At 50.1% G+C, this 144179-nt stretch overlaps 1 protein-coding gene across 30 annotated transcripts; it reads right to left on the reverse strand.

Moving 5' to 3' along the window:
- Window positions 1-6835: 6835 nt before the first annotated feature.
- MBNL1 (muscleblind like splicing regulator 1) lies at window positions 6836-113688 on the reverse strand. Of its 30 annotated transcripts, none has more exons than XM_075761732.1 (11): window positions 113225-113360; window positions 85161-86140; window positions 35946-36116; window positions 29913-30113; window positions 22964-23221; window positions 21884-21937; window positions 20857-21010; window positions 15379-15414; window positions 14589-14683; window positions 11238-11312; window positions 7211-9675 (listed from the first exon to the last, which is right to left on the reverse strand). In XM_075761732.1, the coding sequence occupies exons 2-10, from the start codon at window positions 85332-85334 to the stop codon at window positions 11256-11258; spliced, it is 1200 nt and encodes a 399-aa protein (XP_075617847.1). In that variant the 5' UTR covers window positions 85335-86140; window positions 113225-113360; the 3' UTR covers window positions 7211-9675; window positions 11238-11255. The 30 variants fall into 30 exon arrangements, with proteins under 30 accessions (XP_075617851.1, XP_075617874.1, XP_075617847.1 ...); XM_075761730.1 differs by lacking the exon at window positions 113225-113360 and adding an exon at window positions 105097-105235; XM_075761731.1 differs by lacking the exon at window positions 113225-113360 and adding an exon at window positions 86229-86434.
- Window positions 113689-144179: the final 30491 nt, after the last annotated feature.

The following is a 144179-nucleotide window of genomic DNA, read 5'->3' on the forward strand; positions in this document are numbered from 1 at the left end:
GCTCCTTTTCACTCTGTATCCGTGTGTCTATTTTAGGATGAAATTTTCAATTCAGCACAGATGTTCAGAGCTGGGTTTCATGCAGTAACAATCTTTTCACATCATTTTCCTTTTTGCACTGGAAGTTACGAACAGAGGAAGGAGCTGGAGCCAGCAGCAGCTGGCAGAGGCTGGGTGAAGTGACACACTCGATATATTTTCCCCCTTTGCTTACGGCTGCCGATGCCGCGGGCCCCGTGACCACAGTCACAGACCCCTTCACCATCGGGTGCCGGTGTCTCCTGCACCCCTCCCAGCCCAAACCCCGTGTTCTGGTAACGCATGGCGAGGTGGGCTGCGATCGCTGGCACTGCGAGGAACGCACCGGATGCTGCACGGCTATCGTTCTCCGGCTGCTCCTCCAGCCCAGCCCAGCAGCAGCCCATCTTCCAGCCCCTTCCCCGGCGGCGTTCCCAGCCTTCGCCCCAGGCACCAGAGGGATTAATCCATTTAGCACGTGCGTATGTGCTAAGTACCAAGATGGCATTTTAAATATAGGTGTTATTTCACCACCAGGACGCGTGGTACGGTCGTGACAGCCCGGTGTGAAGCGGCGACCGGCCCCGCACGCTGCAGCAGAAGCGCGAGGCCAGCGGTGCCGAGCACGCAAGGCACGGGTAGGCAGCTGCCCGACACCTCCTGCCCCCGCTCACAGCCCGGCCAGAGCTCAGGCGGATTTCCACCCCAGCTGCCGCCTGCGTGGGGCTCACAGGACCACGTCACCCCCGGCTGGGCCCCCCCCCGCCCAGGTGCCCCGGAGCATCGCGGGAATCATCCGGAGCCGGCACACAGCCCCAGCTCCTGCCCAGCACGGGCGAAGGTGCTGCATGGGGGCACAGCGGGGGCTGCTGCGCCGCCGGCGGCTCGGTGTGACCTGGGGTGCCGGAGAAAACACAAACCCGCAGCCCCGGGCTGGGCGCGCACCCTGCGCGGGCTGTTGTCGCACTTTCTGAGTGGAGGCAGAAATACCCCGCGAAAGGAGACCAGCGCATCCCACAGCCCAGCAGCACCGTGGCTCTCCGTGCCCAACGCCGTTTTTATCCAACGCTGGCTGAGGGAGCTCGGTGCGGAGCCAGGCTCCTCTGCACGCTTCTCGGTCAGGATTTCAGCACCTCATGCTTCCACCGCAGCGGGTCCCGTACACGTGTGAACCGGGAGCACCCGGAGCCAGCGGCACCCCGGGATGTGGCACTGCCGCCACCACTCAGCACCGAGCCCCTGAACTCACCCAGCGTTAAACTCGGCCCTGCCAAAACAGCCGGGGAGCGCCGGAGCAGCTCTGCTGCGGGGAGCGAGGGCGGGCATCGCTGCTCCCGGCTGCTCGGCAAGAGGAGGGGAGGGACGGGCAAAGCCCTTCCAAAGCCGTCCGGGCTCTGTGCCCCGCATGAGGCTCAAACCAGGGGACAGCTCCACCCGGATTAGCTGAACCCACACACGAACCTGCGACAGCCTCCCTGTTCAAACGAGCACCGGGACAAACTTTCTTCTTTGTGCCGCTGCAAGACGCGGTGCCCGGCCAGCGGTGTGCGTGCTATCGGCAGGACGCAGCAGTCTACTTTTAGCCTTACTGAGACAAGCAGCTCGGCTGAGACTTGCCCGCTCAGCGGAGGTCAGCTTGTCGCCGCAGGAGTTTCCCCCGTGACTCTGCACCCTGCTGACGCTAACAATAAGCTACACCGCTCATTTTGTACAAAGTGTGGTTTAGGGCTCTTAAAAACCCGCCGTACTTGAGAGGAAGGTAGAAAGCAGCAACTTCCACTACTGCCCTTTTCCTTGGCCGGAGGTATGCCTTCAGAAGTGAAAAACAAGCCGGAGGTGGAAACGACAATTAGCAACGCTGCTTTACAGAAGGGTTTGCTTTGTTTTCCTCACGCGGCGTTTTGCAACGCCCTGCAGAGTGCCATGGCCAGGGGCAGCTCCGGGGCTGTGTGCCTGGCGCCGTGCAGCACCTGCGCACCCTGCAGCGAGCGCAGCCCCGAATACCGTGTGCTCCGTACACGGCGGGGCTGGCTAACCAGCACATCCAGGCAAGGACGGCTTGGGATTAGTAACAACACCAAAGGAAGAGCAGAGAAAAAACCCATTTCCCTTCTAACTGGATGCTTTCTCCAGTGCAGATGCCGCTCTCCAGCACGAGCACCCCACCCCCTTCCTGGCCAAGCCTGCCTGGGCATCTCGGCAGCATCCCGCGGCTCAGGCGCCCGAGCTCAGCCCTGCGGCTTCATTCCCATTCCCCCAGCCCCGGGGATGGGGGGGGTCACTCTCCCAAGCACTCAGGTACGTCCCATCCTCAGGAATTGCCACAATTCCCACCGCTGCAGTAACTGGTAGCTGAGGGCACATGAAAACAGCCAAAAGCTGTTTTGCTCTGTCCACCCCCGAAGCCAAGGGTCTGCACCACACCTGGTGCACCCTCCGTGCACTTCTAGGGGGCTTGGGAGTAACGGCACTTTTATTTCCGGTGCATTCCTGAAATATCATTGTGATTCATTTCCTCCTGTGGCTTATTAGCACAGGGATAACGCACCTTGTAGCATCTTCACCAACTCCATGAAAACCAGCACGCCGACTTCTTACCTGCTTCCAGTTCGCTCCTTGAGCCTGTATAAACAAGGGAGACTTTTCTACACAACCCCCCCGGCCCTGGGGGCTGGAGGCAACGGGCACCCGGCACAGGGCGCCCGGCTGCAAACGCCGCAGCGCTCGGGTCCCCTCCGGCACATGGCACAGCTCTGCCGCCAGACGGAGCTTCTGCAGGAGCAGCACAAGGCCCCAGCGGGTACCGCTGCTCTCACCAGCCATCCCACCCCTGGGCTTCCCCGCACCACCAGTCAGCGACACACAATGAGAAAAACCAGTTCAAGCAGCTGCACGTGAGCTGCTCCGGGGCCCTTCAGCCTTTCCGACACCCGACAGCTCTGCACGGCGATGGGCTGGAAAGGATTTTGAGAGGGGTGCACCCACAGCAGGGGCAGGGCACCTGCAGGAGGTCCACCCCCCCTCAAAAGCAGCATCAAGGGCCCATTACTTCCTGGACTGTAATCACTCTCAGAGCCACAACAGAGGCATAAACCAAAGGGGAATCCCACAGCACCACATCCACAGCTCTGCTCCGCACCGTTAGCCGGAAACCAGGTGAGCTGGGCTGGACCTGGCGAGGAGACCTCAGCCAGGGTCCAAAAGCCGCCCCAGTGCTGGTGCCCTTCCAAGGCTGCAGATGAACCATCTCCTGGAGGATCTCCCCGAGGGACCCCAAACCACCCCTGCCCAGCAGCAACCAGCTCCTACCTGCACACCCCGAGACCCACAGCTCCCTCCTGCAGCCGCAGCCCCAGCTCCCTCCAGCCCTTTACACCCCCCCCCACCCCCGGGGCCACTCAGCACCACCGCAGGCACCTGTGCAATTCCCCAAACCTGCTTTCCCGGCTGCTCAGGGGCTGCAGGAGCTGATGCTGCCGCGGGTTGCCGCGGGCCCATGGCACAGCGCGGCGGCACAGCACGGCGGGGTGGGGGCTGGCCGTGCCGCTCTGCCCAGCCCCGGCCCTGCTGCGTGCCTGTGGGTGCTGCGGAGGGCTGAGCCGTGCCCGACCCGCGCCTCTCCCCAGCGCCACGGCTGCGCCAGCAGCCGGCACGAGGCACCGAGGCATCGCGTGACGCCACTGCCGGGACCACAGAAAGTGGTGTGATTGGCTCTGTTTGGGCAGGAAATAGGCTTTTTTTTATTATACCTAAAATATGTATGCAAGAAGGCCCTCGGAATTATTCTGTTTCCTTCTTCCTGATGCCATTCCCTGTTCTCATCACAAATCGCACAAAGGCAATTAATTAAAACTCCATTTCAGGTTTCTGCTCCCCCTTCCCCACAGGCTGAGAATCCTTCCCACGTTTCAGAAAGCATCTCAGCTGCAGACACGTGTGGACCCCTTTGACCAAAATTCTTTTATTTTGCTTTTAACAACTGCTACAGTTGTTGCTGTTGCTCCGGCAGCCGTTACCATCCCAGCCCCGGCCGGCGAGGTGCCGCGGCCGCCGATGCCGCTTTGGCAGGAGCTCCTTCTCGTGGCTCTCCTCAGCATCTGAGCAGTTTTATTTTCTCTCGGCTCCCTGGCAGAGCCCCGCTGCGGGCAGCACGGCTGCTTGGTACCCGCTTACCGGCAGCTGTGGCCCGATCCCCCCGGCACCGCCCGGTGCGACAGACAGACCCGACCCGGCTGCGGCAGAGGGTCCCGCGTGGCACCGACCTCCCGCCGGGCTGGTGGCCAGAGGCCGAGTCGCCGAGCGCATCCTGCCCGGCTTCGGTCGCAGGAGCAGTGACCCAGAGCAGCGGCCGGAGCCGATTAACCACGGGAACCTCCGCGGCCTTCTTCATAGGTTCGAGAGGAAAATGAAATCATGTTATTTTTGGTAGTTTAGAACATTTGTGCTGCTTGACACATTATTTTTTTTTTCACTTAGCAGCTAAATGCAGTGATAGATTCAAACGCTGGTGTCATCGCAAGTATCGGTGCAGATGAGCCGGGCGTTGAGCCGATGGGAGTGAGGCGCCCAGATGTGCTGAGCTGAGAAATGAAGTAAATAAAAGCGGCCTGAGAAACGGGAGCTCTTCGGTGAGGCCTCGGGCTGTGCCACCACCACAGCAGACACCTGAAATCCTTGTGGGAAACAAGCGTGCCGATGTGTTTCCTTTTCCCCATTAAGCCTGTGACTTTTTGGCCGATGCTTTTGATAATCGGAGTGCTTTGTGCGAGACTCCTCAGGGAGCAGCGGCGCGTGGAAACGGGGCTCCCTCTAACGTCAGCCACCACCTCGCCGCTGCCCGTCTGCCTGCTCTGGGCACCGGCACGGGGCAGGAGGACGCTCGGGGTCCCCTGCTGTCACCTGCACCTTGGGGGTACTGCCCCAGGAGGGAGTGACAGAATCACAGAACCCCAGACTGGTCGGGATTGGAAGGGACCTCTGGAGATCATCTCGTCCAACCCCCCGCTAAAGCAGGATCACCCAGAGCAGGTTGCACAGGATCGTGTCCAGGCAAGTTTTCAATCTCTCCGGAGAAGGAGACTCCACAACCTCTCTGGGCAGCCTGTCCCAGGGCTCGCTCACCCTCAGAGGGAAGAAGTTTTTCCTCATGTTCAGGTGGAACTTCCCGTGTTCCAGTTTGTGCCTGTTGCCCCTTGTCCTGTCACTGGGCACCACTGAAAAGAGTCTGGCCCCTTCCTCTTGACACCCACCCTTTAGATATTGATAAGCATTGATCAGATCCCCTCTCAGCCTTCTCTTCTCCAGGCTAACCAGCCCCAGCTCTCTCAGCCTTTCCTCACACCAGAGATGCCCCAGGCCCCTCATCATCCTCACAGCCCTCCGCTGGACTCTCCCCAGTAGTTCCCTGTCTGTCTGGAACTGGGGAGCCCAGACCTGGACACAATATTCCAGATGTGACCTCAGCAGGGCAGAGCAGAGGGGGAGGAGAACCTCCCTCGACCTGCTGGCCACGCTCTTCTCCGTGCACCCCAGGCACCACTGACCTTCTTGGCCACGAGGGCACGCTGCTGGTCATGGAGAGCTTGTGTCCACCAGGACTGCCAGGTCCTTCTCTGCAGCGCTGCTTCCCAGCAGGTCACCCCCACCCTGTCCTGGTGCTGGGGTTATTCCTCCCTGGGTGCAGGACCCTACACTTGCCCTTGTTGAATTTCATTGGGTTCCTCTCCACCCAGCTCTCCAGCCTGTCCAGGTCTCGCTGAACGGCAGCGCAGCCTCCTGCTGTGTCAGCCACTGCTCCCAGTTCTGTGTCGTCAGCAAACGTGCTGAGGGTGCACTCTGTCCCCTGTCCAGGTCAGTGATGAATGTGTTGAACAGGATTGGACCTGGCACTGACCCGTGGGGCACACCACTCGCTACAGGCCTCCAACGAGACTCTGCGCCGCTGATCACAACCCTCCGGGCTCTGCCGTTCAGCCAGTTCTCGACCCACCTCGCCGCCCACTCACCTGCAACTGTGGTGTCCTGGTGCTTTGTATCCACCCTCGGGGTTTAACAATAATATCACGTACACTTAGCACTCTCAATATATATCCTGTATATTTAACATTCTATGCACTGTTGAAGGAAAAAACCCCAATACCAGCATATAGGGGTTTTCCCCCAAATAAATTATATCCCTTCAGTCTAACAAATGTGCAGATAAAATGAAAAATGTATAGAAAAGAAAGCGGTGCGATTTTCAACCTGATATAGAAAAACATAATTAAGAAAAGAGAATTTTTATTAGGGCAATTTCACTTTATTTTTTCCATACAGCAAGGTCAACTATAGCAGTAATAATAAAATAAGCATAAAAACAAATTGCAGCCCAGGACAGAGTACATAATTTGGAGCAACTACAAGCAAAAGTAAGTCTGTGATTACATAATAGTAAAACCAAGCACATCTGTCCTTTCAGCAGATGAAAGTTGCGGGGTTGCAGTGTAAGTGCAACTTCATTAATTATTCAGTGTGAGTACTGGAGAGATCAGATAAAGTAACGGCCCGATCGCTGCTTCGTCCAGCTTTGGCATATACGATAATGACAAGGTTTCTGGAACGCGTTCCATTAGAACGGTAACATTTCCCAGGGTCTGGGGTTTTTTTCACCTGCTAAAAGAACAGGACCACTACAGCAATAAAAAATAATCACATAACAACTACAGCTACGGTGTGCTGTTTGGTTTGCCTGTTCATGATTTAACTCTTTTGTGAAAGTCAGTATTTGTTTTGAAGAATCTTTTTTTGTGAACAATAAACCACTGAAATTGTCAGAAACTGGTTTGAATAGCATATATCTTTAATATATTTTTTGATACTTTAAACATGCAGTAGTTTTTGAATAATGTACGGAATATTTGATCCATGATTTCACCTTGATGGTCTGAAGTACCTGCTTTTTTTGCCTTTTTTTTTCTTTTTTTTTTTTTTTTTTCTTAATGATTTTCAGGCAGATTTGAACCAGTGGAGCTTTTGTCAGTCATGAGATCTCGGAAGGATGGCATATCTTTCCAGCTGAAAAAATCCTGGCAAACTACAAGCTGTCCACATAAAGCAAAGCAACTTTTTTGAAGGGGTATGGAGTGCTAACTCTGTGCCACTTTTGCAAGCAATTTTGTTCAGCCTGTCATTTTATTAGCCTTAACAAAACTCCTTGTAATTATAGACATTTTTATTCAAAATAAGATCTTACTATTATACAGGTTTCTCTCTTTTTTGACTATATACAGAAGTGCAAAAAGTCAACCTTCTCTCTATACGTTCCCACATGCTAAACTGCAGCATAATCAACCCTCAAGAGTTTGCACACACACACTATAATTCTTGTTACGTAAACTTTGAGTATTTGGATTATCAACAAAGTCCCTTGATCTATTGATTATGCAGCTTATTTATAACAAGGCCTGATATTCAGGGATTTCAAAAAATATTTAAACAATATTTTAACATTTGAAATGGATACAGTAGAAAATAAATTTTATTCTAATATCTAGGAACTAGATTTTCTCATAATAACTAATTACAAACAAAATAAATCATCAAAATATTACTCAATTGTCTGCCAGGATTGTTGCGATAGCAACAACTTAACTTCTTACTTAGCAATGATTATATAATTATAAGATATCCATATAAAAGATCTTTGTTCTTTTAATGAAAACTAGACAAGAACTAACAATGACTGACATTCTTACATTGTAATATTAAATCAGTAAAATATAAATCATTTAGTTAACAATAATACGAATACTCATATGACACTACATGTAAATTCAAAACTGAGTATGTTATGAAGAAAACTACTTTTTTTTGTATTTTGAAAAAGTCATCAGTAAACTCTAATAAAACAAAGTTCTATAAACTGAAATGGTATTCAACTGGTAATAGAAAATGAAAACAAGCTAATAAATGTAAGAAATAAAAACTACACTTTTAACAAGAAAAAAATAAGTAATATTCTATAATGTTAAGTAACTACAATAACATGTGAAGTCACCTATACTTTCTTAACACGATTGAAATTACATTGGTATGGGTTTTAACCCGTAATGTAATAATCTAAGGCTTTAATAGATGTACAGTACAATCAGTAAAATCAACACATCATTCTTATACTATAAAGCATCTCTCTCAAGCATAAAAACTCGCAGTAAACTTGGAAGTATGGAGAGTTCTAGAACCGAACTCGCGCTTCTTCCACTCCACGCTACGCTACCAGTGACCTGGCCCCCACTTCAGCACTTTGCTGAACAGAGCAAAAATATCCTTTACTAGCTGCAACATCCAAACCACAAAAAGGAATTCCTTTGGATGAATCCATTCTTAAAACTTGAATGCACATCTATTGTTTTGTTTTTATTTTGTAAAGGCTTTCTAAGGCTATAAGCAGTTAATCTGAACAAAAAAAGTCACATATAAAACTCACCCAAGTATTTAACCCACCCAATTTCTAGGCTAATTAACATCTCCATGTTTTCATGTTTTGGTTTGTCATGCATCTGATGTCAGTGCTTCTTTCGTCTTTGTTTAGAGTCACCGTGTAAAGCGTGACTTTGATGAAGTAAAAGTGAAACCCATCTCTGCAAAACATTTATAGTCCTTTCGACTTTCGACAGAGGCTATAAATAGAAGCAAAAGAAGTTCCTCAAACATTTGTTACTGTGTCTCAGAAATGGCTTGTCCCTTTCGTATATCATGTTATACAGTAAAATATGCATAAATATTACACTACAATGCCTTAAAATACTTTATATATATGTCCAGTATGGGTTAATTTGTACGGCTAGAGTATCTCTCTTGTGCTGTCTACTGTTACGGTAAGGAATAGTTGGCCATTTCTGAGACAGCTTTGGTTTGAAACAGAATGGTGCCCTTTGACTGATTAGTACTAGTAAAGTAAGTGAACACGTGATTCTGAAAATAACACTGCAGAAGTAATACTCTGATCGGATGTACAGTCTATGGCACTTCATGAGAATCCTTAACAACATGGTATTTAAAGCCATTGATGTGCTTTAAAAGATACACAGTTGTGGTTTTGCTTGGCACATTCATCTCTGTCAGATACCTCTCTTACCACTTCTTACAATCTATTACATTAAAAATATTACTCTTAAACAAAAATTACTGTGCATGCACGCTCTCATCTATAATGGCAATTTTAAATACAAGGTGCACCTTTGTTATTTGTAAACCTTGAAAGAAATAAACTTACTTTAAAAAATTATATCTTGGTCTACAGACGTACCAATACATAATAGATTTATGGTTACATCATCGTCTGTCTTTTCAAGGTGACATACATGATTATGTAGGAAACACACCACATATGCATATTCAAATCCATATGCATACTTCTGTGCTAGAAAAGATAGACAATGTTGTAGGTTTTAGACAATAAGATCACCTCAGCACAAATATCAATTAAATGTACAAAGTATATAGGCAACAGTGTGCAGTGGATTTCCAAGTTCTTGTTTCATCTTGTTAACATGCAATGTGTGGATGTCTTACTGCTGAGGGAGTTCCCGAGTGTTGCTTGACGGTATATACATTATGGCTAATGAGCTTGTCCTCTTCTCAACCCAAACACACTGTCCTTTGCTCTTTAGTTATGATCTAGAAAGGAAAAGAGATAAAGCATTTGCAACACAGTCATAACTTCTTGGCAGCACCACATCAGCCCAAACTTTGCACTTGCAACCGGGAAATCCGCCCCCGAGTGCCGGGGAAGCTTGCACCCAAACCCCTGCGGGATTTCCCTTCAGCAACGTCCTCGCAGCAGAGTTCACCGTGCACCCGAATTCTGCGGCGATGAAACGCACCAAACACGGGCCTCCCGCTCCTCCCGAGCCCCCAGTCGTGGGATCAGAGCCTGGGGACGTGCCCAGCGCCGAGGAGGCAGCTCCCACACGGTGCTGGTGAGCGGTGCCAGCACCCCGGGCTCCTCCCTGCTCCCAGGCTCTGCCGCCGCTGCCCTGTAAAACCCAGGAGCCCAACCAACATCTGAGAGGCACCGAAACATCCTCAGAAATCTGAGCCCTGCCTTCCCAAGGTGATTCTTCTGACTTAACTGCATGCCTAGGGTAGCTATTTCTGTGGTCTCCGTTGCCTGCCACCCCAGAGACTCCTCTGGAGAGCAAGCCCTCCTCCTCCTCGGGATGGTCTCAGCCCCAGCTGACTGCGCAGGGAAGCCCGGTAGCAAGTCTGGGCTGCAGATAAGCGGCATCCCACCCAAGTCACTCAAGCAGTTTAAAAACATTTAAGCTCAGCGGAAAGGAATAACTATTATTATAAACCCACTGTGGCAGATCAGTTAATCCTCACCCTAAGCAATAATTCCATTGTGGCCGAGCCGTTCAATACAAAACACAGCAGAAATGGAGCGCGAGGGAGAGAAAGGTAAGACAAATGACAAGCTGTCCGAGGGGAGGTGATGTGCTGCGGGCGGTCTTAACGACAGCAGGCAATTCAGTGACAGCCTGGAAACTACCGTGTGCTCACGGGAAGATACAGGAAAACAAACCTCTCGAGCCTGGGCACACAAACCTCGAGTTCAAACTACGCAGGATGAAAGGTCACAGTATAAAAAGCTGACACGCGCTATCTGCGGTCGCCGTTCACACCGACACACTGCAGGCGTGAAGTGCGCCTGCGCCGCGGGGCCTCTCCTTGCCCACGCCAGGAAAACACTGCACGTAACGCACCGTGGTCTGACAACCTGTGTTCTCAAGGAATCAGGCTGCAGCGAGGCAGATGACTAAACTTGTATTTTCAGAGATGCTGGCTTTCCAAATTTGGAGACGTTAAGATTAGTTCTTGCTCAAGACAGCTTAATGTAAGTAACCACCTCCCCTAGACCTGGCCTCGGCTCCCATCAGTGCTGGAGCCATCGTATTTATAGACAAAACCTAAAGCTCTATCTGCAGGCTCCGGTTCTGCTCTATGGGTATGGACACACTAATGCTGATGTCTGGCCCAACGCACTAGCCAGCGGGTCACTGCTAACACCGGGATCTCCACTCGGGGAAGAACGGCACGGCACTGCAGTTCAGCGCCTCTTCCCCCGTATCTTACTAATTGTCTTAGAAAGAAAATAAAAACATCCTGTCCCTGAAAAAGACAAATTATGCACATATAAACACACAAAAACTGCAAGCAACAACACATTGGGAACTTACTGTTTGATGACAAAATGTCTACATCTGTGTAACATACTTGTGGCTAGTCAGATGTTCGGCAGATATTATGGGTATCTATAGGTAAAAAATTTCAACAATGAGTAACACGTGCAATGAGCCGACCCAGAGACACAGCACTTTGCTACAGAACATAAGTTTGGAAAAGTGAGGATCAGCTGTGAGTTGGTGGATTTTATATTGTAACTATAAGTTAAAGTCAACTGAAGTGCTACAATAGCAACTTAAAACTGGAAAACATTGTGTTAAGTACTACTTGACAAATATAAATAAGTATTATTGGCCGTTTAGGAAATAAGAGAAGTTAAAATCTACAAAAGTCATGCAGTGCAGTAATGGAAAATAGCCCTTTTTGTTGGCCTACACAAAATTCTGTGCTTTCAGTGTATCATTTAAAAAGCTAAATTCTACAGCGGCCTCGTTTCAGTCTGATTTTGTGAAGTGCTCACTGCTTTCGCTGTCTTGGTTTTTGAATGCCAAACCTAAGATGCCCTGAGCTTGAATTTCACGGCTGGTGGAAATCCACTGCCAAGAAGAGCTGCCCGCTCTTCCCACGGCCGCTGTGGGCAGCACGGTGGATCAGCTGAAAAGCTAACACTCCCCAAAGCAGTGAAACAATTCCCAAAATGTTCGTCCACGTAACCAGAACTCAGCACGTGGCTCTCGAAGTGCCCCATCAACTCAGTTTCCCATTACAGAAATCAGGGCAGACTCCCCGCAGCGCAGACACCCCGCCCCGGGGGCCAGCCCTGCAGCCCCGGGGGCGGCGCACAGGCTGAGGTCCCGGGGGTCCTGAGCGGCACCGGGGCACCGGCGTGCCGGAGGAACCCTGCGTTAGGCAGGACCACAAATCTGGCCGGAGGGAGCAAACCGATGTGCCCACGTAGAGGGAAACACGCTGGGGCACACCACACAAAACTGATGTGTACCGTCACCAACGGCGGCAGCACCCGAAAGGACCGTTTCCTGGCGGATGCGAAGGCTGACCTGTTAATCCACACAAGGAAGGGAATGGGGTGGTTTCAGCTTAACTAAATCGCTTCTAGGTCTCGCTCTTGGTTTTTCCACCCCTTGCGCCCTCTCCTCCCCTAGCAACTTCACACAACTCTACAACATTGCCAACTTGTACAGAAACGTGCTTCAAGCATAATGAAGCTTCTCATACCATTTTTTTCTACTGCTGCAGGACAGGCTGTTGCACCCAACTGTGTAGAAGCATCAGGGACAGTGCTGTCGGAACATACCAAGGACCTTCAACACCAGTCAATGAAGATGAAGGGCCAGATCTTAAGACTTTTCGGCATGCATGCACATTGCACCGTGTGGCATTAAATAATTTCAGCATTGCTCACATAGTATATACATATATTCGTTATATATGTATATATTGAGGTTTGGCTGCAGTACTTTACTAAATGTGTTATGAGGCTCCAGGGAGGGTATGCATGAAATGGTCAGATTCTACAACAGAAAGTTTCCCTGTAATCTGTTTGGGAAAGTGCATGGTTATTTGGACAGAGATTTTTATTTTTTTTTTTTTTTTTTTTAAAAAGGATGTTTTTCTGTGGCTTGGCTTGTCCTCACCAGTCTCTGGACTTATGGAGACACTTAAATTAACTGAATAGTGCAGTAAATTACAATATTAAGATACTTTGGGCATACAGGTGGTTGCTTGTTTAGGTGACATGTATGCAGAGGTAGTCCTGCCTATAAACTAGCTTTCCAAAATACAAAGTCATTCTCACGCTAGTTTAAATCCATGACTGACATGGTCATTCAGCAAGAATTTCTCAAGAGCAGGAAGTGCTACTTGCTAAGTAGACTGAGTATTTTTTGGAATTGTAAAATATCCGGGTCCCTTTTGAGACTCGGGCTGTGCTCCCTATATATTGCTGCAATAGTGTAATTTTTGGAATAGTATTTTTGAGAGACCAGTAAGCAGACAGGTTAACAAAGAACGTGCAGCTGGGCGTAATACAAACTGGTCGTGCTCAACAGGTGAAGGTAGAAGGGCTCGAAGCCAACAACCCTGGACTCGATCCTGCGAGAGCCCCTGCGGCGAGGCCGGGGGCTCCTGGCTCTGCAGGAGCCGGCGCCGTCCCCCCGAGCACAGAGGGGCGTGCACAGCAGGGCACGGCACCGGCACTGCCGCTTACCGTCCAGCTGCAAACCTGGACACTTTATGACGGGATGTGGAACTTGTTTAAGGAGCTAGCTCTAACGACTTAGGGAGCTCAGCATGTCAGGTGAGCCTGCCTCAAAACCTGCCATTCATCTCCGGAATGAATTACACATACAGAACCACAGCTGCTACATGCAGAAGAGAACGTTTAGCGCCCTTCTAGAAAAGGCACATGTGTGATTCCCACTGAGCCGAGAGTAATACCTGCATCTGAGACCAGAGCTGATGGTTTCAGGATGTAGGCGATTCTAACTTCCTAGCAAATCTCAAAAAATAGGTTGGGTTTTTAGAGTCTTTTAAAAATTTTTATTGCTGCACCTTCAGCCAGATGTACTGCAGAAATCTGCATGTTTGACAACCCAGCTAGGTAAAACCACAAGCCACGATCTGTCCTCAGGTGCAGCTCCAGCTGGTGTATGTGGGGACTGCAGCTCCTCCGGCCCCCGCTGCTTATCTTTAGAGCATCGTTTCTGGAGGGGACTTTTAATCACTTATTTAGTAAAGCATTATTCTTTTATTCCTGAATTACATGCAAAGATGGCAACAACGGGGTAGCTATTTAGAAGTAAAACCAGACTCTAATGGACATTTTCCTAACTGAAGTCTGTCAACTGCAACAAGTGATCGGCCCTTTCCCAGCAGAATCACAAGCTGAAACAAAGGCTTAAAAGAAGTTTCTCTGTGGCCCATGCTCAACAAACATTTTTGTTTTGCTCTTGGAAGAGGAGAGTCAGGACATGTTCAGACTGCTCAATTCAGACTGTTAGAATTCTGATCCTGCAGCCCCTCTGCACAAAGGTTTTACTGGCTTTCACTGGAGTTCTGCACTAAAAGGAACTGTTGGCTTCACAGAAATAGAAATAAATAATGGGTTCCGTGTATTATCCCTTTCTCTTTACATCTCTGAGAGTAGAAATAAGCAGCATGGCCCGTAAATGTTAAGACTGAGTCAGAAACTCTATTGTCAATTATTTTTAGCATCAGAAATGGAACCGCAGCACCTTTTGAGCATGGACAAAGGCTTATTAAGCTGTGCTGCAGGTCTTAGAGAGAATGTGTAGGCCAACAAGAGGTAAAATCAAAACCCCCATGCTCATTACAAGCACCAATTTCAAGTTGTCTGTAAGGAACAAAGCTGTAAATTAGCAAACCTGGTTGGCTGTGGCTGTTGCAGCGAAGGGAACACTTGTGGCAGATGTTGTTGCTGCAGACACAGTGGCTGGCGTAGCACCGTGCACCATGGGAACTTTCGGAAGGAAAATCATATAAGCAAACATACAGAAGAGTGTAGCAGTATGGGAACCAGAGCGACACGTGGTAGGATAATTGAGCATGGTATTTATCACAGCAAAAAGCCCGAGACGTCATTGCCAGCGCGTGACATGCAATCACAGTGCAAAGCAGGACAACATTCCAGGGAGAAAGAGGAGAGGGAAATGAAAGAGAAAAAAAGGGGAAAACGCTTGTTACCATCAAATCAAGAAAATCGACACAAACAAGCTTAACCATTTCAATACAAAAATCAACAGAGTAATTTTTAAATGCCCTTATATTTACAAATTTTTGTCTTTTAAAAATTCAACCCAAATATTTACTGCAAACAAAAGTTAATCTTGTTGAAGGACAGTATACGTCTACGTGGCTATAGTAAGATACAGTCTTTATTTAACACAAGATAGTTTCTAAACACTGGAACTCATAGTCCAATCAAAATCCACCAAGGAACAATGTGCAATTCAAACTGCTATAGAAAATTAATGACGTCTATCTGTCCATGTCAATTAAATAAAACAATTGCATTTAATTGACAGGTGTTAGTGCAGGAGGCTAAGGGAGATGGATTGGCACAAGAGCTATACGTTAAAATCTAGCAGTGGATTTTGAGGGTCCGTGAGCTGCACCACAGGTTTAAGATAATCAAGAAACAAAGCTGGCACCTACCAACACTTGTAGCGGGTGTCATGCACAATATTGAGCCTGCCCATCATGCATTGCAACAGGAAGGTGGATTTGGAAAGGGAAAAGAATTAAAACAACCCATCACACGTGTAATTAGAAATTTCATTTGAACAAAGAAGAAAAATTGTTATTATGGGAACAGTGGCATGTAACTGTCAGCACAATCAAACCATACAATAGCACAGTGACCCATTAGAACTAGTCTTCAGTGAAGGGAAAAGAGCTGATCGAACTGTGTGCCGGTATATCGTGTTTGCCTTTGCAGCACCGTGGAATATTAGCGTGGCTAGGAAAAGCTTCTTTAGCTTTATTTTAAAGCTCTCTTAGTCTTAACTCTTTTTGCCTTTTGACATAAAGACGATGAATGGATGGCGAGAAGAGGCTCCTCTCTCCTCTCCTCTCCTCTCCTCTCCTCTCCTCTCCTCTCCTCTCCTCTCCTCTCCTCTCCTCTCCTCTCCTCTCCTCTCCTCTCCTCTCCTCTCCTCTCCTCTCCTCTCCTCTCCTCTCCTCTCCTCTCCTCTCCTCTCCTCTCCTCTCCTCTCCTCTCCTCTCCTCTCCTCTCCTCCTTTCCAGCTGGGGCCCTTCTCGGATGGGCTGGAGTGACGATCCCTCACAGAGCAATGACTTGATCTATACTGTTTCATTAGCCACAGCCCGACTGCTCCAATATTTAGGTAACGTACAGGGAAAACCCAGCTGAATTTGGCACGCAGTGCTTTTGTCATATCTGTGTGACCCCGGTGAGCTGGCGGAGAAGTGGAAGCGATCCTGACTGTCCTCTGCTGCTTGCTTAACACCAGGTCAGAGGGGTGGCTGCACAGCCCAAGCCTCCCATGCAGCTCATGGCAGCACCTAAGAATACTTGTTCAGCATTTTTTTCTACATTATGCGATGTATTTTAAGCTGCTGGTGTCTGGGCTCACAACCTGCAACTGTCGTTAGGCTCCACAAAAATAACTGAAGCGACAGCGCCTGGTGAATTCTGCCCTGCAACAGCAGGAGCCAACAGCAGTATGGTGTTTTGGGGAACATTATGGTGTCATTTTTTAAATATCACTAAGCTGGTAATTCTGTTTACTTTGCACAGCAAAATACCTTCCACCAGTCATTCTATGGAATGGAAACATTCTAGAAGACTGCTGGTGGGAGCCACGGCAATGGCAATGCTGCTTCCTCGCCACTACGTGACCGCCAAGGGGACAGGAAATTGTTTTAGCCGGTGCCAAGCATTGCAGTGGCTTGCACGATCTCCAGAGCATTTAACTGAGCAGGGAACAAGTCAGTCGGTGCAATTAGTGCTGGGGACAAGGTTATTCTCTGTCATCGCTGTATCGGTAAGGCTACAAAGAAAAGGGCATAATCATGTTTCCTAATTACTCTTCTATTTCTGTGCCATGGAAGAGACTGAAAATATTCACAAAGAAAGGTCAAAAGAAGGGTAGCTCTTCTGACTTCCACACGCACAAATCATGGCTCAAGTCAATGGGGCCACTTGCAAGATTAAAAAATGGAGCAAAATTTGGCTATAAAGTACAAGCAGTAAGTAAAACTGCTTTCTCAGTCCCTCTTACGACACCTCTGTGGTGTTAATGAGGTTACAGAGAAGAACCTTTGAGTTCTGTCTCTGTGCAGAAGTGCCCTATTTATAAGGTTGTACCTACTTCATTAGATCTGGAATATTACGTCATTCCACGCATAATTAGGTCTACATGCTAAAGACAAGTTAGATTTTCATAATGACTCCAAAATATCACCGTAAAGCTTTTCAGCTCAAAATTTTAGTCTGAGTTATCATCATTAACATTATAACCAGTGCACACAGTTTTGAAAGGGAATTGAAGCAAATGAACATAAGGCAGAAATGAAAATACTAGCTAGGGTGCAATAATTTGCAAGTATGAAGACATAATGCTGTATGACCCTCTTACCAGTAATAAAAATAATTTTTGCTATGACCTTAATATTCATCTTGACTTCAGGAGCTTTGACTGACTAATGAGAATGCATGAATAATAAATGTGCAGTTTCAAATGTTCCCTAGCTTTTCAGCACAAGGCAGAATTTTAATTCAAGAATGTGCTCAGTTAACTGATCATAACTTCACAACCAGATTATTTCTGCAGTGGAATAAAGCTACTTTTACAAATATTCTAGGTTTCCTGGTGTTTGAAGCATTTTTTTTCTCTTCTCTCCCTCGTATTATTCCCCTCAGTCTATTGATTCTCTTCAATCTACTAAATCCTAATTAAAAATATCACCAAGACAGCATAAGGAGTCCTGTGGAGGTGAACAGTTGTGCCTGATCTTTCCCTCCCTGACATGCGGAGCAGAGCAGTGTTTTTACGCAGCCCCAGAAGCCGATGGAGGGAGGTGCTTACACAGACGCCGCTCTGGGAAAGCATCTGTGCACCGAGTGAGTCCCAGTGATGAGCAAGTTCGCTCTCTGGTGATGAAGCTGCAGTAACTAAATAAACATGCAATGCGTTAACCTCATGGCAGAGGCGGCCAAAGCCTTGCCGTGGCTTGGCTTCGTGGCTCAGCTGCCCTGCTGCCATTCTTGCAGGTGCATCAGGACAGCAGCTCCTGGGAGCATCCTGTAAACCTGAGCCCTGGCTTCTGGAGGATTACGCTTCTCAAAGACCGTCTGGTCACCCGGTTTACAGGCAGGAACAGCCGTATCAGCACAACTGAGGAGACAGCGAGCTGAGGCACAGGATGGTAACAAGCACCAGGGCATGAACGTCATCTAGTTGCACATAGGAGCTCTCTATCTGCACGTACAGACATACCCCCGGCCAGCTCGCAGGTACTGCGGGACAAAGAGCATGTGCGGAAGTAGTGAACGCCAAGTAACCGGTGCTCTGCAAGTTCACAGCCCCACAGCAAAACGTTCGCCTGCGTGTCTGCCAAGGTGTCGAGTCGGCAGCCAGGACCAAAGTACCGAAACAAGCTGTGAACATCTATTAAGTTGTGCAGAGCCTCCTCATTCGGCAGACTAACTCCACTTAACTCGCCAACACCACAAGTGTTCCCAGTTCTTTCCTGCAACGCCTTTTAGACTCCTCTCTCAGTCTGGGGACAGCTTCCAGCAGCCAAGGTTTCTGGGAGACATCAAGAGGGGAGCCGTGCAAAGAGGGAGTTTTGTTTGAGAGCGGGGAGATGAGTATCTAAGGGCGTTTAATCATTTAAAGACTTCTGGGTGGAGTGCCAGTGTCCATCCCCTGGCACGGACGATCCCTTTGTTTGCATTCACATGCCCTTGCATACAGGCAGCCAGAATTAGGCCTTACAATTTAGAAGAGGTATCTGGGTTTGTCTGGAACATGAGTGGAAAACTCTCAAGGGTGAAACATCGAGAGGGAAGTGCCCTGCAGGGAGGAGGGTCCTGCCAAGATCCTCCGCAGGGGTACAGACCTGCACCGTGTAGGTTCTGCCAGTGTCCTGTCCTCCAGACCTGCTGCATTCTCACTCACTGCAGCTGAAGCAACTAAGAACACATACGAGTAATTACACTTTGGGTGCCTGAACCTGAAAAATGCCACTTTAATTCAGAGCCCACTGAATTAACCTGCTTCTGCTGCCTGGCAGCGCAGAGGCCACCCATGCTCTGTGCTCTCCCGTCCGTTCTTAGGGACGGACGGTGAAACTCTGTTTCCAGATGACTATGCACAAACAGGACTGATGCTAGTTAATTTTAAGTGGAGAAGACTAAGAATGGCAAGGTGGCAAATAAAATTTTCAAACTTTTGGGAAAGTACTGGATTGCTGGAAAGCTCAAACTGCTGCTACCTGAAAAATATAAAAAGAGAATTTATAGTAGCTCATGCTAAGAAATCCTTTACTCTTCTTGTTTAACTTATGCTAAACTTCAGTGGTCAAATGAAGCATCACTGCGCAAACCCCTGCAGGTTTCAGTAATTTGCTAGAGGAAGAGCTGAGGTAGGATGTGTGCAAGTGCTGACGTGAAAGGTCCCCGTCACTGACGTAGTGCAAATGAGATCTGACGCACAGGAACCACAGCCCCAGCTTCTAAGTTCAAAGGGCGCAATTCAAAGCAGCTCGAGTACTTCCAGAAATCATCCAGCCCCTCACCAATCTAATGGAAGCTGGAGAATTGCGTTTACGGACTACACCAGTTATGCTTTGCCAAAACAAATCTGTGAAATTGTTTAATATCTACAGGAAGGACTGGGATTGCACAAGCATTTTTGTAAGAATTTTAGTATGTGGGCTACAAACCTGATCTAAAGCTAACTCCATCAGAGTCTTCCTATGGACTCCAACAAGCTTTTACTAATATATTTTAGTGGTTGCAATGTATTTTTGGAACCTAAATAAGTTATTACAATGTACTACATCAAGCAACTGATTTTTGTGCCATTTAAATTATACATATTGGTTGTACGCCAGATGAAGAAAGAACAGTAAAAGGCATTATGCCGAATTCCTGGGAACGTGCTTGCCAAAAATGTTAAGAATAAAATCCTTAAATTTTTTTGGTAAAGATTGAATAGCTGTATTTTCCTTTCTCCACTCCCCTCAGCTAGTCTGCATTACGAAGGGCTGTCCTCACTGACTCCTTCCAATTTGTTGAGCACAGACCTACCAGACGTCCTCTGCATACCTCCTAGAATGACAGCGCTGATTTACTGTGGGTTCATATGTGAAAAACTAACTCAGCTGTGTCATACTAGATAATGGATTTTTTTCATGAAGTGCTGTTTGGAGAACCAAAATATATATATTCCAACTTTAAGTCCCATCACTTGTCCTCTGAAGGGATTTCTGCTTATGTAAATAGTACAGGCACCAATTCTTCAGCAGTTACACTAGGACAAGTGCAGATTTGATCACTCCTGAATAAGAACAAGTGCACCTCAGTTCTGCTTAGTCCAAAATCAACCCTGAGGCTTCAGCGTAGAGGCCTGAACCTTGGTTTCCTGTGCTGGTTCATGATGAGCCTATCTGCGAGACTGCCTGCCAGTGTCTTTTATGATCACTGCACCATGACTAAAATCAAAACCTTCAAGTGTGTGACTCAGAACAACTGTTGCTAAGCACACGAAGGCAAAGGGGTCTTACAGCAAAGAGAAACAAATACAACAGCTTAAGAGATGCATAACGAAGAGAGAAGTTAATCGAGGGGAAGAGGAACGAGAGGAAGCATGGTACTGATTTTTGTATTAGACTGGAGAACACCCACCCAGCTTCCGAGCGAAGCAGAGAGAAGCCAGCCTGCCTGCAGCCAGCACCTCCTCTGCCCGCGGCTCACCAGGCACCGCAGCGTCTCAGCCCGGAGAGAGGCTGCCTGCACCCGACTGCAGCCGCCGCGGCACCAGCGCCGCTGCGCAAACACCTCTGCGCCTTTGCCATCAGGAACAAGCGGTTGTCTCCTAGCGTGTTTTTTTCCTGAATTCCCCCTTCTCCCTCCCCGGAAAAAGGCAAAGGAGAAGCACTTACCTGGTGGGAGAAAGGCTGTATGCTGCTGTAACTGCATGTTGGCAAGAGCTTGCTGGTATTGGAAAATACCAGTGTTAAAGACTGCGGTGGCACCATTGGTTTTTTCAAGCGCAGGCCTCTTTGGTAATGGGGGAAGTACAGCTTGAGGAATTCCCTGAATGGTGGATGGGTATAAAAATAAAGTCCAGTAAAAAAAAGAAAAAAAAAAGGGGGGGGAGGGGGGTGTGGGGTGTGGAGGAGGAAGGGAGGGAGGGAGAAGAAAAGGAAAGAGAGAAAGGAAAAAAGAAAAATCAGTAGAAGGCAAAAAAACCAGGCAGCACCATGTTTATCCATGAGCAAGCAAGCAGCATAGCAGACTTAACTACCAAATAAAAGGCGAGGTAAAAGCTTTACAAGGGAGCACTACTTTAGCCTACCATTACAGCGGCACAGGTAATGTGTTGGAGCCGTACGTTATAGGAACCGCCGTTAAGTATTATGCTACGGTAAAGCTTCAGGGCTTCGATCAGGAGCGAGGGTACTGGGGTGGGGGGAAGCAGCACTGCTAGCTCCATGAGGATCAACACGTAGAAGCGATGTTAATAGTCACCGTCCGGAGCGGATGGCAGGGCCGCTGGCGCCAACCCACTCCCCGGGCCCCAGCGCCTGCCCGGGCATGCAGAGCGCGCGTCGCATGCCGGCACCCCCAGGCCGCCTCCGCGCCACAGCGCCGCGAAGCCATGCCAACGCACCCTGCGCCCACGGTCGGCCCTGCGCCACGGCCGCCCGCGTGGCACCCTCGGGGACGGGATGGGACGGGACGGGGGGGGGGGGACGGGAGGGGAGGGAAGGGGACGGGACGGGGCCGGCGGGGTGTGGGGGCGGCGGGGTCCCAGCTCTGTGCCCAGCCTGGCCCGGCCGCCCCCGCCCCCCTCACCGGGGACCAGGGAGGGAGGGGAACCGGGATATTCCATTTCTACACATTAAACCCAAACTCGACTCTACGATACAGCTACATGCCAAGCTAAAAGGTGAAAGGTCATAGTACCAGGTCAAAGGTTGCCTCGAGGGGTCGCTTCAGTGATTTGACAGCCGACTGAGTCTTAATTAGCAGGCAGCGAGCACATGATGGCAATGGCCAGTGGGGTCAAGCGCATTAACATAAACAGCAAGCAGAGGTGCATCATGGGGGCAGCAGTGCATTTGGGTAGGTGAGAAAAAACAAATAAAAACAAATCACCGGATGCCGTGTACAACGGTAACAAGACTAGGCATGCACGGGGGGCCGGCGGGCGGCCCCCGCGCGGGCAGGGCAGGCAGGGCGGGCAGGACGGGCAGGGCGGGCAGGACGGCGGCCCCCTCCCGCGGGCAGGCCGGGGGGAGACGCGGGGCCTCACGGCGATGCAGGAGCGGAAACGGGGCTTCCCGCACGCGGCCGCCGGCTCCCCGCCCGCCCCGCCAGGCCTCTGGCAGCCTGTGGTTACCTGCCCGCTCCTCCCGGCCACCGCGCCCGCTCTGCTCCTCTGCCCACACCCCACGGGGCTCCGCGCAGCCAGGGCGACGTGCCACCGCAGCCCTCCGCGGGATGACGGCCTCTCCGCCCTGGGAAACCATCCCGGAGCAGCTCCGGGCCTGACCCATACAAGTAGGAGCTTTGCTCCAGAGAGCTGCCGCCAGCCTCGGTGGGGGACAGGGCAGGTGGGCTACGGGCAGCACTAACACAGGGGCATCGACTTCCAACTAACTCGCTACAAACACGGACTTACAGTAACTGAAATATGGGTTTATCTATCTGTGCAACTAGATAGATATGCATCTACCCACGCACAAACATACAATAAACTATATATACATATATGCACACACACGTACAGACACACGCACACGTATGCACACATATATGTACATATAGATACTCTGTACATCAGCAGGCAAAATTAGTGAAACACCTTAACGGTCTGAAACTACTTAAGAGCAGACCTGGCACCACATGCTGAGAAAGCTCATTGCACCGTGTAGTGACCGGGACCCCCGAGCACACACGCCCCCCTCCAGCAAGAACAGCTAACACATCAGTTATTTTCTCTCGTCAACGGACTTCTACTCCAGAGGTGTTTTCCAAACTCACCATGGCAGCTGCAGTCGCTGCTGCCTGGGCAGCTGCAGCTTGGTTAACCTGGTACTGGGCAGCCTTGATCTTGGCTTGCAGGTGTGCAGGAGGGTGAAAATATTTGCACTTTTCCCGTGAGCATCTCCCTTTGATGTAATCCATGCAGACAGTGACCGTGTTGTCATTGGTGTCGATCATCGCGCTGTCGGCGGGGTGAGCGAACCGGCAGTCGTTCTCTCCCCTGTTGCAGTTGCCACGCTGGTACTCTCGACATACCTGCGACACCGGGAAAAGAAAGTCGCTTAATTTGGTTGACGGGTGTCACAGGCACGGCTCGGAGCAGAGTCGGGATTTCTGGAAGTCTGCAAGAGTGCCATGAGGACGGGCGCCCGGCCCCAGGAGGAGCACAGCAGTGCGGGACGGTGGGCTTGGCTCCCGAGCAGCAGGGACCTGGCTTCTCTAGAGCCACCTCTGATGTCAAAGAGCACCAAAACCCAGCAGGACCGAGCGCCAAGCACACAGCAGGTTTGATTTTGGCTCCCGCTTAGCCACCCACAGGGCTCCTTCTGTTTTCTGAAGAAACGCGCTGTGGCTAGCTCTGGGAGATCACCCCAAGCACCACAGTGCTCGGACGTGGTTGTGCTCCTGGGTGATCTGGCTGTGCCCGAGTTAGCACTGCCCGGTGCGTTACGGTGACTGGCCAGGGGTCCCGGGAGGGTCACCGCGTGGCAGACCCTGGGCAGCCCCACCGGATGGGTGCTTCGTGCCCGTGCCAGGGAGCAAGCTGCACCCATTGGGTTGTGTGGCACGACACCAGCCTCCATGATCCAGCGTCTGCCACGAGAGGGCAATCCAAACCCCGCAGTGGCACGGCTGCCTCTCCCGGGCTGCCGGGATCGCCTGTGCATCGGCAGAAGGTGGCCGCGTTGGGAGAGCAGAGGCTGCAGCTAGAGCGGTCACCGGTCCCGCTGTCATGCTACTGCCGTGCGACAGCAGCCAAACGGAGCTGAAGGAATCAGCACAGGAAGAAACCTGCAGGGCTGGAGGGCATTCCCCTGCAGCGTCCCACGGCGGGTACATGGGCTCCAGCCCAGCCCCGAGCCAGCACAGCCCCTCCCGGACCTCCAGCCACCGCCGGCGGTGCTGACACTACTTCACCACCACTGCGACACGCGTCGGCTGCCTCTTCACACACCTTGCAAACCCTACATTTAAAAAAATGACGCACATTCTTTTCATGGTCTGGTCTTCACAAACCGCAAACAAAAATGCGTTTGTCATTTTAGTTTTCCAAAGGCTATAGGAAACAGAAAGGGACAAAAGCAACCAAGTTTGTATAAAAATAAAACCACTTTAGTAGATGGAATTTCCTTTTAAAGGTGGGTGCCCATGAGCTTGGATCATCAGTATTTCCTCAAGGACCTTGGCTCTGATCCCTGCAACAAACCAAATTTGGTTATTATTTGGTTTCCATCCATGCTGCTCTGGCTGCTTTTTAACCCCTGTGCTGCTGCTCCAAGGACCAGCTGCTCATCCTCTGAGACCTATGAATTGACATCCCCAAAGGACAAGAGCAATGTCATTTGTGAACCCGCTCACAGGAAACACCCGTTTGCCCAGGGTCATTCCAGCATGACCCTATTTATAGCTTTTTCCACGTGGTGACAAAGACTCTGGCTGTACACTCGCAGCAGAGCCAAATGAGACGGTTCGGGAACCTCCACGGCTCTCCTTCATCCCCATGGCCGTATGGCTGGTGGTTGGGTGCCGGCAGAACTCTTTCTGCAGCACACATGAAATGGACTGGGCAGGTTCCTCAGCTGGAAAATAACCACTTCCTTCCAGGTGACTCTTCAGCTGGATCCCTTCCCCAGCCTAGTCCCCATGCAGTGACACAAACCACTGCAGCCAGCACAACACAGGGAGTGACAGGGGAAGGACATGGCGCCTGCTGAAGCCCTCAAAAGATACAAGTCTGCTCCTGGTAGCTGTGCGTGCTAGCACCATCCCCGCCGACACGAGAGCCCTGGGGTCTGTCTGCCCCCGAGCACCCACCACAGGGACCTGACCTCGCTGCTCCCCGAGCGCTGCGCTGGTCTGCCCCACTGCCTGCAGCACCTCTCGCTCCTTCATCCTCTAGGAATGCTTCCTGGGCATGAACCAGTGTCCTCTACTTAAACACAGGCCTCCCAAATAGACAAAAATGCGTCATTTCCTTCGATTATTTGTCTACAGTCTAGAAGTAAACTGAAGTCTTTTCCTCTAAAGATAAAGACAAGGATGGGACTAATGTCAGTGGCTGTCTTTGCTCTTTGTCTTGTATTGGTGGATCAGCAAAACCAAGGTCTCAAAACCACTCCACACGGAAGCAAGAACTACTCCATTAGTAACACAAAGATTATATATATATGGATTCATATATAAGTGTGTATATATATAAAAGCATCTATATACAGAGAGAGAGAGCAAGAAAAAGCATGCACAGATAAGCTAATTTTCTCACAGTTAAAAACCAAAGAATAACCAGACAACTGAAAGAGCTAGGCAGATAGAGATCACCTTTGGTGTGTCCAGAGCAGCTTTTCGCTGAGCTGTCCTGCAGTAGCTAAGGCCATGAACGACTCGCTCAGTGCTCCTGAACAGATGGATCTCTGACCGATGCTTCGCAGCAGTCAGGCACACGCTAGTCCTTTGAATCAGCGTGACCAGTAATGGCTCTTCAACCACAGTGATGGTAGCCAAGAATATTTCCAATTCTTGTTTATTTAAAAGCAAGCATTGAAAATGGTGGTATTTTTTTGCCACAGGCATGCAGTAATATATCGTTCATCTGCATGACTAGAGACACAGAAGCATGATATCAGTCTTTTGAATCTGGAGAGCTTCTATGTAGTTATTTATTAATAGCCCTGTAATTAGCATCACAATTTTCAGCCCAGTATGTTAAGAAACAAACCCAAAAGAGGCACCTGTACATCTCTAGCACGTGTGCAAAAATGCTGAGTTAGTGCTGCAACATTACTGATCCATCGTCATTCACTTAACTCGTTCTAACTTTGGGCTGAGTTTATTTTGATCGCCCCGCCGGGATTCAAGCTGCCCACCCTGGTGTAGAGACAACCTCTGCGTCACCTCAGCTCTGGCCGAGGTCCCACGCTGCTCCCCAAAGGTGGGCAGAGCTTTGGCTGGAGGGACTGGCCAGCAGACCGAGATCCCTGCAAGTCACACCTCCTGCCTCTCCTCTGCTTGGAAGAGAATTTACTGAAATGGGGATATTGTTACCCGGCATATTTTGAACGTTTAAACAAATGGCACTGCTAGGTCAGATTTCCTGATTATCCCAGATCTGACAATCTCCAACAACTTCTAAGCTGCTTCTTTCTGGCAAAAAATGGTATATATGAAAGGAGCAGGAAACTGCAGCTTGGTTGTGGTCATTCTTGATTCTTGAATACTTTTAATAGAAAATGATGGCATTCAAACGGAAACACATGCGTTTTAAATAAAACGGTTAGGCAATTCCTTTCTCTCTCACTTCCCTGTCCTTCTCGCTTCTCTTCTAGCTCACTTGAAGAGCCACACTTTTGTGCAAGATATTTCTGGCAGGAGAGGAGCGTGAGGAAAGCTGTAGGACAAGCCTCAACCCATGAAATTTCCACCCTGAGATCCAGATTCCTTACGGGAGTGGCTGAAGGCACTGGACACCCGAACATCTGCATGCTATCTGTATGCATGGTCCAAATACGTATGAAATCAACCCTACTGCTAGTAACGGTCACCGACCTTATCTTACGAATATTCGTATTAATTTAGGAGACTAGGCACACTGCCTGACAGATCTGTGTTGTCTGCCTGCTTTCCTTAAAATCCCCGGTATATGTATTGAGAGCTTTTAGTTGTGGTACAGTCTGATTCAGTATCCCAGAACACGTGTGCTAACTTAATTAATGCCAGAGTACATCATTCTTGAAAATAAGTACTTAAAATTCTAAGCAGAACAAATCATATTCCAAGATTAGATGCTAACATCATAGCTGTTATTTTTCTCAAGGACAGTTCATTCCAAGGGAGAGCCTACTAAAGCCTTATAAGCTCGCTTAAAGAGCAGGTAGACACACACTGGCTTCTCTGAGAGAACAACCAGAGCATGCAAAATCTTTCAAACCAGTTCTGCATTTCTGTAAAGTACATTAAAATGTTTTGTGGTTCACAAAAATGATGTGCTTGTTTGGCATTTGTATACTAAATTTGGATACTCCAGATAAAATGACCAATACACTAGAAAGCACTGGCGAATTATCTTCTCAACTACATATTTCACTATTTAAACTGCATTTGCTGAAGGGAAAAAAGGAGGAGGAGAAGACACCCTCTCCCCCCAACAGATACTACTGTTGCAAGGCAGCAGCGCAGTCTGGGTCAACCTGCACGTGCTCTTGATCCCAGTCAAATTAAAAAGCAAAACTTAAACAGCTTAAAGGGTAGAAGGAGCTGGATTTCTTTGCAATGATCTGCATGGTGCAATGGCTAAACCAGAGCCAAGGGAAGGCCCTGTAGGAAGGCAGGGCTGGGACAGCCCTCCCCCAAGGACAAGGGCATCTCCCAGGAGCGGAGCCCGCTCAGGTAAGGGCAATTACAACAGAGAAGGCTGCTGGGTGCTGACTGAGCTGGGACGTCAGTCAGCTGGAGAATGTGGCTGAGAAGCGGGTGTCCTGCTCGACTGTGCTCTGGCTGCAAGCTGAGCCCGCGGGAGGGCTGGTGCTGGCTCCCCGGCGCTGCCGAGGGCTCTCCCCGGCACGGGGTGCTGCCCCGCGGAAGCTCTGCCGATGCGCAGGGACCCGGCACGCTCCTGCACCGCCAGTATTTCCTGCGGTGAACAAAGTCTGCTCCCAGAGGAATCCCGGCACAGCGCCATTTCACCAGGAAAGGTGACAAGAGAGGCACTCTAAGTCTCAGCACTTATTTTCAGGGGTTTCCAACTTGGCCATCATGTTCCTTTCATTCAAGTTCAAAGCAAAACCACTTGGCCTTTTTAAAATATTTTACTGATTTCAGATGCTTTTGCTGGCTTTTCCCTGTTGATAAAAGTGTTTTTTACTGCAGACTGTGCCCCTGGGTGTTTTGTGAGAGTAACACTCTCACAACTCCCTCTCGTGCAGAGGAGTTTGGCTCAGCAGCGTATCACTTCTCTAAATAGCTATATAAAGAGAATGCAGGACCAAATCCTGCACGTTGAAGTCCCAAATTTCATTTGCTCCCCGTGCACTTTGGTCCCAGGCTGCTGGCCAGCGCAAGCTCTGCCCCACAGGCTCCACATGAAGAGGTGCCCCTGCACAGCCTCTCTTGGGTTCCCGCTGACGTACATGCTTCCCTGGCCTCGGGCAGAGCTGGGGCTCAGGGACCTCGAGTACGTCCTGCTCCTGCTTATGAACAGAAAGCTTTTGAGCCCACATGTCCCCAACGCCACTGACCAGCGCTGTGGCCGTGGAAGCACAGTCAGACACAGCAGCCAACCTCGGCTCTGCAACCCAAAGGGCTCCCTGCCATCGGCATCCTCCTCTCGATACTGATTTCCGAACCTAGCATGATTTATTTATGAATTTATCTAATTGCAATTTGGTTTTAATCCACCTCTGGCAGGTATCCACCGCAAAATAAAGTCCTCAAAGGAAAAACATCCCTTGGTGATTCCAAACAGCCACCCGTGCGCCAGCTCTCAGCTGGTGTGGCTGCCTCTCCTGTAACCTGAGCACGCTTTGGGGAACGCTTTCCTTGGAGAAAACATCTCTAAAAAGGGAAATGATGCGATCCTGCAGAAGGGGAACCTGCGGTGACGTGAGCTCTGAGAATAGTGACAGCGGCAGCAGGAACGCTCACCGCCAGATGACCCTCCTCCCAGCTCACAGCCTTCTGAGCAGCAGCTTGTTGGTCAGAGAGGCAACTAAGAAAAAGGAATTAATTTTCCTTGTAAGGAGAATTAAACCCTGTTAATGCAAATGCATGGGCAGAAAGAAAAGCGTTAGAATTACATCTGGCTGCATTTTAAAAGAGAGATCCTTCTCGTTCCTCCCATCGTGCTCCCTGAGTTCAGGGAGCAAAGCTGCCGCTGGCTGCTGCATGGTGCTGGAGAAGGTGAGCACCGGCGTGCTGCAGGGAGAGCCGACCTCTCGCAGGCGGTGCGTGCCCTAACACACTGCCGTATCCAACAGACCACGGCGTGACAGCGGATCGCCCCGTCTGCTCAGCGTCTCCCATTGCCGCCTCCTAACCACCGGGCCGGACCGGCGCTGCCGAGCACGCAGGCTGCGCTCGCTGGCTGTGCTGGCGGGCTGTGCTCGCTGGCACACCCCAAGCACGCAGCAGCCGGTGGCAGGTCGCTGGCTCACCGCCCATGCTGCCGCAGCACCGATAAGGTGCCGAAAACACTGTCAGGCCTTTCAGATAAGAAAGATTCAGGGCAAGGGAGAGTACCAGCTAGAGAGCACTAACACTTGTCAGGGTTGTAGCAAGGATGATAAGCCAGGCGCGGGAGGCCGGTGAGGGAGTGCCGGCACTGTCCGTCCACAGCGAAAGTAAGAGAGAGGCTGAAAGTCATCCTCTGCCCAGGTAGCTGAAGCTCTGCCCTGACACCCGCCCCGGTGTTTGGTACCCATGCCCCTGCACCCCCACGTTAACACCTCCTGGGCACACACTAATGCGGTTTCGAGGCGCTCTTGCTGCTGCCACAGTCATGCCTAAATGGACTCAATATTTCCATTTCTTTCTGCAATGGAGGGTCAGAAAAAGAACCACAAGCATTATCTTACTGTATGATCACTCAGTCACTCCCCGTCCTTACCTGTCACCAAGACACTATCAGCTGAAGTGAAACCTGCATTATTTTCCTTCACAAGAAAAATATTTTATACCTAGCAGACATAATAAATGATACAACTTGTGGGAGTAAGTTACACGTGTCAGCCCCTACCTCCAGCCTGTCTGTCCTCATCAGCTTTTGGGCAGCGGCGGCGGCAGCGGCAGGAACTGGGACACCGGGGTTCCCTGTCACCAGCATCGGGGCGGTGGGCAGGATCTCTGCTGGGACCAGGCCTGGGGAGACGGGCCCCAGGTAGGGGTTGAAGGCGGCCGATGCGTTGGTGGCTAAGCTTGGTGCAACGGAAAACATCGGCTGCAATCAGAGAAAAGAAGAAGACAGACACTTTAAATATTTATACTTGCCATGCTGTCAGCATAATAACTTTTTGGCTATCATCTTGAGTGCAGTGGCGGTGAGATTCTGTTACCGATGGGAAGGAAGCATTTGTCGTGTTCGTGGGACACGAAGAACACTCGTGCAAATGTTGCACACAAGCGAGCCCATGAGGACAGGCACCCCCGGCCAGCCTCTGCTGGTTCTCCTGCTCAAGCTGCTTCTCCTGCACGGGGCAGCTCTGGAGCAGACTCTTGTTCGACCCACACTTGAGCAACGCCATCACAACCCAGCACTCCTCATGGCCACGGGAGGAAGCCTGGGGGTCTCGAAGGGATGTGTCCAGAATGGGTACAAACATCTGCTCTTGGGGAAACAGGCGTCTGGGCCAGAGCCCCGACACACCATCAACCCACACGCAGCTCCAGACCCAGATAAATACATTTCTGACCCTGATGACAGCCAGTACTGGTTCAGAAATTACAGAGGTTTAATACAGGAACAAGACCAGATGACCATAATCATTCATTTTTACGCAATTAAACAGGCTGTCCACGCAGATATTCAGAAAGAAATACACTGCAACAGGGATATGCTTTATTTAGACTAAAACATTAAGCCAGAGAGAGAGAGAGAGAGAGAAAGAAAGTGTACAAATACTGGGAGTTTTGTTTGTTTGTTTGCTTTAAAAAAAGAAACAGTCAGATGCCCTTGTAGGCTATCACATGTTGTGAAGATAATTGGATGTAGAAGACCAAATAATGCTGTAAGACCAAATGCAGAGCTGCTACGCTGCGGTAAAGATTAAATAACTCTTCTGCCCCACCGAATGCAAAGACACTGTGCTACCAGTGTAATTGCCAAATAAAATTTAGTCTGGAGTGTTTATCTTTAGTATCTAAATAAAGTAGTTACTCAAGACATTTATATTTTTCTTCCAAACTAATTCTTAGAGGGAAAAACAACTACAGAGCTAACACAACTCGTTTTCTCTGTTTCCTATCTATTAAAGCCAGACAGCATCTAACACCACTTGTTTTTGTATTCCTGAGGAAATGACTGAACTGTTTGGAAGCAAGGAACAAGTCCATTTGAAACACTGGACAAAAACACATGCAGAGATTACTGAAGAAAAAAGAAGTGTAAATGGGAATAATTTCTTTAGCGTCTCTGGCTCTTCATCCATGTGAATGAAAAACAAACAGGCAAATTTTACAGGAACTAAAATATTACGCTTAAATACACTATTAATTAACTGCACTCTTCATTACTGTGTTATCAGCTATGTAATAATGAACATTAAAAATAAAATCATGAACCAGTCTGGTAGTGTGTAGCTTAAGAGATATCAATGTTTGATTTCAGCCCAATATACTTACTGTACAGTAAATAAATTTATTTTATATTTTACATTTTTATTTTACATTTTACATTTATTTTCTACTGAGGTAATTTTATACTAATAAAAATAACCTGTGGCCTTTACGCCACTGCAAAATAATAGCATATTTTATCAGACCGCTTCCTGTCATTCTGAACCTGGCAGGTGTTTTGCAATGTGCTGTACCCATGTAAATTAGGAGATAACCACCCATCCTGCAGTCGTATCAGCCCAGACTCGGAGCCAGGCTGCTGGCAGGAGCACCCCACGAAGGGGTGAAACCCGGGCAGCACAGGAGCACTGCTGGGCAGCAGAGGAGTCTGCCAGGGCACGAAGCTGCCCCAACACTCCTGCACCCAGGAGAAATTTCTGGCGGTACGGTGGCCCCGGAGAACACGCGGCGCAGGCTGGATCTCCCCAGGGACCGTCCCCAGGCTTGGGTGGCCGTGGGACGGGAAGGAGCGGGTCGCCCCACGCAGAGCCCGGCCAGCTGTGAGCATCAGCCGAGGGTCAGCCTGGGCTCCCCATCCTGTAACTGCAAACTGGTCAGAACTGGGACCTCGGTGCCACGTGGGAGAGGAGAGACATGGGGGAGCTCCAGGTCAGTCCGAGCCGCTGGGCTCATCTCTGCTGAATGCTGCTCACTTGTTTTCCAGCGAGCTTTCACCTCCCCTTCTCTAGAAGCAGAGGTAATATTTCTCTATCACCACGACCAAACCATACAACTGCTTACTGGCCTTGCAGTTACGGCCCTACTATGCTGTCCATCGTGCAAAACAGCTAAAAAAGGAAAAAAGCTCCTGTAGATCAGCAGAGAACAGAGGTGAAGGAGGACACAGCCTTGGATGCAGCTCTGTGCTGCCAGATGCCCCATAATCCACATCATCTCCTCTACTGAATAATTCTGCTCTAAAAACGCCTGTGCACAACGAACGTGAACCTCACCAGCAGGTCTGACCTCCCTGGCTCTGCCTTTCAAAGGCACTGCTCGCTAACAGGCTCTATCGATTGGGCAGGAGACATGGGGGCACCTTTGGAATCGGCCTCTGCAGCGCAGCGGAGCCACAGACAGACAGACGGGTTTTCTGCCAGCCCCCAGCTCGCCGGCCCCGAAGGACCAGCTGCCCGCAGGGAAGGAGCTGGACTCGTTTAATGCATCTTTAACAGTCATCTACCAAGCACCCGCCACGCCAAGGAAAGCACAAGAGCATCCCATGTACACAGAAACGCTGACAACCTACAGCTCCTTCCTAATTGCAAACACACCCGCAGGAAGGTCTGGGACCTCGCTCTGCTCCAGGCTCACACCTGCAGCGTGCAGATCGCCCGGCGCTCTGCAGAAAGGCATGCCTGGCTGACAGCAGAGCGAGCAGCCCCGGGGCTCCCCGTGCCCCCCGTGTCCCCAGAGGTGAGGGACGGCCCCGGAGCCTCCAGCCACCTTCACAGCCCATCGCCACTCTTCTGGTCTCACGTCTGCATCTTCCTGCTTCTATTTAACATTTTTCCCACCAAACACACTCTTCCACACTGGCAAAGGCCAATCCAGGGTCTGACATTGCCGCTGCAAAGCAGCACAGTATCCCCTCCGACGCACTCGTACCAAAGCCATAGTCCAGCTGAGCCCAGCTCCCCCTAAACCAGTTCACAAGCGAGGAGGGCAGGACCGATCCGGGCAGGCAGAGCTCTTCTCGGGATCCCGGTGCTTGCAGTCAGCAGGACACGCGATCCCCCCTCACCCTCTGAAATCCCTTCCCTCAACTGCCAGACAAAGGCAGATACGAGAGTGAACTAAGAAAGAAAGATGAGGAAAATCCACAGACATTACTTGCAACTAAGATAATTAAAACATTGATCAAACAGAAATATGAGTGAAGGGATCCTATGCTTTGCTTACCAAATTAGAGTCTCTCATTAAGTTAGTTCACTTTTATTAAAGCATATGGTATTGATTTTTGTAAAACAAAACAAACTGACTGAAGCATCGTTAGACAGGATGACATAAATCACCTCCTATGACACCCCGAAATAACATGTTTCAACTGTACTAAAAAATAAAGTAATTTTAAGGCCAAATTAGTAGGATGACATCCATGTCGAAACACTGTTGCTGGGATGGGCAATGGGCCTTGCCGTGAATCCTCGTATGGAATGAGACTAAATTCTGAAAATACGGAGTCTGTAATGTCTGAGCTCAAGTGATGTACACAGAAATTACACAGGCACGGGTGGAAGGTTTCTTCAAAATACACTGACTCAAATTTTGCTTGTTAGGACAGCGTGAGTGTAGTATAAAGGAGAATTTAAATACGATTTAAATGTTATCCTTGCACTAGCCTCTCTTTATATTAAAAAGGAGCGCTAATCCAAAGAACTGCATTCAGGTTTTTTTCATGTTTATCCAACTGCTGGTGTGCGCCTACACACTGCTTTGTACAAACCCTTGGTTACAATTCATCAAACAAACAGGTTAATAGAGAAGAACGTTGTAAGCAATGGTTCTTACTGTTGGCTGCATTTTGACTGAAGCTTTCTCACCGTCCCAAATATGAATTTGCTGGCACTAAGGCTGTATCTCTGTACTCAGATCAGGAAACAAAAATGAAATTGTGGCACGTGCATACGTCTGTTTTGAGCTGTTCAAACTGAGAAATCATTCTGAGGGTGCTCTGGAGTTACAGCACATCAAGTACAGCCTGAGCTCTCTAGCTGCACGGACACTTAATTTTGGTTCCAGAAGCCACCAGCAGTGGGGTCCAGCCCCACCTCTGCTGCACGGTGCAGTGCCATGGCATCCCCTGAAGCGCTGCGGTGCCACCGCACTCGGTGTCTGCGCTGACGCTGCCTCACCTCATCCCCTTGCCTAGGTGATACAGACAGTTTTATTTAAAGGAAAGCCAATCACAAGAGAGAAAATAAAATGTCCTATCTTCTCATGCTGTGCTAACGGGTACTAAAGTCAATTTACTGTGACAATCCTACCACAACATTTTCCGCTTTTCTCCCCCACATACACTTTTTCTTGCAGCAGCTGAGGCATAAAGCTCTGTGGGAGAATAACAGTTATATTAACTGAATCAAATACACCACACAATATTCACTGATGTTCTGCAGACCCAGAAAACGTGGGGCCAAATAAGCATTCGGCACAAGTCTGAGAGTCCTTTCTGCTGAGATGGTTTTTCCTAAGGATTTAGCTACATTTTGAGGAGTATTTATTGTCACTATGTTTTTTGAAATAAAAGAATTGAAGAATTCATCTAACAGAGTGTATATAGGTTTCCTGATGAAAGCTATCTAGAGGTAAATTCAACTCCCTAAATTCTACCTTTGCCAGCAAGAAAGGAAGAAAAGAATTGTCAGAGAAGCGCTAATGTAGATATATTTATTTTATATATATTTTTCAACTGATTTTTTCCTTTACTGCCATTTTACCCTTTGAAAGAGAGACCTTCAGCCAGGGGAGCATTGTTTGCTTTTTATGTAGAGTATACCAGCTGTGCTCATACATTAATCAGCACCAGTCTCGCTCATACATTAATCAGTACCCTCTAACGTCTGAGCTAGAAATTTGTATTAAAAAGGTTCTGGGCCAAATTTAGCGGTAGGTCAGCTCAGATGACCTCTCCGGATTGCACTGGAGAGCACGGGGTGTTCAGCTCCCAAACGCGGAGGCACACGCGGGCTGATGCCAATCATCCCCACATTTGCTGAAATGAGGGATTACTGCAGAGCAAGAAACCGAGCCGCGGCATTCGACCGTGTGGAACGCTGCGCTGCGCTTACGTACTGAGGTATACGAGAAACAGGTCTGATGTCACGTACGATCACATTTTACTGTGACCAGATGAGAGATTTCTGACAGATTCTCCTTCCCCACCCCTTGGCTTTTTGCAGGAAGTATGATTATCTGTACTTCTCCTTCTTCCTGCTGAGCCGGAGCTGTGGGTCGTGCAGGTCAGGCTGACATGCACCATACATCGCTCAGGGCAAGCTTTCTGCTCTGCCTGACAGCGTGCTGTAAAGCCAAAGTCCAGTTCCAGCTAGTAATTCCCTGAGAAGGTTTCCCCGAGCGAATGGAAAGCATCCAGTGAGAATCTTCTCAAACCTGGGAATTTCCTAGAGCATAAGAAATTGTAAAGGAAATGCCCATTTATGAAAAACCCACGCAGATCACTCACTCTCTTAATTGTAAGAAATCAGTTGCAAAAAACGATTAACAAAAGATTAAGAAAATTAATTAAATTAACAATATTAATTCAGGCAAGGGAGAATTAAACAGCACAAAGACATACAGACTAGCATTTCGCTGTATTTGATTTCTCCACCAGCTACCGATGTCTGTGGGATTTTACAGGATGTAAGCCCACCTGCTGACTTACTTCAGCTACAGCTCATTGCACCCACTGATGGAAGCCAAAAAGCACACATACCACAGGCTGCAACGGGGCACCAGGCATCATGGCGTTGGCAAGCTGCATCTGCTGGGCCAGCATGGCCATGTTCTTCTGCTGAATCAGGTTATTGCGTCCATTTATCTCCAGCTGCGTTTTTAAGTGTGGTGGTGGGTGAAGATATTTGCAGTTTTCCCTTGAACATCGACCCTGAAGAAGAGAATCAACACAATTGGCTTAGAAGCTATAGGCGTATCTTTGTTCCTCATGTCATCGGCTAAAACAAACACCACAGACCTAGGAGGAAAGTCCCCGGCTGCTTCCCTAGGTTATCACATCCTGACCAGAGCAACTTGACAATTCTACTATCAGCTGTTTGCTTTGCCTTTCTGAACTATGTATTTCTACAGTACAACTCTAAAAAATACCGTTTCTTTTAAAAGTTGCTGAAGGGGAGCGAATACCAGTTGTTTTGAGAGCACAGCGCACCCATGCCCTCTGGGCACGCGTGTTTCCTCAGGGAAAGCTATCCCGGGGGCCCGGCACGGCTCCCCCTGCCCACAGAGCTGCCTGCAGCAGCTGGAACCCCAACAGAAGCAACGCGGTCCGGCTGCAGCCATGAACCCACAAAAGCTCACTGCTGCCCTCAAAATGTTCAAGGCTCACTTCTCTTTCTGCTGTGCAGGGGCACAAACAGAACAAGCGCACAGCAAGACGTGTGGTCAAAGGAGCAATCATCCCCAGGAGAACAGCACTTTGGCTCGACCTGGAATACAGCATCTTTGAAGAAAACCTCTTACATACAATGCATTTTTGTTGTAATTGTGTAAATCAGAATTGACTTGTTTCTAAACTTTTCATTAAATTCAGATGTGGTAAATCACAAATTTCATGCACTAATTTTAACTGGATGAAAGGACATTCATCAATTTGACAACCAGTCACATCAAGAAATAATAAAAAATACTTCTATGTACAACGTCTATCCAAACCTGCGGGCTCCTGGCTGCGGCACGACGAGCTGGGCACGAGGGTGGCCTCAGAAAACCAGCCCCCAGCCCCCCGCTGTGGCTCCACCGTAAAAACCAGAGGGAAGGGCACTGCCGGCTCCGCCGCTCGGAGAAACCCCCTCCCGGGGCAGGGAACCCCCTCTTCTCAGGGCGTGTGAGCTGCCAGCTCAGAAACGCAAATTCATTGAGATGGAAGCTTTACACACTAATTGTGCTTTAAAATTGTAACACGAGCCCATACTTTCACTAAAGGGATGGTAACAATAAAAACACCACACAACTAAAAAGGAGAATTGAATCCTTTTCTGGAAAAAACCCACATTCCTTAAATTACATTGGTTTTCCTTTACTCATTCATCTTTGAAATAAATCCAAACAGGAACAATGACAAGGCAAAAGACAGGCTTAATTTAAGTAAGAAACCGTTTTTATCAGGAAACAAATTAATTCAATATAGTTTGACCTTATACTGCAATTTCGCTCAGAAAGTTAAAATGTATTCTTGTTACAAGATCTACCAGAAATCTTGTTTGTTCGATGATTTTTGTCTCCCCTTAAGGCTGGGACAAACGGTTTGCTGCTGCCCCCTCCCAATCCGTCTTCCTGCTGGCGGTCCAAAGTTCTTAAAACTCATTTTCATAGTTAGACAACTGACACCTGAGTGACCCTTGCCTAGGACATACACCTGAGAGACAGAAAAATACGTCAAGTTTTGTGGATACCAAGGTTTCGGAAAGCCCTACGTGTATGAAGACCACTGCTGTAACGACCGGCAAAGGAAGTTCATCTTCCCGAGCACCTGTTCCCAACCTTCGAGCACGTTTCCTCGAACGAAACGCATTTGCCATTACACGATCCCGTCTACCTCCGGAGACAACAAACAGCGGGGCTGCCGATGCCAGTCTTCTCGTTTGTGGCACAAGTCGGGGGGGGCTCCCCCGAGCCCTGTGCGTGGGGCTTTGCCCCCCCGACACAGCCCTGCGACGGGGCGCGGTGCTGCGGGCTGTCCGCGGCAGAGCTGACGCACGGAAGGGACCACTGACGGCACTCGCAGGGAAATCTCCCTAATGACACAGCTCCAAACGCTGGGAAGCGACCAAGGCAGGGGCCAGGCACTGCACACGAGCTAAAAGCACGACATCTATGCTACAGATAAGACGGGGGAAAAAACATGTGCGGCCTGGGAAAATATTTTTACAGGGGCATGGAGTTTCCTTCTGCAAATAAGGACTAGGATACTTCAGTAACAAACATTAACGATTTCTAAGCAGAAAAGACAAACTGATGGTGGCGAAAGGAATCGGTGTTTATGGAGCATGGATGTTAGTTGCTGTGCTATTAATTGAAACAGTGTATTTATAAGTGTGTGTATATACACATACACACGTCTCCGTATGCGCGTCTGCTGGTGGCTGTTCCACCCGTGGGTGCTCCCCGGGACACCTCCAGCCCCGCACGGCTGGCCGTGTCCACGGGACCATGCCAGCACCCGGCAGCCACGACACGCGGGACTTCTCCCACATCCGCACAGCACGCCTTCGCTCGGGGGCAGCCCGCCTTCAGCCTGGGGATGCTTTTGGACCAAACGACCCTCAGTTCTCTCCTTTACTACCCTACTGACACCACAGTTCAGCATTTAAGCCGTTCTGCACAAATAAACCAACCTCATTTCAGCACCTTGCCCCCAAAGCATTTCACAATTACGTGAAATGGCAGGTAAAAGGCAGGCCCTCTGCAACAGCTTTGTTTACGCCAATTTTTCTCCTGATACTAAACCCCGTGTTAATGTTTGCTACCACTCAGTAACACAGGGCAAAATTACACATTTAATAGCTGACTGGAAGATGGTATCTTACATTAGCGCAGTGTAAAAACCTGACTTAATTACTGCTAAATGAGTAACATGAAACTACAACATGTGCTGCTGGAATCAGAGAGGAGCGATTAACAAACCGGACTCCGAAATGCAGACTAGCTCCATGCCCTCATCTCAGTGGTGGGGTTTAGGCTGCTCCACACCCTCCAGGCTGGATCCAAAGTCTGGCACTGTATGTTGTACGTCATGACGGCTTAGTGTTCTTCATAGACACAAATGCTTTAATGCCAGAAGAAACCACTCCAGTGACCTAACGCAACGTCCTCGGGCTCCTGGGAAACAAGGAGCCCCGTCCCTCGTTTCCCCATCAAGGTCATCATTTCTATTCGCTTGGCAGCTGATCTTTAAGGAAGACAATTTACTCTGAGTGACTACAAGAACATACCACATCCCCAGGTAAACTGTCCTTATGCTTAGTTATCATTATCTACTACCAAAAAGTTCACACCTTTCTTGTCTCGTGTTGGAGTCTAGTGCAGCATTTAACTCTCAACCTTTTTGCATTTTCAGATCCTAGCAAATTTTCCAAAAGAAATGCAGACTTCTCTGTTTGCGAAATGGCTTTCTTGTCTTCCTTACATTCCACAGACCTTCAGAAATGGTCCACAGAGTGCCCCTGTGTTGGAAACCGCAGGCTGAAAACCACTGTCAAAATCTCGATCAAGAACATGGACTGCATTCATCTCCTTTATACTGCAAGCAAATAGCTGCTCAGCTACCTCTTCACTACGTTCTGGTACCTTCAGTCAACAGAACCCTTTCTGAACTCTCTGCTGTCTTCTCAACGATAAAAAATGAACACCATAAGCAAGTGAAGTTGCGCACACTGGCAGTGTCCCGAGACGCTGCCCCAGCACCCGGGTAGGGCCCTACCAGAACCCGGCTGGACTGAGAGCTGTTACTAAAAACGCTCCCGAGGTGCTTGGGCACGCTGTTCAGCAGAGGCCGCCCGCAGATCTCTGCTCCCTCGAGACAAGGGGGATGGATGGGCCCCCTGCCAGCAGAGCCAGCAGGGAAACTTGGGGTGTGCAGCGTGACACCAAGGAGGAAACGTCCATGGGGGGGCTGTGATATTTGGGCAAAAATCCCGTGTTTACTTCTGCGCCCAGGACTCCCGCAGGAAGAAACCCGGCTCTCGCTCACAGTGCAGCCGACAGCCGGCACGGCCAGGCTCTGGCGGTGCTGCTGGAGCCGGGCACGTACACAGACCCACTGCGGGGCCCAGGGCGCACCAGCCCGAGTGAGCTGCGCATCATGGCCACGCTGTGGCTCCCGCAGGCCAGTCCCGGGTGCGTGGCCTGTGCGGCCTGCCAGCCATGCCCTCCCCACACATGTCCCCGTGAGCAATCCCGCTGTCGCTAACCAGCACCCAGCAGGTACCATGCGAGACCGCGGGCCCCTCGCTGTGCCGAGCCTTCGTCCGCACCCTGCTCACAAATAGGCCCCGAGAGCGAGGAAGAAGAGAGCAAGCTCGGCCCGTCAGCCCGGCGGCTTGGCGTCCTCCCAGCAGGAATGCCGGAGCGGGAGGACACGCGGGCCGCTCTCACATGATGTTTTTCTCCAGCTATCATATCAACAACGTTCAGGCAGAGCGCCCAGGCTGAACTGAACAGCCAGCCTGACTGTCATTAAATTAGGGCAGCATGATGTCTGCAGTATTTTAAGCTGCCCAGCCCTGGCAAAAGCAGGAGATGGGGACAGGGACAGGGGAGAAGCGGGTGGCACACCCACCAGGGACCTGCGCCCAGGGGGTGCCCCCCCAGCCCCCACGGTGCTAGGCGTGGGCCCGGCATTAGCCACCCCGGCAGGGCTGGGGGGCGAGGCCGTCGTTCTCTGCTGGTAACGCCTCCGGCCTCGCTTGCAGCACTTCTGCGCCCCCAATAAATATTCACAGGTCACTGACCCGAGCTCATGGCGAGCACACGCTGAGCTGCGGGGGAGCCGAGGGGGGGCCTGGCTGCCTCCTCAGCACCCTCTGGGGAGGCAGAGGGGATGGGGCTGGGGGGCCATGGGGGGCTCCGTCTGCCCCCACTGCCTGCTGGATCAGGCCCACCTCTGAATACCTGCTGAATCTAAACGCCATGCAAACACCATGAAATGGCTAGGGCAGTGCCAAGAAAAGCCATTTGTTTGCAAGCTCATCTGCCCGTGTGTTACCTTCTGCACCATCCCTCCTCCTAGCAGCATCTCCCGGGGCCCTTCTCACGCCTGTGAGTGGTGCTGAGCGGTGCAGCTCCTGTGCCCCGGTGCAGGCAGCTGGCCTCGGCTGCGGGGCATGCCACACCTCCACCCAAAAATGCCCGGAGGTCCTCGTCCGCCACTCGCAGCCAGGTCCCACGCTCAGAGGACGTTGGCAGACTTGCCACTGGCTTCTCAAGCGCTCAGCACACACCGCTGGCTGTGCCAGCGCTGCCAGACGGCATCAGCACCCGGCGCTGCTCCGGGGAAGCTGGGTTTGCATCCCGCAGCAGCCGGGTAAGTGAAAAAAGCCAAAGCGGGAGCAGCTGCAAAGATGGCAACCGCAGCAGAGCGGGAGCTGCCATGCTGCACGAGGAGCCAGCGCAGGGGTGAGCCACCCCGAACGGCCGGGGACGCCGGCATGCTACACAGAAGCCATCAAACACGGCTTTTTCACCCTTGCACAGCTTCCTGAGAAATAAAAAACAGACCCTGAAACATACCTTAAAAAATTGGTTATTGCTAATCTCAATTTTTTGTTATGACCTACACACCAAACCCTGTAATCTATATATTTTCCTGAAGACTACAGAGTTTTTGTAAAAACTGCTGGTCAGATTATGGTGCTGAGGAGATTTTAGTTGGAAATAGGTATTAAAAAAATGTATCCATAGGGAAATATTTACTCTGTTTATTCATTTGTTGACAGAAAATGCCTGTTTTCTTTGAGCTTTCTATTTGTTTCCCTAGCCAGGTGGAAATGAGCAGCGTGCTCTCAGCACACACCTTGCCTTCGCTGCTGCCAGACAGCAGCACTTGCCTTTGTATTTGGGAAACCACTGCGACACGGAAGGGACGGAGTGAAGCGGGAGAACCTTTCTGTGTTATGTTACTACTTCCCAACCACAGGGAAATTTGCGGTTCTTATTTTTTTTTTCAAATTATCCTACAACAAAATCATTACTTATTGGGGCAGACACATTTTAGAGGTGCAGATTCCTGTTTAAATGATTGGTAAATACCAGGAAGAAGGATCATCTTTTTAGCTGACAGCAGCTACTATACAAAGACCCTTAAGTCTTGAAACATGGGGGCAAGTGCACATTTGCTCCTGCTCTTGTTACAGAAGTAAATCTTCTAAAGCTGGCTCCTCACTTTTGTCTTAGTTTTTAATACACAAATTTATTTCCTATTCTCTACGTTTCACTTTCATTGCTCAAAAACGCTGTCAAGAAGAGTCCACTCCGGTCATGGGATCAGGACGCCCCAGCCGCAGCCTGGGCGCGTGTGCCTGACCCCAGCGGCGTTCGGTCCCCTGTAATGCCTCGTCGAGGTGCAGCTCGGGGTTAAGCAAGGTCTGGTGATCGGGAGTTTGTCTTCCCATTGCCTTCAGGGGAGCAGGGACGTGGTCCCTGTCCCCAGGCACCTTCCCACAGACCGCCAGAAGCACCTCCCAGCTATGCAATTTGGGTTTATTGCCCACAAAGCGGGAGGCATTTCATGTGGATATTTGCAGAATTGTGGAAGAGAAAACATGCAAAACTCACAGAAGAAAGAAACCATAGTCAATCCTGTCTTGGAAAAATCACCCCAAAAGTTCTGCATTCTGAAAATACAGCGTAAGTATTTCTACAAGACATGGATCATTTGACAGATGTGTTGGATTTTGATGTTACACCCAGGTATTTAAGGCTTTCACACAGAAGAGCAAGAAATTAGTCCATTTCTGTGAGGTCACTACCATATTTCTCTCTACAACACCATTTTTCTGCGAAGTACAGCACCTCCTGTTTTTCAGATCCCACGCTAAATGTTAGAAATACAACAGCAATTTTTCCTTCTGGAAAATACCCTGATTGCATGCCTAATAATGAAAAAAGTATTCCTGGGACTCAATTCTGAGATTGCAAGCTCCTTCATCCGCTGCGGTTACAGCTTAGGTAATACGGGTACTAACCATTTTTACTTTTTCCTTGAGGGAATATTTAATGGAAATATCTGCAGAAGTCAATAACTAATTAACAAGAGGACAATTTGAGCTCAGTGTGCTGCAGAGCCCTCTGTGCGAGCGCGCTGCCGCCCAGCAGAGCAGCGTGACCCACCGGCAGCCCCGAGGCAGGGACGCTCACCCACGGCTGTGGCACAGCCTACAGCCTGGGCAAAATCCTCTGAGCCCCGAAAATGCTCTTTCCAAGGGAAGAGGCAAGTGGGTCGCCCCCCACCCACCAGAGCAGTGGAGGTCACAGCAGCAACCTCACTGCTGACACCGGGTGGGTTTACAAATTAATGGCACCCAAGTTGTTCCTGTCCAACCTCGCAATCTGCAGAGAAGATCCCAGGGTGGCATCGGGTCCAGCTCCTGCACCCGTGGCCCTGGCGTCTCTGACACGCTGCTGCTGGTTTCTGCCTCCGCTCCGGTAAGGTGCGTGTGAACCCCCAATCTCATGCACACTCAGGCCAAAGCTGCACACTTTGTGCAAGTATCTGCACCGAGGTCTGAAAAGCAGGTCCCAGAGTAGTTTGAGTTTGAGCAGCTGCTGTTAGGCCTTCAAAGCTGTTTTAAGAACTTGCAAACATTTACGGCTTCAGCACCTGCTTAAACCAATTCAAATTCAAAACAATTACTTTCCAATACCTCTCCTTAGACACCTCTAATCTGTCCTGCAAAGGAAGAACAGCAAACTCATCACCCTGGTGGACTTAGCTCCAGTCTAAAACTTTCTTGGAAAGCACAGCCTGGTGATGCAACAGATAAGGTCTAATTAGCAAACTGCTCTCGCAAGGTCATTATTCCTCAGGGCACAACCCGCCAGGACCCCGCGTGCCTGCGCAGGGGACCTGCAGGGTGCCAGAGCAGCCCCCGCGCAGGGCCACTGCCAAAGCCCAGAGCCCTGTCCTCGGAAACTGTTCCCACACCAAACCCTCGCGGGGTGCAGGAAGGCAGGGAGGACCCAGACCACCCCGCTGTGGCCTGGCACCCGCAGTGCCGTTGCCCAATGCGACACCCCACGTGAACCCTCCCCTCCCAGAAGGAGCCCTGGGAGCCCACCACATCCGCCGCCTCCAGTACCCCCGAATTTGAGGCTGAGGTTCCTCAAAGCAGGGCTTACCCTGCGTTTGGTTATCTCCACAGGAATGGTATTTGCAGTAACATCACGTATAACTGTTGTCAGTGTTCCCTCCAGCGTCCGGATGGGTTCTGGACTGTGACGGGTGCACGCAGTCATGGGGGAACACCGCTCGGCACGGGCGGCTGCAGCCAAACCCATGTAACAGGGGAGAGCGGCAGAGAGGCGACACTGCGTTTGCGTTTGTATTTGCAATGTTACCAGCAATTGGACAGACGGATGGTGCTGGGATGCCTGCAGTTTTGGAGAGGGGCATCCTCTGCAGAAGAGGCTGAAGGTTTTGGGAGGATCAGCAAACATCGGACTGGGCACAGCCGAAGTCGAAATACAAAAGAATTTTGACACAGACTGATTAAAGATCACAGTTACTGCTGTCATTTGATAAACACCAGAGAGTGCACATGGAGCACAGCAATCCTGCCATCCTTGTTTAAGTTATTCCTCTGCAACAGGATAAAAGCAGAAAACCAAACAGGCCGGCCAGGGGGTGTGTGCCAGCACCGCTGCACGCCCCCAGCGCGGCACGGACCCCTTCCTTCAGCCAGGGCAAGCTGCCTGACCACACGGAGCTTTCCTCCGTTCTGCTGGAGTTTGGTAACATTGAGCACCCTCCGCCAATCTGAAGTAAATACATCTGTATGAACAAGTTTCATAAATGCAGTTGGTCTGGGAAAGTCTTAAAACTAAGCTGCGCCAGCCTGCTGGGTCTGTTTATTTATGCTATTTTTATACCACTGCGGTAGCACAACCCGAGTTACCGAGCACTTGCTACACCACTCTGCGCGTGTTTATACAAGAACTACTGCTCACAAAAGCAAACGGGAAAGCTTCTTGGTTTTTATCAAGCCTGATTGCGGGCCGGCTGCTTGCTTCAGAGCCGAGACACTCACCTGCATCCCTGCAGCGCTGCCCCGCTGGGACTGCAGCCACCTCCCACCGCCCGCCTAGCAAACAGAATGTTTAAAAAAGGGGCTTTTATACCCACTAACAGCATATGGACAAGACTGATGGAACAACTTACATGTGATTTCAGTTGAAATTTTAACATGTGTCGCTGCTCAGGCATGGCCTGGAGCCAAATTAATTCTCCAATTAAAAATTGTTGCTTAGCAACAAGGCTTGCACTGCAGGAGAGAAAAGTGGGGTGCCCGTGACGGCTGGCCGTGGGTGGGCAGGATGGGCGCGGGGAGCCGCCTCTGCCCAGGGTGCACAGCCCGCAGCCGGTGCCGGACCCCCAGTGCCAGACCCCCGCCTCAACAGAGGTGGCCGTGGGGCACCTCGTGTGCAACAGGTAAAAACAACCCTCCAGAGCCACGTGGAGACACAAACTACGGCCCAAACTCTGCTCTTTGCTTATTGCAAAACACAGCAGAAGTCTAAGAAATACCAGCCCGGTGGAGATGCTCCGGGTTTTGAGCAAACGCTTTTTCCTCAGGTGGTTTTGTGAAATCATGGTTAAAATGTGGCCCTGCATGCAGCACTGCTGTCACTGGTGCTACCATTAAATCAACGAGGCAACCTCCAGGCCACAGGATGCAAAGAACTTTTAAACGTAAAAGCATCTACCAGAAGCAGGTTGTAATCTCTGCTGAGGGTCTTCGGCAGCTACCACGGTTTTTAGTTACCTGCAGCCTTACGATGGACTCACCAAGCATTTCTGGCCATCAGAGTTACCAAGTCCCGCTTTTCAAAATCAGATGGATAACCCTCTAATATTTAACAGGCTACATCCTAAAAACAAAAGAAAAAGCTGCTGGTGGGCAGCAGACACTCCTGTGAGTGCTGCACATCCCAACTGCACTGCATGAACATTTACTGCCCTGCCACTCTTTAACAATTATTAGTGACTGACATAATTAAACCAATCACTTGTGGGTATTCAGAACGTGCCACGATACTGAATGGCAACAGCCGCTGCTGAGGATGCTCCGCTGACGTCTCCTCTGGGCCGGGGGGCTCTGCCTGCCGCTGGTGCCTCCACACGGTGCTGCCGGTGCCCCCATGCTGCGGGTACCCGGCTTGCTTGCCTCCGCGTGAGCCAGAGCCAGCAAACCAGCAGCCATGCCGAACAGTGCAGCTGTAACAGATTAAATATTTTTTATCCAAAACAAACATGCAAAACATCTCCCTCTTTCAGGCAGTATAAAATCCTTCTGACAGCAGAGAGCCCGGCGCGTTAAAACCCAAGCAGGAAGATGGCTGTTACGTAAAATCTGAATATTGCCTCTAAATGGTAAAACTATTTATACGGATGCTCATGTGTTTTACAGGGAAGCATTTAACTACACGTAAGCTATGGTTTGCTTTTTAAAAATAAAACTGTGTGCACTCGCTTTGTTATAGTAGCTGGCCTGCCAAGCATACATTCAGAGAATTTTTTTCGTATTGAGCAGAAAGAAATACTGGACTTATTTTACTGACTTGAAGCATACAAACTGGAGTCCCGGTGAGCCAACGGCTACACTTAGGACTCCAGAGCCAGGCAGCGATCCAGAGGCAGGACCACGATCGCTGAGGCACTACACAACCTAGATGGGATAATCAATGCCTTGTGCCCGAGTAACAACGATGAAAAACATCTGTGTATTTCTGTTTTTGTATGCGGTTTCCATGTATAAAATGAAAATACCCCACAGCACGGCAAAACCCAGAAGGCTCTCGTTTCTACGTATGATAACCACATTCCTGGCACCATCGTGGTCGGGCTACCCCAGGACAAGTGTGCCGGTGCAGCTGCCTACGACAAACACACAGAGAATCCCCCCTGAAATACACGTTTCCCCTCGAGCACAGGGAGCAGCCTGGCGATGCGCAGCGTCAGAGGCACGGAGGCCGGCAGCCATGGATGCGGCAGTTTAGGTCGTTCAAGCTGCCCTTCAGACCTCATCCGCTTCCCCAATTATCACCGCCACGCTTTGATCCACCCAAGCACGTTTCTCTGCTCTAGAAAATCATCCCTAAAGGTCCCGCTGAGAGCCAGCCCAATTCCGCCTCCCCGCCAGTCCCACCTCCTGCTTCCGGTGGCCACGGACGTGAGCAGGATGCCACTGGCCCCAGCTTTGTAACACTAGCCTCAAATAATTAGAGAATCTTATAAGTAAGGCAAAATCCAACCTACAAACCAAGCACAGAGCTGCAGGGGTGAAGGCAAACCCCTCCCGCAGCCGTGGGGTGTGAGTGCTTTGGTCCACGGCAGCCCAGGGACGGCACGGTGCCGAGCCAGCATGGCCACGCAGAGACCGGCAGCCAGGACACCCACGGCACAGTCCCCAGAAAATGTGATAAGGGGTTGATTAAATAGCAGAGGATGAGAATAAACATTGACAACAACTGCTGAATTTCTGTTAAACAAAGGATTTCACATAAACACGCACAGCCAGTCACAGCTGAGTATCTCCTTTATAAATACACACCGAAGCTGGGGAGCACAGCACCGAGCACTCACCATACGGCCACGGCACCAGGTGACACCAGGAGAGAGGCCATGTCCTTGCCACATGTGCGCCGAGACAAGCTTGCGGTGCGCAGCCAGCCAGCATCGCTGGGCACCAGCATCCCCGGGCACCAGCAGCCCTGGGCACTGGGCACTGCGGCTGCCAGCTGGGGGGCAGACCATGTCCGACTGCCCACCTCATCCCAGCAACTCACCAGCCAAAACAACTGACATTAGTAAATGATTAATTTTATATTGCTTAAGTTAATCACAAGCGGAAAAAAGAAACAACTACAGGGAGCCACTGGAAGGTGCCACTCGCATGCCCATTCCTCCTCCTATTTAACTGCAGCATTTTTGCTTCATTAATATTCCTACAAACTTCAAATTGTTTTTACACCTGCACTATGTATCCAGTTAGATAACATTTCACCAATTAATAATAATGATCTTAATAAACAACAGGATAATGACTGCCTTAGCATTTACATAAATCAACCCCTTCAAAATACCGATGCGTTACAGGCCACGCGTTTCGCTCTCACGTCGCTGCTCCATACGAGCACTCCAGGAGGTGTCAGGGCACTGCGGGAGCTGGGATGGCGTCACTGCTGGGATCCAGGCGGCAGGAACAGGAAAATAAGCAATAAAAACTCTGTACCTCATCTCTCCCTCGCCATTTCGCAACACTTACAAACCTGTTCCTGACCCGCTGCCTGTGGATTTTTGGGAAGAGCCCCAGACCCAGCTGCCATCAGCCCCACGGGACTGCGGGGGGGTCTGCGCACAGACACATCTTGCAGCGTGGAAGATGAACTAAATCGCAAGCAGCCCCCCAGCAGCGACAGCCCCGTGCTGCCAAGCACAGATTTCTGTCAGCACTGACATTAATGAAGTTCTCACGGAGCACACGTTTTTAGTGAATAGCAACAATAAAATAAAAGGATAAAAATGATGGGGATACCTCTCCAGAGCCTTCAGTTCAGTTTGACTAAGTCTCCCCTTAAGGCTTGCTGCTGGACTGCAACAGCTGCCAAGTGTTAGCAAAGAAAAGCGGAAAGTATTTTTAGCAACAACAAAAAAATGCCCTGGGTTTTATCAGGTAGCTGAAACATGCATTTATTCAGCGCTTAAATACGAGCCTCCGGGAGCAGATTTGTAGTGGGGAGCATGACATCACGAGAGCAGAGGGACCTCGCAGCCGATGGTGACACCAGCGCAGTGACAGCATGTACACTGTGCCATCGGCACCAGCATTCTTCCCTGCTTGTGTTTTGACCAATCTGCTCTGCAAAGCCCCAAACCAGCCAATTCAACATGTTGAGTCAACAAGATTCAACATAATTCTGCTTTTACCGATCTCCACCTTCCTCCATTTAAGAGCAGGCTTTGGCGTTGAAGTCCCCGCAGAGCAGGAGTTTCCCTGGCAGCCCCGGTGACCACCCCAGGGACCACCCCAGGTACATCCCCATCCCCGTCCCCATCTCCACCTGGCTCTGGACAGTGCCTCAGCAAACCTGGTGCAAGTAAACGCAGCTATTTAATTTCCGATTACAAACTTACTTATGAAACTTATTAAAGGTCCTGTAGTAGAAAGCAAGCGAATAATTTCTGCTTTTAAAGCACTGTAAACATTTAGCAGACACATTGAGTACCTTTGGTTAAGTCCTGTTTCCAGCAATACCAATCAAAGCTCAGCCACTCTCTGGAAAAGAGTTTAACTTTGGTTCAGAGCTGTTTCAAGCTCGGTTCAAGCCCATCAGTTCATCAGGACCGCTGGTCCAGGGGATGACTTTACTCCATCCCTGGTAAGCCCAACAGTGATGTGTATGCTGTGCTCCAGCTACTGCAATGCATTATTTTGATTTATTCAGCTAAATCAAGTAGCTGAGCAGAATTATTTCCAAATACACTTCACTGATTTATTTCTTTATCATATATTTCTTTCTACAGTTTTATGGCTATTATTGCAGAAAGGAGGAAAAAATAATAATAAAAGAGGCCTTTTTCAGTTATTGCTGGTCACTTTGGGAGTTCTTTGCCAAAATCCACACTACAGAATAAGTGTTTCCCAACTCAACCCTGCAGACAGACAGGACCTAACAGGAGCCGCAGCCACTGCTGCAGCAGTGCCCGTGCTGCCGTGGGGCCGGGGACGTGCCCGGGTGCCCCAACAGCAGCCGCCCCACACCCCTGCGCCCCGACGGCACCAGGAATCCCTGCCTCCTGCAGGCACCTACTCTGCCTTTACAAAAGGAATTTGCTAAGACGCTCACTGTTTGGCATGATGTGATCTTGGTTATAATAATTAAATTGATTCGGCTACAAGTTTTATACTTTTTAATTATCTTTGTGCATATTTTCATATCCAGCATAGCCATAAAACACACTGAAGTGACCACTTAATGACGTCTTTGTGTGTCTACCTTGTAGATAAAAGTCTCAAACCCTCCGATTTATCACTTTGGCTTATACTGCTAATGGCACTTGTACGGGAAGAATAGCAGAGGGGCCGTCTTATTGCCATGAAATTCAACAGGCTTAAAAAACAGAAAGAAAAAAAAAAAAAAAGAGAAAGCAGACTCCCAGCATGAACCCAGAAGGAAAGAAAACAGCACAGCAGCGAAACCCACCCCGCTGTTTCTAAGTCTGCCGGGAGCTGCCCCGGGCTTTGCTGGGAGGGCTGAGCACTCCGGCCAGCCCCCGCACGGGGACCGAGGCAGGGGACGTGCTCCGGGACTCGCCGGGGCCTCTCCCCCAGCCAAGGCACCTTCTGCTCCGGCCCGACCCTGTCGTCACCGGCACACCAAAGTGCACAACCCCGCAGGAGCAGACAGGGAGAAATAAGGGGAAGCACAGAATGATCCCCAGCTCCAGGAACAGCGGGATGGGGATGGGCACAGGGCCGTGGATGGGGACGTTCACGCCTGCACCACCTTGCTTTGCACCCTCCTCCCCCTGCGCAGCACCCACCACGGCATCACCGAGGCGTCTGTCCAGCTCGAGTCAGCTGTAACCCGGGGTAAAGTGGCCGCTGGGGACTCTACCAAGCCACCCCAAATCTTTGTTTCCTAATAGCCATTGGTAAGTATAGCCTATGGACATATAAACCTGTTTCTAATCCTTTAATACAACTTGGGATTGATATTCATATTATTACAAATATTTGTATATCCACGTGTGTCTGAGTATACACGTGATAGATATCAATTTGTATTTACACCACCGCCACTCCCAAGTCACACAAACTCTGTAGACTGAGACAGAGGAACAGTGGATGCCTTCCCAAGGAACCCCCCTGCCCTCCAACCAGTGCTGGACGAGAGGGAACTGCATTTTTCCAGGCCTATCCGGGAAAACCAACTGCCCCCCCTCCCAGAGTCGGTTTTCTCCCGGGGGTTGCACGTGGATAACAACAGCATTAGAAACCACAAAACCTTCCTAGCAGGGACTTCAGAAACTGCTCTAAACTCCTAAAGCCACAAAATCCTGTTAGAGCAATCTCCAGTAATCCGTATGATCCTTACTCAAGCATATAATAACTAACATTTTAAGAGTAAAATGAATGACTTTATGTCAAGATCAAGTGAAACACGTGCAAGATTTAATCTATTTATCGTTACAGCTTCACGCAGTGCCAACCAGCAAGCGGTGGTGAAGGAAGAGGCGGTGAAGGAAGCAGCGCTGTACAAAGCCTTGCAGGTACCGGGGATTATTTTTATCAGCGTTTCTGTTCACAATGTAGAATCTCCCTGTAAATGACTCGGTCTGAAAACAGTCCCTTTGCCATGCAGCCTCTGCTCCTAGGATCTCAGTAGTTCCCAGTAAATGACTAAAATAAGCAGTAAGGTGAAGATCTGTCAGGTTCCACTGCCACTTTTTAATGGATGTACTGCAGCATAATTAATATTTAATGGTATTTTCAGGCTTCTGATTTGTTTTGGTGTGGTATGATGGAAAACAGGCAAGTTGTCAAACGCTGCATCCAAAGTGAGGGACCAAACAAAAAGGACATGGCCTTTGTTCAGCAGAGCTACCAAAACAGGTCAATGCAATTTACAGCAAAGTTAGAAAGGGAATACCATGAGAGGGATGACACCATGTACATTATCATATACTTTTTACATAGTTGGCATATTTTCAGATTGTGTAGAAACCTGCCCGCGCTGCCTGCAGGGGTGTTCCCACCGTCCCAGCTCCCCGGCTGCCCTGCGCTGCCTCCAGCTCCTGCCTGCACTGTCTTTGTGGTTCTGTTGACTCAAGCAAAGTTTTCTTGTTAGATATCAAACATAACTTTTAAGGCACATATATGCATATGTAAAATACAAAAAAAAACCCCCAGATGTAACTATTCTCACTTGTTTCTGAAGCGTGCTGGCATTTTAAGTCTCTTCTACCTGGTGAAAAGGAGAGGTGGTTGGCATGGTGATCTAAATTGGATAATTGGTGTCCTCACCCAAGTGTAAATACGCAGCAGAATTCTCCATTATAGGTGCTATATTTAAAACTGAATTGCTATAGTTTAAAAATAAAATCTTGCTTTTGTGATTTCAAGAGAGAGACATTGCCATCACCTGTTGCTTACATCTGCAAGCGGAGAGTAAGGGGAGGCCAAACACAGCAAGCTCGCTGGCCGTGCCGCCGCGGCAGGAGCGACGCCAGTCTGATGCTCGATTTAACAAAGCTCTTCCCTGAATTGCACAGGCATGACACAAAGCACTAGTACAGCATCTTCAAATAAATCTAACCTGGAACGTACAGAACAAGCAAAGCAAACAAGTGGCACGAGAGGGAGCAAGGCACCGTCGCTGTGTCGGTCCTTCTGCACAGAGCCCGGCGGGGGGCACCCGCTGCAGGAGGGACCCCCAGCCCCGGAACCCTGAAGGCTGCCTTTAGCTCCCACTGATACCTGCAGCGTGTCCCCAGCCCGGCATCCCCCGCGTGGCATCCCCCAGCCCGGCATCCCCGATGATGGGACCAGCATCCCCCTGGCCTGCAGCTGGATGTGGGCAGAGAGCAAAGGGCCCCTCTCAAGATGTGCACAGGGTGCTTGGGGAAAGCTCCAGAACAAGGCCCAGGAGGGGAAAGGGGGACAGTCTCCCCTCTTCATACTAAACCACTTGCTTCAGAAAGGGGAAGCGCATTTTTCCCTCCTTTAAGCTCTGATGAGACTTTATGGCAATGACACACCATTGCACTGCAATTACGGTGTCTGAGATGTGAGCGACGTTAACAGATTACAGCTGCAAACTGCCATGCTTCTTTCTAAACAGGAGTGGTTTGATAACCAATTCACAATATATCCATTGCAAAAGCAAAAATATCCTTTAAAAAAAAAATCAAATATTTTCAGAAAATTTCACTTTAATTATACATGCAATAGATTTCCCTCTTTAAGCTCTGCATCTCATTTTCAGCACACTGCTCCAACAGCTTTCCACAGCGCTGTAGCCGCTCTCACAGCTGTGCCTGCCTGCACTTCCACCGCTTCTGCAAAGTGCCGGGGTTTTTTAGTGACAGTAATTCGAAAGCAGTCCTTTACATACTGGGGGAAGGAGCAGAAGCTGGTGAATCCTCAGCAATACAGCGGGATCGGAGCTGCCCACGTTACACCTCACCACCACTGCTGAAATGTATCCCTGTTTTTCAAGGCACAGAAACGGCAGAGCACTGTAGAGCTGTGGGAGTAATTTAAAAACAAAGATAAAACCAAGAGCTGATAACAGGCTGCTACAACACCCAAAGGAGACGCAGTGTGGAGATGCACTTGGAAAAGGAAAGCCTGAGTGCAGGAGTTCAGGTACAGCCATGAAGACACTGCAAAGAGCAGCCAGACTGAGACAGTCACAAAACGAAGGACGTTCCCCAGCCTCACTCTCCTGCATTTATCTCACCCGTTCTGTTTGCATGTCCGAAATCCCCATGGGTATAAACCTCTCCTGTAACATCCTACCACCATCAGACTCTGAAGGCTCAATCTGTATTTACTCCATCAGGAGAAGCGATCCCTGCAGACTTCCATGCCGTACTACCCGCTGCAATGCACGTTACTTCTGCTAGTAATTTTTGCAGCGGTGGTGGTTAATCTCCCCTGCAACCTCCTCGTGCTGGGTCCCTTTAAGGTTAGGTTTTAAGGAAATGGGCATATTGCATTAGGCGGGTAGTGCAACGTGGGAGGTCTCTCCTCCGCCTTCATCCTAATCGCTAACTTGGCTGCTGAGGGCCGAAGCCCCAGGTGAACCGAGGACACAGACTGCAATGCTCCGCCGTGCCGGGCGAGACGTCAGTGGCCGCGCAGCCTGCCAGCGCCGCGCAGCCTCCTCTCGCATTTATAGTTAAGGTCATTGCTGAATAACAGAAAAATTAACGTCATATCAATAAATTGTTCTCCACTTTCCAACAGTACACCAACAGCACTCCTTTAGCAATCTGAAGGTCAATTGCTGTCATTATTTTTTGTCTGGATTTTACTGAAGAGAGGATGATTTAAAAGCATTGGTGAAAACTGCAGCCCCACGCCACCGACACTGGAAATCACTGCTGGAATCCTAACCTGAAAATGCCGACACATTGACATGTTTGGGGGGTTTACTGACATGGTTTACATAGCAATTAAACATTTCTCTATTTTCTTGCTATCCCTTTTGCAGTATTTTGCCTTTTTTTAAGGAAACACAGCATGTTGATACATTACTTTGAATACAATTAGAATAAATTTGTCAGGCAAATATTTTATTGATTGAAAAATAATGGATATGGATTCACTGAAACTAATCCTAAATCTGACTAAAAACTACCTAACAACATTAGTGGGGAAAGTAATTGTTAAAATACTGTTTTATTCAAGTGAAGTTAAATGACAAGTTCTGATTAAAATATGGAAAATTATTAAACTTAATTTCAAAATAGCATTTGACTGTGCAAGCTTTCCCGGTCTGTATTCTGGATGGGCAGAACAGAGAGCCCCGATATTTGCTTTCTGATGACGAGACCTCCCCAGCAGCGTTTCCAGCGCCCCGTGGTTTCCAGCTCTCCCACCCCACCGCACGGGCCCCGCACAGTTGCTCCGCCGTGAGTCCCGGCACTGGGCACCTCGGCACACCGGCGGTCGCCATCAACCACGCTGCACGTACCCTGCCCCGTCCGGGTGTCCCTGCCGTACCGCCCTCGTGTGCTTTTGAGTTCTTCTCCTGGCAAAGTCTCTCTCAACCAGATTCTTTCCCCAAGTAAATCCAAACCCAAGACGTGCCTGTCCAGGTCCACTGCTGCAGCAGCCCAGGCTGCCTCGCCGCTGCGTACCCTCTGCTTCAAGCTGCAGAGTCAGAGGTGAATGGATCTGCCAAGGCCATGAGAGGCTGGAAGTACCAGAACTGTGTTTCCTACCCCAAAAGAGCCAGCTCGCCGAGGACCTGCTCTAGCACCACCTTCATGACAGGAGAGGTCCGCTGACCTGCAATTAATCAAAGGAGCCCTGGGCAAGGTCATCTCCCCTCTGGGGATGCTACCAGCCCCAAATAACTTGAATTACTGGAAGCCAAAGGTTTTCAGTGCCCTGCAGGAGATACTCAAATTTGGCAAGACTTCTCTGCATCACTCCTGCTGGTCTCCCTCCTTTGGAAGGGACTACACTGGGTCCAGGCTAATTTCAGCTGATTTTGGAACCTCAAAGCGGTGCTGAAAAATTATCTTACCAGTCAAATACTGAAAACTTGTCCTCCGAATTTTAAACATCTAAATGGTCATTTCCCCCACTGAGAGGCAGCTGAGGTCTGTGCCGGGAGGACCAGCCGCTCTCCTGTGAGCAGGCAGACCCGTGCAGAGAACGAAGGAGATGCCTGAGCACGCACCCGCACCGAAGAGCTAAACAATGCCTCCTCCCTGCTGACACCATCGGTTCAGGGCGAGAGGATCGGTTTGTGGGGAAGGAGAAAGACAGAGTGTGAAGTTTGTCAGGTCTTGAGGTACACCTTACAAATATGAAAATTATTTTCAGATAAATAAAACATCCCTGAAACCAAGGTCAACCTCTCAAATAGGAACTGCTCTGTGAATCAATACCAAGCCCGGGGAAATGATTTCAAACGCATCCACTGAGCTCTGCTCCGAGGTGCCGCTTCCGTTTGCATGTGAAAAGCAGACAGTGCCTCTTCACCAGGCGAACGCTGAGCACAGGGCTCGAACCAATCTTTACACAAGGAACAAAGAGCGCGGTAGTGGCACTATGGGAACCAACTGCTACTTTACCTGGCAAAGGGAACAGCTACTTTCTCAGTGCTAGAAACTTTTTTCCAGAAGTTTGCAAAGGATAACAATTTTGAATTACCAGCGTGAGAAATGACCTTGAATCTCTTTCAGTACTGCCACGCTGAAATATCCGCTGGGCAACGCGGTCTGCTTCTCTGTGCAGTTCTGTAAGAGCTGGCTGGTGTTTTTAGTCAAACCAGACAAACTAAGCCCAGCGCATTTCGCTTGCTAGGAAAACCCACTAACTGCAGAGCACGCCCGTCCATGGAAAGTCGCTGAAAGGAGGCACGGAGAAGTGACCTGATTTTCAGGAATGCAAACAGCTCTCCAGTCCCTAACTCGCACATGCCTGAGACATTTTACAATACAGTAAACTTTCTTAGATGGAAACATACTGCTTCAATAACACCCAAACCTTTCTACTTAATTACTGCACATACCCAGTATTGCCAAAATAAACCGAGAGCAGCAGCTATGGAGGGGAAGAGGGACAGATGTCAGGGGACTGGGACAGACTCTCTTGCACATTTCAGCAAATAGCAGCATTTTCACGCCTGCAGGGACACGTGTGTGGGTGCCGCTCGCACAGAGGTGTGTGACAGCAGGGGACAGCTGACACTGTGTTCTGCCTCTGGCCACCAAAAACTTAACACTTCTGGCCCTTTTTGTATGGTTTGCTTATACGGTGATCAAATTCAGGCCATTCAGTCTACTCAGTAGTAAAAAAAAAAGGAGACTGAAATAACACACACAGCCGCACAAGAAAGGCCTGTGCAGGAGGCATGGTTCACATTCACCCCTAACTGCACTGGATTTTAAAACCGGTTTAGGCTAATGTCACTACAGCACAAAACATTAAGCCTGGAGATGTAATTTCCACAGGGGCTTCCGCTCTGAGGTACACGAGGATGCCGGGGCTGACGGACAACTAACGTCCACCACAGCAGGCAAAACCTGGACACTGCAACCCTTAGGGTAACAGCGTGAGGTCCCAGTGCAAACCCGAGCTGACCCGCTGCACCAGAGAGGGGTGACACACGTTTACCAGTGAAGGTTTGCTTCTGGTTCACTGCTGCCCACCACCACGGTATCACTGATGGGAGGCACAGGGAGAACAGACCGAGCGCCGGCCAGCCTTGCAAACCCCAGCGGTGCCAGCCCGGCTCGCTGCTCCCGGGGCCGGGCGATGCTGGGGCACTGCTGTGCCACACCGCTTGGGCACTGCCAGTGGCCACGGCTCAGGGCATCCTCCGCCCAGGAGGAAGGACGCACCTTTCGTCTGTGCCCGGCTGCCAAAGGTCCAGCTAATCCCAGCATGAGAGAGAGTCCAGCAAGTCAGCACAGGACGATGAAATAGCACAACAGAGACTTAACTTATGGGGTTGTTTAAAAAGAGACACAAAAGAGAAAAGAAAAACTTCACAAGGAAAAATGCTTAGAGCTTCCAGTAATGAGAAACATCAGGCCAGCGGACATCCCTCTTCCAGCCAGCATCACTGCTGCGACCAAAAGGATGAAATCACAAATCTTCTTGAGTAAGGCAGAAAATACTTTTCCTGTCCAACAAGAACTTTATAAAATAAAAAAGCTGAAGAATTTATGTTCTGAAAAAAAAATTAGATAATCACGGTATCTTTAACAATTTTTAAGAAAAAATTCCACCTGTTTTCCACAACAGGGAACTTGGTGAAGCCAACGGCTTCAGCTTCTGACAAGACAGTGACTTCCAACAAAACACATCTTTAAAAACCAACCACCAGCCCGTCTGTAGTCCACTCGGTCCTCCCAAGACCAACGGCAGAAACGAGCGCCGTGAGCAGCGGCACAGCCAGGCTGACGCACACACGTCAGCCAAGCCCTGGGACAGGCACGGGCTCCTGCACCGCAACAGCCCCCGTGGCACGCGGTCTCCGAAGGACAGCGGGCATCGCCACCAGTACCATGCGATCCCCCGACTCGTGTGCCCCCGGTTCTGGCACCCCGTGTGCCCCACAGCCTGGCGGGCACAGACTGCCAGAGCCCTCAGAAACGTGCCTGAGGTGGCAGGTCCACGTATCGTGACAAACCAGGTACTTATTTAACTGTATCCCTGGGACAGGCACAAGAAGAATCCAGAGCGAACAGTTGGTCTGCGTACCCAACGAAGCCAAGAAGTGTCAGCATCTGATTATTATTTATTGCACTGATGGAGCCGGAGCTGTCAGAAGCTGCTGTAAGCAGTACGCTAAACAAAGCAGTAATTAATTAGCAATCATGCACCAGCGCAGTGCAAGGCCAGCTGCCCAAGGGTCAGTGTGAAATACAGCTCCTCACATCTCACCATGCCGCCTGTGCTGCAATTAGACAGCTACAAAGTTTCCCGTAGCTTGACATTACCACGCTTAACAAGTTATCGATGGCAATGAAATTTTGCAAGACTTCATCAGTAGTTCAACAGGAATCTCTGAACCCAGCAGCACGCATCTTTGCACGAGGACAATGCACACACCTCAAGCCTAAAAGCATCCATGGGTCAGCACCCCCCGAAAGCTGGTGTGCCGCTGCCGCCCACCCGCAGGGCACTGCCACGTCCCCACACCTTTCCTCTGTTTCTGTCGGCCTGCCTCTGTGAAATTTTTCTTGCAAAGCTTAATTCTGTCTTTTCGGTGAAAACCAGGGAACAATCATTAAAAGATAAAGATTAGGCTGACAGAAAATTAGATTTGCATTTTTCCTTAAATGCACAAGGCAGAAAAACGCTGCTCTTTTCCTCTCTGCTGCGTCATAATTACAACATCAAAAAATCATCAGCTTTGGCCCTTGCTGAACTTTATATTCCACCAAATAGTGAAATCTTTCTCCTAGAGTTAGACTGATTACTAGAAATATTTATGTTTTATGTCAAGGAATAGTAAACACACTTCAAAAGGAAAGAGGGGAAGGGCTGGCTACATGGCACGCAACTCGCATGGAAACTTCTCTGATTAAGAAAAGTAATTACCCGTCTGCCACAGGGTAAGGCAGGGGATACTTTCCGTTGATGTTCACAACTCCTTCTCACTCTCCTTGCTGTCTATGGGGTGTGGAAGGAAGGAGGTGTTTGAAGAGCGGAGGATTTGGTGGAAAAGAGAGATCACATGTGAAATTTGTCAGACAGCAGGTACTGAAACACAGGGGAGATGCAGCAAGTCGAGTTTTTAAGAGACCTGGAGGCCAGCTCTACAAAATGTGCCAGGAATTGCTGGTGACAGAAAGAGATGTCCTCAGGACAGGTCAGCAAAGCTCTGGAGAACCATCAAAATCAGTGCCATCACAAAAAAAGGGACAGGGAATAAAAGAGGAAATAAAAACTGGTATCGATAGGTAAGGCGAACAGCATGAGGAAAAAGCACTGGAGAGAGCACACCACGAGGCAAGTGAGTGGAAAGGAGAGGAGCGGGGTGGAGGAGGAGGACTGAAGAGGAGGAGAACAAAAGGCTTTGCAAGACAAAGACGAGGATGGGAAAGCCCAGAGGCTTGGGCTCTGCCCACAGCATGGCTGTGGTGGGAAGGTCACATCTGCCGTCCCGAGGCACCAAACGTGGCTGCAGGCAGAGCGCGGGCAGAAGTCTTGGTAACAGCTCACTGCGTACGCGGTACCACGCGTCCCCACTGCGGCTGCAGCCATACCCAGCCGAATTCTCCATGCTGCCCCATCTTCCTTCAGACCTTCCTCAGGCCAGCGATCGTTAAATCCTCTCTGCTCGTTAATATCCACTCGTTACCCCAACCCTTACCTTCAACGGAGAGCAGGCGGCTTCCTCTCACTCTGGAAGATCCGGAAGACGCCCATAATTCACGTCCCGGTGCCTGCAGTACTCGGCGCCATGGGGAGCAGCCGCGGGGGCTGAGCCAGGGCGGGTGCTTCAGAGGCAGCCCCTGCCAAACGCCACCGAAGCATCTCGCCACCAGGTACACAGCAGCTATTTATATGGTTGCAAACGAACAACAAAGACCAGCACAGATACCTTTTTAGTCAAAAAGAGGTGTTTCCTTCCACACGCATCTGAGGGCTGCTTCGGCCAAACCAGCCGGGGCGGCCGCCTGCACCTGCCCGTGCCGCAGACAGCTTGGCAACCGGCACGGCACCCCACGGTGCTCCTCCCCGCCACGGAGAGAGCATGGCCTGTGCAAATGAGACATCTGTGTGACTAAAATAGGGACAACGTTGCATCTAAAATACGGGCTCTACCTGCTCTCATGGAAGTAAACCTCTAGAAGCGGATAGGGAGCAAGCCTACAGAAATGAAGAGTGCTTTGTTACAACCTCATTGCTCATCACCATAAAACCCGTGGAGCCTAACTGGAATGGGTACTGTTCCACAGAATCTAGTAACTGACAGAATTCAGCACATGCAAATTAAAACAATTAAAATTAATACCTTTTCCAGTGGTACAGTGCTGTCAAAACAAACAAGCAAACAAAAAAAAAAGCAGGAGATGCTCTCCCCGCACAGCCAGGCCTGCTGTACTCTGCAGGTGACAAGTGTTTTAATTCTACATAAGATAACCTATTTTCCATTCTGTGTTATTTTTCATGCCCGATTGCTGCTGGGCACTATTCATTTTCTACCAGCTTTATCCCTACTAACTTTTAGAAAATGTTTCTCTGAAGGAAAACAAAATCTTAAACTTGTCGGAAGAGAGTGTGTGGCCGCAGCGTCCCGCAGCGCAGCCGGAGGAGCGGGGAGGGATGCCACAGTCAGCTGCGCCAACTTTGCAAAACGGGCTCTTTTCCTTCCATTCAGCTGCACCAGCAGCATTTCAAATATTAGTAGTTAAAGAATTTAGGTACAAATTTCAGATTTTTTTTATAAACTGGCTGATTTTCAGAAAGGCTGAGTGCTTTGTACCCCTTGTAGTTTGTTGAAACGCTGGTGTAATTAATGGTACCCCGGGCACAAACACCACCAGCACTGGCAGCGGCTCTGTCTTGCTGCAGGACCTCCGGACCTGGCACCCCGAGACACAGCAGCATTGCCAGGCAGCCAGCGGCTCCTCTTGGGGTACTGACATCCCCCACGCTCTACTGGCCCCCATCCTGCCTTCCAAAAAACAGGGGAAATGCCTCAAGTTGTTTCTAAATGCTCGAGATGTCTGAGTAAGCCCTTGTGGCAGAGCAAGGCGAGGCCCTGAGTCAGTTATGCATGGCCACCCCTAATACACAAAAATAACTTGTTTATTCCTCCCGATGTGTTATTTTTACATGGGCAGCTCTGGGCAGCCGTGGCAGTTTGCTGCCGCTGGTCCCAGCAAAGGCAGGCGGCAGGGGCCGGGCACACGAACCCGCAGGGCACCATATCGGGGACATCCCAAGCCGACCCAGCCGTCTTGCCTCGGGGCAGAGGGCTGCCCGGCAGGGCTGGGAGAGCTCCTCGTACCCGGGGGGACTGTGGGAAACACCTTCAGCTACCGCCCACCCGGGCACTGGGGAGAGCTGCCCTCCTCCTCCACCTCGGCGCTGCCCTCGGAGCTGCAGAAGGAAAGCCTTTGCCTGAGCTGCCGCCGGAGGAGAAACGTTTGATTTCCAATTGTCTGGGGGAAAGCCCTTCTAAATCAAAATGTGCCCAGGGTTTCTGGTGAGGCAGACACAAGTCCTTCACACACGGGAGCAGCATTTGTCAGATGCCCACTCTGGCTGCACCTATACTTAAAGGAAGAACCAAAGCACAACATTCCCTTCCACAGGCTGAACGTTGGTTCACAGTGCATTCCTGGAGTAACTAGTTAAAGCTCTGCTGGGGGTGACTTCTCTTTACAAATACTGGGTTTGGTGGACAGAAGTCCAACTGAGCGAACACAACCACGCGTAAGGGCTGCTAATAACAAAGCGTGGCTGTGAAAGGTACGTGGGAACACAACGGAGCTGGAGCGGGACAGCAGCAGAGGAAGCTGCTAGCAAGTAAATATTGCTCAACACGACACCAGTATTGGGGAAAAACTGACAGAGTGGAATAACAGGAAGCTTAGTCACTTCTGGACAAAAAAAGCAAAGCATAAGAGAGGGGTGGGAGGGGAGCTGCGTGGCAGGCCGGGGCGGCAGGGCTGGGAGGGCCCGGGGCGGGCACGGAGCAGGGCAGAGCAGAGCTGGGCTCGCAGGGCGGGCAGGGGACTGGCCAGAGGAGGAGGGCAGTCCTGCCTGGGTGCCCCCGCGGGGTGCCAGACCGGGCTGACAGGCAGCCCCGCTACAGCAACCCCTTTGGGAGTGCAGCAGGGTCTGCGGCACGGGGTCTTCGTCCCCGGGCGACTCCAGCTAACGGCTTGCACTAAGGAATGAAGTTAAACCGTGACCTAGTTAGACCACATCCCCAGCTTCTCCTCTGCCTTCCTAAGCGTGGAGAGCACCACAACTGCTCAGCCTGGGGAGGCCAAGGAGGGTGACATACAGCAGTTAGAATTTAAGGATATGTTTAATTTTGATTACAGTTATCATTCAAACCACAGAACAGCTTCAGAAGGTGAGCCAAGGACCGACGCAGCACAGGACACTCGCCACCTTCCAGACAGCGATCGCCCACTCCCATCCGGGACCACCACAGGAACGGTGCTGACCATGGCCAGCGGCTGCAGGGGCTGTGAACCACAAGGCCCAGGCGGGCACACCACGGGCCGTCACACCGAGGGTTAACCCTCAGGCTCCATGCAACCTGGAGAACATTTCGCTTGCGTACAGAATCAGCACATTTCTGGCGGCTCTCAAGCAATACGGTATTCAGACCATAAGGGTACTTTGCAGAAGCTTCAGAAGTGGGGAAAAAAGTTGGAAAGAGCAGATAACCCTGATGGCGATCTTCCACACTGAAAAGTACTCATTACACTTAAAATATGGTCTGCGCTGCTCACTGCTGAAGGGATAATGGCACTGGATGTTAGTAAAGGGACTATATTAGAACAACACAAATCTAAAATTTTACTACATCATCTTGAGGGGCATGCATAGCAGCGAGAAAGATAAATGTAAAATAATTAGAGGATAAAGAAAGCAACCAAACCGTGCCAAAATGAAGAGAAGCTTGATTAATAAAGTTTTTTACTGCCTAGGCATACGAGGGAAGAAAAGGATGTGATGAATAAATGGTTCGGCAGCAGAGAAATAAAAACCCTTAAAGTTTATGGTTTAAAAGTTACAATGGTCAAGAGCTGTCTATAAGTAATTCAGATTTCAGCGCAAAGAGAGAGATGCAGTAATATTGATGTATTTGCTAACAGGAGGAAAAGGGAGAGTTAAGTCTTTAACAAAGAACAAGTTTAAGCAAGCAAGGGGAGTAAAGGAAAGTGTCGTGGGCAAATAAAGGCTGATACATCAGGTTTGTTTTACCTAGCAAATGTGTGCTAAGGCACAATAAAAGCTTCCTAACCAAATAAACAACCTTCTAGTCCTTGCAGGCTAACCGCAGCTGGGGCAAAACCAAGCAGTTGAGCGCATGGCTGGAGGCCTGGGCTGGTGAATCCCAGCAGTGGAGCGAGAAGTGAGACCTCACGTAAAGCACGGCTTCGCGGTACAGTCTGGGACACACGTGTCACGTCTATTTAAAAAAAGGCAAACCCCAAACCTGATCCTGAAGTGGTACAACAGCTACGTGGAGAAACAAAGAGTCGAGGATGCCAGTCTTAGCTGGTGGGAAGGGAAGCGTGTATTGCTCGTCAGAAACGTGGACGTTACGGACACAGCACTCCTGCGGCATGGGGGGCTGCGAGGCAGAGCACAACAGAGTACACGCGTGGAGGACACCCCAGCAGCCAGCGCGGGCTGAGCCCAGCACCACGGCAGGAGCATGGCCGGACGCTGCGGCACGGCCCTGCAGACGTGCAGGCAGAGGGCAACGGGCCAAGCAGCCGGCAAGGCTGGCCAAGCGGAGCTGGCACGAGCTCTGCAAACCTCACCCGGCGGGCAGCACACACAGACCATGCTCACGGCACGACGGGCACAGCCCAAAGGACCGAGGAGTGCAGCAGACACTGACCCCTTTGGGTGTCCACTGCCCAGCTCTGGAGGGGATCACCTGATGCCACAAGTAAAGGTTTGTTTAATCTCTAATTTGTGGTGGCCAGTTGCAGCTCAGCCTCAGCACACAATAGCAAAACAACTCCCGAGGCACGGGCACAGCCCAGCATCCAGCCACCGCGCCCTAGCTCAGTCTCTGGCTCCATCACCAACATGCCATGCCATGATCCAATAATCATTAACACCGGGAGATGGAAATGTTAAGGAAAATTGAAGCTTCACCCCATACCGATGAAGAAGTTCCTGCTCAGAGCTCTGTACTGCACTGCCAGAAGTGGAGGGGAATGGCAGGACACCGCTGACCCACCAGCCAAGCTGGACTCAACGGGCCCTGTATTGGCCACACTTTTTTTTTTTTCATACAGCTTGAGAATAATTTCCTGCACTAAGTGCTTTCCAGGACTCATAACACTGATATTGTAGATCAATATTTTACAAAGGCAAAGCTGCATGACGGATGTATGCACTAATTAAACCGTATCTAACAAGCAGCGCTGCTGTAATCACACACTCTGTGTCCCTTTTAGCTTTTACACCAGAGCTTTGGCCTCACTCACTTTCTACATAAAACAAAGTGACAACAAAACGACAGAACAAAGGATCCACTGTAAGCCACAGTGTGCAAATAAAGATAGTATCTATGTTGTCCGTACCAGTGCGGTGCAAATATAATTAAGGCTATAAGAAAACATCTCTTGCTCTCAGGAGCGATCCATCTTCTCTCTGCTTAAGCCCACGTATAGGCTTTACTTTTAAAAATGCAACTAGTTGTTGGAGCAAATAAATACAGAACATTTACTCCATTGCATAGATCCGCGCTGCTAGAACAAGTCCGATAGTTCTCACACCTGAGGACTCCGTATGGCCACGGACAAGGCTGGTAACACACGGCCCACGCACCGCAGCACTGTGCGGAGCAGGCACGGAGCTCTGGGCACAGCTGGGGACAGTGCCTGCCCGTCCCCCTGGGCTGGAGGCACATCCTGCATCCCTGCCCGTTCCCAAGGGGAGGGTGCTGGCAGCCCTGGTACAATTCTGAGATACGTGTGTTGTTCTCGTTGGAAAGGACGCAGGTGCAAATCCCGTGTGCGCTCACAAATGTGCCTGCGGGATGAATATTTGGTATCAAAGCCATGAAAAACTGAACTCTTCAAAATCACATATTGGGGGAAAAAAAGGGCAATGATAGCTCAGACAAGCTTATGAAATATGTGACAATGACATTAGAGGAGCAGAAAGTACATAGAAAGAGCAGAAACTGTTTTTCAGCATCTGTAAGGTCTTACAGAGGATCTGGCCTCTGAAGGAACAAAGAGGTGAAGATTAATCTGCCCTTGCTATTTTCCTCCCATTGCTGAATAGAGGAGGTCAGTGGAGGTGAATTAGTGGGAAACACAGATGGCAGGGTTTATTTTTCTAAAGTTAAATAATCACAAAATATGCCAAAATACTGCTTTGTGGTCAGAATTCCCTTAAAGTAAACAATTAAACATGGGCACTGACAACTGAAAAGGCCAGTCACAAACCCAAACTGCGCAGACAGAAGCAGCAGCATTCCGTGGTGCTCAGCACCTGGGGCGCAGCGGCCGGCTGCCCCGGGGCCGAGCCGGGGTCCCTCCGCACAGGGGGAGGGTACAAAACCCCAGGTGCAACGGTGGAAGGGGGGCAAGCATCTGTTTCACAGAAGCTACCTTTCTGTAGGAAGTGGCATTTGTACTAAGGGCACTTTAAGTTCATTGTAAGACATTTCAACAGTTCCACTACCTTTCCTCTATACACTGAGAAAAAGAAAATACAACCTCTGCAGATATTATCTGCAGTGCGTGTGAGCTGAAAAACATGCCTATGACCTGAAGATTTGAACGCTCTCGCTTGAAGTGTTCAGCCACATAGCTGGTGGGAAATTAAAAATTTTCCATGTGTGGGAGCCAACTGAACTGATGAAACAAGAAGTTACATTCAGAAGGAAGAGCAGCGTATCATGATCTCATTTGAGAAGCAGTTTTTCCCTAAGTTCAGCATGTGTGAGGCAGAATCAAAGTCACACAGATGAGAGCATCGGCCTCGGGGCTGGGCTGGAAGGCTGCATTACAGGTGTGTGCTCTTCAAGAACCTAAATTCTCCTTTAATATATTTCACATATACCTATGAGAGGAAACAACTCATTTCTGAGTATTAAAAGGAAATAAAAACACCATTAAATTCCCCTCTTTTCCCCCACCTTTTTTTTTTTCTTTAAGTTAGACCAGATTGGCTCCAAAAGTAGTCAAACAAAAAAGAAGTGTAATAGCATATGAGAACTTTCCACAGTGTAACCTCCCTACAATAAAACAAGTTCAAGCCGAAAGCTTTGCCCACCGACTGCCAAGCCCTCAAAGTCCCAGGAAGGAATTTCCCAGGATCTGGAGATGCTCTGCTCCCATCGGCCAGCGCTGACCCGTGCTGCCCCAGGGCCCACATCCCGCTCCACCACGGCATCTCCACAGGCAATGTTGAGGGCGAGAAATGGCTTCTCCGGCACACGCCTCCCTCCTCCTCCTCCTCCTCTGTATGGATGAAGCCACTTAACATCAGGCTTCTCAGCAGTGCTGGTAAAATTAATTTTCCTACTCCAAGAGTGAGGGCTGGAGTCTGTCTGCTCCTGTCACAGAAACAGGAGGAGGATGGAGAAGAGGGAGAAGGAGAGATGGGACCAGAAGCCAAGACAAAAAGGAAGGAGGAGGAAGGCTGGAGGGAGACCTGACACTGCTGCCCCTGACTGCTCCTACCACTGTTCCAGGCGACGCCACGCCATGCACCACCACCCTCCTCCTCCTCCTCGGGCTTCGCAGCAACGAGAGCAAGATCAGAGAGCGAGGAGGCCCCTGACTGCTGATGCCTTCATGTGCACCTGGGCTTATCACCAGCATCTGAACTGGCATTAGGCAGGCCCTTCGGAGGAGCTCCCCATCCTCCTCGAGTGCTCAGCACCGGGTGCTCCCGTCTGGGAGCACAGGTCCCATTCCAGCAGGTAAAGCACCTCAGAGCTCTCGAAGGGACGCAGCAGTTCCCCCGCCACTGGAGATCCCTGCCTCTCCCACTCCCGAGGGCTGCGGCACTTTTTAAACAAAGTTAAGGAGCAGAAGCTGAACTGAGCAATTTGTCAGATGATCAAAACAGAACTTAAGTAGTCACTTAATAACATTTAATTAATTGTCATTTAAACAGAACAGAGAAAAGAATGAAGCTGGATGTGGATGATGCTGGACAAGTGACCTTTTGCTGCACTCCAGAGAATAATAAAATCCAGCAATGCTTTCCAAATTTTAAAAATTAAATATGGGTGTATTTTTAGCAACTGCTACTTTCAATTTGTTTAAGCACAAAGCAGAGTTTCTAAATTCACAAAAGGCCTTTCCAGCTGCTGAAGGCTCCTTTTTACATACCAACCCAAAGTCAAGGCACAAAACACAGAAGCCTGAAGACACCTTGGAGGAGCCAAGCTCACACCGCGAGGTGGCTTCTGGGTATCCAAAAAGGCTGTCACTGTCACCCTCCTGGGGACTGACGGCAGTCCTCTCTGGTCTCAAGCAATGTATATGGGGAACAAAACTAGGAAAACATTACTTTTCAAAAAGTATTAAAAGCAAGCCACCAATGTGCTGCAGAAATACATGCAGCAGTAATACCTGTCTGTATGTACAAATCAAGGAAACCCACTGCAACTGGCTATAACGTAATCAGAACACGTACGCACAGAAACAGAAAAAAGTCAGGCAGGAAAGGGAGGTTTCGGCTCCAGAAACCTTCTGGAATCAGCAGTAGCTAAAGTGTAAAACTGACAAAGTAATTTTGACAGTGTAATTTACATCATAAAGTTTAATTTTAAATAATTGTCACGTGAAAACAGATTAATGCCAAGCTCAGCTATTTCTCAGATCAGTGCAGTTAATAAGGGAGAAGAGCATACACAGACATCAAACCCGACTGACTTTCAGGGTCTTTTTCCCCCACTTTGAGTACCAGAACGTACATGAGACAGACTGCAAGGTGAGACTGGCCTTACGGCAGGGCGATCCAACAGCCCGTTTGAATACCATCCCAGTTTACCTGGAGTACAGCGGGCTTGCTGCGTCTGCACCTTCCACCCACGACGCGGTGAGAGCTGTCCTGTTCCAGCAGAACTGTCTTTCGGTCCAGCAGAGCTCCAGCACCAAACAGCCACGCGCCGGGAGAGCTGCACCGGGGTGCTGACCTCAACACCCGATGTCACCCCGAGCAGAGGCTGACTCTGAATTACAGCGGACCTCCCTCGCTGCCACGGCACGACTTACACCCCTGGAGCACCCACAGACCACCGCAGCCAGGGGAGCCCGTCCCGCTCCCCACACACAGTGACCGTGACGTTGGCAGCCCCGGAGGGGAAGCGCGAGGGAGCGCAGCAGCACGCTGCATCTACCCCAGCCACACACAGCCAGAGCGGGTGAAAACTCTTCTCCCCATCAGCTTTCCACCCGCAAACACCGCAGGCACAGGAATGAGACGCTCGGGGATCCTGCCAAAGCTTTCGTCTCCCAACACCTGCGGAGCTGCCGGCAAGCCATGCTCGTCAAGCCCAGTGCCGGCCCATTGGAGATGGTGCCTCTTCCCCAGCCCCAACTCAAAGGAAGGAGGTGATGTCTTTCACCGGGGTGTGAAAGGAAAACGCTGACTAAGCCTTAGCTTTTGTGAATGTTTTCCTATTCCTAAAATGTTTTGTTATGTTTCAAATGCTTCACTGTAAAAGTTGTATTTACAGATTTTGCCAATCTACAGGCGGGTGTTTAAAAAAAGCAATTGAATAGTTCACCTATTGCATTTCCTCTACTTTACTATGTCTGTAAAAAAAGAGAGTGTCTAATCCTACTCAGGTCACTTGGTGTTTCCCTCGTGTCTCTGGAGGGACCAAACCTCCATCTTTACCCCAACGCCCTGCTTCTGCTAAACACGATGAGAGCGGTTCCCCTGCCCTTCGCCCACGTGTGCTGGGAGGAGCTCTCCTTTGGTTTCCTGCACGCTAGTCGACTGACGCCATAAAGAAAGCAAGTACAAAAGAGTTTTGGAAAACAGCCTAACTTAAAAACCGATACATGATACAGACAGATATAAAGCCGGAGAAAGCAATGCACCGTGATCAGTAAATCATACAACAGTTGGAACACCTCCTGCTATCTGCATTATGCAAATGTACAACACAGGTATTACAAATAACTATTGCTGGCATGTGAGTGCACACACACGTGCCTGCTCCCCAGTACCGCAGGCCTGTCTGCTCACAGCTAATTAACGAACGACAACACCTCTCTGCGCCCGGGTGCCAAACGCTTTCATGAGCATCCAAACCCAGCGCTGGAACCTCAGAGCAATTCTGATAACAGATCTACGTAAATTTCACGATCCTTCCAAGTACCTTTGAAGCAGCGTTTGCCCGGATACGAAGCCAGTGGGCTTGCACCGTTAAGAGCCGTGTTGCGTACGCGGGGCCGGGAAGCACCTCGCAGCTCAGCCCCCGCGGCACGAGACTGGGCTTCATCGCAGCAGGGCCGGGGGCACCCGGGCACGCACGGCCGCCCCAGGGAAACGAAGGCTGAGCATCTCCCGAAAGCGGCTCCCGGGGGCACAGGGCCTCCCCGCACTTCACATCAGGCAAACCCCTAATGCAACACAGCCCTAAAAATTTACACCTCTTGTCCCTCGCCTGACTTCAGTGAACCTTGCTTTGCATTGCTTTCTGTCATTAGTTTGTGATGTTTGTATATATACACATATATAATATATATAGCATATACTGTGCATACAAATATTATGCAGTGTGTATATACACAAATATGTATAGCACAGAGTAAAACACTTAGTTGAAAGCTTTATAACAAGCAACTTTGAAGTTCCACTGTAGCCATTTTTTCAGTGTCTAACCACTTAGGTGTTTACACATCTAAAATCACCAGAAACATCTAAAGATGTGTGACAAACATCATGTAAAAATATTCTACATATTTACAGACATTACAATATCTTCGGCTAGCAGCCTGAAACATTAAGAGGCAGCCTCTGCTTCCCTTTGTCTTGTCAGTGCCTTAATTAAGCCAAATGTTAAAAGGTAAACAAGGTAAAATTAGGTGCACTGTCTTCCATATTAAAAAAAAAAAAAAACATCAACAAGTTTTCTCTTCAGATATATTTAAAATCACACCAAAAACCATGCTTGCAACTAGGTACAAAACACTGTCTTGCAAAGAGCTGGCACAAACTGAGAACAAGTGCATTTTCCCAAGGAATTTAAGAGCCTTTCTGTATGCCACATCCAACCGATGCACTGTCCTGAAGAGTTTAGTTCTCAACCTCTCTTGTGTTTTATGCTTTCTTTCTCTTCCTCCTCTGCCTGCTAACACCTTTAAAACCAAGTTCCTTCTCCTTCGGCATTGTTCAGGTGGTATAACAGCATCCGACCTCCTTCAGGCTCATGCTTTTTTTCTGTCTTCTGTCTCTCCTTTTAATTTCTTCTTTCTTCTGTCCTCTCTCCTAGTTAGAGATGTAATCATTTCCTTACACATATTATTTCTGCAAACTGGAGAACGCCTGTGGTCGTCACCCCCGCTTCCCCTTTGACTGCTTTCTTTTTTCACTCCCCTCAGATCTCCATTTCGGTGCACGCTGAACGTGCCCATCCCACCTAGGAGCACCTTCCCTGGGACCAGGCTGAGCCCCGAGGCGAGGAGGGGTTGCCGCAGTCCGTTCTCCTCTCAGGGCCCCAGCCACGGTGCAGTGGCCGAGAGGAGCCTGGCAGCGCGGGACTGCCTGCCTGTGCAGCCCGTGGCCCCCCCCACAGACCCCGTTTGCCGTGCTTGTCAGACGGGGGCAAAGCTGGGAAGCTAACAGCTCGGTGCAGGGGCGCGCCACTGCTGAGCCCCGCTGGGGAGGCAACGGTGGTGACGATGCTCCCCGGGCCGTGCCTCCTGCGGTTCCTGCTCCCAGCTGCACCCAGGCTCCCTTGCCAGGGCCAACCACCACGGCAGCCCGCGGCCGGCACCCAGCCATGGCGGGGGCCACACTCAGAGTCCGGGCCCCTGCTTCCACCCCAGGCAAAACTCAGGGCAATGGCTACCCCAGGCAGCTGCGGAGCGCGGTCAGCCATCCCCACGCAGCTGCGGAGCGCAGTCAGCCATCCCCACGCAGCTGCGGAGCGCGGTCAGCCATCCCCACGCTCTTGCCCCTGCCAAGACAAAGCCCAGAGGCAAAGGTGCCTTTGGGGGCAGGAGGACCCGTCCCACCATTACGAGGGGCTGCCCAGCACCGAGCGGCACCCTGCCCAGTGGGACATCAAACCCACCCGCTGCTACCAGCCAGGGCCAGCCGCCACTTGGAAAGCCACAGCCTTCTGTCCGAACGGGGAAGATATGAAGTGAAAATACCGGCCCGAGAAGGGTGAGGGACCCGCGTGCAGCCCGCTCTGCTGACCCATTCAGCCCCGCAGCCGCTCCTCCCGCCCCCAGCTCTCCCCCAAACCCCAATACATGTACATGCTACCTGCTTACAGCTAAATTTGTATTGTAAAAAATGAGGAAAAATAGCATTGACGATGTACCAGTGCCTTAGCTGGCTATGATATAGCCATTTACATAACAATTTTAGTACCTCAACGTCTTTGTTCTTCCAGCCTTGAATTAAAACAAACCAACCAAACCCCTCCTTACAGAACTTCCTGCAAAAATATGACTTTAACGTACTAAAGCAAATAAAAATAGACCCAAGAAAATTGGTTATATTTCTTATATACCAAATAAAACGAGATTAAAAAAACCCTCCTGATTTCAAGAAATACTTTAAAAAGGAAGGAATAAGTGCCGTAGCCGCATTCAAAATCTTGCACACAGCGGCTACAATGGTATTCCTCCTCCTATACACAGCTGTATGTATTTTTAAAGAAATTACTTGTAACACACTCTGTTCATCTAAATATTCATGGCTCCCATCCTGTCAACATTCATGTACTTGAAAAGCCCTTGCAGGCGAGTTCCCCCAGCCAGTTAAGCAAAGACAGGCTCCGGGGTACGTACTCTCTGTGCTCAGCACCTGCACGACGTGGTGCTGTGCCATCTGCACACAGAGCCCCCGACCCAGCGGGCACTGCCCAACGAACCTGTGCGATGAGGGTAAATGAACCCCCCGCCACCCACACCTCTGACCTGCGGGGTCAGTAACATGGTGACAGTTAACGGAATGTTAATTGTGATGAACCACTTCATGATATGTCTGTTCCAGATCATTTTGGTATAAGGGATTTGAGTTTATGCGCAATAAAGTTTCTTTCTATTTCTCCCTTTTTTTTTCCCCCTCCCACATATAAAATCTAGCCATCCATAGTTCAAATAGGAGATGTGACATAAAAAAGCAGCCAGAAATTCTGGTATTCTGGACCTTAACCAGTACAACTGGCACCTCTCCTTTGGAAGAGCCATTTACTTCAACATAAAGAAGCCATATCAACTTATACCTGCAGTGGATAACTAAAAAACCCAAACAAACAAAAAACCCCAAACCCAGCACTTCAAGGAGGTTTTAAAGTAATTCCTGAGACATTTTTCTGCATTTTTGAAATCAGCATTTGAATTAATTATCTGCATGACTCAAAACTTTTTTAAAAAATTCAAATGAGCAACAGCGCATACAACTTGCACTTTGGAACACTCATCTCTATTCAAAGTAACCAGGTCCATAAAAAACCTTAATCATTTACAGCTACTTCAATTAAAGCCTTTTAGTGGTACCGGCTATAGGAAAAGGCAATCGCTGGCTCTAACCCACGGCTGTCTCTCCAGTGGCAGCTGCTGCGAGCATCTCCAGCGGCTGAGCCTACGCTCATCTCTGAGCGAGGGCTGCGAGGTCCTGCCCCACCAAAATTCAACTACAGAGGGCAGCTACGTGATTGCAAGGTAACGGGAATCACTGTGAGACTTCTGAAGAAGGCAGAGTATATAAACCAGACTTTGACTCTCTGTACAATTTAAGCTTATTTCAGGCAATCTCCAGGCTTTCAGAATATAATGTTCCAGGAAAGCTTTAAACACAGCAATCCATGATCTAATAAACTGAATACAGTTGCCAAAAAGCTGATATTTCTGCCGTCTCACAATGGCATTCTTACCTTTGCCAGTTCATTTATTTTAGTGATACAAGCAGCTGTACCACAAACAAAAGTCAGCTGCACCACACTGTGCAGGCATTTAAATTTTGAGTTATATATAATCACTGTGCCCTTCTCCCTCATGTACCAATCTCGGTATTTCTGAAATATTACGCAGGCTCTTTATATGGCTGGTGTTATTTTCCAATGTATGCGAGAGCACCCATTCTTCTCTCATTTGAGTCACTAGGAAAACTGCTGATTTAAAAAAAAAAAATGTGATTACATGTGTTTCTACTTGTCTTCCTTCAGCTCTACTCATGATGCTTCAGAGAGGTCCCCTCAGTGTGTGAGCAAACAGCCAGTTCAGTGTGCTGCATCTTACTGGGTTGCCATTTAAATATTTCCCAAGTCCGTTGCCCTGGGCTGAGCGAGGTCCACCACAACCGCTCCCGAGAGCAAGGCAATCCCAGCCACCTCTGGAAGCACGGGTGGAGCCGGCGGCCACATCAGGGGCCAAGTCCAAGTGCAGAGGCCGCAATACGGAGGGTTTATTTCACCCCACACCAGCTGACTGACCCCACCGCCTGGGCTGCCAGGTCGCACCCGCCGCGGTTCGGCATTGCTCTCCCCCTCCCACTTCGCTTCAGTCCTTGAGCAATCCCTTCTTCCACCGGCTGACAATGGGCCTCGCTTAGCGCATCGACATCCTTATATTTAACGCATATTGTAGCTGATTTCTTGCCATTAGGCTTATTTAACAATTACATGCAGAAAAGTGCATTTCTCACCAACACATCTTTATATGACTTGAGGTCTATTCTTCCTAAAGAGTTCAATAAGTTTCCTTGCAGATTTATCTCCCCTGAGCACATTGCTGCTCCATATATTCCACACTTTCACAGGTGAGAGCGCAGAAATGACACCCAGCGTTCACTGCTCTGTTGGCACATTAATGACATTAATACCAGAAATGTTTTCTGAACACAAAATACAACTTGCAAATAAGTTGTTACAAGTAAGTTACGGGGGGGGGGGGGGAATTGTTCACATACTTCTAAACACTTTTTCCAGCAATATTTTAAACTATGGTCCAATCCTACATTGATAGTACCATCAGGAAAGTGCAGATAGTTTTACCTTCAATGCAATGAAAAGCTGAGTTGACTTTACAGGCTAGAGACTCTTCTAACTCGTGCCCTCAAGAGTTTATAATCATTTCCAAAAAACCCAGTTTTAACTGAAGCTGCATGGTACTGCTCTTTGAAAAATCCTTTTTCCCCTCCTGTCCGGTCCAGCCACAGAAAAAGATTACAATCCTCAGTTCTGGTCAGAGTGTGCTTACCCTTTTGCTGCAGGTGTATTTTGCCAGTTTGCAGCTCCACGCACATTCACTTCTGTGCCACAAACACTTGGCCAAGTGAGAAATTCCCCTGACCGACAAACCCCACCATGAGCCCCCTCAGCATCAACCAGAAATATTTAAATAATAAATTACTTTCTTTTCTATGAAACAATCCCTCGCACTCCACTATCGAAAGGAACTTTGCATTTTAAGGTACTGTCCTTTGCCATATATCTCCACGTGTATCCCTCCACCCATTACCCGCATGCCTTGCACAAGGGCAGCACCTTGTTCTGCTCCATAAAACACCAGGTGCAGCCTCAGTGTTCAAAAACCAACAGGAGTAAGTAACAACAACTTAAGTACAAAGAACTGACTCTTCTGTTTCCTCTGAGGAGTGTCTAGTTTGAGTGGGAAACCTTTAATCATTGTTTGCCCAATCAGGGGTTCTCCTAACTTGCCTGCATTTTTATTTGGCTACAGTCCCTGCATAAATCTGAGCTGCCTCCTAACTCAGTTCATTGCAGGGAACATTTCACCAGGGTACGGGACAAGCAAGGATATGTTAATGTGAATGATCTTCTGGACATGCCCTACCACCAGAAAGCTGAATTACAGGCACAATTTACCATCAACAGCTGGCTCTAAACCCCGATTCCACCGTAGAAAATGGGAAGTGACAGAAGAGCCAGCAGCCTGCCCAGCTTCAGCTCGCCTGGCCCTCGCTGTACAACGCGTTCCGAGCTGCTGCACACTGGCAGACGAGTTCTGCTCCAAGAGCAGGACCAAGTGTACAATTTTTTTTTCTCAAGTATTTGCTTCACCAATAGCAGTTTAGAGCAAGTCCCAAGGTCCCAGAAAACATTTCATTCTGTTGTTTTCAAAAGACTTCAGTTAAACACGCGTACTCTTGTTCATGTATTAACAAATAAAGAAAAAACGTGCACTGTTCTCGACACTGCTATGCTAGCTACTACACGCAGCTAGAATTCTGCCAGGCTCCTGTGAAGTGAAAACCTCTCCATGGGCCAGTCAAGGCTGGAAAGAGTTCTCTCAAAATAACCTCTCCCACACCGAAATCGCACTGGATTTTCGACTGAATCCCGACAGGATGAAGAACTTCACTTCTTCAATGGATTATCAGTCTAGGCTCGCAGAGTGTAACCACTGTTACAAATTCACCATGCAACTCTGCTTGCTCGCTGGTACACTTCAACACAGTTATTCCTTAGATTTCTCCCCAGCATGCATAAAGCATGGATTAGTCAAATTTGTTAAAATTCACTCTTGTGTCTTCTTGCAATCTTAACCTTGTAATGTTTACGATCGGTTTGTATTTATGCTTTCAAGACTGAGGATGGTTTTTTTAAAAGGACGCACATCTAGAGAAAGGACAGGGAAAGGGAAAACAACGCTGGAAAAGCTGGAAATCAAAGAAGCATTAATATTGGATTGAGAGCAACTCTGAGGAGAAGGACTTGGGGGTGTTGGTTGATGAAAAGCTCAACATGACCCAGGCAGTGTGCGCTGGCAGTCCAGAAAGCCACCCGTGTCCTGGGCTGCGTGTCCAGCAGCGTGAGCAGCAGGCAGTGTTCACAAGGGAGAATGGCCTGAAGCTGCAGGAGGGGAGATGGACATGGGATGGGAGGCAGAAATCCTTCCCTGTGAGGGTGCTGAGGCCCTGGCACAGGGTGCCCAGAGAAGCTGTGGCTGCCCCTGGCTCCCTGGCAGTGTTCAAGGCCGGGTTGGATGGGGCTTTGGGCAACCTGGGCTAGTGGAGGGTGTCCCTGCCCATGGCAGGGGTGGCACTGGATGGGCTGGGAGGTCCCTGCCCACCCAAACAGGCTGGGCTTCTGTGATTGCTAAGGGCTAAAATGCCATAGGGCTTCTGCTGTTCCTGAAGTTCAGCAGGTGGGTACTTCCCTTAGACAGCAATTCAATCCATGAGCAGGAGACAGGAAAGACTTACAAAGAACAGAAAACAATGACCTTTACTCCTGCAAAGTGGTGGTCACCTACCACACCTGCAGCTACCCTGGGTTTGTGTGGCTGCACCACCCACCTCCTGCGTCCCCACAGCACCCTCTCTGTGCTGGCCACTTCCTGACCCCTTGGGCACGTAAGGACACATGCCTTCCCTGCAGCCAGCACGGCAGGGTGGACAATGTGCACGTGCATGAAAGACAACTTCTATACTTTGGCATTGCTCTTTTTCAAATTTGTATCTCAGTCTCACAGCTATTTATGTTTATGTTTAAGCCTGGAAACTATCCCATTCAAGTTCAGTGAAATCATGCCGACTAAAAGTAAATTACTTTGTTTCCTAAAAAAATTGCTGCTTTCTTCAAATAGTACTGTGTCCCTTTTTTGCTAAGTCTCTGTACTATTTCACCAAGTTAGGAATGGTCCAGAGGAATCTGGAGCCGAAGAGAATCTTTCCAGGAACTTCATGGGACTTGAAGTGCTCTTGAGATGCAAGCTCGATCCAAACCCGCTACCCCAGCCGGCCCCTTCAAACCCTCCTGCTAAACCACCACCGCTCTTCAGCAGCCTTTGAGCAAACTTCTAAAGTATCAGCATTTTCCCATCGGAGCAGCACTAGTCCTCCCAGCATCCCCTTTCTGAAAAGCGAGAAAACTTTTCAGGATCTCTGGGTTGAGAGCTGGCAGTCAAAGCGCACTGGGGTGCAAAAGGCTGCTGAGTTCAGCACTTTTATCAACCAGCAAGTTTATGCAGCTGGGATATAAAAAAACGCAATCTGAAGAAACAGATCCTGTTTATCACACCAATATATCTGCAATAGCCAGGAATGCCTCTACTCACTCTGAGTCAGGGACACCACCTCTCGAGGCAGTGCCCAGAAACACAGCTCTGTTTCTCTGGAACGGAGCAGATCTTGGCCCCAGGCTGGGCACCCAGGCGGGCAATGCCCCCGACAGCACCCATCAGTTCTGCCTAGCGTCGTCCCTCGGGAAACCCCACTGCCCACCCGCGGAGGGAGGACAGACCCGGCCGGGCAGGGGGGACGTGCCAGAGCGGAGCGTTCTGCCACAGCCCTGCCAGCCCCTCACCCTGCAGGGTGGCGTGGGGGCAGCTCCCAGCGGGGACACGCCGGAGCTCCCGCAGGTCACCCAGCATCGCCTGGGTACACGATGGGTTTCCAGCACAGCTTCTGGTGGATCACGCAAAGAGAGGTCCTTCGAGGTCTCCTACGTTGCTGCTGCTAACGCAGCAGGAGCACGTCCCACAGCTTGCCGCTGCTGGTGTGAAGCACTCCAGCACCGCTACACCCTGCAGGTGAAGTAGCTGGATTTGTTATTCCTCTTTAAAAAATCCAATTATCAGATGTTAATATTCTCCTCTATTTGATCAAAATCTTGGGAGTTACTTCCAACTACCTCAACAGGATATTTTGTATCAGTTAAATAATTAGATATTCCCTAATGAAGAGAGTACATCGTAAGTATTTCAATAAATTCAAACGTGAACATCAAAAAGGTTTTCTTATTTGCTTAATCCTGTGTTTCATTATATTACAACTGAGTGTTTTCTTAAATCTTACTTCATTAGCAGTAGCCCTTCAAGTGGCACTGTGCAAATTAAGGGAAAAGACAGAAGTCTGGATTAGAATAAAAGCGTCTCTTTTGCTATTTTATACAGGGACTAATTTAAGCACTGCTGGGCAGCCCTGGAAGAACAAACTAAAAGCCTGGATTCCCCAGCCACGGTGCGGGGCTTGCAGAGTCAGGCGAGCAGGGACCAGCACCGCTGTGCTGCTCGGGCAGATTCACCTGCACAGGTCCAGTCCCCCGTAATTAAGGCCACCAGCAAGCATGCCAATTAGCACAGCTGGCTAGCCAGAGACGGGGTAAGGTGGCTTCACATCCTTTAAAGACTAGAAAGATCACCCTGCTATTTCCTCTGAGCGGAGGAAACACACAGCGAGGCAATCAGTGGACAAAATCAAGCAATTAACGTCACCGAACTGTGCAGGGTCTGCGACCCTGGTTCTCCCAACGGGAGAGCTGGCCTGACGCCACAGGCAGCACTCCCCCCTCCAAGGTGCTCCAGCTGGCACCAGACTCCACTTTCTCCCTTTCGTTCCCTTTGAAAGCATCACCGAGCAGGGAAAAACATAGGATAGACAGGAATAGTTTTTAACTGCTCTTCACCAAAGCCGCCTCTACCCCAAGCCTGTGCTTGAGCATGGGGCACTGCTGTGCCCCCTCCGAGTCCAGACCCCGACCAGCAGCAGGACGGTGCTGGGACGATGCCAGAGCTGGTTCCCAGGGTGAGAACCACTGCTGTGAAATGGGGAGAGCAGGCACTCGGCTCTCTACCGAGCCCAGACTCACACACCCATCGCCAATCCACAGGGGAAAACAACACAGCGCAGAAGGAAGCACAAAGAGGTGCCCATTACCATCCAACCCCAAAACAATGCTGGTTTTCCCTCTTAACAGGGTTTTCTGAATCCAGCCGAATCGGTAGGAGGGCTGCAGGCTTGCCTTGGCTTTGGCCAGTCTCCTAGAGAACAGGACTCATTCGCAGATGTTAGACATGGCTCCGACACGGGCTATTCCTGACGTGAAGTGCAGGCTTTGAAGCAGCACCCAGGGCAGTACTTCCTAAAGGGTATCCGGTCCGGCTAACAAGGCTGTGCAGTCCCAAAGAAAAAACATTAAAGCTTCTCCAAAGGCAAAAACCAGATGTGATCATTCGGTCTTGAACGCAACTTGTTGCTTCCAACAAATTTAAGAGTGAACCTTGGCAACAAGGCATCTGTATTTAGAAAAACAGAGCAACAGAGGCTTGGGGTCATCCCGGGAAGGGCAGAGGCCTCACAGGCTGCTCCTGACCACTCATTTGAAGACTCGGGACAAATGACAGAATATTCTTGCCATGAGGTTGTCTTATTTTATGCCCCTTCAAATTTTCCCCACAAATTAGTTCAGAATTTTACTGATTGTGACTGTACCCAGCAGAATTCCTGACTGTACATAAGAGAAACCCATGCTGGTTTCTATTACATACAGCCTCTAAAAAAATGACAGTGCAAATGCTGCAATGCAATGTTTTAATTTTTTTTTAATTTCTTCCTGCAGATGTGGAGCCAAAACTGCAATATAAACTCTGCACAGCATAGTGAGCCATAACTCTTTTGTCCGAATACCCGATAAGATTTCAAAATGCTGTTTATACTCCCACAGAGGAACACGCATGGTTTCGATTGTTTGGTTTTTTAATGGACTATTTGCCACTCAGCCTAACAATCGCACCATTTTCCCAATGTATTTGCCACTTTCCCTTTGCTTCCTCTTCTGGAGCTCAGCCTACTGGCAGACGCACAGGCTGACGAGGAGAAAAATGGCAAATCAGATCTGAGGAATTTGAACACTGTTAATACTTTCATTTTTTTCCAGTGGTTACTGCTTTATGAGTTTCCCTGGAATCAGACGTGTGTCCCAGCCCCCACGCTGAGCCGCACCTCCGCACCCAGAATGCTGCGATGGCCTCGCACTCGAGTGATGCCGTACCCCCAAAGTTAAAATCACTGAAGAGTCACCTGCTAAAACGACCTAAAACTATGCTTCTGGATTTTTTTCTTCTGCCTTAATTAAAGAAGAGACAGAGCCAATGATCTGCCATTCTCACATTATTAGTGAAACACACTTACTGTGATTTTCTTTTCTTTGTATTAAAATAAATAAATAGGGTCGTTATTCTACACCCTCAGGTAAGTATAACACAATGGCAAATGACAAGTCAAAAATTATTATTTTCTGAAGCAGTGATGAAGGAGATTTGAACAATTAACAATTCTATCTCTGAGGTGGCAGAAATAAGGTACTCGCCATGTTCGTCTATAATAATAACAATAATAATGCATTTACACATTTTTAAGGCTTCTCAGTCAAAAGTGACATGCCACTACTACAGAGTTCAGGAGTTTCATTTTAAAAAAATAAGTACTTCTACAACAGAAAATAAAATACTAACATGCTATTTATTGGTGGATCTTAGGCACAAGGCCCCTGAGCTTCAACCGCAGCCATCATCAGTAAAAAGACTTGAACTTCTAGTCTCTAGCTTTTTCTTAGAATTCAAGAAAGCAGAGAAACGTTAAAGTTCAAGGCTTTTCAGCTGTTGAAGGAAGAGTAGGAAAAAAGCTTTTACACTTCAACAGAACACCCAACACAAGCATGAAGTAGCGGCCTTAGCAGGGGTACAACTTAAGAGAGCAAAAATCCATTTCAAAGTTGCAGTGCCTGTCACAAACATTAGCTCCAAAAGGGATAAACTGCGATTCAGCCCAAATCCTGCTCTGTTTACCGAGTCCGCTGAAATATGTGAAGTGCAGATCAGCTGGAACCGACATATTTTGGATCACCAGAGTCCACACCCCGCAGAAAGCCCACTGACTGCAGCGAGAAGCGCCGACTGCCAGCAGCACTGGCCGCAACCAGAACAGTCTGAGTCCACATCCCCTTTCCCCACCTTCCTCCTCCTTGTTTTTATCCTTCCAAAAGTGCGTGGCTAGGGAAGAAGCGTGGCAGCCAAAGGATGTGGCGCGCACGGACAAGCTGCGGGCGGGCTGGAGGGGCGTCCTCAGTGCATCTGCAGCCTCCTGCAAGATTTGCATTTGACATCCATCTCCCCATTGTTAAGACATCTTTATCTCAGTTTTCAGGAAACGTCAGATGACTCATCTATCGGAACATCTGATGAAGTTAATGTAATTTCAAAAATGAAGCCTACTTAGGCGTATTTTTCCAAGCAAAAAAAAAAAAAGAAGAAAAAATGTTTTAAAATTATTCTAAAAATCTAATTTCTGTTGCAAACCGGTTTCCTGATTTAGGAACTCAAGAGCTTATTTTTGCTGTAGACAGTTTAACAGGCTTTTAGGCATCCAAATTTAGGAAAAAAAAAAAAAAATCCTATGGCATTTAAACAAGACAGAGCCAGAGCTGGAGCTGACTCAGCCACTCAAACACACAATTTGAATATACTACATAATCATTCTTGTTTTAAAATTATCCTCCTAATATATAAGGGCTAGATTATCCCACACGCATTTTTCTTGATTAATGCACTACCCTAAGGACAGCCTTGCAGATTTCATTAGGACTAATTATGAAGCAGGGTATTCAACAGAGGGATGATAAAATCTTGCTCTGATTGACACGGCCCTGACCTCTTCCTTGCACTAACTCGCTGAGGTCACAGAGACGCGTGCCTTCCTTTTTCTCCCCACGCTAACTCACAGGTAACGACTGCCGCTTGTTACCAGTGCAGAGTTGAGAGAGGACCGGCTAGGTGTGCACCAAAGGACAGCGTCCAGCCCAGTGCTGCAGTGCCACCGGCCCACAAGCAGCCCTTGCCGATGCCGAGGACGGTACCTGCGGGCGGCAACACAACAAGGAGGGGAGACTCTCGGGGGTAGATGTCCCCTCTTTTTCCTCTACACCAAGATATACAGCTTTTGCTTTCAATTCACAGGGAGAAAAAAAAATAAATATCAAAATAGTATTTTGCCCAAGCTGCAAGTTCCCCTTCTGAAATCTATTTTTACCTCCTCCGAGCAGAGCAGATGAGCCGTGCTTGCTCGCGGCTGGCTGCGTGCTCCGTCCCTGCACAACATCCGCGGAGGACACCTGGGACGGCGCCAAAGTCTGCTGGGCAGAGCTGAAGGGTACTGCCATTTCACGGGGTCCCCGCAGAAACTACTCGCTTTGCCTGCTTATGTTCTAAATATAGCAGAGCACACGGGCTGTCTCCAGCTCAGGAGCAAGTACTGCTATCGGGGCTGCGGCTCGCTGCAGCACTACCACACACCTGCCTGACGCCAGCTAACATAAAGCATTTTTTCTAAGACACACTAATGCTACTTCTCGGGAGTGCTGTGAGCAAAAGATGCATTCAGAGTTTGTAAAGAAAAATTCGGTGACTAATATCTGTCTAATGTCCAACAGACAATGTTTAGTTAATACTAATATTAGACACATTTATAAGAAATCAAGTATTTTAATATTAAGGTCAATTTTTAGGTGTACTGCTATTTCAGTTAAGAGCAAGGGCACTGCAACCACGCTGAATTACTAAAATATTAAAAATAAATTTTGAATGTCCTAATAATTTTTTTCTTTTTTTTTTTTTTTCCCCCTTTGGTAAACTATTAACTGACCTTACAGGGTCTAGACAAATCTAGTATAAGATTTCCCTAAATTGTTTTGGCAAAACATCTAAAGTTTGCGTTATTGCAGAAAACGTAACAAACTAACTAGTGCTTGTTTAGCTGAGCACACCCAAAAACTGATAAAGGTCTGAAACAAACCCCAAAGCGAGTAACTGCTTTCCTGCCGTGCGGGCGGACAGGGAAGCCAGTGCCGAGCTGGGCCGTTTTCTGTTGACCGAAGGTATTTGCATACATTACAGCAGCTCTTCGCTCACGAACACCAAAGCAAGCTCTGCTGGGCCGGCCGCGCTCCACAGGCTGCGGCGAGGGGTGTGCTGGGGCCCCGGCGCCTCTCCGGCACGCGGCACACGGAGGAACCGCCTCAGCCACCAGCAAACCTTTTCACGTGAACGCAAGTGAACACATCTGGTAAGCAGCGTGGTTTTAAATAGCAAATTCCTCCCCAGCTTACAGTCGGCTCCTGCGCTGACTTTACATGGGCAACAGAAGACTTCTCTGCAGAGTATTCTGAAGCTGTAATGTCACCAACAGTTATTACCCACGGCCCTGGCAGCTCTTCACAGAGGTGGTAATTATCTCCTTCATTAAAAAAGGAAACGGAAGAGCCCTGCTGACGGCAGCAGAGGAGCTCGCCATGCTGCCGGGGAAGCCTGGCCGGTCCCCGGTTTGTCTCTCATCCAGACACCAGCCCACGCTGCCGCTCCGGCTCCAGCGCCACCGGCCCCCTCGCCCAGCACCGGGATCCTGCGGCACTTCCAGCGACCCAGGCGTCACAAGTCTGAGGGAAGGACGCCGATTCACAGCAAACTCGGGTGATGCCTCTCATAGCGAAGGAGATTCTTGTTCAAATAACTCTGGCATCTTGCTCCAACCTTTTCGGTCAGGTCCCGCTCTGAAAAGCACAAGGCCGGTGGGGTAGGGCTGCGGCAACTGCACGGCACCGTGCAAACACGGCAATTCAGTGGGAAATTAAACCAGGGGACAGTGTGGGTGCTATCTCCCCAGTAAATACATCTTCTCTCTCGCAGCCCCTCAGGCAGAGGCAGGTTTAAGCCTCTGAGGCCAGGCCTGGCTTCCAGCGGGTATGCCGTCGTGGGCGCAGGGCTGCAGCACGGTCGTCCTCGCTGAGGCAGGCCATGCAGCCGCCACCGCTGACACGCTGTCGGGGCAGCCCAGGCCACGCCACGCCTCGTCGCGAAGAGGAAGCGCCAGGCGGGCCAGCTGCCACCCGGGGCGGTGGCCACGGCAGCCCCACGGTCAGAGGCCCTGGGCCGCTCCTCCGGTGAGAGCGATGCCTCGGGGCCGGGGCTCCCCATCGGCGCCGGCGGCCACTGGCACTGCTCCTAACTCCAACACTTTTTTAATGCACAGAAACATTTTATTTCCACATTTTAAAATTATTTTTTCTTTCCCCCTGCATGCATTATAATTACTGTAACTTTAAAATAAATTTGAACAACATAAAAACCAAAACCATTTCAATACACATAAGTTAAAACGTGGCTGGGGTGGTGGAGCTGGGTATTTTGGGCCTGAGAGCATTTGAAAGGTTCACCCTCTACCCTGATCTGTGACAAGACACATTTTTAAACTCAGGAGCGTTGCAGGATTTATATAAAACTGCTATAAAGCCACCTCCTGCCCAGCTCACACCGCGATGGGGGCCTGGCTGCTCGAGTGACCTGCAGCAGCTGGTTACAGCTCCAGCCCCCTGCCTGGAGCACGTCTCTGCCACCAGCCAACGCCACGCGCTCCGGCTCTGCTCCGCTTCCCGGGATTTGGTCCCAGGAAGATAAAATTATACTGTAGAAAAAACTGACAGACGTGTTTCCATTTCCCAACTTTTGATTTTTATATGAGTCTACCGAATTAATTCTGTACTGTTTGTGGGATGAGTATTTTAAATGTTAAGATTATTTAGTTTGTAAAAAATGAAAGGAAGGCGCTGGGACCCACACGTTTAACACCTATTACTGAAACTACGGCTACAGTAAACCAGCAGCCATACATTTATAGCACCTAAATCCTAAATGCACCCTAAAAATCACAGTGAAGCTGTACCCCCTCTCTGCTACAGCCCTGCTTGCACATCTAGAGGCGCCTTGCCTTCTGCTAAGCGTTGTCCTTCCCTTCAGCAAGTGCATTTGTGAACAGACAGGATAACCACAGCAGTCCCAAACGCAGAAATACAAGCAGGGTGCTCACAGACACCCAAATAACCTAGGGAGGAAAACACTCTTCTAAGATTCACCATCAGCTGTCCAGAGACACCAACAACCTGCTGGTAGTTACGAGATGGAAACAAATCCTCATATTGCTTACGTGGTTTGTGCTATTAAAAACAAAGAATCCTTACAGTGACTTTGCTGTTTCTACGTGAAGTGCCCTTTATTCCAGCTACAGGCACAGAATAATTTGGAGGCAAAGAACCAGCCACTGTAGCCATACTGGAGGATTTGAGCCCTGCCAGGCATGTTTTCCCTTCGTTCCCCCTATCCTTCCCCTTCCCCTGAGGAAAACAGCAAAACAAATCAACAAGCATCAATAAAATAAAAGCAGCAAAACATCCCACTGCTGGCAGCCAGCAATTGCTCCCTTTTGGGCTGCAGGGTTTCTCTGGCTACAGCTGCTGCTTTCATTAACTGTATATCCTTGAAAATAATATAATATTTACTCACTTTCAATGAATCAAAGCAGGCGATTACGCGTCCATTTTCAACTTGGCAGCTTTTCGATGGGTGTGCAAATTTACATTCCGTGTCTGGTCGTGAGCAAGTCCCCCTTTGGAACTCCCTACACACTTCCAGCGTTAGCCATTTTGTGTCCCGAATCGGTGTGACACTAACAGCCATCTTTAGATTTTACAGGTAGTTAAAATTTCCAATAAAACGGACAAACGAGTAGCTGAACTGATAAACTGGAAATGATGAAAGTGCCACCTCCAGAATACTTTTTCTTTTTTTTCCCCCGCTCCCTATTTTAAAAGTACGTGTAAAATTGGGTGGCCGCGATCTCAAGGAAAAGACGTGCCACCAGGAGTTCACAGCGTGACACTGTTAATCGACAGAGGTTTCGTACTTAGAGAAACGTCAGGATTACCAGCAAGGTGAGCGTTACGACGTGTGGCCCGGGACTAGCCTCGTGCGCTCAGTAACCCATCCTGAGTGCCCACCGGAGCCCACAACGCAAGCATGAAAACGTGGCAGAGCCTCTGACACGGGATTTCCAAGCTGCTTTCAGTAAAGTTGTCTGAAAGGTAATCTCCAGGCAGCTGAATTTGCAACGGGGTTTTGTGGTGCAATCGGTATCGATTAGTTTGGCATAGACAGATGCAGCAGTTTAGAGCAACGATCGAGACTAGAATTTTTTTTTTTCTCTCTCTCTCTTTTTTTTTTTCCTCTCCTCTCCTTGATTTTCGGGCAGAAGGTATCTGACCTTCTCAGCAAACTTTTATTTTTACAGTAAAGCAGCCTACGGCAAGGCCCGATAGCGCCTTTCCCTCGGTTTTGGGTGGCAGCGGGGGTGTCTGGCTAGAGGTGGCGGGCGGATGCGCTGTCGTCGCAGTCTAGCTGGCAGCAAGCAAGGCAAAAAGCAGCGGCTGCTCTAGAAGCGGTCCCAAGCAGCAGAGACGTCAGGAAAGGCACTTCTTAGTACCAACCTGTAGAGAGAAGAGACACGTTACAATTCAGCGGGCGGCATTCCGGGCTGTCCCGCGGAGCCGCCGCCGCCCCGCGCAGGGCACTCACGCCAGCCGCCGCCGGGCTGCGAGGAGAGGGGCCGCTTCCCCGTGCGGAGCCAGGCATGACCGGGAGCGAGCCAATCGCAGATAGCGTTGCAGCGATATTCCGGGCAGAAAGCCAATGGCGGGGGCCGTCTTATGAAAGGTCGCGCCTGTCAGACGCTGGCTGCGCTGCCCCGAGCGCGCCCGCCCGACGGGGCTCGCCCGGCCGCCGGAGGACGAGCGTGTGGGCCCGGGCTCTACCCGACATGCAGCGAGGGGGACGGACCATGGCGGCGGCGGCGCCCGCTCGCGGGGAATGGTACCGTCCGCTGACCCGCCCGCCCTCCCGCCTGCGCGCCGCCGCCGCCCCGCCCCGCCGGAGCCGCCACCGCCACCCCCCCCGCCACCACCCCCCCCGCCCCTCCGCCGGCCGCGGCCCGCAGGTACCGGCTCCCCGCACGGACGCGGAAAGCCGGGCCCCGCCGGGAGCCCGCCCCAACGCCGCGTTACGGTGCGGTTGTCACCGCCCGGGGGCCGGCGGCGGCACGGCCGGCGCGACCCCTCCGCTCCCGCGGGCGTCGGTGCTTGTCTGAGGGACGGACCGAGACGCCCGGTTACTCGAGGAGCGGCTCGGCCCCGGCGGCACCGCGACTGCCGGAGGCGGGGGGGGGGGGAGCACAGGCCTGTGCGACCGGTCACTACCACAGGGCCCCGGCCCGGGGCTGCACTCAGCCAAAACCTCAGGAGATCCCGAGCCCGCACATGTGCGGCCGCCCTTCCAGGACGGAGGGATTACTCAGCACTCTGCCTGCCCCCGTTAGCATACTGCAGGTGGACTACAAGCTTCCTGATAAACATCATTCGCTCAGAAAAACATCCAGGCATTTTACATCTAGAAATGAGAGAGTAAACCTTTCCCCTCAGATGCCAAGGTGGAATGGGTGCTGCTTGGAGATGAGTTTCAGACACCCAGCTTTGCCTCAGAAGTCTGGTGCCTCATGCAAATACAACTCCTAATAAGTTGTAACCCTCGTCCCTCGCAAGAGCAGCCTGGAGCACAGAGCAGGGGCCCGTCGCGGCAGTGCCCAGGGCACGCTGCGGGACAGACAGCACCGGAGCCCACCGCCACCACCACCAAGAGGAATCCTCCCGCCAGCACTGCAACCCCCAACAGCACCCCATCCGCCTGCGTTTAGGGGAAGGTTGTTCGTGTCCTTGTCTTTCTGAAGACACCGCTCCCTAATTTGTATATTCCCCCTCCACCTCCCAAAGCAGCATCACTGACACTGTCATCAAAAACACGTCGTGGGAAGTGGTGCTGGTCAGCGTGGATGCAAAACAATAGATGAAAAATCTACGAGGAGTCTTCTTCCAGGGACTAAGTGATCAGAACAACAAACTACAGGAGAAGTAAAGCACACCTAATGCAGCTAATAAGATTATAGCAGGCACCGTGGTTTCCTTGCCAGGACACTTCTAATCATGCCCGGATTCTTAATCCCTGCTAGCAGGGGAGAAACAACCGTGCATAATTACTTGCGAGCACAAGTTAACAGCTAGGTCTCTTCTTGGTAAACACAGATAGTCACTTGCTTCAACTATTCAGAAGCCAGAGTCATCCTGTGCCAGCAGTGACTACTGAGCAGCCCTTTGGGATACAGCAGAGACACACCAGAGCTTTCAGAAGCCTGAAACACATCACCCAGCCTCCAGCCAAGGTGTGCTGCAACTGACCCTGAGCTCCACAGATACAGGTAACAGATGTATCTGCTTCCTCCCATCATCACTCTTGCGCAGCACAAAACAACAGCTTTTAGTGATATTTGTTATGAACATTTATTCTTTGTGAGACCCTCAGGAGAGCGTGATGCCGACGCAGGCGGTAAGAGCTCTCCAACAAAGCTGTGAAACAGCTCTAAGCAGGGATTTTTCTCCTGTTCATCAGTTTGGTATACAATCCATACCAAGCATTGATTTTTCCAAGCACCAAGAACAGTTAGAGCAGCAATTGATATATTTTACATGCTAAAGCCAAAGCAAGTTAAAGGGCACATTTTCAAAACAAGATATTTAATTTCACTCTCATCACAAGAACAGTCACCCCTAATGAGGAAAGAAAGATAGCATGAAGGCAACATACAAAACAAAAACAGATGAAAACTATCTTTTGCGCTCACATGTAGCGAAAGGAGTAATCTTCCTGGTAAAACTCACAAAACTATGTTTTATTCCCAGCTTTGTAGTAAGTTTTCTATTTTGAGTCCGACCAGCCACTTACAGCGAAATCCTGCTCCTGTTGAGGTCAGTGACATATCTGTAACCGCATTAAACAACGCTGAATTTCACCCTTCATTCCTCAGGCTGCCAGCTATGAAAAGAAAAGTATTATTCCGAGGAGCTGTGATGCCTCAAGGGTAAATCTTCTGATTGTGAAGAAATACTGGATGTATATTTTGTCTGCACAGTTACTTGAAGAAAAATTGTTTTGTCAGAATTTGTTATCTACCTGAAAACATAGCCAGAAATGTCAGCTTTAAAAATAGCCTTCTAGCAAAAATAGTCTGACTTCAGTCCAGACGTGTATCTTCAATAGCGCCACTAAATAAAGGAAGATGTTAGCACAGAATTGTATTTTTTTTATCTGCAGAAACTATTTTCCTCTCACTTTGAAATTCTCTTGCGATACTCCAAGTCAATAAGGAGTCTCCAATAAGCCTCAAATGCTAAAAGATATCACTATCTGCAGATATATTGATGTCTCTCTTCGAGCTGTCTCTGATAAGCTAGGAAAGACTGCAACAAATCCAGAGGGAGGAAACATAGTGAGACGACAGAAAGAGGTTTGAGTTGTTTCTTAATATATTTTTTAAAAAATTAATTAAAATTGGGGGGGCCCTGACAGTTCCCAGACTGCACCTAATAGGCCATTCAGTACTAGAGGCTGTTCCTAATCCACAGCTGGTTTTTGAAGTTCACCTTTTGAAATTTGGAAGTATTTGCTACTTGTCCTGGCACTGTTGCAACATTGGTTTGGACAAAGCATAACCTTGCCTTCACTGATTACTGGGAATAGGAGGAAGATGAAGCTAAAAATAATGAAAGCAAATTAAAAAGTGATTCTCAGAGAAGACAAAAGAGAAAAGTAACACTGACAAGTCATTCCTCAAGAGGGTAAGAGGGGTGACTTAGTTGTCTGCTAAGCTGGGTCAATGAAAACGATTAAGAAACGGCTTCACAAATCAACGGGAAGGTTATCTGGAAGTGCCCAAGAAAGCGAAACTAACGCAGAAAGGACCACGTGATTATGGTTCTGATTAAGTACGTTCAATTTTTATTACTTCCCGTTATGGCTATAAAGAAGTGTTGTACAGCCAGGTTAACGATACACTTTTCCTCCTCTTCCTGTTACAAAACCCAGGTATCTGAGCAGGAGTGTCACTGCACTGGGAACTGTTCCCCAAGAGCCCCTGCCTTCACTCTTCCTGTGACTAACTGGGTTTGCTGGACATTCCTGTTTTCTCTATCTCAATTCACAGGCGTCTCTCAGAAAGAAAGGCGTATAAAGCTGGACAGGCAAAAAGCACAACCCTAAAGGAGAACATGGCAGTGCAGAATGCTATTTTTATGCTCAGAGGAAGTGGAAGCTGAAAACGCCAGTCTCAATGACATGAGAACTGTCAGCAAGAACAGATAATTACACAACATGAATCCAGCCTCATGACAATTACTCTAACGAGATAGGAAATGGAATAAAGTCAATATTCTATTTACATTGACGGTACAGTCTCAAAGCTTGAAATTGCCAAATGGTTGTCTTTTAAATAAATACAAAAATTACTGACTGCCTTACAGTATTTTCAAAACACCTCTGCCAAATTCAAAGTTTACCAATAACATATCTCAACATAAAATTTGGAACAGATACAGCAATTACTTCATGGCACAATTGAGGGATATAATTACAGCACTGTCACAAAATTAAGCAGAAACAATGAGCTAATTAACATCTTAGCCACCTAACAGTGAAGGAATGGTTAAAGAAAAATATTCGTTAGTAAACTACTGCTGAACAAACCAAACTGGTCTTGTACTCTGGCTCTGTAGGAACTGTACCCACTATGCCGACACGACAGTAGGTCAACGCAAATAGACCCCTCTCTCAATTTGGTACTTCTGCATGTATCGGGGGAAAAGGAGCACACCGAGGCAGCGGCACGGCACAGCAGCTCCGGAGAGGGAATGCCTCGATACTGTACCTGCCGAGCGGAACTTCAGAGCGCCCCACAGCCCAGCAACTTGTGGTATGAACTGAGCTTGGCAAAACTGCAAGCACCTATTAGCACTGAACCATTAAGCAAGTCCCACACCCGATTTGTAAAAAAAATGCCAACATTACTTCTATGACCCAGATATTTTGCATAATACACATAGTTTTAGTAGTAGCAGTACTACTAGTAGTGTTTTAAAGGTTATTTCTGTACTGGTTTAGCTCCGACAGAGTGGCAACCTCCCACTGACTGCAGTGGGCTTCTCGGGCAGATCCTCATCAGATGTGTCTGGATCTTGAGTATATTTCACAGTTTCTGAAACCGTTCTAGCAGAAACACCTAACTGCGACATTACATCTGAATTTAACACATCCAAGTGTACTCAGTTCATGAAAACTGGATAAATAATGAAAAAAGAGGCAACATGTTGTAAAGTAAGTTCCCCCATTGCAGAAGCATTACTGCAGCATGCAGAAATAAAGTATTTCCTTGAAATCAGTTCTCCAAGATTTACCTCCCTAATCAAACTGAACCAATTCCCAACAACAGTTTAACGCCACTGACATACAAATCCCATAGCCCAATCCTTTCTTACTTTAGATTAATTAGAGTAATGCTATTTTCAAGTCAGAAAGTTATACTACAAATTCCATAAGCCCTCTTTCCTTTAAAGAGTAGATGGTTATGAAGTAACCACTATTACTGTGATTAAAAAACCCCTTTAAAGTCAAGAAATATACCTGTTGAAATTTTTCTTTTTTTTCATAAGCTAGGGTATATATCAATCTCCTTTACAAAATCTGGGGCTTCAGAGATGGGCAGAACTCACATTATCTGACAGCAGTAGATGGATGTATATTTATAAACTAAACCAGGGAAAGGCCAGTGTCTGTCTCCAGACCAGAAAATGTGTATACGAGCTATTATTCTGCTCTTTCAACTTGTAAGCCAGAGACACAAAATGGCAGGAAGGACTACTCTGCATTTAATCCATTTTGCCACTGATTTATGTATCACAAAGCATTCACACATCCATCCACACCACCGAAGTTGCAAATATTGTTTCTGGTAGTAAAAACATATCCATACTGTAATTCCTTTACCATAACATTTACATAATATATTTCAGAAATAGGAAGTTCTGTATTATCCTGACATAGGGGAATTTCAGCTATAACAGAAGTGACATTTCCCACGCAAGTCTAAAAAGAAGTTGTTTATCTTTAAAAATAACAGTAATCTAGCAATTTAACTTAAAATTCCAAGAAGTAATTTTTTTAAAAAAGAAAACAAACGATATTGAACTAACCAAAAGCTCTTTTATTAAAAATCAGTCTTATATGCTTGTTGTAATGACTATTAATTTTAAACACCAAGTTTCTACACAAAGATGTTTCCGAGGCCATAACTAAACAACTATGCGCCCTTCTAAAAAGTACAGAGCTATTGATTAATCAGACTCTTGCACATTAAAGACATTTTGTTTGATTAACTGCAAGCGTCCGTAAGACCGGTGACGCAGGAGAGAGGCGTGATGACCTACATCGATGGCATTACACCAGGATCAGTCTCCCACAAGCCCAGCATCTGCTCTGGGGCAGGACAGGGGCGCAAGCACAGCTGGCCCGGCCGGCCGCTCACCCGAATCATTCTCCCCTCGCTGTCCCCTGCCACCAGAAAGGTACGTTGCACCTGTGAAACGCTTCCTACTCTCTCCTGCCTCATGCACACGTGTGACTTGTAATGCCTGTTACTTCCCCTGCTTGTGTCAGTGGGAGCAGGCTGGGGTGCCAGCTGACCCTGCAGCCAAACGCTAATACAGAACGCCCCGCACACAGCCGTTTCTGCGTGCATTCCTCAAGAACACAGCCACGTGGCGAACCTCGAGTCCCAGAACCGAGATGCAAAACCGGGAGGTACGCATAACCCTGGCAAAGAGGATAGCTACACACCACTGACAAACACTCCCATATTGACAGGTGATTTCTAACTGTACCTCTGTGTGTATATATATATAAAAGGTTATATCTATAAAAAACATGATTATTAGCATCATCCATGATAACAACTGCTACAGAAAAAAGTAACGTCCATGACTCAGCATGGGAAGCAACCGCTTCCCTTTAACATCGAATTCAGCTGATGCCGATGGTTTCGGAAAGGAGAAGCGACCCAGAGGAGCCCTCACTCATGAGAGACACAGCAGACACCCAGCCAGCTTCTTGCAAGTCAGGTGCCTTAACACCTACGGTATAGCAAGGAAAAAAATACTGGCACCTTACTGCTGCTAAGGCTCTAAATTAAATCTACACATTACCTCTAGAAAGGTTCCCACTTTTTACAATCAGCTATATCGTTTTTCATTTCCCTTCCTAAAGCAGCTGCCACATGGCCCTGGTTGCAAAGGGTAGCTTTGTCCTCCCCCAGAAATGGATCCCAGATTTGGGTAAAATGAGTCTTCAGAGACCACTCTGGTGAGCACCTGATGGATTATGGCATATACACAGTCAGTACTACCATTATTATTAAGTTATCACTAATAGCATTTGCTCTAGCCAAGAGGCTCCTCTGCCGAGCCTCGCTAACCTGCCCCAGTCCGGACACCCCCTCCCACGTTCGCCCCCGTCACCAAACTCAAGATCTCAAAGTCCTTGCCCATTCGCATGACGATCGTTTTGTTACGTGAATAATTACGAACTAGGAGTCTGGATGGAGCCACCAAATCCTTGCACATCTCAAATTAATCAGCGAGATTAAATCTGAACGCAGTTACCAGAAACGGCAGAGGCCATCCATGCCATGTGCTCCAAAGCGGTGCGTGGTCCCACTCCCGGTCACACCCCGTGTCCCGCTCCCCTGAGCCACGGCACAGCCCTGCTCACCCTGCGGAGAGGCAGACTGCCGCAGCGGGGCCTGCCGGGAGCACCGGGGCATCTTCGGCAAACTCCAGCGTGGGGCACCTTACCACTAACTAACCGCCTGCTGCGTAAAGGGGCATGCTCCTGGCGAGGCCAATCACAAGTTCTAATTACGTGCGTTGCTTCACCTCGCATCTGACTTGAGGGCAAACAAAAAGGGACATGAATACAGATAACGAGGAACACGTTATACCGAGTTCCGCTTTCGACAGCCAGCTAGAGCTCAGGTTTCGATGGCCCGGTCACTTCAGCTCAGCAGCGGTGAGCTGTGGCCATGCTGTGACAATTGCGTGCTTCTCTCCAAGAAGGAGGAAATTACATGGGAACGGGTGAAATGGGGTTGCCGATGTGGAAGGGACCGAAGGAGAGCAGCACTCCTCCAGCCAGACCCGTGGCAGCGCCGAGCCGGCACCCCGGCAGCACAGCAGCGCTGAGCGCAGCGCCATGCAGCCCGGGGACCCGCACCTCTGAAATGGCCCAGTCGCCAGCAATCGCAGCTCTGCCTCGCCGGGGACACCCAGAGCAGCGAAGCATCGCCAGCGTAGCGCGAGGATGTGACTGCCTGACCTCTGCTACCGTTAACGCGAATCACAAGGCAACGACGGTGCTGGAAAACTACTCCTGCACCTGTTGTGAGAGAGGAGATAAAGCCGACTGCACTTCAGTTCAAAGCTTTCTGTTTCTCAGAGAATCTCAAATCCAAAATAGAGTGTTTTCCATGTTTTAATACATTCTGGTCTTCTTACACTTATCAGTCATATCCTTCCAGGATAGTAAAAACTTATATGGCTTATCAGAAAATAGAACAAATCTAAAATAATTTCATTATTTATGTAAGAATCTAAATCCCAGAGAATGAGGTTTTTACCTCTCTATGCTCTGTCACCATCCAAGGCATCAGAGATAATTGTTATGCACTAATGCGAGAGCAAAATGATTGTTCCATTTACAGCAAAACTAATCAAGTTTAGGAGACGTTTTCCTTGACTTAACAAAGATCACTACACATACAGTGCTCAGCAGCACAGAAACACTTATTGATGCGATTAATTCTGCATCATGAACAATCTCACCCAAGATAAATAAATACATGTGTCTTCAGACATCAAGGAAAAGCTCCAAATTAGTCACCAGTGTTAAAAAGAAATAATAAAAACTGAATGACTATGCTTTATTTTAGGAAAGAAGTGAAAAATGTCTTTGAGATCATTTTTTAACCAGTATTTGCTATAATTTATTGTTATGCTTGTTCATCTTGAATCATGAGACTTACGTAGCTAACAACAATCATGAAAAACAACCCACTAACGGCCCCTGTTCAGAACAGTTTCTGCTGCTCAAAACCTCAGCCAGAAGAACTGCCACGACTGCCGGCGGTGCATCACAAAGGGACTTCTGAGCAAGGCTGCTCCCCGCGCGAGTTAACCGGGAGACCTCCCGGTGCGGTGCAGCGCACGGGGTTTAAGGCTACCCTTCCTCCCCAGCTCTGGCAGCTGTGACTAGTCGGAAGGAAAAGCAGCTCCTGCTTCCCAACGTCGTGCTCTCTGATTTCCCGGGAGCAGTCAGGCTGCAGGAATGACATCAAGAGCTGGCTTTGGTGATAAATTTTGCTAACACTCATTTTGTCTGTGCATTCCCCAATGTCTGAATGGCCCAGCTGGTGTAATGCTGCTTCAGTACCTGCTTGCACACAACTTTTCTCTTGTTTTTAGCCTTTTGCTGTTGGGAATAAAGATGAACTTACAAGAGGATGAAAAAGATTTCTGGTTATTCAGCGCCGAGAAGGCGGCCCTTCCAGAAGGCGTGTGCTCGTACGGGAGGGAGCTGGAACACCGTCACACCTGCAGCCCTGTGGACAGCGCTGCAGCAGAACCCCCAGCCACCGCTGGCACGGGTCCTGGCGCGTTCCTGGGTCCCCGAGTGAAGACGGCTTCAGGGACACCGTTGGTGTAACACACCGTGGCATGCAAGATCACCCACAGGCTGAGCTCACTGAACTTATATTAAAATGAAAAAGAGCAAGCAGCAGCCTTGCTGGAAGGTGCAGTGAGCACGGTGGCACCTTCTTCTGCATCACTGCAAACGGTAGCTACAGGGGGTTTCCAGCTCCAGACAGATCTTTAATAACTTTTGTTTCAGGGTTATGGATCGGGTTGTAACCCACTACTTTGCTAAGTTTTTATTTACGGCTGTTGCATGGCTGAGCTATCTGAACTATTTCTGAGCTCCCACCTTCCACGGAATAATCAAGGAACGTCTCTGAGGCAGAACGAATGCAGACCCTTCATTACCCTCTTGCATCCTTGTACTCCTCGTGGTCTCACCCTGTAATAGCTGCCGGACCGCTCTTGTTCCGACAACACGGAACAGCGGCTCACTCTGCTTAGGTCAGGCCGAGGCAGTGGCATGTCCCACCGCTCCAGCAAAGCCCTGCACACGAGGCTCACACTCTGGTGTCCACTACAACCTCCTTCCTGAACAAGGAGAAGTGAACTGCGTCCTTTTGGCTCGCTACGTAGGCAAACTTTTTTATGCTCAACTGGTGCCAAATCACAAAACACCTAACCTTCAAACTTCCATTAATTCTTCTTGCAATGTAAAAATGGATCGGTCTCCCCCAAAAGCCTGCTACAACAGCATAAAATGCTAACATGTCAAAGGACCACAACTGTGGACCAAAAATTTCAGACAAGAAGTGTCTACAAGACTCAGGTCATTAGTTACTTTAAACATTCTTATTTTTTAAATGACCCAAAAGAAGAATGACACCATAGGAAAACCCAACACAAACCAGTGCTCAAGCCCATCGAACAGTGCCACTGACACACTGAGCGCTAATCCCGCAGCTCCGTCTCTCCTCTCCTGCCCGGGAGGAGCCGCGGCAGAGGTCCTCCTGCCAGCCGATGGGGAGGGAGCGAGCCCCCGTGCGAGCACAGCTGCTGAGCCGCCCCGCAGCTCCTGGGACGAGAACGAGTCTTAGAAAAAAACATGGAATATTTGGAAAATAGCTTCTGAAAAGATTTAAGAAAAAACAATTTTTATAAAAATGGTGATTAAAGACAGAATGCTTAGAAGTTGTAGAAAACAAACCAAACAAACCCAGAGCACTAATTTTGTCAGTCATGCAGAAAAGTGAGTGAAAGAAGTTCAAATTCTTTTATTTTAGTGGCCACCATTAGCTGTATTTAATTAGAAGAATTGAACAGAGCCGCGTCTACTTTCAACAAAAAAAATCACATCATTAAAGATTTATTTATGGAATATATTTGCACATAAGTACAGGAGCTCAATAAAATGCTGATAAGCAGCAAGCAAGATGTTTTCCCAGGGACTTTCTTCTAAGCAGTTTGCAAAGCTAAGTCACACAGCAAGTGTCTGCACTCCCAGAAGAACATTTTTAACTGTTAAACATCAAAAAGCTGAGAACCACATAATTACATTATCAGTGTCACGGACTCACTACCTTTGATTTTTTCACTGCTTGCGAAAGAAGTCTCAGTTTAAGTTTTGCCTATGGATCAGGCACTGAAGGGTTCCCATATAAAAGTACGTATGGAAAGGATGTCACTGAAACCCAAAAGCAATCACACAAAGCCAAGAATGCGGCCCAGGCACTAATAAAGTCTTCCCAACACTGGAAGAAACATTTTTTTGTTTGGATTTTTTTTTCCAGCCTCCGACAGTCACAGAAAAAAACACTAGTGTTTATTTCTCACAAGTAAATCATGCTGTGTTTATCAGTGTGTGCAGTTGGCAGGACCTTCCTTCCATGGAAACCAGATGGCACAAGCCACACCGAAATAGCCAGCACAGACCCTCGGGGATCAGGAGGAGGAGGAGGAAGGGCGCCGGTCCCGCACAGCCAGCCCCGAGCAGCCCCAGCCCGCCCGCACCTCCGCCGGCAAAAGCCAGCAGATGTTGGAGCACCAGTTCTCGGGCGCCTGCGCACAGACACGTATTTTCTATGGTGAATCCAGGCCTGACTACTGTTGCCTTCAGCTTGGCAACCTGCTCGGAAAACCTGACACATCTCTCTGGTTCAGTGAGCTCCCGGAGCCCGCACACTCCTCCCTGGTGCCGTGGGGAGCGCGGCATTTAGAGGCTCGAGACCTCGGGTATATCTAGACCAAGTTAACGCAGCGAACTTCATTTTCTCCTGCAGCAATTTACCGAAATGTAAAAGAAAAGCTTATCTCCTTGAACACTGTGCAGGTGTCGCTGCAGCGGAGATAACGTCACTGCAATGCCAGAGCCAAAGCTGTCTCAGGAGCGCGCTCCCAGCCTGCGCCCTGCTGCGGGTGACCCACGGCGGGCTGCAGCCACGCACCCACGGGCCATCTCCTCCCCGTGCAAAGGGGCAGCTGGGGGTTAACGACTGCCGAGAAGAGCGCCCAGGGCCTTGCAGAACCCAGCGGAGCAGCTCCGATCGCTCTCCCTTCTTTAGAAGGAAAAATTCCCATTAACTTCTCTGGAAGCAGGATTGGGCCCAGAGCCCAAACATGCTCTGGGTTCCCAAGTCCTTACTCACCGCTCGCAGTCGGACTCGCTTGCGCGGGAGCCAGCAGCGTGGCAGGAATGTGCGGAGCCGCCCCGGGCGGCGCGGGCAGCAAGGGCTGTGGGAGCCCAGGGTCCGGCTCTGCGCTGTCCTCCGCTCCTCCAGCCCCCACCGCTGGCATCTCCGCCCGAGCTCAGCCGGAGGAACGATTCTGTGCTTCGCACTGGTGCGTTAAATCCCTACAGGTACTTCATAAATGCTGCCTCTCTCCATCTGTGGGTATGCACGAAGGGTGAGCGCCAGCACCGTCAACTGAGCTCCCCACGCAGGCTCCTCGGGCAAACCTGAGCTTACAGCCACCCAAGTCCGGACACAGTATTTATAATGTTTTCGACATTTTACTTTTCTCTCCAAATACCACCTGCTCCAAGTTCAAGCCCAAGGCGTATTTTGCCTTGCCAGATGATCTGCGACCGTCTCATGACTTATTACATTGTTATCATCACTAAGCTTAGCAAACAGGGCTGCTGAGTCTATTAATTTTCTGAAACACAAAGTCTGACACTGTAGAAACAAAACATCTCACTACAAGATATATAAAATGTGGTATAGTGAGATAAGGGGAAAATTCAGTGCACGCTCTGTTAATTTTTTTCTGTGCCACTGCAAGCAAGACTGATGCATTTTTGTAAGAACCAACTCTGAATATAACATTAATGACGAGTAAATAAGTGAAAAAAATACCTTCTTCCACAGCAGCCTCCCTCAGCAGCAGACAGTAAGGTATGCTTCCAACAGGAAAACTGGACTATATGCAGAAATAAACTGCCACTCTGAATTCAAACAAAGATCTGATAAAGTGAGTCAAACGCTGCTGGCCTAGCAATGGAGGGCTCTGTGAAAGCTCACTTTTCAAAACGTCAAAGGACTAGGCATATTTTAACCCCTCTAGTACTTACTCCTCTTTATTACGCTGAAATTCATTCGGATTCAGCCACTGATATACAGCTTGCATATTTATGTCCCAAAATATTTTTCTGTGAAAACAAATATTTGGCATATTTCCCAAAAACATGAGGTCCTAAGAGCAACACAGGCAGTTGCACGCTTTCTGACAGTGCTCGAATAAGGGCTGGAAGTTGTTTCTCTCCGAGAGTTCTTACCAGCAGCGACCAGCAGCCCCAGGAGGTAGCGGGGCTGCAGGAGGACCCACGGACCCGGGGGGCTGAGCTGGCTGCCCATTATACACTTGGCTTACGGAACTGATCATCTGGCTACACAAAACTCACGGCCAATTGTGGTTTACTCCATCCTGGCTTCCTCGGTTTCCTGCCCAATCTGTAGGTTCAAACAAAAACGAACTCCAAGCACACTATTTCGCATCCTCGTGCCAGATGTATACTTTAACTGCTGCTGCTACTTCTAAGTAATACCAAATAGCAATCATCCCATTGAAAATTCAAGGCATGTTTAGTGAGAACTTAAGTTAGGCTTTAGTGTGGACAGATTATACCTATTGCAAACATTGACTTTTTTTTTTTTTTGTTATAGTACATTAAAAAAGAGTTCTCCCAGCTACCTCAAATACAGATATTTTGGAAAAATACTCTAACAATGCAGCATATACACATAATTTGAAACACGGACTATTTCACAGGGTAGTAGCTAACAGCAAGTAAACATTTAAAAAAATAATTGATCCCAGAGGAAAAGCAATTCTCGTGGTTCATAGCCAGATTTCATCCTGAGGTCAGCACACCTCAAACCCTCACATCGAACAGCCTCGTGTGCATCAACCTACGCCAGCTCAGCGCTGCTGCCGTCGCTCTCCTGGTGCATCCGCTGGAGCTATGGCAGAAATTTCAGATCAGCCTCAGAGCAGGAAAATGTACTGCTGGTTCTGAATGCATGTAACAGCGTAAAACAACAGCTGTCACTGGGTTTATTCTCCAAACGAAGCAAGGACTAAGACATTCACCTGCACAAACTGCTGCAGGTAGTAGAGCGGGAACGGGTGACATTGACTGCTCGCTTGAACATCCTTACCAGGAACCACGCTCCATTATAAAATGCCGTATCAAAACCTTCACCTCTCAACTTTTTACATTAAATCTGTATTTTTTTTTATCCTGAGGTGTATCCAGGTTTCATCACAAGTGTGACACAGTTTTAATGGTCCCTTCTCTTCCCTTATCAATTAACCTGAACTCTCACTGACACTACTGGGAATTGCAATTGCACATACTCATGGCAGAACAGACTCCAAATGTCACCGAGGATAGCAATGAAAAACCGTTCACATGTTTATCACTTCGGTAAATAATTATGGGGTAGTAGGAAGGAAATGTTGTTTACTTTGCTGCATTACTTGGGAAACTAAGTTTACAATATGTAATTGTTAATAAAATAAAATAAAAAATAATAATCACAGGCAACTGCTCCAATCCCTAAGGAACGCAAACAGCGGAGACCACCACACGTGCAGGCAAAGGAGCAAAGACCCGTGGAGCCCTGCCGGCCCCGGGTCCTCCTGCCACCCTCCTGCCCATGCGGGGCTGGAAGGAGCAGGACCGACGTGAACGCAGGGGTCCCTAGGGAAGCGATCAAACCCAGCCAGACTCCACACCTTACAGTCGTGAGGTGCATAAAGCACGTTAACCAAAATCCAGGATCTACACATCCGAGCCCTGCTCGCGCTCCAGCAGGACCTCTGAGCCCTCTGGCAGCACCTGCACATTTGTGCACAGGATTATTCTGCCAGCACCGACAAACAACAGTACAAAACCAGAGCATTTCAGGCAGCACCTGATCACTGACATTACTGTCCTGCCTCGCTCATACTGGAAAACCATCATAAAAATATTCAAAATACAACCGCAGTAAAATTCCTTCTGGACAGGAGCAGCTGCAAGAATTTTTTGATAAATATTAATAGTTACAGAAGTCATCCTTGGCATGGACAAAAATCGTAAAAATACGACAACAAAAGGGAATAGAACTTTTTTTGCAGTTTTATCTTAATGATCTGGTCTTTGTTAACAGCCAAATCACCTCTTCATAGCATTTGCATCTAAAAATGTGCATAAGGCAAAGGAAAACACATATTAAGCCTTTCAAGGTAATGAATAGTTACTGCAAGGCATCTTTTATAATCCAACATGCGTGACTTCTTCGGCGTTAGCGCTGTTAGAAAAATGATGGTTGCAGCCCATACGGGCAGTTCCTAAGTAGCAATCTTCCTCTGTTCTGGACATCAAGAGGTGCTAAGGCTCATCCTCCTAATTACAGGCATTCCTGTGTCATTACTACCTCTGCATTAAATCTGAAGCAGCAAAATAAAACAAGTACTTAAAGGAAACAAAAACAGAGAGGAAAGCATGTGTTTTAACCTGAACTGGCCAGGAGATCTTCATCTACACCACAGATGTAGATCTTTACTGTGGCCACATAACCCATCCTGGACAATAAAAAACACGTGGCTTGAACGATCCGTCTCCTCTGGGCAACCAAAATAACGGCCCTGTGGAGCGACAGCCTTTTGACTGTTTAACGTTTCAGCTGTTTGGTGGGACGCATCTCCTGCTCCTGTACTTCAGATGTATTTTCCAGGTTTCCAGCATACCTGGGCTCTAAGCTCAGGGAAGTCACATTTGCACCCGACGCTGGGATGCAAAGCAATGCAGCTCGGACACTGCGCAAAGGCCACAGAACAGCACATTTATCCGTCCTCTACAAACCCCTTGGAGGGCAGACTGCAGTGAATGACATGACACATCTTTTTCAATTGCATCTTCCCTGGTTATGAAATTTTGGGAAGTAGCATTTTCAGTGCTCCTAGGACACGCAAAGCAGACAAGCACCAGAAACCTCCAGGCAAAACAGGTTTTAAAAGAAAACAGCAGCACCTGCTACTTTCAAACGCTTGTCAGTGTGTGATATTTGTCATGGAAGGGTCTAAAAACGTTCGTTTATTCAATACTTGGCCTCACTATAAGAAGCGGAATAAACTCATTATTACCAATACAGGTAAATAATGAACAGCATCCGAGTCTTAGTGAAGCGACAGAGTACTAGAATCCAAGAGGCGGAGTGATGCAAAACAAAATTTAACCCGCCTCCAAAACTGAAAGTGAATGTCTACATTTAAGGCTTGAAGCAGCTTGATTCAGATTTATTTATTTCTCATTATATTGTTGAACTCCCCAAAGCAGAATGAACTAAGATCATTTCCAAACCAAAGAAAAATCAGCAAAAACCCCTGAAATTTTTACGTGCCTCGCCAGGCATGCCGAGGCCAGCAGCAGCAGCAGCAGAGGGTGCGTGCCCATCGCCTCACCCACAGCCCCAGCCGTTCGAGGTGCTGTGCTGCAGCTGCTGCGGCTGTGAGGTACGGCAGGAACCTGCACGGCACCCTTCTAAACCCCACTCAGGCGTCTTCCTTGGGATTCCGTTTTCATGATCGCCTGCCTCACCAGGATGAACTGGGCTGCGAGCCCTTGCACGCTGTACACCAACTGCAGTGAGTCAGTGAAAGAGTAACATCTTGGCTGCGATTGCCTACAGAAAAACCTTTGAGTAAAGACCGGATTATGATTACGATTACTTCCGCAATTAGTACTATACCAGAGAAATTTTAAATTAAAATTCTCTGCTTCCGCTAATTAAACTGTTTGAAGAAACTCCTGAAGATAGATACTATCCATTACCTTGTTAATCTACCAGATCTAAAAGCCTAACATCTTCTGCCACGAGGGTGAAGAGCGCGGGTCAGATGCCTGCCGAGGAGGGTCCGAGCTGTAGGCAGTCGTCGGATACATCTGAGCTGCCCATTTCCCGTGTTTGCAAACCAGCTTTCAGCCCAGAAAAACCCGAAGCTTGTGCCTAGCCAGCACATGGCACAGCTGTGCTTCACGACGCTTCTGAGACAGCGAGCATAAAGGAGGATTTTGTGGGTAAATGAGAAGAAATCACAAAGCAAAGCTGTTCCCACTGCAGGGAACGCCAGCGCTGTGCAGTGGATGTATGGAAACCATACCCTCTGCTGCAGCCGAGGGGGGTTTCCACAGGACAGCTTTGACTCTGCTTCCTGACTGAAGTAAATTACAAATCGCTCGCTTAATGCCCCGATTTTGCCCATTGATTCAACTGCCCCGTAGCACAATTAAGCATCCTTGGACTCAGGCCCTTGCCTGCCACTCAAATTTAATCCAATGATGGCTTTAAGGAAATGAGACAATAAATGTGCCCTGTCACTGTCTCTCTCACATACCAGACTAAGAAATCTGTTGTCTGCGTATCACTCCTCAGTAGCGCGAGGAAATAACAACTGCACAGTCCAGTACTTTTAGGTGTCACGTAAACTAGGCAGACTCCACAAGGACCGTTAAATCATACCTACAACATACGGAGCAATAAGTTTTCAAAATTTTCTCAAGTCTGGAGACTACCCGGTTATAAAACTTTGAAGGTTCAGTCACCGTCATCGCTTTTCTATTTAAACATCTTTTGTTTCAACTAAGCATAAAGAAGCTTTGTAGCTCAGAAGCCTAGCCTTTAAATCCAGGGAAGTCCAACTCCATTTTCCAATGTTCCAGTCTACACCTGATCCAACACGAGCTGAGAAAAGCAGGGTGACATAGGCCTCACAAAATTTAAATTGCAAAAGCACATGGTGCAACCGCAGAGCTCAGCTCAGCGTACACCCAGCATCCCCGTCCCCTCCAGACGGACCATCGGGGTGCTCCGCTCCCTACAAAACCTGACGGGCAGCGCTCCAGGCTCAGCCCACACCGCACGCAGAGAGACTCCCAACACCTCGGGTTTCTGCACTGGTACATCCCACCACACAGCAGTTTTGTCACCCATGTCAGTGAAACTGGGGATGCCAAGCCTCTCATTTCTTTCTCTCCTGCCTACTTTAAATTGTCATAACATTGCTGCATGTGAGCAGGGGCCAGCACCAAACGCAAGCAGGCAGCCCCGGCGGGAAGCTGCGATGGATTGCAGGCTCCAAGCGCCTGACCTCAGGCTCTCACTTCAAACTTCCCCTGCAGCAATAAGTCTCATCGGTTAATTATTCATTATGCAAATTATTTCCTTGTTGTCACTTTGGAATGTGTTGTTGCTTCATTACAATCTTTTTTCTGTAGTGCTAAAGAAGATACAGTCGTTATTTATTCAATGTTATTACTTGTTATTTACATACCTCTCCTGTCCATCACGTCTTTGTTCAACCTGCTCCCACAGTGTCACTATCTCTACTTGTCACCTCCGTCCTTCTGCTACTGCTGTGCATATTCCCCCCTCAAAACACCACCAAAAGAAGTAATTTCTTTCTAAAAGAAATAATCATGGATTTTTCCAAAATAGCCATTTTATACAGACGACACCACTGCATTTTTCTCTTCTGCTACGCTAACATCTCACCAAACCGATTTGTTTGCAAAAGAAAGTTCTGAGTTCAAGAACTTTCTCTAATAGGGAAGAAGGAAAAAAAAAAAAAAAAAAAAAAAAAGCAGCTCTGTGTCCACCCGGCGGTCCGGACGCTCCCGAGGGGACGGGCAGCGCAGCGACCGCGCACCGGGACGGGGCTGTGCTCAGCGCGGCGATGGCCCCCGAGGTGCGGGCCGCCCCCCCCAGCCAGCCGGCACCCCGGCCCGGCGCTCTGCCGCCTGCCACGGCTCAACCCGCCGCCTCGCACCGCCTCGTCCCTCGGACCCCCGGCCCGGCCCGGCCCTCCCGCCGCTCGGGGCTTTCTCTCCCCCGGGCGCCCCGGGACACGCAGCGGGGCCGCGGCCGGGAAGGACAGCCGGCTCCCGGGACGGGTCACGCGTGGCGAGCTTCCCCAGGCGGGCTGGAACGGCCCCGGCTCCGCCCGCGCCGGGACAGGGACGTGCGGGCAGGCGGGGCCGCTTCCCCGGGGGGCCGCTTCCCCGGGGCGCCGCTCCGGGCCCCTGCCGGCGGAGGACGGCGGCTCCCCCCGCCCCGGCCCCGTTCCCCCCCCGGCCCGCGCCTCCCCCGAGCGGAGCGGAGCGGAGCGGGGCTTCCTCCCCCGCCCCCCCCTTCCCTTCCCTTCCCGTCCCCGCGCCGCCGCCCCTGGCAGGCCGCCGCCCGCGGGCCCCGCCGCAGCCGCCGCGCCGGGGGAAGGCCGCGGGGCCGGGCCGGGGGTAGCGGCGCCCCCGGGCACCTGCAGCCGCCCCCGCCGGCACTCACCTCCGGCATGCTGGCGGGGCGGGCGGGCGGCGGCCCTGCCCGGGCACGGCGGTGGCGGCCGCGGCGGCCCGGCCCAGTCAGTCAGGGACGCATGCTGACAGCGCCGCCGGCGCGGCGGGCGGGCGGGAGGCGGCGGCAGCGGCCCGGGCTCCCCGCGCCGGCCCCGGCCCCGGCTTCCGCCGCCGCCCCCGCCCCGCCCGGAAGCGCGCCCCGGCCCGCGGCCCCGCGGGGAGCCCCGGGCCCCGTCCCCGGCAGCGCTCACCTAAACCCGGCGCAGCCTCCGGGATCCGGGCGACACAAAACCGAGGAAAAGGTGAGGAGCGGAGGCGTCGCGGGCTGCCCTCCCCCGGGGACTCGCCTCCCTCATCCTCCCAGCGGCGGCGCGGCCCGGCGCCTCATGAGTCACGGTGCCCGGGCCCCAGCACACGTGCCCGGCCCCGCCGCCGCCTCCGGTTTCGGAGGAAAGGAAAAAAAAAAAAAAAAAAGGCAGCAAAGCGGGGGGAGGGAGGCGAGTGGAAAATGTCTCCGGCGGAACAGCCCTGCTGACACCGCCGCTCCCGCCCGGCCTGCGGGACGTCCTCAGCACAAGGGTTCTCCAACTGCGATACCCGTCAGCACGGTGTTTGTTCCACACACCCCCAAAAGGCTTCTCCTCTAATGAGGCGATAGTACTGATCTTCTTTCCAGAGCTGGCGAAAAGACCCTGCTTTCATCCCGTTTCCCGCTCTCTCTTCATCTTGGCAAATAAAGCACATGGCAAACCGGTCGGATTTGCCCGCGCGTCCCAAGGAGACGAGCACGAGGGCTGTGGCTGGGCCCCGGGGAGCTGCGCCGCCCGGCCTGGTGCTCCCCACGGCACCCCACGCACGCTCCGCTGCCACGGCCGGGCGCCAAAGCCACCCCGTCCCTTCGAGAGCGGCGTGCCCGTCACCGAGGCGCCGGTTCTGCTCTGCCGAGTGGCACGCGGGCAGCTGCCGGTCCTGCCATGCCGGGGACACCGACGGGAGCCGTGCAGGAAAAGGAGCTACAGCGATACAGATTAGTCAGAACGTAAACGTGTCCCTTGCCAGGACAGTCACAGCTAGGGCCGTGCGCGAAGGAATCCCCACACAAACGCGTGGCACTAAGCTAAGGGACAGGACGAGAGAAGGACGTACACCTAAATACACAGGGAGGCAGGCCGCCAGGCGGGGGGTGCACCGGGAGACGCGTGGGGTCTGGTCCCACCGGTGTCGGCCCGCCGGGGCACGGGAAGCAGTACAGGACCTCCAGAAACGGGGGTGGGGATGAAACGATGGAAAGAACTGGAAACACCCTGCCAAGGCCAAGACTGGAGGAAGCACAGCAATCGTCTCCCGAGATTTAAGGACGCTATAAAGAGCAGGGAACAATCTTGTCTCTGTATTTATGGTGGTGAGGACAAGAAGATGGGCTTAAACGGCAGGGAGAGAGATTCAGGCTGGACTTAGAGGGGAAAAAAGGACAGAGAAGGGACTAAATCAAGGTTAGACACTCATCTCGAGGAGTGATTTAGGTACAGTCCATCCTGCCTGGGGTGAGGGAATGGATTAAGTGACCTTTTGTGGTCCCTCTTCTAGCTCTTTCTTCCTCTGACCCTGCCGAGGTTTACTCTTTCTGATCTATACTTCTCTCTCATAGTGTGTTCCATCACCAGGCTCACAATATACCTCTTACATTGCTTTTTTGTTTGTTTTTTTGGGGTTTTTTGCCATTTGCCATCATAAAAGAGTCCCGTGCCTTTGAAAGCTACGGTTTTCAGTTCTCTATACTTTACCATTTTAATAAAATCAGTGGCAGGATTCTCTGACTTTGTCTCTTGATATCAAGGCAGCAGTCGTGCCTTAGCCAAACTCACACCCAAACCCTACAAATATTTGCAAACATTCCAGGAGACGCTTAGTATTTTTTTTCAAAGTATTATATCATATGAAGCAACTGTTTATTGATAAGGCTGAGAATATTTCGATGTATATACACGTACTTTTTTAAAAAACCTCAATTATTCTCTTTTCTCTTAAACTTTTGATTTCAATTTCTGTTTTCTTCCATAGGGAACAAGTCAGAGAACCGTTACCTTATGGCGAGCGCTCCAGCAGTTTCTGTTCCTCCCTGGTCCCTGTTACTAAATGTAACGGCAGGCCAATTCGTGAAGGCGGGGGAATCCCTTCCTCCCCCTCGGCCGGGCTCTGCCCAAGCAGCTCCGGCGGGTGCCGAGCCCAGGCTGATGCCTGGCCCCCAGCCTGCAGGTATCTATCACGGCACCGAGCTGCCGGATGACCAGCGTGGCCGCCAACGGCCGCTGGCTACCAGCACCGTGCTCCTGCCTCTCCGCAGGAATGGCAGCTGCCACAGGGAGCTTCCAGAGAGGCTTGAACCGCTCTCAGGTTTGGAAAGCATTATAAAATGGACATGTCAGGCGCTCGCAGCTCCACCTCCATGGAGCTTTCTCCTCGCTTCGGGTGTGAAAATTAAGAGCCATCATATAAACGAGTGTTCATGGAGAGAAAGAGTATGAATCCTATCAATGAGTTCTGCTGCCACCATACCGACGCCATGCCCAAACGACGTTGTAATGTCTGTTAGGAGGCAGTTTTGTCTGAAGTCCCGTAGTTGTTACGCATTGGTCCTCCCCCGGCAGGGACTGCAGCACGGGGGCATGCGTGGCGAGAGAAGGGGTTCAAGGGCTGCTGCACGGAGCCGGGTACCACGTGCTTCAGAAATTAAACCACAAAATACTATAGAAGGCTTTTCCATGGTTCAGTGTTCACATTTGGTGTGATCTCTTTCTAGCTCCCTGACACCTCGGGCTAGTGCCCCGGGCCAGCCCCACTGCACCGAGGGGGCTGATTTCATGCTGCGGTGCACGTGCTGCTTGGGGTGTCCCGTGGCCCACATCTCCTGCCCACCGCCCTCTGTGTGGAAACACCAGGTACTCCAAACACCTCTGTCCCTTGTGCCTCGGTGACTTTATTCTGAATTCCGATCCCTCTGTTTACTATTTTCAGCATTACTACCGCACTGGGTTCTCTCAGCTGGGAGCACACGGCGGGCACAGCAACCCGTGGGGCTGGGCGCTGTGACGAGCAGCGTCATGCAGCGGGGCCCTGCTGCACGGCGGACACGCGGCCTCCCATCATCTATCACCTCGTTCCAACTTCATTTTTTCTACCAAACGCACTAGGGCTTGTAGTTCTGCTAGAACTTTGTCTGTCCATCTTCTCCCTCTCATGCTTGTCTTTTTCCCTCAAATCTTGCAATTTCTGTTTATAATTCTGGGCATCACTTGTTAGCCATATGTTTATTTTACCTTACAAATTAAAAAAATCAGTATCAAAGTGGCATCTCCGCCCCAACTGAATGTTACTTTTATTCATTCATAGATGCTGAGCTTCGGTTGACTTCTGAAATTTCAAGTGATTGCTCAGAATTGCATCTGCCACATCCTTCAATCCATAACAGAATAAGCCAAACCACTTTGCTTTTTGCTTTGAAAATTATTAGGCTTGGAGACTAGAAGAAATCTGCCTTTAAATTTGCCTTTTTCCCTGACCTGTACTCAGGGCTGAGCTAAGCAGAGTTATGTTTTGAGAAATGAGGTGATAACGTGCTTTTCGGCATTAATGAATAATTCCTTGCTTTACTTTGGGAGACAAATCATATTACCTGCTCAAGAGATCTGAACTCCAGCTGTTTCCTTCTTAAGGCTTTTAGGTTCTATTATGCAGCCTGGCATCAATACAATTAACTTTCCTTTTTGCGTGCTCTGCTCACCCCCTGCAATGGGCCACGCAGCACTCCTGAACCCGCAGTGAAGAGCGGGGTGCCTGGGGCGTCCCCCCGGACAGAGCAGCCTCGGGGAGCATCCTGGAGCGCTGAGTGCCCGAGGACGTGGAGGCACGTCACTGACTGGGGCAGCTCTCTGGTATTTTCTGTTTATCTTTTGGGGCTTTTTTATAGAAACTGAAGACTGAAAGGCCATAAAGAAACATTCCTTTTTCTTTCAGGAAAATATGCCGTGAATTTACACTTGTGTTTCATAGAAGTTTAATCCGGATCGGTAAAAAAATTTGTGATAATTGGTATCCCACCGTATATTTATATTTGCCTGACCTTCGTGACTTTGCCTGTCAGTACATAAAGCAGCAGCGGTACAGATGTGCCACTCGGGTAACTTCGGCATTGGTTGCACACGTCTTGATAGTGTCTGGGAACGAATATTGTAGTGGACCATTTGTTGCTCTTCCTGTTTCTGTTCTATCACAAAGGAAGACGTGAGGCTGTTTCCTCTCCATACGCTTACATCAGTACGCTGGGCATTTCCAAAGCCGTTGTTCCGGGCACAAAGTTTTCTGTACAAACTCCTCGCTGCCCAGATTTCTCTCAAATAACTTCAGCAGGCCCGTGCCTGGACAAATCATCTTTTCTATGCACGGAGCTAGCTTTAAAAAATAACTAGTGCCTGAACTGTGCCTCCTTGTCCTGGCTCGGCGGCGGCCGCAGAGCGGGTATGTGGGCAGCCAGAGGCTCACAGCTGGCACGGCAGCTCCCTGCCCAGGTTTAGAGGGCCGGGCTCCACAGCCCTTCGCAGTCCGCTGCTAGGTTAGGCTTATTTACTTTCATTTTCCCGTCAAGTCCATTTTTCACGTGACAGCATGCGGCAACCTGCCCGCTGGGCTTGGTCCTTGCTGCCTGCCCTGCCTGCCCCCCCTCCAGCCCTGCCTGGGACCTGCCACCGCCGGGTGTTTCTCTGGGGCTGGCTCCCGCTGGGAATGTATTTTATTTCACGGAGGTTTATACAGGTTACAGGGATTTAAGCCCCAGAGCACAGATGCCAAGCACAAGCTCTGCCGTAACAAGATGTCCGGGCAGGGCATGGCGAAGAGGAAACCGTAAGGCAATTGCAGATCCGGTGGTCTCCCAGATTGTCATCTGATAATGATAATTACCATCCAGGACACCAGACACCACCGTGGACTAATTATCTTCCAGCAGAGAAAGAAAAAGAAATAGGTCACTGTACGCTTGCCATTCAAACAAAAGGATGTAAATTAGGAGACAAGGCAAAAAATAAACACTTTGTGTACAGAGAAAGTATTTTGAGAGACATTTTGTGTTTTAGAGTCACTATGTGTTATTACAACTGGAGCAAAAAAGAGGAAGTCTCTTGGCTGAGCTAACGCAGCCCTGGCACAAGTGAAGCAAGAGCCTGACCTCCAAAAATTGCGCAACGGTTGCCTGCCCTTCCCTCCGAACCCCGGCAAGGAAGGCTGCCGGGCCACCGAGGATCCAGCCGGGCTGGCAGAAGCCCCCAAGCCCAGCAGTGGGACACCAAGGTTTCCGGGGTGCCCCGGGTGAGGATGGCTGCTGGCCACAGCCACGCCTCAGGCAGGACAGAAGCGCTTCCCGCTTGGGGTCCTGGTTCACAGTGATCCGAGGGGAAGAGTTTAGGGAAAACTGAGTGACGGGTCATCCTGCGACAGGGACGGCATTAGGGATGTAAGGTGAAAATACAGTTAAAATTTCGCTTTGACGTTACAAATGTGATAAATATGCTGAAAGAGGACTTAAGCCTGCAGAATTAAGCAACTTGTGTTATAGAAGCCTCATAGATCATTTCTAGCCCTACCTCAGAGATGGCTTTCTTAAGACATTGGGTATGGGCAGGAGGAGGTAACTGCCAGCTCAGCGATGGTTTTTTTCACTGGTCACTCCATAGAAGCAGCCGCCCTGGCAGCCTGCTGCCTGCCCACACAGCCTCGGGGTGCCCGCAGAGCCCGGTGCCGCTGGGCGGGCAGGTACGGGAGACTGGAGGTGCACAAACCGACACGCACGCAGCCAGCGAGGACCAAAGCCTCCAGCGAGGACCAAAGCCTCCAGAAAGGACCAAAGCCTCCAGCGAGGACCAAAGCCTCCAGCTCGGCTTGCACCAGTGCTTCCCTTCAATCCTCAGCTCCTGCTTGAGCGAGACTGTAAATCAAACGGGAATCTTTTGCTAAAGAAGAACAAAAAAAAGGCAGTGAAGAACCTAATTCACTTCAGAACTAGCTGGACAAGTCCCCAGGCTCCAGCCAGCTGCGTAGCTGGCGCTGGGTGAGAGCAGCCTGGACGCACCGTCAGCCTCCCGGGTGCCCCGTGCCCGGCACGCTCCCCGCCTGCGCTGCACCGGTGCCCGCAGCTCCCCGGGCAGGAACCGACGCAGAAAGGTCCGTTCAGCTGCACAGGCACTTCCAGCTGCACGCCCGAGAGCAAAGCGCTCTCCCCAGTGTGCACGGCCCTGAGAGCACAACTGCACCGAGACCCGCAGCCTGCCCCGATCCGCACGGTGACCGCGGCGGCACCCGGCAGAACACCCACCCGCCAGGAGCGCAGGGTCCTGCCGGACCCCTCTCTGTTACAGAAATAAAAATCACAGTGCAGATCCATCTAGCTTGAAATATGTCTTGGGGCTTCATTTTATCGTAGCAAATAGCTGGAATGCAACAGTCACAAAATAAACCTTGGACTCTCGTTTTCCCTTTTTTCCCCCTGGCCTTTACTAAGGCAGCTACCCAAGTTACGCAAACGCAGACTAAACACCACTACGGCCCTGGCCAAGCTTTGCACTTCCCTAGGCTGTTACTTGTTCAACACTCATGAAGCTCAAGTTCCCCAAAAAGGTCGGACATTAAATTTCAGCCTTGCCGATAAAGAAAGCAATCGTTACATCTCTTCTAACACGGTGTAACTTCTGCAGTAACGAACTTCCGCTTCTGCTTCGCAGCAACATGGATGCCATCGCTTTCACACTGCAGTGCTAACAGATTCTTTTTTCTTTTCTGTTTTCACGATGTTATCTGCATGTGCATTTTGGTAAGAATAATGTGCAAACTTCAGACTTGGCCCTTCCACTCTATTGTCCTTTTATTTTAAAGCCTCCTGCAACTATCAAGTGACAATATCTTTGTTAAAAGTAATAAAGTATTTAAAATCTCTAGTAGTCTACAAACATATAAATGAGCAAAATCCACACTGCTAGCTTCACAGCGAATAATTTTGGCATATGCTACGTCCTTTGCATTCTCTGTAAAGAACATTTCTTTATTGCTCGTCAGCTGGTGCTGGAGCCCAGCCGACAGCACCGGGCTCCACTTCCACTTCAACCTCTGTGGGGAGCAGCGTGGGTCCGGGTGGACCCTGCCTGCGACCCAACACGGTATTTAATCACGGAAAACCCATGGGACGTTTGCCGGCAGCAACATATTTCATGGCAGGAAGCCGACCGAGGGTTCGCTCTCAGGGGATTAAAGTCATTTTAATTTCTCGTGGGCTTTACCGACGACTCCTGGGGAGCCGGAGCGGGGCCGGGGAGCGATGCTGGGGGGACAGGCACCCACCTCACCCAGGGCTGGAGGGGACCCCCATGCCGGCGGAGCGGCGCTCGGCCCCGGTTGAGCAGCATGGCCGAATTGCAGCACAACTATGGCGGTGGTGCGTCAGCGCAAGCATCCCGCCCTGCCTCCCTCCACCGACAGCGCAGAATAAACTGTAAAAGCCGCTCCTGGGGCTCCTGAAAGCACGTGAAAATCCTTCCCTCCTCTTTCCCAGCGGAGCAGGCAGCACAGGAGACTAACTGCCGAAATGCTAGTAAAGCGGGGGAGAAGGGGACGATGCACCCCCCGGCGCTGCGGCGGCCGGCTCCCGCCCCGGGTTTGGGTTTGTCCCGCACCTTCCTGGGAGCGGGTCGGTGTCGTTCGGGGTCCCGGAGGAGCTGCATGCCGCGGGGGTCCTGCTGCGTCCCCGGCAAGCGCCAGGGAGGGTCTGCTTTGGAATCTGACTGCTCCTTCTAGCGCTCCTAAGAACTCCAGAGTTCTGTCGCTTCAACTTTGCATAACAAAGTCTTACATTTAGCGCTCATTTCTTTAACGTATTACTTAAATCTTCCCTAACTTCTCTCACAATAGCAAGACCTATATGCCAAAGTAGGCGCAATGAAGTGCGGATATAATAATAAACCGATTTAACCTTCTGAACAACTTACCATAACCCACTAGACAACTGCACGCTATTCTGCTGCAAATTTGCACGGCCGGCAAGGGCCACAAAGTGGGGTAAAAAGCGTAATTCTTACCTGGGGGGCCTGATGCGCGGGGTGCGTCGGAGCGTGCTGCGGCGCTCTGGCAGCGCAGCCACCGCCTCCTCCGGCGGCGCGCGGGGCTAATTACAACATGCTTTTTTTTTGCAACAGCGGGATGGTGGCCTAGCGAGGGGGGAAACGGTGAAAGGCCAGAAGAATTACACTTTCCAAAGCCTATAGGTGTAAGGATGTGAAATAAGCTATTAGCAGTAGCATACAGCAGTAACCATGGCGATGCGCTGTGGTTTGCATATATATTTTCTTAAAGAAGCAAAAATTACTTTCAGCTAATAAAAAAAAAAGACGCAAGGGGAAGTGCTTTTGCATTGCAGCCACATCTTGAGTTGCAGCGTGGCTGGCTGCCGGGGAAGCTCACGTCTCGGGCACAAACGCGCGGTTTGAGATGAGCTCGTTGAAGACGTCTCCGCTGAGACCTGCTAATCTGCCCGTTGGCATCTGGCGGGGGGACGGGCTCCAGCCACCCCACCAGGCCGTCACCCGCAGTCCCTGGAAACGGGGGGCGATGGTTGGGCGGTGTTCCTGGGGCTCCCTTCCTGCTGCGAGCCACAGATAACGGCTGCTCAGCCGGCACATTGCTGGCAGCGCCCGCAGCACAGCCAGCCTCACCAAACAGAGCCATTTAGACCCATTTTTGTTATTTCTGCTGCGGCTGCCACCATCTCTGGGCTTCCTGCGCGAGCAACAGCCCTTCTGCCCAAAGCCCTGCGGAGCGAGAGCTTGCTGCATGCTGCAGAGCTGGCCAGAAGCGTCCCTTGCTCCACCCCGGGAGGGAATCGCTGTCCCCCAGCTTCACCGCTCACGGCCAGCCTCCCCAAAACGGCAGAGCAGCTCCCCGGCCGGGGCAGCACCTCGGCAGGAGCCAGCTGCCCGTGAGGGGTATTGCACAGGGTGGGAGGGACGCGTAGGTGGCAGCTGTGGAGCAGCAACACGGGCACCGCTGCAGCGGAAACGCTGTCTGGCTTCCTTTCCGCCTGTTTAAGCCGCTTTCCACGCCCGATGCAAGAGGGCTGCCTGCTTGCAGGGTACGAGGTGCACGAGAGCTAAGCTTGCGAAGCCTTAACTGCCCGTGCTTCCAGCCTGCGCTGGAGGTGAAACCGTAGGTAAAAGCAGCCTGGAAACCAGCGCAACGAGACGCTGCAGTCAACAGCAACGGGAATTATGGGCAGGATTTCTTGTTATTTCTTTCCACTCCTCTACCAGCGTCTGCTCCTGTCGTGCTGTCAGAAAGCTGGTGTCAAGGCACAAGGTTCCCCATCTCAACCCACAGGATGCTGCGTGAGTTCACAGAGCAGATTTACAAGAGTTTCTGATGGCACGCTCCAGCTAACCCAGAGGCAGTGTGCTGGCAGAGCGGGCACAGCCCCGGCTGCTCGGCCGCAGCACCGCGATGCTGGCGGCACCAGGGGCCGGAGAGGACGTGCCTTCAGCTGCACGGCTTCCTCGCCAGCCTTGCTGCTAGAGCTGCCCTTTAGTGGAACGGAGTTTCTCCAGACCCGGTCCTTTATATCGGCATCACGGAAGCCCGAGGTGGGACGAGAAGGCAAAAGCCGGCAGGGACAGGCAGGACCGGGGCGATGGCCTTTCCCGGCAGCAGCGGGGGCAGCGGCGCAGCCCTGCACGCTGGGGAAAGGAGAAGTTGCACCAGCGTCAGGGCTGCCTTTTGTAACTGCTGTCACGCTCCTGCGCCGCGGGCCGGCTGGAGGGAGGGCTGGGGGAGCCCCGACCCTCCTCGTGCTCTTCCCCCATGGCAGCCCCCCGGGGCCCCCTTGTCGGAAGGGGTTTAAGCTCTTGCTGCCGGCTTGACTCTTGCCAAGAGCAGAGCGTTGCAGGCAGCGTCTCTCAAGGATCTGTTGCTGGGAAATAACAGAAATAGGTAGGGTGCTTAGCGCAATATAGTTACTGCACTATGCTTACATTTGTTTTGCAAGTAGAGGGACTTTTAGCTACTAATTCCTACAGGATGAAGCACCAAAAGCTGTTTTTTAGGGAGCAGGATGCTCCAGGTTTGGTACTTTGGCACCTTTTATAACCCCATGTTTCACCTTTACACCTGGAAGTCAGGACATGATTTACAAACCAGGCTTTTCCCACGTTAAAAGCCCAGATAACAACCATTAACAAAATACCTTCACGTGGACGACCCAAGGAAATGGTTTTTAACAACTTACAGGGGTGTTTTGTGGGGCAGCTGTGGTCCAGTGGCGTGTTTCAGGAGCGACATCCTGACAGGCTGCTCCGGCCGGCGCGGGGCAGGGCACGGACACCTGCCCGTAAAGACAGGCTCTGGGTCCGTTAGCCAGTGACTTCACCGGGCTGGCAAACCCCTTGTGCGGACGCCGTCAAATTGTGTTAGGCTTGAGCTGAGGCACACGGTCGAATGAGATCAGATGCTGCTATCACCACGTGCAAGTCCTTAATCCGCAGCAACTGCGGCGGGGAACGCATTTGATCTGTAAGTGTTAGTTGCTCTTTAATATATATTACATTAAAATGCATTAGCTATTGAAGAGAATTCATACTGCAGATGTCCACAGAGCAGGGGATTTTCAGATGATGTGTTTCTACAGGTACCACTCGTTTGGGGGGACATAGCCCAAGCCCACAAACTTCACGTGTGTTCTAGAATTTACAACGAGAAAGATTAAGGAAGTTTGCACCGCGTGGTTTATGTTTTATCTTTAAAGATTACTGGTGTAAAACGCGCAAGGCGTGGGGCAGACCTGGAGGGCCAGGGCTGGCAGGAGGAGGCAGGGAGCTAAGGAGGCGGGGGGGAGAAACGCCGTCTGCCCGCACAGGGCAGCCCCGGGCAGATAAACAAGCTCCGTCCTGCCCCTCTCCCCGCAAGGCTTTTTCATTCACCCACCTCCCGCCGGGACGCGGCGGGTGCTGCGCGGAGCTCCAGCTGCCCGTGCACGGGGGTGTTCGAGGCCAACGCTGGAAGGCGGCGTGTGCCATCTCAGTACGTATATTTACCAGCAAAGCGCTTCTCACAAGGTCCAAGTCTCATAAACATCGTTGCTCGGTAGCGGTTCTTGAGCCACCAGAGGCGGGTGAGCCATCGAGAGCGCTGGAAATGGCCCGGTGCGCCTGAATGGTTTCATGCGATTTTTCAGCATCATAAGGCTTTAATCAAAAGAGAGTTATCCCTTTTAAAAACCTTGGTTTTCTTCTCTCTTCAAAACCACCACAGTCACCCCAAGCCTCGCAGGCCCCCGTGTAGCATAAGGCACGTTCTGTGCCACCGCAGGTCCCGCGAGGCACAGGGCAAACTTCTTTTTGTCAGCTGCAAGAGTAAAATCTTTCCCTTCTGGGGTCTGCATCAGGAGTGTAATCAACTGACGTACTTAACGAGGTAAACGGAGCAGGAAAAATGGAGTTACCTTCTGCAGCAAGAAGAACTTCTCTCCGTTCGGTAACCAGCAGTCTTTCCCAGATGGAGAGTTCCAACGTAAAGCCAGATCCAGGACGTTGCAAAGATCCAAATCTCGAGTCTTGATTTCAGTTGCTAATGAGTAACAAGATACACGTGAATTGCAGAAGGTAACTGATAAGCTGATTGGATTTTACTAAGATTTTGGAGCAGTCTTCTAAGAAATACCTATTCCTAGTGTAGAATGTGGTGCATTTCTGCAAGGATGTGGCTACCATGCATGAGGGATCGCCACTTTCCTTTCCCAAAGCCTTTTTCCAGGCAAAGCACGGGCACGCTGGTCATCTCTCTGGGCTTTTCGGGGGTCCAGCAGCCTGGTCAGAGTAAAGCCCCCAAGAAAGGTGAAAAGTACCGAGAAATTTCAACCACAGAGCTACAACTGATAAAGTTTTCCATGGGTGTCAGCCGCCTGTGCAGGAGTCCGACGTACCCTCGAGGTCTCTGTCAGAACGGAGGCATCCCCAGAGAGGGGTCCCGTCTGGTCTGAAAAAAACCCACGGCTAAAGCGACAGAGAGATTTCCTCCTTCGTCGTACAGCTCTCGCACTGCTGGGCGCAGTGCGTTCCCAAACGTCACCCCTCCTGGGCTCTCCAGCTCGACGCGATGCTGCCAGAGGTTCCCAGGCTGGCAGGGGTGGTAAAGTGTCCAGAGCAGGGCCAGAGCACTTTCCCTGCGGTGTCAGGTACGCAGCTGGGGACGCCTTCACGCTCTGATGAATGACTAAAACTGTTCGTTAATTGCTGATTAAAGATGAACGTTTGGGCACGCTTCTGCTCAGGCTGCCGTTTGCTTTGCTGCGGGTTTTTTTTTTTTGCATTGAGCCAAAGTGTCGTCAGCACCAGCCTGCTTCGGGAGATCTGTGGTGATGGGTCGGACGACAATGCTTTCTGTCCGGCTTTTTTTCCTTTTTTATTATTATTACTCCTAAAGAGTTGCCCAAAGCCCGAGGTCTTTCTTAGGCCTCATTATGCAGATATTAAAATAACGAGTTCCTTCGGAAGGGCTTCCTTCTCTCCTGAGCCTAATTCCCTCCAGCGGGAGCTCGGCGGAAGGCGGACAGCCGGACACCAAGCACAGTGTCGCTGTCTGCCTTTTGCCTCTGCGCTGGAACAACATCTTTGCTGCTTGGCAGCTCATCGACGCTCTCCGCGTGTTCCCCGGCTGAAGTCATAGCCCTGCGCGTGACTTGTTGCTGTGGAGATGCCTGTATCGCAAACACGGGAGCACGATGCCAGCGAGCAAAACAGCACGCAAAAGCAGAAGAGCTGAGCAAAAAGCTTTTTCCCCCCTGCAAATGTCATTAGCGATTGCTAACCCTGCAGAGGAAGGACCTTCAGAGAGGAACGCGTCTGTTCCCGAGGCTGCGCAGGGCCCCGCGCGCCGTCCCGAGGGCAGCCCCAAAGCCACCGCTGTGTCACCGCACCCGCCTCCCGCTTCCCGGGGCTCGCCGTGACTTGGGCTTTCGGGTGGAAAACGTAATCACGTCGAGATGTTCAGTTAGTGACTGGGGTGCCGAAGCTCCGCAGAGCCCCTTGCACGGCAGGGCAGCCCCTGGAAAAGCCCCGGGGAGCAGCGGCGGCGTGGGACCGGGCAGGCGATGGGGCGACGCTCCCTGGGCGAGCGAGTCCCGGGGCGGGGAGCCACGGGCTGACGCTGCCGGTACGGGGCTGAGCACGCGTCTCGGGTCTTGGGGGGGTTATTGTAATAGTTATTGTATCTTTAACGACGCTGTTTGGGATGCCACTTCACAAAGAGAACCTGGGCGCTGGACAGGGGAGCGGACACGACCTGAAGATTTACGTTTCGCACACCGAGGGGCTGGCGGACCGGCAGGTCTCGGGCCAAAGCCTGAAGCAACAGCCCGGCTGAAGGGGGGCCGCTCCGCTGAGCCTCCCGGAGCGGGTGCAGGGGGGCCAGGCCCAGGGATCCCCCCGCTGTCTGCGGAGGCTCAAACGCCCGGTTCAACAGCCGCTCTGGTAGCTGCTGGCAAAGCTGGGGCGTACAATGGTTTGTAAACAGCCCTGCAGAACTTCATTTTTTGAATCAATAATGCATTTTCATAATTATGCAAATTATAGTGGCAGCAGAACAGATGAAAAATTCATAAAGTAAACTATTCTTCCAAACCCAAATATTCTCCACTGCTGAAAGGCTGCAAGTTTATAATCGGTTTTGGGGGTTTTTTTAATTACAGAGAATTTCTGCTTTTTTGGGGGAAATAACTCTCATTAATACCTGCTTTGTGTTAGAAAGACATTTGTGCAAGAAGCAGAAACGGAAGAAATATCATCTATATACTTCATAGCATTCGTGTGCCATGAACAGTGTAACCGGCACATACGCTGGCGTGTACAGTGTTTCCCGGTTAGGACGTTCAAGATTCAACAGAACCGCACCCGAAAGAGAGCAGCGTGGCCGAGAAGTAACGAGAGCTAAAACTAATAATTCGCCTGCTGAAGTCAGCAGGGATGTGCCGCTCTGTAAGAGCCCCAGGTAGCTCTGCACAGAAGTCCCACGGACACAGAAAAAAAAAAATAAATCTTTGTAAACCGCATCAAACGCGATGAGAAGTGCCGGCAGGGAAGAGCCTCCGCTGCACGGCAGCCCTGCGCGAGCACGCTGCAGCCCCGACTGGTCCCAGAGCCACCCCGGCCACTGCGGTCCCGCACCTCCCGTATCAACCTCCCAGCTTCAGGAAAAGCTCTGCGAGCTGCTTGGCTAAAAGGAGGCGGGAACGCACGCAGACCTCCATGCTGTATATAACCCCCTAAAAATATCAGTGCTCTCCTCCGAGGGAATTTATAAAACTGGCTGACGTCTTCCCAAGCTGGTTTGCGCTGATAAACCGGCTGGGCATCCCTGCACTTCTTCACCAGCACCGGCACACGTGGGGCTGGGAGGGAACAGGATGCACAAAGTGCTCTCTCTCCTGGTATCCCGGTACGCAGCCCCACCGGCACACACCTTACCAAGCGGCATTTCCGTCACCAACAGTTAAAAAAATAAATCAGGATTGCACAGTACAGAAGTGTTTACACACTCACGTGATGCTGACCCCACGAGACGAGCTGTGTCCGTGCTAACGTCCTTCGAAGGGAAGCTTCGCTCCTCTTCCGCGCGCGTTACGGCCTGGTGGCCACGGCAGGCTGATTTGCACTTTCACGTCTTCCTCTCCCGTTTCACGGCGTTAGCACAGAAGGGCTCTGACATGCCAATACCATTTTAAAATCGGTGTTTCCATTGCCCTGGAGACCCCTTGCATTTTCTGGCAGTCGCGTCTGTGCTTTTCGTGAGGCGGTAAAGCCTCAACGAACCTTTTGGCAAAGGGAACAAACTTTGGAGTACCCCGAGGAACCGCAAAGGGCCCAAATCAGTCTATTTCTAGAAAAAGAAGATAGGATCATGATTGCAATACTTTGTACTGTAAAAATAAGAGTTCTAATATGATTTTCATACAGCAATCACTAAAAATTAAGGAGGCAGTTAAACGTTTCACTTCCATCGGGCGCAGGGCAGACCTGGACATCGCTGGAAATCCGAGCGATAACCTGTGGCGCGCGTTTTCTCTGAGTTTTAGTGACGCAGGAGTCGGGGCTGCTCACCCCCCCCGGGGGTTCTGAAGCTGCCCCCTCTGGGGAGCACCCACATCGGGTTCGATTTCTGCCCGAGAACTTGGACAAGCCGGGAGCCCTTCGAAAAGCCGAGAACACCCCCGGGTCGGGTGTGCCAGCCCGGGGCCGGCGTCCCGCTCCGGGGTCCTGCGGGATGGTGCCCATGGCGGCAGCAGCGGCTCCCGGGGGAATCCCGGGGAAATCCCAGCGCTTCCAGCTCCCGCGTCCCCACAGCCAAACCCGGTCCCGGCACCTGGGACCCGAAACGAGGGGCACAGACAGCTGGGGGGGGTCACCCAGAGCCGGCAATGGGCGTCCCAGCCTGCCGAGGCCATCGGGCAGCGAGAGGAAAGACCATCTTTAAATACGGGAGAAACCCGCTAGCCCCCGCTGCGGCCGACGGGCAATCACCCACGCTCTGTGCGCTCTGCTGAGCAGCAGCCGACGCCGTCCGGAGAGCACGCGCGCTGACGGCACGCCACGGCAAGGGAAGGAGAAGGTCCCTGACACCGCGCTGCGCACGAAAGCCGTGCCATTAAATCTGGGGGGTTTGTCTGTGGGATAGGAACGATGATAATGACAACAGGAAAAAAAAAAGGAAGCTAATATATTAAGCTGAAGCTACACGTTCAAATGCTGATCCAGTAAAATATAAAACCAAGAAGAAAATGCATTTGGAACTTCCTGAATTCTACTGTTTTCCCAGTGAAAAAGGAGAAACCCAGGCCATTTGCATCAGAACAGAACTGACCCTACAGTGTTTTCCTTTTCTGTATGAAGGGTTTCTGTTCTGCATGTATCCAGAACTTTAACACTTTCTTATTAAAGCTGACATTTGTCTGACCAGACACCTGACTCTGTTCTTTTCATTATTTTTCTGAATTTCAGTCAGGGCTTTGGCTCTATTAAAAAAAAAAAAAAAAAAAAAAAACCCAAACCAATTTAAAATGAGTTTTCAGGGGCGGGAGCATTTTGTTTTGTTTGAAAAGAATGAGGACGCTTTGATTAATTTGTAAAGGGTTATCTGAATGGGAGGAAGTGTGGGAAACACGGGCAATCTCTTCTCTTCCTCGTTAGGAGATAAAGGCTCCTCTCTCCTCAGTTTCGTCCCAGCGTTTGGGGAGAACAGCTTCGCCTTCCCGCCGCGTACCGTGTCCAACGGATCCCGCCTGGAAACAAGGGTCTCTTCCCTGAGACAGGAACTGGTAGCGGGATCCTAATATTTTTATATTAAAAGCCAGTGGAATTTGTAATAATGAACTGGGGCTGCGAAAGATCCTCTTGCACCTGCCTGTGTTGTTCAGCCAAACTTTCCTGTTTTCCGCGAGAAATTGTGGAACTCCAGCGCAGAGCGTGCGTTACCCACGGCACATCGGCTCTGGGGTCCCTGGGCAGCACCGGGGGCACCTCAGCTCCCCCGAGCTCCACCTGATACAGAACCATAGAAACCTTTAGGTTGGAAAAGACCTTAAGATTATCGAGTCCAACCGTAAGGAGTAAAATGTGTAATTCCTGAGTATGGAAGGTGGGCAGCATGTCAATGCAAAATACACCCGGTAAAACGACTGATACTTCTGAGGCTTCTGTGTTTTGCATTTTTGCCTTTCAGAAGTTAAATCCCAAACAACGTTGATAGCTATTAAAGGCCTTTCTGCTGGATTTTTTTTTTTTTTTTTTTTGCTAAATTTATCTAGACATAAAATAATAGATAGTTTTAAAAAGTGAGCCAGTCGTGCTTCGGAGCGCAGGCCGACAAGTCCTCCAAACAGCTTATTCCCGCAGTCTGTTCGTGCTCCAGACGACGCTGCTCCTTGGACACGCGCCAGCAGAAGCACGGCATTTAAAATGGGCAAGCCAGCCGTGCTCCCATGCGTTTCATCCTTAATAATACAGGAGAGCAGCTTTATTTCACCTGCGAACTAACCTGATTTGTGCACTTGGAACCAGAAACGCTCCCATCTCGTATCGGGGCAGTATGTGGTGCGCCATTACTGCCAAGTTACCGGACTAGTGAGGTGACCCCTTCATCCCCCACCCCGACCGCCTGCTTACCGAAACCCCTTTTCTTTTCAGTATCAAATACTGGCGTCAGACCTACGACACAGTTAATCGTCACTAACAGCTTTGCTCTTTGGCATCACTTTCAGAATCTCATTCCATGCCATGGGAATAATGAAGAACTTCAGTCCGAGTACGCTAGAGCCCTTCAAAGTGCCATTTCCCCCTAAATTTCACCACTAATTTCATTTTCCCTAAACCCCAGGGGCTTTCAGAAGTGGATCACCAGGCTGAGGTGATCCCTGTTCCCTGAGGAACACGGGGTTGTTAGTGCAACAGTTCTGCCAATGCTGACCTCCCAAAGGAAGGACTTCTTCACAACAGAGTGGTTTAAGCCTCGTTCACATGGGACAAATGCAGATGCCCAATATAGCAAACTTTCTTCATTCCTAAAAATCTGTGTCTCCGTTTGCTAAAAGGAAGCATGTGCTGTCGCTTCCTGACACGTTTTTCTGGAGCTTTGTGCAGGCGTGCGTCAGCAGGTCCCAGCCGACGGCGTCACTCCCCTTTCTCCGGGCAATCCTTCCACAGTGCCGTACGCCCCCATGGATCTTTCCTGCAGATTCAGGCCTCCTGCTTTATTTAATTTTCCTTTTCAATCCTACCTGTTATCACCCCGCTGCCCGGCAAACAGCCAGCGTAACTCCTCTCCTTCCCCGCTTTTCACAACCTCCCTGTTCTTCCAGAGCACTATCACACTCCTGCCCGTAGCGACTCCGCCAAATTAAATATTAACTCCTGGAAACGTTCCTCATTTCTCTCTCACTTATCTTCTGGGCGAGGCTCGCCTAAGCTCTGAGGTTTCACCGCGGTGCCCGCGATGCCGACGGCACGTTCCAGAGGACGGCCGTCCCCCCCGCTCCCCGTGCGTGGGTTGCAGGTGTGCGCAGCCAGAAGTGCCTGGGGCTGCCGGGCTGCGCTACGCCGCGATACCCAACCTGCCACATTTGTGCCAGGTTTGTGGGAACCCCACCAAGCTGTGTCATCGATAGCGTAATTGGCTTCCCCTTCCGCATCCTTCATGATATTAAAGGTGATTTGACTTAACCTCACGCCTTTGACATCACAGTGAAGAAATATTTATTACTGACATCCTTTACTAGTGCTTCGTCCTCTCTGTAAATCCACGCAGAGCGCTCTCTTCAATACCACTTTACAAGGCACATTACCAGAAGGTCTGTCAGTCTATAAAGGTGACGCTGCCCTACACCCTCGCTGGTTATACCTTCCATCAAGGGGCACGTTCTCTCTGGCTTCTCTTAGTTCCTCCTGTTCTTCATCTGGGAGGCCAGAGCTGAATTTACTACAGAAACATCTCAGCCCCTGCTGCACAGCCAGCCGGAGAGGCAGCTGCCTGCACCCTGCCTGCACCCCCACGCCCTGCCTGCACCCTGCCCAAGGGTTCACACAGGGCAGCAACCCCCCCCCAACCAGGCACCCCAGCAGGCAAAGCATACCTGTGTCCTGCATCTCCCCAGAGCCAGCTGGAAAACCAGCCCCCCCCGCACCCAGGAACAGCCCTGCGGGCCCCCAGCGCCCCCGGCATTGCTCAGCTGCACCAGGCGATGGGAGCGAGTGGAACGGGATGAGCCGGAGCCAACGCAGACGCGCCCGAGGGACGGGTCTCCGGACCTCTGGTGATGGGTGGAACAGGGGCTGTGCGGGCTTCGGCGACGAAACGGCACTGTCGACTGCGGTTTGGGTAGGGACATCTACGAGTTCACCAGTCACGTTTAGAAATGAAGAAATTCTTCATGGGAAGACTGTAGCCGACTACGTGTTCATTGCTTTTAATATTTAACTGCAAGTACGTATGCTGCTCTGCTAACAGGAGCGGTAAACTCTGGTCTGTGTGAAAGCTCTGGCATTTTGGCATTTTATCAAAGCATTCCCTTTGCTTCACAAGAGGGTTTTACGTCTCTGCGATCCAAAGCGATCGCATTTTCAGAGCATTTTATTGCAAAACTGCCAAGTTGCACAAGTGGAAGTACACGACAACTCATCCTTTACACAGAATACAGCGATTTCAGGACCTGAGATGTTTTTAAAGGATCACAATCTAGAGGAGAACTATCATTTTTTTTCTGACATTTGTTACAGCAGCATCAGCTGACGAACATTAGCTCGCCAGAGTGCTACTGGCTGGATTTACCACTGAAGTGCTGAGACCTAGTAACATTGCTGGCTCACTTTTACGCTGCGAGTAGCAGAATGGCTCCGAAATGTTACGCAGCCTCCAACGTATGGTCACGCTAACACAGTCCTGTGTGACGGGAAGTTGCTGCCAGGGTTCCCCCCTGCCAAGGAGGGAGACTAGAATTACATTTCAAAGTCAGATTTCATTTTGATGTGAATGGGGAGTTACTGCAGGTTAACCTACACAGGCCCTTAAATAATTACATCAGAATGAGCGTAGCATACGTGACTTTCTGTGCCCCACATATTTTTAGCCAAATAAAGAGAATGCAATTTTTTTCATTTTTTAGCAAGGGAGTTCAAAGCTCTGGCGACGGCAGCGCCCCAGCTCCACACCTTGCGATGGTGCTTGTGCAGTTTTGTATACCGGTGCTTGGTTTCACACCACTTCTGCCAGCCGTGGCAAAGCACAAGCCTTTTCGCTCCCGTTTTAGAGCGCCGGCACGGCATGCCGGGCAGACAGCGCTGCTCCTCTCCTTTGAGGGCTGGCCGCAGGGCGCCGGTGCGGAGCTGAGCCCTGTCTGCGGCCCAGGCCGGGGCAGGAGCTGGGGAGCAGCACCGGAGCACAGCACCACCGGAGCACAGCACCAACAGCTGCTCTGCGAGAAAAATGCTGCAAAGTCCTTCCGACTGCTGCTGGAGATGTTGTGTCATAAACCTTTCTGGAAACAGCCCAGTTCGGCCACCAAACGCCCTGACTCGTCCTGTCCGCCGTGCATCTGCCGATCAGCACTGCTGCTGGGAGAGGGAGCGGAGACAGGACCGCAGGCTTGGGGACCCCCGGGGTGTCCCACCGCCGGTCACAGCTGCCTGCTTGGGCACAGCCAGCCCCGGCTGCCGGCGCTGCTTCAAACAGCAAACCACAGTCCCTGCGGTGCCAGAATGCGAGTGAAAGCGCAGCCGTGAGCGCTGAAGCAGGAAAATACCCGCGAGCGGGTGTTTGGGGCTCTGGTCTCTGCGGGCTGGGCTGGGGAAGGGGCGGCAGGATCGGCCCCGGCTGGCTGCCATGAAGGGCTTTTGGCTTCGGGTCTGCGTCAGACCAGCGACACGGCTCGCCGCAGGGGAAGAAAAGCGTGGCGAGGACGTTGTTCCCGCATTTCAGCTCCTGCTCCTTCGCTCCGGGTCCAGGCGAGGATGGCTGAATGCGCTTGGGGAACCAGGGCTGCAGGCATCCTGTCTGGAGCGGGAGGGCGGCTCCGGGGAAAAGCAACGCTCAGGCGGCGCGAAACAACTGCGACGGGACGTTTGCCTCCCCGCCATCGCTTTTTTATCACTTTATTGAAGTGATGCTTGAAGTTCTCCTCCAGCCCTGCGAAGTGAAGTACTCAAATCAGTATATCTCCTGCACACACTCCGTTCCACTTTTTCTTCTTTTATGTGTAATTTTTAAAAATTAATAACCAGCTGAACTACTCCATGGATGACTGTCAGAGCAGAGCACTCAAAATTCACCACCCGATTTTTAGAGATTCCTTCGTTCCTGCGTAGCCCTTGTGGGCTCAGGGGCGTGCGCCCCGCTAGCCCAGAGCCGTGCCTGCCTTCCCAGGGCTGCAGCTCGCTCGAGGGCTCTCGGCCCGACGGGACGTTGCAGAAAACACTAGCTCGTACCGTGACGACCTGCTGAGACCGAGCAGGATTGCTCTTCTTCCCGGCCAGGCGAGGCTGGTGCCGCTGCGGCGGGACAGGGATGGTGGGAGCCGCCCAACGCCGCTCAGGGCCCCGGCACCACAAAACCCGGGGCAGAAACACAGATTTCTGCTCAGCACCAGCCCTGCGCGGTGCAGCCCCTTGGCCCCAGCAAGGACGAGCAGCCCAGCGCGGGGGGGACCCCAGGGAGGACCCCAGGGCCGTGGGAAGGCAGGCGCCGACCCGGGGTGGGGGGGGGAGAGCGGCAGGGAAATATTTGCATAGAGTTAATTAGTCTTGTGCGACTCCGCAGATGGTTTGCGATCCCTCTTCAGGCGAGGCTGCCCTTGTTCACAAGCCCCCTGCAAAGCGGCACGTCCCGGAAAGCTCCCAGCCCCGGAGCGTGCCCAGGGACGGAGGATGCGTTGGGGTGCGAGGGCGACCAGCCCGGGGCTGATCCCGCTGGGGGCTCCCGTCCCCGGGGGCGGCAGGGCTCGGGGTGCCGGGGGGGGGGTCACGGCAGAGACCCCGGCGGGTCAGCCTGAGCCCTCGGCCCAGGGCACGATCCGCTCTGGTTTCCATCGGGGGGGCAGCAAGCGCTGTCTCGCCGCAGCTGGAGGCGTCTCCCGGCTGTGCAAATGCCACGGCTCATCCCCCTTCCCTTGCTCCGAAGCACCCGCATCGCTCCCCAGGTTTTTTATTTTTTTCCCATATCAGTTTTCACAGCCAGACAGAGGCTCACCAAATGAGCGGACATTAGGATATGGTGAGACCGTAAACTTTAAAAAAGAGAAAAATGTTTTATATGTAAATGAAACAAACCTTATCCAGTCCGAAAAACCCAAATATTATTATGCATACTTAGAGGAAATGCAATAGCACACTCCTCCATCCCCCAGTGACCAAGGTGAAGAGCTGCAAAAGTGAGGGGGAAATCCTGCTGTTTTGTTAAGAGTAGTAAAAGCGAGAAACAGGGCCTCAAAGGTACACATCACCACCGACATCAGTCCCTGGGTTTTTCAAATTTTCAAAGTATTTATTAAAAAGAAATAATCTGAATCAGGGTCTGCCAGCCACGCCATGCCCCGACTCTGCCCACCCGATGGGTCCTGCTCGGCAGGATCTCAGTCGTGCTGGGGCACATCGTCGCCCACGGGGACCCGGAAGGGACGGCGGTGCTTCGGAGGGGCCGCGGATGTGCCGGGGAGGTGGGACGGAGCCCAAGCACACCGTCTGGCTAAAGCAGCCACCAGAGCTGGGAAAAACAAAAGGTAAAGCTGTGATCAATAAAGTACACGTTGCTTTTGCAGAGTAGTTCCCCAGTCCGTGGCGCACTGCGCACTGCATGACAACCTGCTCGGCTTCAGGCTATGGCCTGCCCTCTTCATGGTGTCCTGCTCGGACGTGGGGAATCAAGGCAGGAGACAAAGCGAAGCAAATGGGACTTCCCGCCCCGGCAGCAAGGAGAAGCCACGGCAGTGGAGACCGCGCTGCCGGCTGCCGAACCCTGCCACATGCGAGGTGTTGGTAAGGGCTCGACAAGCAGAGGAATTCCTACGTTCCCGGTTTTCAGGCCTGGAACATTTTTGTATTTTGAAAATTAATGATGAGAATTCTTGAAAACAGACATTTCTGTAATCATTGAATAATTTTTCTTTAATTATATTGGTTGGGAATACATTATGATGAATGCTACTCTTAAATATTCTAAATGGCAGAAGTGACCTTGTTTAGGCAGTGCTCTAAATCAAAGAACATTTTGCTCGGGTCATTTTTACTCCTAGTGGTTGACCAAATGATTGATGAAATGTTGTCCTCACCATAAATATGGCTTGTCAATCCCCAAATCTGTATTAAAACTACTAGAAAACTCCATGTTTAGGAAGAGGGCTTTGTGCTGTTTGATGATGGCTGGGGCAGCGCAGCCGGGAGAGCTTTGGTTTGGCTTCTGTGGATGCAGTCGTTATGGTAAAGCCTTGAATTGCGGAATCTCGCACTAAATACTCTTGTTAAGGTGATGAAAAATCTACTTGTTGGAAAACATTTTCTGTGGAAGCTACGGAAGGCTGCACAAGGATGCAGGGGAGTGCGTTGACTACGTTACTGCAGACGGTAATAGAATTACTCTCCAATTACTTGTAATTAGAAGTTACAAAACATTGCCATAATGATTAAGCCCCTAAATAAGAAACAGTCAAAGCTCTATATGTGCTGGAGACCAGTTTTTGACTTTCAGAAGAGTGAATTGACTGTTCCTATAGGTCAGAGGGGCTGTCTGCACCGACGGAACGTGCTGCTGGCATATCAGCAGCAGTTCACAGAGCCTGCCCCGAGAACGGGTGCTGAGCGGAACAAGAATTAGCAGCCTGGCTTTGGGGTCTTTGAAATGAAAACAAAAATCTATGTTAAAACTGATGTTTTGTCATAGCAGTAGTAGATGGCAGGAGTCCTTATTAGGCAAATAGTAAAAAGTGTGAGAAAAAGACAGAAAAAGAGAATGAAAGGAGAAGAGAAAGGAAAAAAAATGAATTCTGTATCTGAAGAGCGCAGCAGCAGATCACCAGTGGTCTGGAGGAGGCTGTAGACATACTTTCATTTTGGCGTTGTCAGTCCTAGGGCCGCCTGCCTTAGGACGGGGTATTTTTCCCAGCCGCGTTTCCCAGCTCTCGGGAGCGTCCCCTGGGGCACCGTGCCCAGCCAGCCCCTTCTCCCCGGGCAGGCGTGGGAGCGTGCTCCTCCAGCCCCCAGCACAGAATGCTCTTATAAACAACGGTAATGCAAACGGCACGTGCTCCGCTCCATCCTCCGCACCTATCATCATCTGGAGACAAAAAATCATCTTCCAGCCTCGGGAAACACATGGTAGGGCCCCCAAGCAAAGGGGAGAAGTCGGACCGCGGCAGCGCGAGGGAAGGGATAACCCTCTGCTCTGGGACTGGAACCTTCATGGGAGATGGGTTAGACCGGGGCGTTGCCATAAGCCCCCGCGGAGGAGCCGACACGGCCGTGCATGTCCCCGCGCCCCACAGCCCTCCTGGCCAACGCCACCCGGAGCCGCTGGGAGCAGCCGCATATGGTGCTTTTTGCTTTACAGCCAACGGCAGAAAATGGGATCCCGTGGCTTAAACCAAATATTTAGACATTACTGAGGCGCGCTGTTGCAGGTTTGAAGGGAAGCGCTGCGGTGCTGCGTCGGCTGTTCCACCCCCCGTCCCCAGGGTGCCAGGGCTCAGCTGCGGCTCCGGCTCCCGGCGCAAAAGTTAAACCGAAATCTGATGTCTGTAGGAAATTTCTCGGTTGCTTCTGGTTGTAAACGCAAATCCCAAGGTATTCTAGTTCACTTTCCTTCCCGCTCCGATCCCTACCGCGTCCCCTCCGGTAACTCACTGTCTCTTCAGTAAACCAGAGTCCTCAGTTTCTTTAGAAGATGCTGCTAATTCTCAGGGGTCTAGTTGAGACCTACTTTCAAACACATCATCTGCTATGAAATGCCCTCCAAACAAGCCTTTTTATAGCACATATTTTCCTAGTCTGAGGAATTTACCAACACAGATAAAGTATTTTGGGGTTGGCGTTGGGTTCACAACATCTCAAGAGGCCACGTTGCTTCGTTATGGCAACTCCCCTGCGAACAGCCCTCGTCTGTACACAGCCAGACCCATCCTTTCATCCCCAAATTAAAAATTATCAGATCAAAAAAATGGGAAGACAATAAAAGCATTACTTCTTTCTTCCTCTCACCTAGGATCTGAGCCTGGCCACATCAAAAAATACAGTTTCAGGGATTTACTTCTGTAATTGCACGCTGCTTGAGAACTACAAACAGGCTGATGGACCAGAACGCATCGTCAAGCACAAACCCCAGCAGACAGGCAGAAAACAGCGAGAAAACACATCGTTTGCTTCACTTTGACACAACCCAAAAAATCCCGTGGTCTGTTTTTTACTATGACACAACTATTTGTAGAAAGAGCCCTCCTGTTTGTAAAGCGTGCGGGCTGAAACCAGGACAGCTCGTGACCGTGCTCTGGCAGCGCTAGCCTTTCCCCAGCCTGCCGCGCCACTGAAACGGAGCCCGACGCGCGCTCACGCAGCGACGTTCAGTTGATGCAGTCATTCCCAGCTCCGGGCACGATGGGGCAGAGGGCGATATCTCCAGAGCCTTGGGTTAATGATTAGCTTATTCTGTAAACATAAGCTGGATTTTCTAACTCAGTATTTAAAGCTGTACTCTTTATATTTAAGTAGTAAGCATAGAAGTGTGTCATGAAAATCATATTTCAGGTAAACGAATGTTAGGTCAACCATTTTTATATTTTTTTTAGTGAAAAAGGGGCTAGTCTTTGGGGGATACACAGACCTTCACACGCCGTAAGGCTCCATGCAGCACCGGTGGGGACCGGGCTATGGCAGTGCTGTGGCCATTCACCAGCTAAATCGTCAGAGGTTATTTCTTCCAGCCGCGAATTCCCATTTCAAAAGCATCGGGCTCCTCCGCTCCGGAGGGACTGACATTACGGACGCTTTGCCAGCCTCCTCCCACCCCGGCGAGGCGCGTCCGACGCTGGTGTACGCTGGGAAATGGCCCGACCACTAGACTGATCAGCTTTCCTGCCAGGCTCAGAAACCATTTTGCAAGCCGAAAATAAATTCTCATCTTGAGTACGACCGGAGCGCGTTTGTGTCTCGGTCTGGCCCTGTCCCAGAAGCTGCAGCGATGCTGGCAGTCACCCAGAGCGGTAACAGGGCTGTCAGTGGGACGTGAAGGACAGCAGAGCAGGGGGGCTTCAGATTTGTCCTCTCGGAATAATTGGGTTTGAAAGATTTTGGCGTTTCAGGAAAAAAAAGATCTTCTCGTAAATCCCCTACTAGCCTGTCGGTATACTGATCCTGTTCCTGCAAGATCTGCACTGGACTGTCTCTGCAGATCGGACACAGCGCGGATGATCAGCTCAGCAGGAAGGAGTCCCACTTTGGAACGATCGCTAATTAGAAGAAAAGGAAAGGTAGAAGGAAAAAACCACACCTTAGAGAAGCCAAAGCACAGGAGCTAAGGCTGCGTGTCAACAGGGAGCATTGAACTGGCCGGTCCTCACTATTCATTATTGAGATTTCTTATTGATGCCCACATTAGGTCAGAACTACCTGAAAGATGAAAATTTAAGTAAATTGGTATAAACAGTAAGTACCAAGGTGCAGCCAAGTAGCCCTGTCACTGCACGGCAGATTACCGACAGACAGCGTGGGAAAGAGCAAAGGCTTGTTTTTCCATATTTTCACTCTCCCGCTCTGACAAGCGTATTAAAAACTACAGGCTTGGGATGCTAACACCATACTCATATGTACGTAGTTTTAAATATTATTTACGTTGGGATTTTATCCAGTCCTGCAGGAAACAATAAAATTCACGGCAGGGTTATGGAGAAGCAAACCCTTTGTTCCTGAGCACAAGAAACCGCTCAGCCGCACGTTCTGCGTTCCACGCTCGGTAGCGGCACAAAGGGGTAACCTCTCGGTTCAGGCTCAGTTCCTGTGCTGCTGCAGCAGCTGGAGCACGCACCAGAAGCCGGGGAGCGAGTGGCGATGGGCAGGGGGAAGGCAATCCCAGGGATCCCGGCGGGGAAGCGATAACGGCGTATCGCCAGGACGCACCCTGTGCCGCTAATCCCTGACCTGGGCATTAACCAAATCTTGGTACAACCACCCCAAAAAGCAAAGCACAGCGGCTGGGAGGGGGCAGAGGGCTTTCCTGGAGGAACGGGGCGGCCAAGGTGAACAGCTACGCCAGTGAGCCGGGGGGAAACCTGGCCACCCCCAGCTCAGGCAGCCGCGGGGCAGAGGACGCAGCCGAAACGGCGCGGTTTAGGGTGTTTTAGGGTGTTTTATGCGGTTACAGTTTCAGCCGGCCGGGGTTGTCTCTCGGAGGTGACGGTGGCACCGGCAGCATCTTCTGTCAGCCCGCAGGAAACACGGACATGGGCTGTGGGAGAGCAGCCTCATAACGGGAGTTCAGCAGAGCGCTGGGTAAGGGAAGATGCATACAGATTTTTTTATTCTTTTGTTAACTCTATCCCAGCCCAAACTGGCACATTACGCTGTGAGTAGAGGGATTTAATAAGCATTGACTTGTTTCCCAATATTCCTATTAGCGATAAAAACACCAGTCAAGCTGCTTTTTTCTCAGCAACATTTTTAAGCGTTTGGCTTCCCACTGCCTATTAATAATTATTGCAAGCTGAACGGCAGAAGATCGGGCAAAGCCAGTGGACAGTGCATTTTGCTCGGTGAGCTAAATATGCAAGCATCTGGGTTTTGTTATTTATTTTATAAACAGAACAAAAATATTTATAGCACGAATGTAAAAACTAATTTGCTAGAGTTTTTTTATTCCTGAAGATACACTTTCTGTGACTGAATCTGCAGTTATGATGTTAATGGAAGTTTACACTTCGAACAGTTTAAATAGGGTAATTGATTTCCTATTATACCGCAATACATTTATCCCTTATTTTGCTATGCGACATGTAACTCAAGTATGTCACGTTTAACATTTCTGGGCTGTCACAGTTTACACACAGAACAACAAACCGAGGATTCACCAACCACAGCCTTGAGTTTACCCCTTGCTGCCAGAGTTAACTGGAAACCTCTCTCGCCGCTGTTTGCAAACGGACCCAGGCGCCGAGCCCCCGCCGCCCGTCCCGCGAGGTCAGATGAAGGCTCTCGGGAGCGGAACGCCTCTCGGGGCGCGGGGCTGGTTGTGGTGCTGTCATGGCCGCAAGGAGAAGACACAATGAGTGTATTTCGTTATTAATCACCTCTCGGTTCCGCGTCTGAGGTTCAGTCTGAGTTGCGCCAAGAAGGGCGAAGCAGGCACCGAGCACGACAAGATCCACGCCGCCGTCCTTGCGCCCACGCCGAAACCTGCCCTGCTCGTGCTTCCTCCTCTGCTGGCTGAGCTGGCCTGGTGCAAGATTCACATTAACAGCAGGCAGTTTCATTACAGTAAAAAATAAAAAAATAAAAAAAAAAAAGTCAGGATTTGCAGAATGCAAATTTCCCGTTACTTTATTTAAATATAAATTGATATTTTTCCAATTTTTACAACACTTTTCCAACTTTCTCCATATAAAAAAACCTGAAGAAACACTCCCCAAACCTTCACGCTACCGCAGTGTGTTGTGGTACGAAGCGGCACGGCAGGAGCGAAAAGCCAGCTGTGCAGAGACGCTCCTCTCATGGGTCACCAGATGTCACACCCCCAATTCCAAAATATCGGCAGCGCACTGCTGCTCAATTAACAGCCTTCAGCTGGCCGAAGGGAAAGCGATGAACATGGATGAAGAGCAGGGGAACGTCACAAACACGCTGCACCTCTCGCCCATGCGTTAACTCGACCTTCTGGACGCTGCGTTTCCAGGCAGGTCGTCTTCTCCCTGCCCCAGGCCGGTTTGCCTTGTCCGGGGCACAAACAGAGCGTCCGGCGGAAGGAGAGCCCCGAATCACGTGGGCATCGTTATTTTAGAAACGGATGTGAAGAAGAAAAGGTATGAAAGACCAGATGACAGAAAGACACACAAAAAAATAAAAATTGCACATCCAGACAGTATGTCCATTAAAACAGATTTACAGGTCGCCTGTTAAAGGCAGAGAGCAGAAACCTTCTTTAAAATAAGAAATACAATTTAAGCCCAGCACAAGGAATCAAATTGAGGTACTTCATGCTAAGAAATACCGTTTGAGAAAATTATCTTCAACTACATCAGTACATTAAGACAACAGGTTGAATCATTGTAATGACACACAGCAGCTTTCGTAAAAAGGCTGATTCCTCTGATGTAATTCAAATTAGGAATAGAGTAGCTAAGAGGAAGCATTTAAGTCTGTTTATTTTGATCTTTGTCTCATGGAAAGCAATACTGACTGTTATATAGAGCAGTCTGAAAACCGCTTTAAGAAGCATGCAAGCTTCTTCTTCCTTGCACAGGCGGCAGGTCTTGACAAGCTGCTTTCATAAATATCACAAGTCACACAAACCTCCTTGGAACCTCATATATTTTACAGTGAGTGGAGGAACTGTTAATGAGAACAGGATAATTATATCTAAACATTAATTCCTCTCTATTTATTTTGGTACCAAGGTCAGTTCTGATGTTATTTCTTCCCTTGCCAAGTTGTACCAAATACTACGCCCAAAGGCACTGCAGTCAGGAGAAACCAAGGGCTGTATTAACCGCTGATGGTAACTGGAAAATTCATTTCTGGCTTCTTTGAGGATACTACGGAAATCACTTTAGGAAAAAACCCAAAATTTCAAACAAAGGAGAGAGCATCTTCCCACTGAACTTCTGCTCCATGCAGAAGATGAAGAGGAAGATGAGGGATGCACAGCTGGTCCTGGGTGAAGGCAAGGACGAGGACTGGGACGGGCATCTGGGGGTCACAGCGCTCAGCCTAAAAACCATGGATGAAAGTTGTGAATTCAAAGTGATTTTATGGAAATCAAGCCGTCTGAAACATCTCATGATGCTTCTCTAAGAGAAGCAAAACTGGCAGCGAGGAGCAGTGCCACGCCGGCAGTCTGATGCCTGGGGCAGGCTGCCCCGTCAGACATCCCCGTGAGTCCCTCCTGGCCGCGCTCGCACCCTCGCCCTTGTCACACCGACGCCGCGGCCGAGCCGCGCTGGCCAGGGCTGCAGGTCTGGCACCTCCGCGGGACGGAGCCCACCCTGCCCTGGCGCGGGGGTCCCTGCGGGCAGCGCCGGCGGGACTCTGCCCGTCCCCGTGTCCGGCTTCTCGGGCAGGATTTACGACAGAACGAGCGGCGTGCCGTCTTCACGGCCCAAACGTCAAGTGAAGGTTTGGGATGAGATCTGCAGGCGTGGAGCAGATAAACTAATAAAATACTCTGTCACAGTGGACAACACCGGCTGGTGGAAAGAACCACGTATCTGCATTATTTAAGCTACACCCTACTGAAGTCTTGGCCTGAGTACACGGAATTTGAATTAAAAACCCCAGAAAAGCACCTGCTGTCCTCCCAGCCCCGCTGATCGGGGCACTGCTGCGTGCTCCGGGCTGGAAGGCGGCCCCAGCTCCCCGCAGGATTTATTTCCGACAGAGCGGGACGCTCGTCCGGGCAGCTGCCAAGAGCAGACATCGTCTGCGGCACGACGCCCCAGCACATCGCTTTCCCAAACGGCCTGAAGATCACGTTTCACAGGGCATCATCGTATTGAAACGGAAAACTTAACCACATGCAGGAAAGCAAAATTAGGAAAATGATCACTACCACCATGCTTTTATGTTTTAGTCCTTAAAAAATGCAGAAACAGGTTTCCCATTAGATTAAAGCAGCTCTCTGCTTTACACTGCCATATTTCAAATGGGATAAATCTGCTCAACGCCCACAGAAAGATCCTCCCTCTCGTGCTCCTCTTCCAGCCACCCCACGCCAGAGGGCTCGGCGTCAGACTGGGACGTGCCAGCGGCCGATCTCCCGATTTGGGTTCGGCAGTACTTTGGTTCCCAGTGAAGTTCCCCTCGGCGGTGTCAAGGGATCAGCGGTCCAGGCTGCAGCTCTGGCTTCAAACAGGCCAAATTCTTTGCTTAGGAAAGAACCCAGTGACCGGCTCAGCTGCGTTTTTAAGAAAACTATAAACACAGAGGAAAAAAATCTGTCCAGATAGTCAGATAAAAAGGGAAAAACCAGAAAAATCACTCTCATTACGCTATTTCGATTTTTGGGACAATGATCTATCAAATCACTCTCCTCAAACGTGGGTACTGGCCAGAGCCCTTTGCTATAGGGGGGAGAGGGACCGATGCACGGTCTGGCCTGGCACGGAGCACGGCCGCCCCCGCAGCGGCAGCTGCTGGACCCCGAACCCACGGCACCCCCGGACCCGGGTCTGCCGGAGCAGCACCCAAGGTGTGCCGTGAACTCGGGCGGCTGTACGTGCATTACGGACTAGAGGACCCTTCAGATCCCGAAAGGGCTGCGCACTGATGTGCTTTCGCCATATTTGAGTGAGGGTTCGCTGCCCTCTCGCAGGCCGCAGGACTCGCCGAGCAGACACGGCCTCTGACGGAGGCAGGCTGGTTTGCAAACACATCGGCCGGCGCAGAGCTCAGCAGCGGCACGAGGCCTGCACGCAGCCTGCCGATGTTTGTTAAAGGCACCGTCCTTCGGTCCTTCCCAGCACCTCTGTTTTCCCTGCGCAGAGATGGTAAAGTTTTCCAAGAGAACTCACTGCAGAAGCGCTCGTCTCGCCTCCCCTCTCTGCGGAGCTGTGCCAGGAGCTTGTGCCAGGAGCGAAATTCCTCTGCAGGGAGGCTCCAGCCTGCGGGTCCCCAGGACGGCACGGAGCTGCTGCAGGACCTGCCCCGGGAGGGAGGCTGCCGCGCTCCCCGCTGCCCCTTCAAAGGAGACCTTAAAAAAAGGCGCCTTCAAAACCACGGGTGTTAACGTGCAAACTGATGCTAAGCTGATGTTACAGCCACAATAAGATCAAGAGTTGGTGTTTGCACGCCATTCAGCTCCGTTTTCACAGGGAATTATTTCCTGCTGCCTTTATATTCACGTCCAAAAGCCCCGTGGAACCGGAGGCACCTTTAAACCTTCTTCATGCAAATTTCAGTAAAGTCACCCAAAATATCTTCGGGAATCACATGCAAGTCATACTCAGCAGCAAGCGTGGCTACTGTATGAACTATACAACAGAGCCCCGTGTTGACCTCGCAGCGTAACTCCGTAACAGTTTAATCGCCCAGCAGCGGCACGTACGGGGTTACCCACCTTTCCCACGCGCGCCCTCGCCTCGCTGCGGCACAAAGCTGCTCTCTTCGTACTGCGGCACCGTCTCCCCCCGTGCGAGGCGCAGACCACGCGGCAGGTTTCCTTTGGTCGGACGCCGAGGTGGAGCTCCGCAGGGACCTGCCTTCCGGAGCCGCGGGATGCAGATGTCCCCAGCGCCGGTGCTGCTCCACCTGCCCGGGGCGTGCGGGAGGCTCCTGCGACTCGGTTTCCACCACCGCTGGGAAAGGCTCTTCTGCAGCATGTACGGCCGAACCGGGGCGATGCCGGGCTGGGCTTTAACGGGAGGCTTTCATCCCAGCCCCCAGGCGCGGAGGTCAAGCAGAGGAACGTCGTTGGTCCCAGGGGGAAGAACGTGGTGAAATAAGTAAAACCAAGTTCTTGAAGATATGTCAAAACTTGCCACAGGGCGAGTAAATGTGTTGTTTGTGATTTCATAGCGACGTCCCTAAAATGCATAAAAAAGAATTAAAAGGAGATAAGAAAATAACCTGAAAACCAAATAGGCACTGAAAATAAATTGTGCTCTCATATCAGGAAAAGGTTATTTCCCTGTGACAGAAGGGTATATGCAAACCTCAGACAAAACAGCATTGCTCAGGGTGGTTGATACCTAAATCATTCCCTGCAAATATACCATTTTTGAGATGCGCAACAGAAACTAGAATTTCTCCATGCACCATAAAGAAAAAAAAATAAAATGATAAAGTACTTCCTCTCCACTCAAAAATGTATTATTAGATATAAAATTATGGTAATTGAACCTCATACATAAGCTTTTTAATTCAGGCCTTTGTAGAAATGTACTATAACAGGATAATGTTTGTTTTTACTGGCTGCTAGGCACCCTTGAGAAATCACCAGCCATTGTGCTCCTTCAGAAGGAGGATTTCCTCTAGTAAACCTGCCAGTAAAAAAACAATCAGGCATCCTGATAGCTTTATGTGGTTAGAAGAATGGTAAACTCGAAGTGCCATGAGCTATTCAATAGAAAAAGATGAGATGCGAGCAGCCCAAGGTTCATCGTTTAAAGAAACGTCAATTTGAAACTTTCCATTAGCTGATTAGAGGAAACAAGATGCAGGGGGTTGTTTGTTAGTTTAAAGGAAAAAAAGAGAAAGTCCAATTTTTCTAAAGCTAGCTTGCGTCAGCTCCCATTCCAAGGATGGAAAAAGCACACGTGAGTGAGTGACACACTCGGAGTCGCGTGCCCGAGCGGCAGCGGCACAGGCGCGCGCGTCCCCCCGAGCCCAGGCAGACCGGCTCCCAGCCGGCGGCGGGGTCCATCTGCAGTTCATGCTTCCATTCACACGGGATGTTTCGGAGTATTTTCACTTGAAAACCAGCTCCGTGGAACAGTGGTTTTGCACGTTACCTCCCATTTGTTACATCTGCAGAAATGTAGATGCGGAGGAAAGCGAGACCTTCCAGAAGTTACTGATAGAATAAACATCTGAAGTGTGCACCGGGGACTCATTGCTGGAAAGGCAGAAGGAAGGAATATACCAAAGTACTCTTATTTCTAATTTTGTACTGAATTTAATACCAATATGCTTATTAAAGCAGTATTTTCCACTGCAAGGTATACAGTACATAATTTTGTACCAAAAATCCTAAGCTTCTCTAAAAAACCTTTAACAGCTTCCTAAACACTTCGCATGCAGCCACGTGTTTTGCAATGTAGAATCCTATTAAATCCCTCTGCAAATATCTCAGCAAATCATTATTAATCATACATGAGATGACTAAGTAGCAATCTGATCAGTTGGATACAGTGCCCTTACATGTTAATTTTCACTGTTAAAAAATAATAAAAAAAACTCCATCGGAGAAGAAACGGAAGGAGGTGCGCAGGAGGCAGGCACCTTCCTTTTGTCAGCCCAGGGGTTCTCCTCCTCGCCCCACAATACACCACAATGGTGTCTTCCGCTGGGATGGCTCCGTGCGTCAGGAGATTTATTGCACGTTTCTGAGTGACTTACAATAATAACCAAAAGAGCGGTCTCATTAATTGATGTTTTCAGGTATACAAGTATAAAAAGTTACCCAGAATATTGAGCATAATGACCATCAAGCAATTATTTACAGTTTCCCAGTTCTCTGCAACCTGATCACAGCTCTTCTTCCCATCCTCATTCAGGGATTCCAAAATAGCCTTTTTTTTTTTTTTTTAACCTTTGCTCTATATTGCCACTTTGAAGGTTCTAGAACTTACTAAATTATGTCAGCAGATATGTTGGCACTCTGTAAAACTGGGTTACAGGCCAGGTAGAGTTTAACATGTCATACTGTATGAACGCTGCCTGTGTGCACCACACATGTCTTGAAAATTCAGGTATCATTTTCAAAATGCTCCTCCACACGTGAATTAGACAATGATTTAAAATAAATATTTGGAATTACTGCTGTTAAAGTACATGCAAAACTTACGGTCTACAGAAATAGAAAGAAAGCTAAACGTGACCGACAAGCTTGAGCCCGGGGCAATGTGTTTTTCTGCCTAATTTAGAAACCTGCAAAAGTCAGAGTTTTGCGGCAGTAGTTGCCGCTGTCACCACCAGCTTTACTGTGCTGGGTTTTGCCCGTAACGAAGCTCCTTTCTGAGCTTTACGCTGCGCAGCCTCATAGACCGATGGTAGCTCCATCGCAAGCTTTAGGGCTCAACAAGCCACACGTGCCGTGTTTCAACTCCTCTTTCTCACGGACAAAGGGAAGAGGTTCCTCAGGGCAGAGCTCCTGGTCACGACGACGTGTGCTTCCAGCCGCGGCTGAGCCCCCGCCGTGCCCCAACCCGGGCATCACCCCACATCCCTCCTCCAACAACACCGGCTCTGCCGCCGCTCCCAAACCCAGAGCTGCCAGCTCTGTCCCACGCACCCTTATCCCGGGGTTCCCCTGACCCTGTTGTGCCAAACCGCCGCAGGTCAGCCCCGGAGCGGGCGCAGGCAGGGAGCGGGCGCAGGCAGGGAGCGGTACGCGTGCCCCCTCCACGGCCAGCGCTTGTCTTGGCACGCATGCAAAAGCCTAAAGGAAAGAAAAAATAAAAAGCATCAAATTATTACCACCAGGCATTTAAACGGACAGAACGGCAGGGATAACAGCAGTCAGCAGTGTTAAATGACCTGGCTGACAAACGCTTGGTGGGCCACTGCTTTTTTCTCTTTCCTAAGCATCTCTCCTGTAACGCTGCTGGTCACAACAGTGATATTAATGGTCACGGCAAGAAAAGGTTTTTAAATCTGTTTTATTACAGCCCTCCAGTTACAGAACAGCACTGTGTCCTGCCGTCCTCTGGGGCATACCGGATTTTGCTTCACTTACAGCACACTGAATATCCACAGTTTACTTCCCATGCAAAAAAAAAAAAAAAAAAAAAAAAAAAAAAAAAAAAAAAAGACTTCACATGGCTAATCTAAAAATACAGTAACACGTTCTCAAATTTCAGGCATGAATATTAGCAAATTCCTTCAATGATATCAAAATAAAACATGCTCCACACTTATGTATGTCAGCACTCACCCGATCCAACCAAATCCGATGCTGTTTGACCCCAGTTGTTTTTAAAGGTTTTCGAATTCAACCAAAACTTCATTAGCTCTACAAATTACAGAAAAACCGCTCACTTTCAAGGTTTCAGATGCCTTTGCAAATTTAGCCCAAGAAGTAATGCCGTGGGGAAGGGGAAGGGCGAGGTGTGCCAGCGGCCGAAGGGTTGATGCCGGCGTTACCTGAGAGCTCCTGGGCCGTGGAGCGATGCTCCGACTGTCCTGGAACAGGGATCTGAGCCCTCCGCTGCGCCCCCAGCACACGACACGTGTCTTTTCCTTAACCCACGCTACTCCCTTGCCCTGCTCGGGGATCTCCTCTGCTTCGTTACCGTCATGTTTCCAAAGCCACGAGGCAGTCTCGGCAAGACGTGGAAAGAGCGCACGCTGGCCGGCTGAGCCGCGGACAGCCTCTGAAACGTTTGCTTTGCTCAGTTGCAGCGGCTCACCCAAACAGCAGTATTGCTCACACTCATACGCTCACACGTGCATTTCTCGGTTTTGCTTTGGCGTTTCCTCACCCGCACACTCAGTTTCTTGAAGACGGTAACAAATTTTCCCACTTCCTGACCCGGCGGCAGACAAACCCCACAAACTCAATTTGCGTGCCACAGTCACTGCTCCCGTTTGAAATAAGCTCGGCAGAAAACGGCGTGGGTTGCCGTACAGAGCAAGGAAATCAGACGGGTACGAAACCCGCTCTCCCCGCTCGCTTACATCTGGCAGGCTGCAACGGTGCGCAGGCGAAGCCGTGGGTGGGAGCCGTGCTTCAGCGCGACGCTCCCGTTACCGCAGTCCCGACGGCAGAGCCCGTCCTCACCCCAGGGGAGCGACTCCCGGTGCCAAGCGCGGGGGACAGTGCTGTCTGAAGGCAGCAAAAAGGCAAGTGATGGGCTTAAGAGCACACTGACCATCACTCACCCTCCACTCGAATGAATCATTCTAAATATTGAAATGGTTCCCAGGATAGATTTTTTTTTGAAGCGACTCCTCAAAGTCAAAGTAAATCCATGGAAATAAATACTCCTTCTAACTCTCTTCCCCTGTACGCATGACAGCATCTTCCCAAGAAGCTGTGATGTCACAGCCACTCAGCCTAGGTGACACGTTCCTATTACAGACACATTACTTTCCTATAGCTTTTATTACAACCTCTGCGCCTCCCCTCCCAGGCACAGGCGAGACATTTCGGCTCTGATCTCGGGGCTCCAGAGGCGCTCGCTGGGACCGCGGAGGAGGATGCCCAGGGACTCCCAAACCGCGCGGCACGGGCATTGCCCTTCTACAACGGCCACAGGCCGAGACGTGCCGCGCTAAGCAAAGGCTAATGTTTTAAAATAAACCGATGACACATCACTAAAGAGGAGGAAGGTCAATAGCCAAGGATGTTCTTAATCAACGTCAGATGATAAATCGTGGAAGAGCCAATACATTAACAGATCAATGCTTAATTTACTGATTTGGGCATTTATGTTCCATTTTAAGCATTTGCAGCCAAAATGTGCTCGAGCTGAGTTTTACACCTGAGACTTGCATCCTGTGCACAAAACCCTTTTCTTCTGCCAGCACCACCTGGGCACCATTTTGCCAAGTACCCTTCTAACAGAGACAAAGGCAGGCAGGACACTGAAATACCCTGAAAATGTATCTATATATCAAAATCTTGTATTGTCAAGATTAAATCTCTAAAATCCTAGCTTATATTGAATACTATAAAAAAAAAAAAAAAAGAGCAGCTACATAAAGAAATAGCGGATGTCAGCATCTTATTCTGCACAAGGGAAAAAAGCCCAAATTCTTCAACAAGTACTCAACTTAAACATTCTTTCCTTCCTAAATTAAGAGTGGAGAAATCCGTACTGAACAAAAACTTACAACTTCAAGTCATCCTCGCCCTATGATAAAGGGTTATCATTTTCAAAGAAAAAAGTATATTAGGTGCCCTTTCCACATAACTCGGTAGTGCATCCTTTCCATCCCCAAAAGCTGCACCTCCACAGGCACTTCAGCCTCTCCGTATCCCAGAAGCAGACAAGTAATCAGCACATAATCGATCTCTTTACTGAACCTTGGTGTTTTTTTATTGTCAAGCCCTATAACTCAAATCTGGTTCCTAAGAATTACAGTCAATTTTAGCTTTTGCTCTTTCAGTTCTCAGCATCGCAAATAGGCAGCATAATTCAAGTTAGCAGGTTAACAATTTAAGTGTGTCACTAGAGAACATCAAGGAGTGGTTTCTGTTGATATGAAACGGTAACGCAGGCGATTACCCAGATTTACATTATCTCGTCGTTCTGTCAGGGTTTTTCAGGGAGCAACGCAAGCAGAGGCCAAGCTGCCCTCCCAGGGGCTTCTCCTCCACCTCTCCCGTTTGCAGCACAGACATTTCAGCAGGCGGCTGAACTGAACTGCCCCCCCCGCTCGGCATGAGCACGGAGCCGCTGCGACACCGCTTCCCCCAGCTTCACTCGGAGCCCAAAGCCTCTCGGCCTAACTATGGAGATAGACTCGAGAGAAAAGCCCCAAACGCACACCGCCAAACAGTGCGCTACGGAGGAGCGTTTGCGCCTGCCTATTTCTCCACCACCAGCGACGTTAACAGGGACCAACAGCTCGGAGAGGCTGCGAAGCCGCCTCTAAGCGCAATACCTGCCTACCTAGCCGCCTTACAGGCGCATCGACAGCTCTCAGGGCTAGGTACGGCGACAGAAAATACAGCGTCTGAACTGCTGCTGCTGCGTCCGAGCAGTGGAATCACTCCGTAGACGCCTCTCCCCTCGCCACCTGAGCGTGGGTGCATCCCGTCGGGGAGCAGCTCCTTCACGCCGCTGTGCCGCAGGACGCCAGGCACGGACGCTGCCCCCGGGCTCCTTCTGCTGGTGCCTGCAAGGGCGGCGAGAGCGGCAGAGCCCAATTCCCCGGCGCGCGGTGGGACAGACGGCATGTGTGTGCCGGGATGGCGTTTCTGATGTTCCCCACCGGCACACAGTCAGAGGCACGGGCCACCAGTCTCCGGTACTTTCCACACACCGCAGGGCCATCTCGTTTCCCATTGGGTAGCGTTTTGATGTAGCGTTGGAAGACTAATGGTCTCACGGTTTCCATCACATTCGCCTCAGGACCACATTAAGGAGAGGATGCCTTTGAAGGAACAGCCTGAGCCGTGGTGCAGGACTGATGCAGCGAAGACTCAGCCAGAAATATGTCTCTGCAGAAGACCATGGGCCCCATATGCTAACCCCGCTTTCGCTTCGTACCACATTTCACAGTCCTCCTGCTTGTGTCACAGCGAGCACCTTAGCAAAGACCAGTTCCCGCTCACGTTGCTGCACAAACACTGAATATATATTTCCGTTGCTAGATAAACCAAACTGGGTCACTTTGTTTCTCTATAACAACCCGTATTTCCATCTGATGGTTCACACCACAACCCAACACACAAAATGCTCCTATGAGCTTTGTCTCTCCGGCACATCATCTAACAAGGCTTTTGCAAGAAATGCTACACGCAGCAGTAAAATATCCTGCTGCAGTTCGTTAGTTAGTAAAGGACATTTGAGAAATGTAACCTCATTCTCAACTTTGCAGCTGGCTCTTTCCTCACGCGCCCTCGGCACGGCTCTCTGGGTGCTCCCACCCGCAGCCT

This window comes from Balearica regulorum, chromosome 9 (assembly GCF_011004875.1).
Source record: "Balearica regulorum gibbericeps isolate bBalReg1 chromosome 9, bBalReg1.pri, whole genome shotgun sequence".
In the NCBI taxonomy this organism is placed as follows: Eukaryota; Metazoa; Chordata; class Aves; order Gruiformes; family Gruidae; genus Balearica; species Balearica regulorum.

Bases quoted from the DNA above. Each gene is read 5' to 3' on its own strand.
- MBNL1 (XM_075761732.1), bottom strand. From the start codon at position 85,334: ATGGCTGTTAGTGTCACACCGATTCGGGACACAAAATGGCTAACGCTG. The intron at 21,011-21,883 runs GTACTATGACCT...TCCACCATTCAG, and splicing joins TCGAGGCAACCTTTGACCTG to GGAATTCCTCAAGCTGTACT. The intron at 14,684-15,378 runs GTAGGTGCCAGC...TCCTTCCGAAAG, and splicing joins GACACCCGCTACAAGTGTTG to TTCCCATGGTGCACGGTGCT.